General features: G+C 40.3%; 2 protein-coding genes across 6 annotated transcripts; one reads left to right on the top strand and one right to left on the bottom strand.

The window, feature by feature from the left end:
- The first annotated feature begins 32,244 nt into the window (after positions 1 to 32,244).
- On the top strand, positions 32,245 to 40,522 carry GPR12 (G protein-coupled receptor 12). 4 transcript variants are annotated; one of them, XM_038155384.1, is made up of 2 exons: positions 32,245 to 32,434; positions 33,042 to 40,522. In XM_038155384.1, exon 2 carries the CDS (start codon positions 33,054 to 33,056, stop codon positions 34,056 to 34,058), a length of 1,005 nt encoding a protein of 334 aa, XP_038011312.1. In that variant the 5' UTR covers positions 32,245 to 32,434; positions 33,042 to 33,053; the 3' UTR covers positions 34,059 to 40,522. The 4 variants fall into 4 exon arrangements, with proteins under 4 accessions (XP_038011312.1, XP_038011321.1, XP_038011303.1 ...); XM_038155393.1 differs by having other exon boundaries at positions 33,039 to 40,522; XM_038155375.1 differs by having other exon boundaries at positions 32,245 to 32,451.
- A 25,293-nt stretch (positions 40,523 to 65,815) lies between these two features.
- On the bottom strand, positions 65,816 to 131,358 carry WASF3 (WASP family member 3). 2 transcript variants are annotated; one of them, XM_038138326.1, is made up of 10 exons: positions 131,233 to 131,358; positions 112,359 to 112,449; positions 88,699 to 88,841; positions 82,735 to 82,869; positions 79,206 to 79,359; positions 78,639 to 78,756; positions 72,044 to 72,210; positions 71,114 to 71,377; positions 69,124 to 69,479; positions 65,816 to 68,408 (listed from the first exon to the last, which is right to left on the bottom strand). In XM_038138326.1, the coding sequence occupies exons 3-10, from the start codon at positions 88,829 to 88,831 to the stop codon at positions 68,251 to 68,253; spliced, it is 1,485 nt and encodes a 494-aa protein (XP_037994254.1). In that variant the 5' UTR covers positions 88,832 to 88,841; positions 112,359 to 112,449; positions 131,233 to 131,358; the 3' UTR covers positions 65,816 to 68,250. The 2 variants fall into 2 exon arrangements, with proteins under 2 accessions (XP_037994254.1, XP_037994245.1); XM_038138317.1 differs by lacking the exon at positions 72,044 to 72,210 and adding an exon at positions 73,973 to 74,148 and having other exon boundaries at positions 131,233 to 131,356.
- Positions 131,359 to 144,179: the final 12,821 nt, after the last annotated feature.

Here is a 144,179-nt window from a genome sequence, read left to right as displayed (position 1 = left end):
AGTGAGGGAACTTTGCCACTGTTTATCTGGAGGTCCTCCACACACTTCAGCAGACATTCAGCAAGTAAACTTCATGGGTAAGTTCACAAGTTCTCTTACACCTTCTCTTAAACCAGAGGAGAAAATGTAAAGTTATTTGCAGGAGTGGTTTATCCAAGCTGTCAGACATGCATGGAACAAAATCAAATTCAAGTTTGGCAAGACCAAGGGATTTTTCAGAGTTGTATTTATTTCAAGAAACCTGGGAGAAGTCCAAGTAGGGTTGTTTTACTAAAAGCCAGAGAGAGAAACCTCATCTGACCTGCAAAATCTGAGTGCTGTTTGTGCATCATGAATGCTAAAACTGAAATGGCCTGTGGATGCCAGAGAGAACTCAGTTTTCAGCCCAGAATAGCTAGTACCCATTGTGGTCGATGCAAAAGCCAAGTTCCAGCCCTGCTTGTTGCTGAATCAGGGAAACGGACACCTCTACACGTCACATCCCAACAGAGCACCCTTGTCTTTACACCTCTCATCATCCTTAGTGAATGTATTTTGAAAAGTTTGCAGCTTCATTTTGACACAAAACGAAAATGGATTTAGGAACTGCAACATCTCTTCATGGGATAGAGTCTTTGTTTTCCAGCCTAACTGAGCTTTAAGCTTTAGTTTTCAGTGCCTAATGCAAATAATTTGAAATAGGAACACTGAAAGGCCTGTATGCATTCTAAGCCTTAATATTACAAATCAGTAAGCATAAAACGTATTTTAAACTCACTCCTGTTTCATTAATCCAAACTTCATAGTAAGTAAAGTAGAAATCTTCCTACAAATTCAAAAGCAAACCACTTTCCAATGTCTCTTCATCTGTTTAAATTATGCTGACTGCCATGGAAAGCATACCCTTTAGAAATAACAGATGATTAAACAGCCTGCCTCACCTGTAAATAAGCATGGAATTTGGTGTGTTAGACATGTTATTTGCTTTGCACCTACTAGTCAAGCTCAAGTCCTGTGACTATTTATCTACCAGAGAGCCTCCAGGATTTTTTCATTTGAAATAAATGCCAAATGACAAATTGCTTTTGACTCCAGAGATTTGGAAACCGAAGTGCTGCCACACATGGAAGCTTATTGCTGGGGAGCCATCTGCAAGGCAAACACAAAACTCTAACATTATTATTCCAACCCAACATGAAATACTGCAAAATACAAACTCAGCCTCCAGTTTCACTCCTACTAATATGTACACAACAGAGGATTCAAAAATGTTCAGCTGCGAAAATTCATGTCTCATTCTTAGCTCTGTTGTGTTCAGAGGCTTAGTACACTTTGGTTGCTTCTCACCCTCAAATAGACAACACAGAAAGACTTCTTTGTGCCAATCAGATAGCAAGACAGAAAGAACATGGCAAAGGTACACAAAATGTAGCAAGACAGAAAGAACATGGCAAAGGTACACAAAATGTAGGAAGAGGTTTGCTGGTGCTTGCTGCATTTCAAATGGACGTTGTAAAAATGTGAGAAGTTTTACTGGTTGCAAGATATACTTTCAAGAACCATCAGATTTCTTATAGATTTCTAATCTGTGGTAGTCTAACTTGCACTGTCACATCTCCAGCCAAAATTGTAGCAAGGTGCCAGTGGGCTCCAGAAATCTCTGATGTTCAGTTGTGTTTCTTCACCTATGGACATTGGGCAAATCATGCAGTTCTGTCACACAGTTTTCTCTGAAGACATAGGAAAAAATCTTTCTGAACCTCCTCATTAGAAAAAAGCACTCCCTGGCAAATCCAACATGCTTATGTTATTAATGGAAATGAAGAAGAAACCATACCTCTCACTTGCCTTTCAGACACTAAAGTAAACCTTCATTATTATATCTCTTTGCCTAACTTGGCAAATTGCATAAGCCCTGCTGGAAAAGGTGCATAGTAATGAAATAAACCAGTGCAAATGTGATCTGAGCAGTAAAAATTAATTCTAAAAGCAATACATGATTGCTTTTATTAAACGATTACAGTAATGACAAAAAGAATGGTTACAACAGCTCTGCAGTCACAACTACTTCTTAAGGCACCACCATAAAACACTATGCATTAAAGATGTTGCAAAACAACAACTTTTGAAAAACTGAATGTACGCTAAAATGCAGAATCTGAATACAGAGTTGAATCAAGAGAGGAAAGACTGTATTTTAACAGCTGTGTTCTTTCCCTCTGATTTGGATGTCAATACTGTCCTGGAGGACACAAGTGTCAAGACACTGCCAGTAAATGTGTATCTGATATAAATAAAGGAAGAAGTAGTGACATACACAATTTCTCCCATGTCTGACCATGAATCTTGTTCACAGTGACTCAGGTACACTAATTATGATTCAGTGAGGAGACACCAGGACTACCCATGCCCTCCATCAGAAGTTTTACATCTAAGCTTTATTGCTACCAAGCACTTCTAGGAACCTTTGTGATTCTACTGGATTCAGGGAATCTTTAGAAGGTTTTCCAAAGAGAAATGCAAAGCTGTCGATGTGATCCTAGTAGGACTTTTTCCACCAGCCACTGACTCACAGGTGAAGGCAACCCACAAATCTGAGGATTTGTTTGTCCAAGGCACTGGCAAGGTCCTCATCCCTAAATGGGATTATCCAAATGTCTCATGAATTAACATCTTTTAACAATTTGAACATGCTTAATCTCATATTATCCCTACTGTTTCACAGAATATTATACATATGAGGAATTACAGCACAAAGAGGCTAATGCTTCAATCCTGGAAAAAGGACTCAGACAATAATTTACCATTATGTGCCATTGCAATGCCCAGCTTTCAGCATCCTTGTCCTCCTGATGGAATATGGACCTCTGACAGTCTGATCACTTGGATACCTCATGCTGGGGGGCACCCAAGGCAGCAGAGATCTGCACAGGACAAGGAATAGCAACCTATTTCAATTCCTGCCCTCCTTCTATGGCAGCAGACAGGCACCCCCAAGCTTCCCTGAAGGTGATGATGGATACACACTGAAGAGATATAGCAAGAGATCTCCATAATAGTAAGCTGGATAGATGAGCAGCCTTTCAGGGAGCTGTCGAGAGCAGTGTTTTGACAGATCCACCAACCTGGTTACAAGGAAAGAGAGGTGTAGTCATGTCATCCTGTGTGTCATTTGAAGATGGTATTGTCATGTTTTAGGAGGAGAAGAGATCTTTAAGGAGTTAAAGCAAGCTGTTCCTTGACCATGCAGCGAGACTCATGCCTTTAAACAGGTACTTGGTATTGTCCTTCAACATTTTCCTCAAGACTTTAATATTGCAAATGGGAGCATATTTTAGGACAAAAGGAACTGTTAGATGCTCAGGTGTGAATTGCCTTGTTCATCACAATTTCTGGGGTTTTATTTCCATGATTACCCCTGCAATCAGCCCAAAGTTTAATTTTGTTTTAAGGAAATATTAGGACCTGGACAAACTGTCAGTGACATTAGAACAGCCATGCATGGCAGAGCAATTGTCCATCCAGTCCTGTGCTCCATCCCCACTCCCTGTCTGACCCAAACGCAGGTGCCCAGGCCTAACAACAGGGCAAGCACCCATCAGCACCTGCCCAGCTAATGCCCTCAGCCCCTTCAGGTTGTGGCTCTGGGACCTCCTGGACCAGGCAAAGCATAAACAAGCAAAGTGATAAAGATCAACATCAAGTGAACATCCAGGACTAAAAATGCCCTTTATATTTCTCATTGTAAAGCATTATCTTCAGAAAAAGCATGTGACCTTTTCACAACTTCTGCAAATTTTTATTGCTCTTTTTATGAATGTATAAACTGGGTGCAGCCTTTGAGTACTAATCCTATCAATGCTAAGTACAAAATTTAGCTCCCTTTTGACTCAGCAGTCTTTCAGCTACGTATCTTACAAGCATTTTTTGCTGTAGCACCAAACTAGAATTTCATATTCAAGTACATGCTCACTGGGATTCTTAAGCTTTTATCAGCATTACTGTTTTCCTATGAAAAGCATTGGTTTGATTACACTTAAATAAAACTTCATGTAACAAGGCCAACCTATCCAGCACTCCAGACTTCTCTGTAGATCTGCCCTCTCATCTCTACAGGTCTTTCTACAGTCTTTGTGTGAGTTGCAAGTTTTCTTCTGGCTTTGAGTTCAGAAACAAAAACATTGCGTAGTGCTGGCATTTGTATGGAGCCTTGAAGACTCTCATGAGACACACTTTAATCTGGCAATGGTTTCCAAGCTTCTAGGCTTATTCAAATTCAAGACAATTTAAGGTGGTTTTAGGAATATTGCTCCAAAAATATATGTTATATGCTACTTATGTCTGGCTTTCTATGAGAAATCCAGAGCTGTGTGCTGGAGTGTCTGTCTTTAAGTATGGCTGTCACAAAAAAATGGACCCAGGTTTGAGATGTATCAAAAGAAAGTGAGCAGAAGTGTGAACAGGGTGGGAGTGAGAGCTTTTACACATCCAGTGAGCGCCAATTAACAGGCATCAGATGTTTGTGTCAGTGTGAGACAGGCACTCCCAGCCCCTCCACCTACCACAGGCTCTGCAGGGACTCTTTACGAATGTGAGCCAGAAGCATTTGGGACTGTGGAGACAAGAGAGTGCCAACCTGAGACTAGCAGGAATAGGAAAAGAGGACAGTTAGGATGGTGGGATTGATTTGGGGTTATGGTCTGTGTATATGGGGTGAGAAAAGAGGATGGAGCTTCATATCCAAGTATTTAAAGGATGGGTGATGTGGAAAGCACTGCTTTGAGGATGTGGCACAGCAGGGAAGGGACCTCCTAGTATTCAAATCCAAAAGCTTTTTGTCATAAATATTTACAAGTCTTTCTCCCTTCCTTTTTTTTTTTTTTTTATAAATATGATTCTTTTTAGCTTCCACCAATTAGCTGGATACTAATGTATTCAATGTATACATTGTTGATAATGTAGGGGTACATCCAAATGTCAAGTGGCAGATATAAATGTCTCTCAAAATTTAAAGAAAATGCATGTGCTCTGTTCCCTTCATGTGCAACATTCATAATCTCAGCAAAAATGAAAGCAGATTTACCTGACGAGATGTAGCATGAAACATTGAAATCCCCCTTTGCCCTGGCTTGCCAGCCAAATAAATCACAGACCACTTCACTGAGTCCCTGTCTGAATATATAAACATGACAGGACAGCTTTGGGAACATCTAGTAAATCTCATTAAACACTTCCACTGATAGCATAATAACATGCTAAGCATATTCTAGCTGCCACACTGCACTGAGAATCAGAGTGCCTCTCTCCTGCTTTTTGTAATGCTTCCATAAAAAGAAAGATACTATCATAGTTTTGTTTTAAAATACTGGCTCACCCTGCAGGTTGTATATTTTCAAAACTCAGCTTTTCTCACTCTCATTTTTGGGACACATCATTTGTTAACCTTGGACTGCTCTCCTGACAAGGTGAAAACTCATTAGCCACCTCTGTATAATTTAAACACACAGCTTTGTTACATGCTGGCACCAGCCCACAGGGACGGCTGGGTTCCTGTAGCAAGAGCTTGTTCTCATGGCAGGTACGTCCTCAATAGCTTTCTCTGGGACAGAAGATAATTACCTGCCCAGTAAAAGAATCACAGTACCAGAAAATCCACAAAAATGCTGTAGGAACTTGTATAAGGCCAGATCACCTCACCCAAGACTGTCATAGAGCAGAAAAAAAATGATGCTGCTCTTGAGTTTCCCTTTTTATGTTATCTGAACAGTCCCCATGGGAACAATTCCTCTCCTTGTCTCTCCCAGTACCTGATGGTATGAGAGAGAGAGGCACACACAAAAACTTTCAGCTCTCACGTCAAACACTTTTCTTCCCTCAGCAGCCATTTCAGTGGTAGACAGCTTTTCAAAAGTGATTGTTCTTAATAATAGCCCAGGAGAACAATTTCGATGCTGGGTATCTCTAATACTTTATATCACTGTCCCCTGTAACAGGCGAAGAAACACTAACATTGCTGCAGGGACCTCAGGGTAGTGGCAAATGGATCCAAGTGTCAGGGGAATGGCCCCACAGGCTTGGAGCCACCTTCCTCAGCACCAAGGCTACACCCGGATGATTTCTAGTTATATTTGCTTAATGTGGGCTCCTTGTGGTTACCTGTCACCCCTTTGCCACCCTCCCAAGTGTTATTCAAAGCCTCATGGCACCAGGGATAAAGGCTCCTTCAGCGAGGATCGCTGATTTACATTCACTTTACAGAACAGGTTTTTATGCTTGCTAATTGCTCCAGGGACTGGGTGCATTCAGCACCAGCAGACTTCCAAAGCCACCAGAGACCCAGCAGGCTTCAAAAGGTTGTGGTAGCAACATCTGACAGCAAAATCAAGACTGCATCACTTAATTTATAATAGTGTGGGAGATGGAGGGGAAGCAGCTTAGCGTGGTAGGCACTGGGTGAAGGCATTAGCAAATGAAAGCCACTGGAACCCTTATGTCAGATTTCCCCACATACATTTATTTCTAGGCTCAACGCTAAGCAGGATCTGTCTGCTTTCCAATTTCAGTTTGAATGATGCCAAAATCTTTTGAGCACAACCCAAGGAAGTCAAAGTGGCAGATACTCGTTTCACGAAAGAAAAAATAGTCTAGGAATCTCTCTAGAGTGCAATAAAGGCCCACGCACAGAGAGCCCTGAGATGTGGTTTGGCATTCACATTGCAGAGGGCTTCTGGCATTTGGCAAGTCCCCCACACTGCCACTTCTCATGTCTCAGGTGCCACCTAGAGCTGCTTGCTATCCACTCTGATGAAGATACAGTGACAGTCCAGGGGCAACAACAAGAAAGCAAGAAGAGAAAAGAAAATTTAGTCTAGCATTTAAGGAGCCAAATTCACAAATTTTTTCTCAAGATAATTAAAATGGCATGAGACAATTTTGAAGGGATCAAGCTGACTTTTTCATATGTTTCACCTTACCCCTTATATCCTTCTTCATCCCGTTCTCATAATTTTCCGCCACAGAACAACTGAGGCCTTGCAAGTCCTTGCCATTCCACCAGAACCCTTCCTTATTTTTCTTTCCTGATCCTTCAAATCAGGACCTGACCAACTGCTAAAGGGCTGTCTAGATATAGGTAAGGTTTGCAACACCTAGGAACCTCATTTCTCACCACATTTGCCTGTGGGTAAGGCTCTGGGTGGGTATAAATCCACAGTTCTGGTCCATACCTGGAGCACTACACCAGCTCCAAGAGCAGCACAGCAGCCAGCCTGTGGTCCATGCTGACAGGGAGATACCTGGACCTGACTCAAACCTCCACAGGTTAGCAGCAACACTCCCATTGACCCGGATGGAGTCTGGATCAGCACTATGGTGGGGCAATTATGGAGATAATCTAAGTGGAAGACTCCAAGTAAATGACTGCCCATGAATGAGGAGATGATCAGCAGAAGGGAGAGATTCTGGCAGGAGGGAAAAATTTTAATAGAAGGAGCAACCAGTCAACAGTGGTAAAGTAGAATAAGCAAAATTCCTACAGGATGATACATAGATAACTTCTCATGGATTCCTCTCTGTAACCCCCTCCTTGCAAATCTCTTTTATTCACAAATAGTTTACATTGGCACTTATTTTACCTCCAAATCTGGACTAATACAGTTCAGATCCATGCAGCAAGCACATTTCACAGCATAGACAATAGAAAGAAAAGTCTCTTTCTCTCTCCCAGTTCCTTCCCAATTCACATTTGTGTGGATCCTTCTCCCACTTTGGGATAACAAAAGCTGTCTCTGTATCCACAGCAGCAACTTTGAAATGAATTCTTAAGAAAGTATTTAATGCTGTTTATTTGGCATCAATTTAGAAACTGCCCTTTTTTAGGAAGGTGATCAAATCCCTAGGCAGAAAATGCCAGTGAGGCCTTTTACAGCAAATCAGCACATGGAAACTGCTGGTAGAACTACATGGAGGCTAATGCCAGAGATGTATTCCTCAGATCCAGCTGTTAGCACTTAAAGGAAGAGGCTGGAAACCTACAGTCCAAGGGGAAGGAAAGAGAACTGCAAAGGCATCCTAGACTGGGTTGAGCCCTTTCACAAGGTACCTGCCTCCTTCCCTCACTGTGGAAGCCAAATTTTGCCTAATACAGGCCTGTGTTTAGAGGAGACCTGGAAATGGATCTTGTGAAATGGACTGACTGTTCAGGTAACACGAGACTGAGCAGATGAAACCACTGGGATCATTTTTCCTTCTAATCATCTAGTTTTGTGGTGTTGGAAATAGTTGATGTGGGCAGTTGCTCATGCAGGAAAACAGGGAAAACTTTGGAGGGCAACAGGGTCAACCAAGCACCCAGGTTATCCGGCAGGTTTGTCATGATGGGGCAGGTCCTGCAGGTCAGGACCATGCTCCACAGAGGCACCCAGGGTCAGAACTGCCCTGGGATGGCCAAGGCTGTGGAGAGCTGGAGACCTGCACTGCTGCTGCATGGCCAGGGCTGTGGGTGGAGTGGGGGCCTGGCCCGTGGGCAGGATGGGGAGAGGTCCTAGAGGAGATCAAGCAGGGCCAACAGGGCCTATTAGTGCTCTAAGAACCCTGGCAGCAGCTTGGCTGTAAATGTTCAAGGACTCCAGCTTTATCAGATTTCATTAAAACTAATGGGATGAAATCACACCTATTCATAATGTGTCTTGCCCTCCTTTTTTAAAATTTAAAAGTCTCTCACTGTAAGCAGAGCCTCGAGAACAGCTGCAAGAACGGCTTGTTATGAGGAACCCAACCTGCAGTGGTGTAGGCTACTGCAATTGCCTAAATCTTTACTACTGCTGCAAATTACTCCTGTTTGTCAATGCCCCATCCTGTCCAATCCACAATATGTTGTTATCATTGCCTTTGAATTTGAATACTCCACAATGCTGCATTTGTTGCAGAAGGAATCTATTAAAAAACAACATGAAATTTAGAGAAGACTTTTGATTACAGATAGCCTGTGTAATACTACATTAACACTCATCAGTCTTCACTGATTTATTCTTGCTCCCTTGTAATATGCACGCAGACACTGTGCAAACAGGAGCTCTATCAGAATGAATGATGCAGTTTCATTCCTCAAGCACAGTAGACAGATTCTAACTCCATAAATTGTTCCATTTGTAAATTATCCTATAGGTTAATAGATTTTAGAGCCCGAAGGGACTTCTGGCATCATCTAGTCTGTATTAACTCTTGCATAACCATTGCACGTATTAGGTGTACAGTTTTATCCACTGACTCCTAGCAAAGAAGAAATTATTCTCCCAAACTTAGTGCATTTGGGGATCTCTGAGGGGAAAACTATGAATGAGATAAATAATCTTTTGCCCTTAAAAATTACTTCTAAAATGATATTTCCTTGGTATATAAATCACCAGTAGTTAAAGGCAGATTACATTTATAATAAATGATAGATGTTAGATGTTATTAAAGTGATTTCAGGCTTCACTCCACAAAGGCACTTAGGACTGAATAGCTTTAAACTCGTGAATTGCATTGTACGTGTCCATGGGATCACTCCTGGGCTTCCAACAGAGCCTGCATGTAAGAGCTTGCTAGAATAACTCTTGCAAAAGCTGACTGAATTCATCCATAAAACAGCACCAGGTGAGCTTCAGTGTGAACTAAAACTCCAGACTCTAATAGCTGCACTGCAGCAAAATGTCTTCAAGGCACGTCTGGAAACATTATGGTGTCTACATATCACACCCAGCTGATTTCAACTTGTCTGTGAGCATTGTGATATCCTATTTTAAAAAAATCAACCCTGGTACATGACACTCAGGCTTGAAAATCTTGGATTTTGCTATCAGTAATCACAAAATGATGCTCATTTCTGCAGCATATGGCAAGAAATAGTAGCTGTCAGTGGTACATACTGAGCAAAGTCTGGGTTTTAAAGGGTGACTACAGCAGCTGTGGATATTTGTTTAGCTGAAGCCACCTTCATTTACCTGCCTTTCGAGAAGACAGTATTGTCACAACAGCTGTGTCATGTCATAAACTCAACTTCAAAACAACAATAATTGGAATCCATGGGAAGCACCTGACACTTCCAGGAAAACACAAAATTGTGTCAAAGCACATCAAAGTAAAGTAAGTTGTACAACAAAAAAGATGCCAAAGTAATATCAATATAGACAAATAAGAAGGCAAAAGATTAAATGCAACAAACATGATTGCCAGCTTTTGGAAATAACTGCAGAATATCCAGGTGACTGAAAAAAATTAATTGGGACACTGGGAAAAGGACAAATTAGCTCACTAGGTATGAGCAAGGGAACTAACTAAGACTAACAAGACTGAATAATACAGCTTCAAGGTGTACTTCATAGAATTTATACAAGAGTGAGCTGATTTTAGGATATCTTCAGGTAGACCATTATCCAGTCTATATCTTAAAGAACATATTTTATTTCCTTGATTTTTTTCCACAGGTTTGTCCCCACCTCTGATGCTAAAGTTTATTTTATCATGAGCTCTGAATCAACTACTTAAGCCCCTAAAGAGCTCTACTCAGAGCAGAGTCTGAAAAAATGCTATAGTACCTTAGTAGTACCAATGACAAAGCTCCTCCAAAAGCATTAGAGCTATTTGTCTTTCCTCATCTCCTAAGGTGTCAGTGAACAGGATACTTGCACTAAAAATTATGAAGTAGACTTCTCAGTTAAGACTTTATCAGCTAAGATGCTTCCATAAACCTTTCTTTTTGCAGTTATAACTTGAAAAGAAATTATGTTCCAAACCTCTAGAATGGTTTTTTAGTGGCTATGAAGACCATAAAGTGATACCTACAGTTGGCATACTGAGGAGCAAAAGGAATGCCCTCACCGAGTGAAACAGCCCCATGCCACTTGCACAAGCCACCTACACACCACAAGCAGCAGCAGTGCACAGGGTGCTCCTGAAGGGCATCTTTGGTTTAGTTATATTTGAAAGGCATTCAATCTGTGTGCTCCAAGACCAATTTTTGATATGAACCAAAGCATGCTAAGGGGGCAATTGCTGCTAATGCACACTCTTACTCTGCACTAAAATATCACTGGCATATTGCCTGTGGGCACCAGCCTGCTCTGCTGGGTTCAGAAGCTGAGCAGCAAGTTAACGCTTCTGGCAGGACTTGAAAACAGGTTTACTAAGGCTCTTTGGGATTTCTAATGTAAGTTTAATACTCAAAGGGAAAGATCAGGCCTTCAGGTGTTTTACTGTAGCGAGCTGTGTTGAGTTCTGAGTGCCAAGGTAGTCACAGAAGACTTCAGCAATATCTTTGAAACTAGAAAAATAAATCAATCCCCTTCAAGTTTTGTACAGAGACTGAAAGTCTCATAAATTATCTGTGGTGAAAAATTTCAAAAAATTAGAATGGAGACAAGAGTGTGAGATTGAAGTACATGGGCACACAAAATATTAGGAAAACTGAGGAAACCACTGCAAGGGCTCACTTTCTCACTATAAAATGCAGCAGAACTTGAGGACTGAAATCTTTGGCTGAAGGATAGAAACACAGTGAGGAGCAGAGGTGCAAAAAACCATAAGTGACCTGCTTTGAACTTTGAATCCCAAAAAGGAAATCGGCAATACAGAACAGAAACTTCTCCAATAACACTAGGTCCTACAATCTTCTTGGTCCCCATCTGTTTACAGCTGTAAGTTTTTGTTTTGGCACTGAAGCATGCCAACTGCCCAAACAATTGTTTTGTGCAGGTATAATCTAGACACAAACAGGGTTATAAACATTTTGGGGTTTTGGCATTTGGTTGCTTCTAAGAATGATTTTCCTGGCTTTGCAAAGACTAGTCCATGTCCAAACAGGTGGCACATAGAGTAAAAAAAGACCGAGCAAGTTACACACAAAGCAGTATCACAAGAGTCCCTCTTGTCTGCCTTGTCCTGTACAGTTTCCTGTACCAGGACCGATACCCCACATGCTCCCTGTGCAGCAGGATCAGACCAGTACATTTATGCAGTGGGTTTCTAGCTGCAGTTCTCTGAGACACTGTGTTTTCAGGACATGTTTTCAGATACAAACATCACTCTCCTACCATGGCTAACTTGAACATACCTTAGCAACATGGCCAAAAATGAGAAGCCTCCGGCATACAGACAAGTTACCAGGCAGTGACAAGTCGCTGTGTGTCAGCTACCTTGCAGTGGCTATCTGCACTGATGCTGTTAAATGTCTGCAAGGAAAGATTTGTGCCTGTGATTTGCTTCTGCCATAGACTGTGTGCACAGTCGCAGCACTTCAGCTGCTAGGAGGTCATTTCTTTCCCACTTTCATCCTGCCTGTGCTGCCTGTAGTATTTTGCTGGTTGATCTGACAGGCCTGTGCAGACACAGGCTGTGGATGGCTGGAAGCTTGTTTCTATAATTTCCCACTTCGCTCCTGTTTGAAGGACAGCCTGGCAGTGTGTATACACAGGCGTGGGTCTGGCAGGCACTGGTTGGCAGAAGGCCCAGGGAAACACCCATGGAGTGGGAAGAAAACATTGGCTATGATTTAGTGGTTGGGCAGAGGTAAGAAAGAAGAGGGCATAGAGAGAAAAATTATGCAGATGTTTCTCAGTGGAGTGAGGACAACGAGCGTTCATAGAGGATGGAAGATAATAGCTGATAGTGTGATTGTGGTTCTGAGGGCATTGACTCAAAACAAAGGAAAAAAGTGTCATGTCTAGCAGGACCCTCACCTCACTCCCTACAAAAGCATAAAGATATTGGGAAGAGAGAGAGAAACAAAACCTGCTTGTTCTCTTTTTGTTTTCTTCTTATTCTCTGAAGGTTGGTACAGTACAATAGGAAATTTAGAAGCAGAAGTACTGAAAAGAGATTTCAGCAAAGTCCCTTCTCTGAGAACAACCTGTGAATTAACTTCAAGACTGAAGTTCAAAAATATTTTACTGCTCTACCTCTTTTTACACCAAAGGCTTCCTACAACTACTCAGCATTTCAAATCAGCTCATTTCAAAGCTTACAGTATTACCTTGTTACAGTTCCCATTTGAGCCTAGTTAATGTTTGCAATAATAAGAAAATAAATTGTTTCAGTGAGAAAATGCTACTGCAGATATTTGCTTGCATTGTAAAAATGATTGTGTCAAAGAACAACTTCCCCAGAGGGAAAAAAATAAAGAGATCCAAATAAAACCAGAGACATAAACAGAAACATGCATCACATCTCTATCCTGGCAACCAGCATGAGGGTTCAACAAATCTGCACCAGATGACATCCAGCTCAAGGTCCAGCATTTTCCCTTTATTATTTAGCTTTTTTGATTAGAGCTTTGGAGTTTTTTCACTGTCATGTTTTCAGTGATTGAGACATGCCTTTGACAAATTAAAATGTCCTTTTTTCTTAAAAATGCTGGGGTTTGATTGCTGGCAGGTCACATGTATTTCAACAGAAAAACTGGCACTCCTTTCTTACTCAAGCTGACTATATAAAACAGCATAGATCTAACCAAGCAAAGTCCCATGGGAACAATAGACAGGGAAACACACACACTCCAGAATTTGCTGGATTATTTATAAAATATGATGACTTTAAATAGGTGGTTTCTGTAGTAGCTCATGGATCCTCTGTACACCTGAGATTCATGTTGTTGCCTTTTTTTTTTTAATCTCCTGGGTTTCTTAAAATATAAATTGGTTATTTCTGCTTGTTTGCATTCCCTCCCCAAACACCAACAAAATTTCTGGAATTGGCACTAGCACTCTGGTTGCATAAAGAAGCAACTTTTCAAATTAAACCATGCACAATTTAATTTCTCTTGGGGTCTTAATAACCACAGTATCTTTCAAACATAAGGTACAAAGCTTAATTTCAAAAAAAGAACAAAAAAGGCTTCAATTTGTACATGTCTGCCTTATTCCCCTACTAAAGACAAGATCTCATATTCTCAAAGCAACAAAGGTAGAGGCAGCTATTTAGTCATCTGAATTTGTTTATCATCATTGTTTACTATTTATATCCCAGTGGCATTGTATTATACACAGTGCAGTATAGATGAAGACAGTTCTCTGCATCACACAGCTTACAAAGACAACAGTGGCTAATAAGAAAAGGAAGAGCAAGATGGTCTCAATCTCTCAGCCTTTGGTGTTCATCACCTTTAAAAGAATGGCATTTGTGCTCGGAATTCTTGGTCATGTGTCTACCATGAAAAAAAATGATAGGAAAATATTTAAGTAGCTAGACACTTTGACAGACTTCAATGGAGACATAATTTCAGCACTTCTAGTTTCCCTGTTGTATGTGGAAAACACAGTGCATTAGTTACAAATGTGGGCTGCATGTTTGTGGGAATCCTAAAGGCTGAAAGACAGAGGAAAAATAAGGCAACCACAATTTATTACTAAATGAACTAGAAAGTGCCTTGTATCATGAAGGCTGGTCTCACAAACTTTGGATATACACATCATGATTTCAAATATTTGAGGTTGCAGGCTTTGCCCCTGCATTTTTTACTGCTGCCTGTGAGTAGAGCAGCAGCCTCATCATCAGCACATCTTTATGTAATTCTGCAATATGTCAAGAGCTGCATTCTTAAAATCTGTAGATTTGAAAGTACGAATCAGGAAAATTCTCACCTTTTTCTTTTACTGTTAGAGAATGGCTAAACAAACTACAAGTGTAATCTGAAAAAAACAGACAATAAGCACTCAATTGAACTGGTTGGTTTCTGGTTCACAGGCTCTTACATTCTGTTCCCACTGGTGGGAGGATCAGATAGGGTATAGATAGAAAAATTTATTTGCACAAATAATTCACAGTTCATTTATGGTGGGAATCGTTTGTTTCTTACCCCTCAGGAAGTTTCACTTGGTTGCTTAAACAAAAGAGGAGCAATTCTTCGGGACATAGGAGAAGGATATAATATTTTTTCATAAACCCCTTTTCTCATCACTTTTCCTTTTTTACCTTTGCTATGTACCACTCTGTCTTGTGGGCTGCTATTTAGGTAAGAGAAGATATAGATATACTTTGCTGCAGAATACATTACTATGAGGAAAAGTCACATAAACACTAACTGTGCAGAAGAGAGGACTGAAGAAAAGCAACTCAGAGTCAAGCTGTGTAATGAATCTCCATGGGAAACATAAGTAATTAATTAAACATTGAAAGAGAAGACTAAAAGCTGCCAGCTGGGTCATCAAGTAACAATAAAAAACCAATAAAACAATAAAAAAAGATCCAAGAGGCCAACTCACCGGCTCAGTGAGTGAGGGCAGCTTCTCTGTTCAGCTAAACCAGAGATTACTTTCACTGCTACCCTAACACAACTCAAGAATTTGCAGGATAAAATCTGCTCAAAAGCTTAATTCCCCTCCTGTCAGAACTTTCTCAAATTCTACCTTCCATACATGAACTGGTTCCTCCCTCACCAAGCCACTGTGGCCTTAAATGCCTCCAGACTGAGCTCTATTATGTATTCTAGCTGAGCATACCTAGTAAACAGATACATGAGCCAAACTAATGATCGGGTTTATAAAAACCTGCTGCACTGTCATCTCCTCCCTTCTCACACATACCACCTGTTCTCCAGCTCATCTGGTTTGGAGTGTTTTTTCCCCCATCCATCTGTTATACTTTCCACTGTCTTCACTGGTAAGCCCTGTGCTGCATCAATGTATAGTAAGCAGCACAAAATTATACTTGCCAGCACTGAGCTACTTATTAAGTTAGCAGTAGTGGGATAATGACAGGACCTTGGCTCAGTACAATTTTCACCTGAACCAGCTGAGCACATTTACCTAAAGGAAACAAAGGCTGCTCTTCCAGCATTTTATGTATTCACAATTTTTATTCACGGCACAATTAACCATTTTTTTCATTAAAGACAGTGCTGGACAGTTTTATTTGAACAGCAGTCTGTCTTTCCTGCACTGAGCAGTAAAGCACTCACCTCTTGGTAAGGAACAGCAGACAGGCTTGCTTTTGCTCTGTAGTGGCAACAGCTCCCTGCAATGCTGCAATAAGCATGCCGTGACAACCAGTAATGAAACCAGCCAGAAGACATCTGAAAAATACTGCAGTAATACTCAAGTGAACAAAATATTTAGCTCTGCAATTTCTTTACAGAGAACCTGGCATTGAACCCAGATCAGCTGCTTGCTGAGAGCAGGACCCTGTGCAGCTGCACAAGGCTGGACTGGGACAGTGACCACTTGGGTGTGCAGAGAATTGTGTGTAAAGACTGGAGGTTTTGGGTCCTTCTCTAGAAAGCAGAAGACTGTCCCTTGCATGCCATGTATGCTTGCACAGATATGTATTAAAATAAGTATGCATAAAGTAACCTGCCTTTCTCCATCTCTCCCGGTCAAGAGAGATGGAGAATGTGTGTTCATCACACAGCCAAGCTGCCAAATAAGCAAGTGGAGTATTTGTAACCCTCCCCTTTTAACTAAAAATGCTTAAGCTACACATATTTTCCTTGTTTTATACTTCTATGCTACATTTGCAGGGAGGAATTTCTCCTTCCCTGGATATCCTGATTTATGGAGGAACAAACCATTTCTCTTAACTTTGACCTTAATTCTCAAGCAATCTGACTGTTTGAACAGGGGTTGAAAAAGACTAATGAGGAAAACACAGCAGCTGTCTAGAACCTGTGTCCATCCAAGCATTTCTCTTAGGACCAGCTGTTGTCACAGCCAAGTAAATCCCAGTTACCTACTCCCTTACCAGCTCAAGAATGTATCCTACAAAAGACATGTAATCAGGAAAAAAACAAACTGCTACATTTAGTCTCCCCATCCATGCACTCTGTTCATACCCATCCAAGGCACTGAATCCCAATAACCTTAAAGTTAAAAAATACTTCTTGATTTCTGGGTTTGATGTCTAAGGCAGCACTTCACCAGGAACCTGCTCAAAATTATATAAACAGAGGGAATAAAACAAAGGGCCTCCAGACTCCAAGCACTGGCTGAATTCTCCCTTACAGCAATTTTGTGATCCATGTTTACATTTTTTCATACAGAGCTACTGGCATTTTTGGAAGTTCAGTTTATATCTTGACAGCTCCAGCTGTCAGGTCAGTGCTAGAAACCAAGAGAATCTGAGAGGGAGGGTCAGGGCCTTCTCTCTAAGTCTTGGTTGTTTCAAAAAGTCTGTAGCCAGTTATACAGAAATAGAATGCTCCCTTCATGAAGTACTGCAGTACAGACCATTTCCTCTTAATTAGCGAGGACATACAGAGTTTTGACACTTTCTTTCTCTCATATTCCATCCCATTTTTATCAGATATTTCTGTTACTTTTCACAGAGCTCTCACTCACGCTTTTCAGACTTCTTTCATTCTCATTGTAAAGATAGAAGAGCAGATTGCTCCATAGGAAAATGCACATGAAATAAAATGTGCTTTCCCTAAAGCACACAGCCTGCTCCATGAGGAAAAAAGCTAAATGCCTCTGCACTGCCAATAGGTGCCTAATACAAAAGAAAGCATGCAAAAAAGAGGTAACCTGCTCTACGAACTACTGGCACAGATGCAAGTATTGCTCTGTGCAGGTATCCAAAGTGCAACACTAGAGTCAAATACATATCTGCCTGCAGCTTTGCCAGAGTTACAACAGCAATGCTTTTGTCTCCTCTGCTTTCTTTAATTAGTGTCACATCCATTACTGAGCTGCAGCAAAACTGACATTTCGGGAAACAATGTCTGGCTCTTGCTAATCAGAAGGAGAGCTGTAAATCTAGCAAGGAGAATGGTTTTAATTTGTGCCTATGGGATTCTGATATTGAAATACTGGCCTTAAATATCTGCTCTGTGAGGAGTTACTGCTGCACATTAATTCTGAACTTACCAGTTGCTCAGCTGCAATAAGAGCAAAAAAGAGAGTGATGAGTGACATAACACTAAGTGACATAGCACCAGGAATGCTGTAGCAAATGCAGGAGTGCACTCACCAATATTCACCCCCTACACACAGCCTGTGCTATCCACTTGGAGAAGGAACCAGCTTCAGACAGCCCAGCTTCACCAGAGATCCACTTCTACATACACAGAGAGATAGTCACATGGAACAGCAACACAACCCATCAGAGACTTGGGAGGTCACCATCCAATGTGCCACTTCATGCCTTATTTTCTTTCTTTGGCTATAATGACTCATACTAGGACATTTCGGAAAGTTTTCTGAAGTGCCTCTCTCCAGCTCAACACACGTTTTGATTATGCAGCTTCCTATTGTTTTTGTGAGGTGACATGAGATTATTATGATTCATTCAAGTTGTCCATGTTTCACTACATTTACTGCTGGAAATGACATTCCAGAATGCAGATGCCCTTCAAATTCCACAGTCAATGAAAAAACTTCTGCATCATTTTCAGAAAGTCTCAAATCCCTCTTTGCTGCAGCCCTTCATAGAGGAACTTTTCCCAGGCATGGCTGTAAGATGGATTGCTGCTTATTTTTTAAGGTACAGTTAGACAGTTTAAGGATCTGTCCACTCTTTAGAAGTCTTGGTAATATACATACCATTACACTTTTGCTTTTAAATAAGCCTGTAAAAATATGTAAAAATTCAGATTTCCCACATTTTATATGCAAAATCTTTCTAATACCAAATGGTAGCAAAAATATATTTGGTAAATGAAAAACTATAAGGAAGTGTCAATTGGATGGAGACAGAAGCTCTCCTTTTCATGAGATAAATATTTATATTTATATAAGCTTTAATTATGATTCATAAATATCTCAGAATTATTAGCATCCTTGTGGCAGCTTCCTGAGGCACAGTAATGCTGCCATGTCCGCTTCAGAGAGGAGGAGCTGAAACACTGAGGTTCATTTCATAGAACTTTTAGTTTCTTAATCTGAATTATTAACCTGAGTTCCTCTCATCACAAAGCAAAAGAGAAGCAATCACTTTCAGAGTGACTGATCCTTCCTAAAGTAAGCCAGTTGAAATTACACTCAGACATTATCTCACCCTAAACTAGATACAAGGAGAAACTGGAGGGCTAGAGGATACAAGACACTAATTTTGTTCCTGTGCATAGGGACTTCGTTGGCAAAGAAAGTATGCAGCAAAACAGTATTTTGACTTCATTTTCTCAAAAGTCAAGCCCACATCTTAACTATTGAGTAACATAAAATAGTGGGCAAGACAATAAAATAAGCATTTGCTAAAAATCTTCTTAGATGGATTTTATGCAATAAGAAAATTACAAGATTAGTTTAACTTATCAATAATTCTATAACACAGCTATTACAGATGCAGACCAAAGTAGCTTGTTTGAAAATGCTTTATAGGTACAATGATGTATGAAAAAATGATTACGTATGGGAATGGTAAATCTAGTGACAGGGCTGAATATACAAACAACTCAAAATTGCATGCAGCAAGTCATCAAACACATAGGTGGATCATGCAGTTGTTTCTTTTTTTGAATTCAACAGAACAGGAAATTAAGCAGTAAGGTCAAAAACCAGTCTGGATTTCTGGACTAAAATGTACCAACGAATCAACTAAAAACGCAGACTTAAGGAACCATCCTGGGCATTTGTCGATCATAATTTTATTTGTTTTCCTTTACTCTGTTTCTATTTCCTTGAAATAGTCCACTGTCCCAAATCTTTCCTGGAGCTTCGGCATGAAATATGTCAGCTTTCAAGTAATACAAGGGTAGGAGAAATGATCTAGCATCCAAAGAGAGACAATCAAGCCACAAGAGCATAGTTGAGTTTTAAGTGTCTTAGAGTCATCTGATAAAATTCTCATCAGTTTGGCTAGTTACACTGTAGTTTTTCCCCAAGATTTCTTTTCCAGAAGAAATGAAGTGTGATACTGTGCGCTGTGTTCAAAGTAAACTGCTATCACTGATTTCAGTAGAGCTGTTCAGAGTGTAAAGCTAACTGCAGAATTGTGGTCCATCTTATACAGCTAAACAAAAACAGGTGTTTAGAACAGACAGAAAAAGGGTGGCCAAACCATAGGTCTATTCAAACTAGTATTAAATGTATTCCACATTTTGGAAGCTGAGTCACAGCCAAAGAGTTTTGGGTTTTACATAGTGAGTGATTTTATTTTTTTCACTTTTACAATGATTTGACAATAAGCAAGGTAATCAATTATGAATTTCAGGCAAAGTTCTGTTTTCTCCTGGACTTGTTTTTGCATACTGTGGTACAGCTGAGAAACACATGAGGAATACTCCTTCTTTTTCTTTACCAAACCTGGCTGGTTTTCAACATTTTTGTTTATTCTGAAATCAATTCAGATTGACTCACTTCAAATGAGCCCGCTTCTATGTCTACAATTTTAAAAAGGAACCAAAATGCTTTAAAATAAATGTATTCCACACCTTGCTTATTCTAGTAACCAGAGTTTACATAGTGCACAGGCAAGGAAATGTCAAAGCACTGAAATAAAAGACCAAAGAAGTCAGTCTATGGAACTGATACACAACTACGCCACAGCAGTCACAGAATAAAAAAAAAAAAAAGGAAAAAAAAGGCAGAGTGTTCCTATGGTTTAGAAGAGTGGTTCCAGGCAGCTTGTCAATACACTGGCTGTAATATCTCTTGTGCTCTTTCTACGTGATGGAAAGGCATACATGAATATTTAGGTCAAATAAATAATACATATCTCATAAATAGTACAAACCAGTGGGTGTGTCCTTGGAGGCTGCAGTTCAGTGGACAACATTTGTTTATTGAAAACAGATGCAAGTGTGCTTTAACCTTTTGTATCAAGATGTGCTGGTTTGGGCTGAGGTAGAGGTAATTTTCTTCACAGTAGCTGGTGCGGGGCTGTGCTTTGGATTTGTGCTGTGATAACATGGAGATGTTTTGGTTACTGCTGAGCAGGGCTTACACAGGGTCAAGGCCTTTTCTGCCTCTCACCCCACCCCACCAGTGACTGGGCTGGGGGTGCACATGGAGCTGGGAGGGGACACAGCAGGGACAGCTGACCCCAGCTGACCAACAGGATTTCCCAGACCTCGTGGTGTCATGCTCAGCATACAAACTAGAGGGAAAGTTGGCTGGAAAGGAGGGTGCTGCTCAGAGACTGGCTGGGCACTGGGCATTGTTCTTTATTTGCATCACTTATCTCTCTAGGGTTTTATTACTCTCTCTTTTTATTATCTTCTTTTTCATTACAAGTTATCAATATTAATATTATTATTTAATTTTATTTCAACTATTAAACCATTCTTATTTCAGTCCAGACGTTTTCTCACTTTTCCAGTTCTCTTCCCCACCATCCTTCTGGCAAGGGTGGGGATTGAGGAACTAGCTGTGTGGTGCTTAGTTGCCAGCTGGGGTTAAAGAACAACACAAGAGCACTGGTGATTTAGTGATTTATGTAATGTTCCTCTTTTTTTATTTTTTTTTTAATATCCATATCCAGAAGGATGCACTGAGCAAAACAAAACAAAACTAAAACAAACAAAACAACAAAAAAACCCCAAAGAAATAAAAGAGAAAAAAATTAAAAAAAAAAAAAACAAACAGGAAAATAAAAATCAAGGAAAACATCCTAGGCATAAATGAAAATATACTGAGTCAGTTACTGGTTGCTAGATCATTTTCTCCCATAAATAGGTCTCTTGCCTACTCTTGTCTAGCTACTGAGTAGTCCAGAATTTTCCTCTTTCAGTTGCCACAGGTTTGAATTCTGAAATATAGACTAAAATTAGGACTATAAGATTAATCACTTATAAAACGGTACACAAAAGCATGGCAAATTAGAAATCAAAACGCAGACAGAGAGGTGAAACCCTCCAGCAGTCTGAGACCAAAAACTGTGCATTCCAGCTTCTATTATAATAGGTATTTATTTTTAGTTTACATCATATCACACCATTCATTATCCACCAGCTACCATCAGGGATGACCATGTGCTCTCTAACTCACTGCTTTGCTTAACAATGCACTTGCTATATCTTCTTGTCTCACTTGCTACACTTGCCACATTTCCAAGCACCCATTTCAAGCAGCTAATTACAGTCATAATTGGGGCACTTTCAGACCAGCATACATGCCTCGTGTTTGCCAGATGGTGGATCCAGATCTCCCTGTCTTGTGTGAACTCAGCAAACAGATATAACCACAGCCCAACATTTTGGAAACCTGTTTTAGATCAATGTTGTATCAGTATGTCACTGAGAACTGACTTGGCCTACATCATAGTTCTGCTTAACCTATTTCATACTGAATGTTGCTCTGATACTAAAAGACTTTTAACAAAATATTACAAAGATTCTAACCCCCAAAAGGTGCGATCTTCTGCAACTTGCCTATCTGGATTTTAAGAGTGCTATGAAAATTAAGGGTGCTATGACAATTAAGGGCAATAACAACTTCAAGGTCCTGTCATTGGATGCACCACTCAGGATGTAACACATCTGCAGCTCAGAGTATCACAGCTTTTGTACTCGCACCTTGTCCTGCTCAGCACACAAGTAATAATGTAATGACAAGCTAATATCAAGCTGACAACAAATAGCCATAGAATTAATCAAGAACATCTAAGAAGAAGAAGAAGAAATATTTAAGCTGGAACGCTTACAGTTCATGGCTTGGAGCATTTCTGCCACAGAAACTTTACAGTTGCAAGGATGTAAGCACAGGTATATTTACTTTTTCCATACAATAGCCACCACACAGGAGTTCAGAAACTTCTCATGTTACAGTTGGTCAGCATTTTACTCCTTCATCTGGCCACTTAGCTTCCTTCTGTCTTGTTCTGTGCACTATAAACCATCCTTGTGCTACAGAGCTTTAGGAAGAAAGATGGAAAAAAGAAATGTACGAGTCACTGCAGCCATAAATGAGGACAGAGTATTGTTATACCTTCTGGTCAGGCCATTTCTGCAGTGGTTATTGGCACATACAGCAGTTCTCCTGGAAACAGCTGAAACCTGAAGGATTACAGCAGCCTTTGTAGCAAGACTGTTAAAAACAGAGCTAAACAAAGCAATAAATATACAAAAAGCAAGGCTAGATTCTTCAGTGCTGGGAATGAGTTTGCTACAGTGTTAAGCTATGAGTATGGACTAATTTTACACAAAGGCACTGGAACAGCATTACTTTAGATTCAGAAGTGGTGCTTTCCTCAGGGAAGGCTCCCAGGAGAACCACTTCCAATGATTTTTGTCCCACCCCCCTTTCCTCTCAACCCTGTGAAGAAGTGCTGTATTTCCACCCCTTCCAGAGAGAGAAAAATGAGAGAAAAATCATTCTACCAGGCTTGAAATCCCCAAATGCTTTTAGTGGTTATAATTTCCCCAGTGAGCAATTTTTAGCAGAATGAGCAGATAAAATTACACTGCAAACCATCAGACTGAAGGATAGAATCTTCATCATAATCAGGCATCATTCTAGCAACTGTTTCATCTCAGGAATTCCTTGCATATTCATCCCTCTTAAAGGCAAGGGGACAGAGGTCTCTGAATAGATGCTGTACTCAGGAGTTCCTCCTATATTTTATTGCAATAGAAACAGTGGCTGTTTTTACAGGACAGGTATTTGCTGTTCCAGGAGGGTAATCCAAGGCAGCCCAGTGTTCCCAGTGTACAGCAGCTGTACAGTTGCACTGTTTGCACCATCACTGCGCCAGCCCTGGGTTCCTGACCTGGACTGTGGGATTATTAAATACCAGTCAGGCACTGAATCCAAATTTGTACAGGTGACATCGAGCAGTTACAGATTTACAATCATGTAAATGAAATCATCATGAACCACGAGCTCTGTCCATCACACTTTCCCTCCTGGTCCTCAATCTGTCTTTCAAGGGCCATTTTTTATTTCATACAACTGCTGTGAAAAATGATGGCTCTTATAAATCTTCAGATACTTAGTCACACACCTCCTGCATCTATGACCAGGGTAGCAGCCCTATAGACCTGGATTTATAAGGCCACATTTCAATTATCAGCTCTATGGTCACATATTTTACCATTCCTCTTTCCTTCACAGTTTCTAAATGTCAGACGTATAAAATATTTGACATTTGGGGAAATACCAGCATTATAATAAATATGACAATACACTAATTTTCAGACAATACATGCTAGTAAGCATGTAATTTCCAAGACTTAATTTCAACCCTAGTATGCATATTTTAAAATCACCAATTTTGAAATTTAAATTAGAACAATTGCTAATATAAAAAAAAATAATTATAAGCATGATCACTGAACCAAAAATAGGAGTGAGTTATAATTAGCATGCCAGCATATAAATGCCATAGTAGGAACTGATACTGGTTACAAATAATTTGATTTGTGAATAGATATATTCTCTGTGAACTTCAGAAATCTGTAACTCAGAATTATTCTCATTACAGAAACTGGTCATCTTAGGTGAAAATACTTCTATGGATGAATAATCCAAGAAAATCAATCACTTTTATGGCCACAGAAAGAGGTTGCTCTGGGTCACTGTCCAGATAGTAAAATATTAGAAGCCTGCGATCTAGTGTATAATTCATGATAGGCTATAGCTAGGCCTACAGATATTAAAAAACCCTTTCTTCTTCTGAAACAAAATTGCTGTAGAAACTTCTGCAGCTTTCATAGTTTAAACACCCAAACCAATGATTTTGTTAATATATGTCTGTAAATTACAAAATTTTTTATGAAATTGTTTATTCATATTTGAGATGGGCATCCCAAAAGAAAACAAACCTAGCTCTTAAAAGTTCAGTATTGCTGTATTGTCCAAAAAGTAAAATAGTAACTTTATTCTATCACTATTTGTTTAACAGAAGAGTGGGAGGGAATGTAAAATGAGTCAGTAGGAAACACAGGTTCTAATTTTTACCACAGCTTTGCCTTCTAAAGGGAATTCTGAAAGCAATCAAAAAGAAGCCCATGTGTTGATGTTTCATTATCTGTCACTGGGATCATGTCTGCTGCCTAATGTCCAGCACCAGCAATAATAGTAATAATAGATTTTTTTTCTATGTATAAATTTGGTCTGTATTAGCCAAATGGGAAGATGCTGCCTAGACACCTCAGTAGCAAAAGCAATCAGAGGAGCAGGAGGATTCTGAAGAGCCTATTTCTTTAGATATCACATAAATTAATTGAAAAATACAGAAAAGGCTCATTACATACCTCTGTTTTATACAAAATAAGAACACTTTTAGAAACATGGTACACAGAAGTAAAATGTAACAAGTATACCCAGTTACAGACATGACACAGGGCACACACAGCACAAAGATCAAATAAAACTCAGAAACCATTGTGATTCTTAACATTTAGGACCAAAGCGTATCTTCGAATCAACAAGTCTGACCTCTGCAAGAGCACATCTAAAAATTATTACATTTGAATTAATCAGTCAACAGCTTAAACAGTCATTTGAAAGGGGATAATGAGGTGGTGACAAAGATGTTTTACAGGACACACATGCCAAGTGTCAAAGGAAGTGATCAATAGGGAGCAGAGGATGGCTGCAGAAGCTCATTACAGATGAACACATCTCAATACTAAATTTAACATTTTCCTGAAGGGTATTGGAAGTATATACTTCATATTTGAATATAATTTCATATTTGAAGTTTGAGTGGCCACAGTCAATGGAAGGTTGTTAAGAGAGGATTAATTGTTAAAAGCACTGCTCTAGGTAAGTGACCTCTGCAAGCAGCATGTTGGATGGATATCAGCTGGAGAAGGCTCCATTTGTTGAGATTGGATAGAATCAGGTTTCAGTGATGAGGGACTGGGCAAGACTTATCACCATGCAGGGGGTCAAGAAAGGCAGGGTCATAAACTAAGGAACATAGCTTGAGTCTGAATGCAAAGAGACGGGGCTGAGTTGGAGAATAACCTATGAAAAATAAGTAGAGTAGTGACCACTGATCAAGGTAGGAAATGTCTTGGAACATCAGGTAAAGAGGTGAGACTGGCCATGCGACTCTAGGGAAGTTTCGTAACATGACTAAAAGTGTTCTCTTTTAATAAAGTGGGGTGAATAGCTTCTGCCCCTGTCCAGAATGCTTTCTTTCACTCATGCATTCCCTAAGAAATACACACACACACACACACACAGGTTTTTCCTTTTTCTGAAGATGACTGGCTGAAAAAAAAAAAAAAAAGGCATTTTTTAGCTTGTCTTCGTTGTGATGTCTTGATAGAAAACTTAAAAGCAGTTCTGCTACTGCTGCTCTATAGGCATGGTCATATGTGGTACCCATTTTTAATATTTAAGATTTGAGAGGTCTGGCTAAGAAGTTCATAGTAACTAAAAGAATATTCCTTTCCAGTAAAAACTAACACTGATGGTTTCCAGCTCCCCACTTTTCCACATCATTAACTATGATCACAGATAATTAAACTTCTGTCTGACCCATCCTAAATTGCACTTGCGTTATTGTGTTACATTTGGATTCTCCAGATATCTAACACTGGTATTTACAAATAAACAATTCATAAAAGTGCTGTCTTTCAGAGTGGAAGCCCAGGAAAAAAAAAAAAAAAACAAACAAAAAACAACCCAACTTTGAATTGATTACACGGTTGGAGTGAAGCACCACATCTATGGAGGTGATAATTATGTGAAAGACATGTGGGATCCACAAGGAATTTCTGACGTTTTCTGCTTTGACACAGAAGAGGAAGTCAAACTCTTCCATTGAGTGGATTTTGCCACCAACCAAGCTCACAGGTAAACCCCTCTCACTGAACACCCCATGCAATACAAAGCAATAACCAGACAATGAAGCTGATGTTTCTGCAGGAGGAGTGCACGCTGTTGGACAACCCCTACATCCAACCTCTTTGCACAGCTAACATTTCCCATGTCATGCACAGTAACACATCTGACTCCAATAATCTTTTAAGGACTTCTGTGAGCTTGATAACATATCTTTAAGCCTTATTATCACAATTTCCACCAAGGTGCAAGCATGAACATTTAAATCATCATTTATATGTCTCAACAATATCGTCACTTACCCTTCAGAGAACTATTATAACTGGACTGAACTATTATATAAAAGCATATTATATATGTTTTTCAGAATACTCCCAGAAATACTCTCCATGCTTTTAAGAGCCATGATGCCCATTATCTCCTTATAAAATAAGCAGAATAATCAATGTGCCTCAAATAATTTCCCACTTTGGGATACTACTTTGCTGGCCAACAGAGCAACCAAATATAGCTGCAAGCCAGCCTTTCTACTTAAGCATGGTCAATATAGGGGTTTTTAGCAGTAACTTTTTCCAGGTCAACACAGACCTTTTAATATCTTTAATATGCTGCCTTGTTTTCTCTTCCCTGATGTCCTCTGTGGTCTTTTGAAGAACTCCAAGTACTTTGTGGCGCTATAAAGAAGCTCAATACTTCTCACTCATTCATCTCATGCTTTATGCCCAATGAGTAAATGAAGACTGTAATGAAAACCAGTTTTGTCCATGTAATAAAAAAACTAGCAAAAAGCAGCTTATAAAAGTGAACTTTCTTCAGTTCCAGAATAACCTACCCATGATAAATCACTACACCTCCTCCTCCCCCCACTCCCTCCCCCCCCCAAAAAAAAAGAGAAGGAAGTTATTTAAAGTACATAAGAGAAGAAGAAAAACAGTTTGTTGTGTTAAAGGAAGCAGGAAAGAAACACTAGATACCAAGAAAAACATGAGATATATTTGCAGGGAAACACGCCTCCAAGACAGACAATTTTTAGGACCATAAATACTCAGCCATTTATTAAACATGGGCAAAGAGCCCATCAGGATAGGACAACTCCTCAGAGCAGCCCAGACTACTGAGAATCCATGGAAAAAGGGTTTGTTTTCAAACATCTCAGACCATCAGAGTACTATGTGCTTTTATCTGAAGAGAACAAACGGTGAGTTGTAAGAAATTTCTCCTTGCTATAATGGCCCACAAAAAGGGAAAAAAATTAAATTACTACTAATTCACTCTCATTTCTCAGTACTTTTCAAAACACACTGACCTGGACTGTACGAAGTTTTCAAATATTGATTTCATCAGTTCCCTGTTCAGAAGAAGTAATTATTTCCCTGCTTCTGATCATGATTCTTCTTTTATCACAGCAGCCCTCTGTCACAGCTCTGCACAGGGAACTTATCTACAACCAGCTACTTCCCATTCACAGTCAATGCTGTCCCATACTTGGTACCCTCTAATGTAGGAATGACTAAATAATTTTTTTTCTTAGAAATACAGTTATGTTTATAGCTGTATATATTAAAAAAAAAAAAAATTGCCTGAACAAGCTGTGTGAAAAAAGCTCCCCCCTCACCCCGAATCCTCTGTTGTCTTCTTTGTTTACCATGATGTTCACCTGTCTTTATAACATGTCCATTCTTTGCCTGTTCTGTGGGTTATGGAGTAAGTGTAAGTCTGGCACAGGCTCTGTTGGAAGCTGGTGTTTTAAGAGGTTGTAAGAAAATAGGTATTAATATCCTTCACAAGAATTTTAATGAAAATTGGCATTTCTGTTATAATGGCAAATGATAAGACAAGTGCCTTTCAAAAATCTGTTGCATCTGTGGAGGAACAAAATATGTCTTCCCATTGTAATAATATCTGTGTGACAAGACTCATTTTTTATTAAATTGATATAAATTGGCAAGTATTCTTTTATGCTCCATTCTCCTTCTTTCCTTTGGAGATGGGCAAAGACTGATTTAGAATAAACCCAAAATATTCTCTATATAACCCCTACTTTAGTTATGCTCCTGATTGTTTCCAACTTGCTTAGCAATTCAGAAAAAAAAATAAGTGAAGGCTTCAACACTTGATTCACTTGGGAGGGAAAAAAGAGAAAGTTAAAATAAAAAACAAAGGTTATATGGGCTGTGTGGTGCTCAGGGTATGCTGGTTCAAAGATTGTGAAGAATCAGTAATAACTGCACAGTTCTGTGCATGGGAAGAATGTGGCTCATTACCTGGTCTGAGTGTCTAAATAACATGCATGTACCACTAAAGATTAAATCAATGTGAAGATGAAAGGAAATTCTAACAAAAGCTATTTCAACAATGCACACAGGCTGCTGTCATACATTTAGCGTTTTCACGCTTCTTTTGTACAGCAAACCATCACTATCTGCAAGAGTTGTTACCAGAATATAAACTTCCTTTTCTTAATTTTATTTAAATTACTGTAAGACTACATATGAGGAAAAAATAAAATCCAAAGGAAAAATAATTCCAGGTAATGAGGACTCACACTTGAGTAGGTGCTCCTTCAGGGTGGTTTTGATTATATGGATGAAACACTAGGAGTCAAAACACAGAAATTAAGAATAGAGAGAGGATGCTTAGGAAGGAATAAGAGAGGCATGGGACCCTGTTGGATTTCCTGAAGACAGGCCTGCTAGATGGTAGAGAACCAGATGAAAAATATGTCAATGTGTTATTTCAGGATAATTTTTCTATTTGAATGTTTAGTTTCTGTGGATAGCTCTATAATTTACTGGCTGGTAACTCAGGATGCATCCCAAAGCTTGATGCTCCTACTGTTCAGACCAGGAAGGCAATGGAGCAGATGACATTTTTCATCCCTCAGCTGTATGAAGAGGCTCCCCATCCATGGCACACAGGGTCCTGGAAGCAGACTTGCCCCTCAGGACATGGCTGGGGCATGACCCTGGAGAAATTGCCATGAATTGCCCGTTGCAGATACCTGAAGGAAAGAAGGGCATGTCCCTGAATTTACCCAAACCTCCTGGACACAACAGGTCACTGCCTGCCTGAAGAGTGAGAAACTTCCAGACTATGACCAAGACAGATAAGAGCACTAGCCTCCACAGGTATATTATCCCACACAGGCATACATATTCCTCAGGATATGCCATTATTATGCAAAGTCATGTTTTGTTACCTGAGCTGGGCCAGGGTATCTTGGTACGTCACCATGGCAGTCACAGCGTCAGACACAGATCCTAAGATCCCGGGTCCAAAGCCAGCACAGCCTGACCTCTGCTTCCAGTTCCAACACTAGGCTGTTCTGTGCTAGCTTGAGGGTCAGCAAACATCTCTATCAGCAGGCTCATGAGAGACAGAAATAAACACCAAGGTAGTGGTACAAAAGCTCTTTAGCTATGACCTGTCACTAATTTCTGCATCTGGTAATCTTCATCTTGCCTAAACAGAGATTTTCCTCTAAGTGACAAGTGTTCTGTTTCACTGGGTGAAATCCATGCCAATGCCATTTGCCCTAATGACGACAGTCCACCATCTCAGGAAAAAGTGACAAACTGGCAATATCCTGCAATACAGGATGCAAACATTAGCTTGTTTATAATGTGTTATAATTGGAATGGAAATCATTCACAAATTAAATAAGTGAATAAACACAGCCCTCCAAAGTCCTAAATTAAAATACTCAAGTGAAACGCTTGTCTTTGCCATTTGTGAAACAAATGTTAAAACATTTGAAGAAAAGCTTTTGCATTTTTATTGCAACTGTTCTAAATGGAAGAGTGACAGATGATGAAACACACCAAACATATTCAGTCCAGATCACAGGAAAGTATTTGTCACACTGTCACATAAGAAATCACTGCATAAAACTAGAAGACAATGATCAGCAGCAAGGTGATATCCATTTTTAGTCCTTGTTATAAAGCAGGAGGGGCACCAGAAATATGAATGAATCATCTTGAGTCATCCAGCAAAGTTTCACAAGGCTTAGCACAGCGGCTGAGGTTGATCTGAATGAAGGATGGCACCATGCAGACTTGCTGAGTCCATAACTCAACAAGGGAGAAGGAAATCTTCTGTCCAGATTACAATCATTCCCCAGGGCCTGATTTTCCAGAAGATTTTAGGTGTATAGTAGTGTAAATGAGGACAAAGTATGTTTTCCTAAAATTTCCCAGGCTCCTCTGTAGACCAACTTTTCCCACTGTATTGACATGCCCTGGAGGACACACTTCTCTCCACTGACTGTACAGAGGACCTTGGGAGACTATTTTCTGTGCAGAAACCATCTGTATCCGACATTTAAAGCTGTTTGGTGTGGCTCCTCTGACCTAGTGGCCTATATCTGAGTTTAGTTCCAACTCACTCCAAGTCCCACTGGCCTGCCTGCACTTCTCAATATCTAACACCTTTGTAAATATGCCCATGTATCCCTAATGTCACCATCTGAAGATGGCAGCCATTCCTCTGCCCATGCTACCCCAGCAGGATCCCTGTACAGGCAGAAGCTCCTGCTCTAGACCGGACACTGGGCATCTCTCTTTTAAATCTTCTAAACCATATTTTCATTTTCATGTGGTTGTAGGCCACGGAATCAAAGAATGGTTGAGGCTCCAGGGTGCCTCTGGGGGTGGTCCCAGACCCACTTCTCAAAGTAGGGTCAGTTAGAGCAGGTCATTCAGGACGTATTGGAAAGAAGGTCACAGCCAGGTGGGGGTCAGCCTCTTCTCCCAGGTGACAAGGATTGAGAGGACATAGTCTTAAGCTGCGACAGGGGAGGCTTATGTTGGACATGAAAAGGAATTTCTTCAGAGAAAGAATGATTTGACATTGGAATGGGCTGCCCAGGGAGGTGGTGGCATCACCGTCCCTGGAGGTGTTTAAGGAAAGGCTGGCTGTGGCACTCAGTGCCACGGTCTGGTTGACATGGTGGTGTTTGGTCAAGGGTTGAACTCAATGATCTCAGAGGTTTGTCCAGCCTAATTGATTCTAGCATTCTATGACTCATTTCTCCGTGGTTGTAGACCAGAGGATCACAGCAAGGTTAGGCTCCAGGGTGCCTCTGGTGATGGTCTGCTCCAGCCCCACTTCTCAAAGCATTGCCAATTAGAACAGGTCATTCAGGACCACAGAATCACAGAACTCTAAAATGGTTTGGGTTGGAAGGAACTTTAAAGACCATCTAGTTTCAAATGTCCTGCCATGGGAAGGGGTGCCACCCACTAGATCAGGTCACTCAGGACCCTACCCAGCCTCGAACACTACCAGGGACAGCGATGTCCTCCAGAGGCAGGGACATCACAACCTCCCCGGGCAAACCCGTGCCGCCGGCACCCGACCAGCCCCACAGTGCGGGGATAATTTTCATTTAAATCATTTCGGGCGGCCCTTGCTGCAAGGGAGGAGCAGCGGGTGGCCAGGGGCCGCAGGGCCGGGCGCGGCGGTACCTCGGGGGCGGAGGAGGAGCGGCCCGGGGGCGTCCGCCCCCTTTTCCCCCCTCACCGCCTCCCACGCGCGCACCTGCGCAGGCGCGCGGGCACGAGGCGCGCCCCCGCCCCCTCACTCGCTCGCTCGCACCCAGGCGCACGCACACGCCCTGCGCGCGCGCGCGCGGGGGGCGCGCACCTGCGCTGCGCCCTCAGCTTCCCCCCCCCCCCCCCAACCCCCCCCCACCGCGCGCGCGGCGCCGGCCCCGCTGGCGCCTGGAAGGGACCGCGGCGACCCCTCCGTGCCTCCTCCTCCTCCTCCTTCCTTCATCCATCCTTCCTCCGAGCCGCCGGGGGACAGCCCAGGTGATCCGCCGCTGGGGGTGCGTGGGGGATCGGTGTCTGTGTGTGTGTGTGTGTGTGTGTGGTGTCCGCGTCGAGTTTGTAAGTTCTCAGAGGATATCGTCCTGCTCTCCCCCCAGCCCGGGCGGGGTTTCCTCACTGGGGGTCGGTGAAAGATATTCCGCCTCCCCTCCTCCTTCCCCGTCCGTGAGCGATCCAGCCCCGCGCTGAAATCGCGGCTGCAGGCTAGCGGGGTTTACACCGCCCCGCAGCCGGCCCCCACCCCAAACTGCGGCGCTTAGAGGGGGCTTTAGCTGCTTTATGGCTTAGAGGGGGCTTTAGCTGCTTTATGGCTTGCCTCCTGTGCCCGTGCCTCCCTCCCTGGGCAGGTTACCCTAAGGATCACTCAGCCTCCGTGCTGTCCGATGTCCCTTGGAGGATAATCTCGGGCAGTTTTAAATAGCCTCCCCCGGTTTTTTGTTTTTATTTTCTATTGTCACATTTATGTAACAAGTGCCTGCCTGCACATCAGGCTGGTGTTGCTGTCTAGGGCGTTGCATGCTCCGGGAGGGGCGGAGTGGCTCCGGTGCTGTGGCTGAACATTAAAAACAATGTCTTTCTGTTGAAGAAGACAGGGGTTAAAATGAATGAAGATCTGAAGGTTAATTTGAGCTGGCTGCCTCAGGATCATGTAGAAGCCAGCTCTACAGAGAATGCCTCAGCTGCAGGCTCCTCCCTGGTTCCTGCCGTAGACCCTGAGCCAGAGCTTTTGGTAAACCCCTGGGACATTGTCTTGTGTACTTCAGGGACCCTTATCTCCTGCGAAAATGCCATTGTGGTTCTGATCATTTTCCATAACCCCAGTCTTCGCGCCCCCATGTTCCTCCTGATAGGCAGCCTGGCGCTGGCAGATCTCTTAGCAGGCATTGGATTGATCATCAATTTTGTTTTTGCCTACCTTCTGCAGTCAGAAGCTACGAAACTGGTTACGATTGGACTGATTGTTGCCTCTTTCTCAGCATCTGTTGGCAGCTTGCTGGCTATCACTGTTGATCGTTACCTCTCCCTGTATTACGCTCTGACTTACAATTCAGAGAGGACTGTCACTTTTACCTATGTCATGCTTATACTGCTCTGGGGAGCATCTATCTGTATTGGACTGCTGCCTGTAATGGGCTGGAACTGCCTCAGAGATGAATCCACCTGCAGTGTTATCAGACCACTCACTAAAAATAATGCAGCTGTCCTTTCGGTCTCTTTCTTGCTTATGTTTGCCCTCATGCTGCAGCTCTACATTCAGATCTGTAAAATCGTGATGCGCCATGCCCATCAGATTGCCTTGCAACACCATTTCCTGGCCACTTCCCACTATGTGACCACCCGAAAAGGAGTGTCTACTTTGGCCATTATTTTGGGGACCTTTGCTGCTTGCTGGATGCCTTTTACGCTCTATTCTTTAATAGCAGATTACACCTATCCTTCTATATACACCTATGCCACCCTCCTGCCAGCTACCTACAATTCCATCATCAATCCTGTAATATATGCTTTTAGAAACCAGGAGATACAGAAAGCACTTTGGCTCGTCTGTTGTGGCTGTATTCCTTCTAACCTGTCTCAGAGGGCAAGATCACCCAGTGATGTCTGATTGGCAGCCGCGAGGACGCTCCTTAACATGTCACTTTCCAGACATTCTGTCTTTGGTTTAGATGCATTCATTAAATGGTGTGTGATGGGTTCACATAAAAACCACAGGATGGACTGACCTTTTTGTAAACAGAAAACCCCAGCGACCGAAATCAACCGAGTGGTGTAAGGAAGATTTCCAAAATCAAAATAATCAGTGTTCTAAACAGATCTATAATGTTGCTCAGGGTCTTTTTGTCATATTGCCCAGACTTTGCCATGTTTGCCATGATTTTACATTAAGTTTTCTAATTAAAATTAGATTGAAACAGCATACTTCTTTAAAATTGTTTATGTGATTGAGTTTATTCATAGTGCATGTTACAATCTGTTGTTTGGACTTTTTTTTCCTCTTTAAATTTTTTTTAAACAGAAAAAAATAACCCCAAACCAAGTCCTGTTACGCCATCTGTATATCATCAGAATACTCTTCAAAATAATGGCCAATTGTACTGATTTATATGAAATTTATTGTAATAATATCAGTGCAACGAATTTGCTGGAAGTGAGAAAGTACTTGGGCAGCTTTTTATTTTACATCTCAACATGAACTAGGTTGACAATTGTTTTCAAGAGTTACCTGTTCTCTCATGTGTTCTGGCTGGATGTTAAAGCAAGAGATAGGCATTGCTTTCCTTTTCAAAAATCAGACATACGTTTTCACTTGCATGTGGGACATTGGAGCTATGCTGTTGATTTTAAAACTGACGGGGCTATCTTTGAAACAATATGGCCTTTTTCAGCTATGCATTTGTAATAGATGGAAAACTAGGTTTCTCAGACAAGTTTATCTTTTCAGAACAGTATGAGAAGTGTTTAATAAAACAATCTACAGATTGCTCGCAGTACATATTTAGCACTACATCAAATGGTTCCCCTACATTTTTTACCAAGTCAATATTATTACCATTTGTTTTCACTGTTCTCCAATGTAATTTTAAATACCGACATTTATAAATTCTCAAAGCATATCTGGTTCATAATTATATGCAGCCAGGACTGCAAGATGAAACAGTGTTTTCTCCTTTTCTGGCAGTTTCATTCTTTGCACTATACACATGTCAGTTCACTTCATTAAAGAACTTCATTATAGTTCTGGTCTAGAAAGCAGAGCTTCCTCTCGTGAATGGTTAAATTTCAAACTGCTTCTAACTTTCCACTGAAGCCACATTAAAATGCACTAGAAATAAAGCATTGTTTTCTGATTTGAAGACTACTTGATTGTCAGAGAAAATCTTCCTGGCACTTGTCTTCATGAAACTTACGGCGTACCCTCATGTCAGCGCATGGGAGTTTAGAGTACCGCTTCCGTTCGTGTTGATGGGAGCTCAAAGTGTTCGTGCCCTGGCATCAGCAGGAGGTTATACTCCCTTGAATGTCAAAGTCAGCATAATGTATTGTTGCTTCAATACCTTCCATTAAAAAAAAAATAAAAAATCCAAAACTCAAGTGTAAAAATAGCAATATTTACAGTTCAATGAAAAAATATACCTGTGTAGTAGAGATAGTAGAGACAACAGTGCTGCTGGTCTGGATTTTTCCAAATGGAATCTGTCCTTTCCACGTGGACGTTTGGATGACTGTAGCTTTTTGTGGCAAAGTTTCTGTGGCGTTAAGAATCATATGCTATACACAAAGCTGAATCTCAAATGTGAGTTGTCTGTAAACAAGGCTCTGTAGAGATTTTTATGAGCAATAAGTAATTTTAGTTGCAATGCTGGGTTTGAATTCCGTTATTTATTTGGTTCAACATTTATGATATTTGGTTCTTACTTGGTAACCTGATTAGTTTAATAATAATTGCATGGCATGACCCAGTAGAGCTGTGAATTTGAAGCTCCCCTGGCTTCCCTGTGAATTTACAGATGCTCAGCAAGTTAGACTATGACCTCTGCTCATTGTGGGGTATCAGTGTTCTTTATCTACTTATGAATGTTAATGAAACTCTAGTCATTGAGTTTTCTTACAATTTTTTGTATAAGAAATACTCACTTTATAAATATCCGTGATACATACGTGTGCAGTTTTGCAAGTATGCAAACTGTTGGGAAATAATGGCAGTAAAAGTCAAGAGATGAATAATATAGAGAGGCTGAATAATGTAGGATGGCACTTAAAAAAAGAAAAAAGTTAAAGTCATGCAAACTTTGCTCCCCCTGCTTTTCCCCTTGTTTCTTCTTCTGTATCAAATTGCTAAAAGTATGATGAAGATGAGCAGCTACAACTGTGACCAAAATTCAGTCCTGAGGGCAACTGTTGTTTTCCTTATGCAGGTGTGTTCTCATCCTCTTGGATAACCTCATAGGCATTAGTGCTTTTCTCTAGGCAACACCTGTGTGGTGGGGAAGCCAGAGAAAAACAGCACAGAGGGAGATAATGGCATTCCCTCTTCTCATGCGGTTTCACCTCGTGTCCTTGTCATCTTCCTCACTCCACAGACTGCTTAATTCTGCAGAGGCGCTCCAGTGTGCCGGGGGAGCCGACCTCTTCCTTGTGCCAGAGCAGAGAGATTTGTAATTGGAAGCTTCTCTCCTGAGGAGCAGAGCAAGTCAAACGGAGGAAAGAAGGATTAATTATAGCAATCCCACAAAGCTGGCTCCTAGGGATGTGATTTGCCCTTGTTTGAGGAGTTGTGCATGGTTACCTTCCACCACAAACAGATGAGAAACATGATTCTGCCTCCAAAGATACTGCTGTGACCTCCAGTTAGGATTTTGCCTCTTCCAGAAATATGTTCCAAAACTGAGGCTGTGCAGCATAGGCTGGAAAATCCTACTGAACATAGGTTTGCCTGCAGCTGTCAGGCCAACCTTTACTGTAGTCTGCAGCACCAGGATGGGTGCTACATAACACACCTCTGAATGAGCTCTGGGAAATAGGGGCAGAGCTGTGGGTGCAGAGCTGCCTACCTCACTCACACAGAAAAATTGCTTGACAGCCAGCCACCTTTCTTCAGACCCTGCAGAAATAAGCAACTCTCTGCTGCCCCTCAGAATGACAGTGGAGGCCCCCCTGCTGCATGGTGAGGTTCCAAGGCCCTCCTGAAGCTGGCAGAAATCCAGCCAACTTGCAGTTCTTGATATTTTGTTGTCTTACGAACAACAACAGTGCATAAGGGGGGTTAGATTCACCATTCTGTGTACAGTGAAGAACCTTTCATATCGCCATTGTAATGACAAAAGGTGTTTTATTTTCCTTAAGACGTAATTTAGGTTAAATAATTAAAGTTCATGTTTATTTATTAACACACTTGACCCAAAGTTAGTAATAGGTTGTATCCTGATGGGAAAAATTTATTGTGGTCAGTTTTTTTCATACATTTATCCCCAAAGCTTAGGAGAGGATTTTTTGTCTTTTTTGCCTTTTTTTTTTTTGCTTTTTTTTCTAACCATTTCCCCCAATAGTAGTATTTCAGCAATAAAGAGAAATATGTCTTTTTAGCACAAGAGCAATAAAATCCTCCATGATGTGGATATTATAAATTGCTGAGTAAACTCAGAGCAATAGAGAGGAAGCAATATATACTTTAGACAAAAAAAAGTAACTTGCATAAGGACTTTTAGTAAGCAAAAGTCTTCCTTTGTTAAGCAGATCCTATCAGACCAATGTGAGACATTATTTCTGCTTGATTTGTTTTATAATCATTGAATTCCTGAATAGAATTACACAGCAATAACATTTTACCTTAATTCTTGGATCCTGAATTTGTGCTATTTGCTGGAAGAATTATGTACTGCATTGGGGAGTTTTATTCTTTTCATTGTTTGGCATTTAGTTGTACAGCACTCTGTGGATAAATTAATAGTGTTCAAGATTTCCAGTTATGACTTGATCCCGAGAATACCTGAGTTAGTCATGCTCATCAGGGTGACTGAGAAATGGTGCTAGCCTGTTCTGCAGACAGCTTGATTATGATACCAGTGAAGAAAATCCCTGCCAATACCCAGCCTGTTTGGAAGCAAGCTCAAAGGACTGATATTGCTTCTGTATCTTCCTGCCATGGACGCTCAGCAACATAAGCAGTTGCATCGATCCTTTAGTGTTCAGGGACCAGCTTTGAGGCATCTTGGAGTCACTAAAACTCCTCCATGGACAGCAGTGAACTTTGGCATAGACCAGTGCTCATGCTGCCCCCAAAGAGCTGTTATTCTCTTGCTTTGTTTTCTTAGGGATTTTTTAGGTTTTAAACATAAAATACTTGTGACTTCATCTCCCCAAGGTGATAAGCAACCTTATAAGCAAGTGTGACTGGAAGTTGGGATAAAATGGCATTGCAACAAATCAAGCCCCTGAAGCATAACTACACACTCATTACTTAAAAAGAAAAAAAAAAGAAAAAGAAAAAAGTGATTCTGTAGCATTCAGAACAATGTTTCCAAAATGTTGGCCCTGACTTTTTATGATGAGAAACTATGTAGGGTCTGTTTTTTCTATTTATAATAAATAAATAAAAATAAGAATTGGACAGAGCAATTGCTATTTAAAAACTCAGCAGCAATCCTGTCACTTTATCTGAGATACTGAATGGTTCTAGCTTGGCCTAGTGGTAGTCCAGCAATGTTCCATGAAGAAAAAAAAAGATAAAAAAGATCTCTCAATCTCTGCTTATAGAGAACTGAAAGGAAGGAACTATAAGGGAGTGTTATAATGTATATCTCATGAATAAGCAATAGGTCAGGAAAGATAAATTAGGCATGTGTATCTCCCTTATCTGTCAGTAAAAGAATGATGGTACTACCAATAAACTTGAAAGGTCTCCTGACTGGAAACACTTCTTTGGTACAAGAGGAAATTACCCCTTAAAACTGGGTGCTGCTGTCTTCTTCAGATCAAGAAAATGCAGTTCCTTATAATGGATCAGAAATCTGAATGAACTGCAAGGATATCTACTTTCATATTAAGTGGATGATGAAAAAGGAGAGATGGAAGTCTTTATAGCTTGGTGAATCAGCCAGATTCAATCACTCGGCACTTGAGCTTGGCCGGGAAGGATGCTTGAATAAATGCACCCCCTGTAAGAAGGGTGTTTAGAACATTTGGAACCTTACCCAGGTACACAGAGCTCCCAGGAGGGCCCTGGGGGCTGCCCCTGTTCCGGGGTGTGGTGCAGCAGTGCCGTGTCCCTGGGGCTGGCAGTATGGCTGCCCCTCGTGAGTGGTGTTCAGAGAGCGGAGAGGAGGAGATATGATCAGAAGTGAGGTAACTCTTCCTTGAAAATGTTGTCCCATATTTTATTCTGATTATTACTTGTCTTGTTAGCACAGTCTTTTGTGGCCCCACTTGAAATCAGAAGAGGGTTTTTGTGGAAAAATACTGAAAATTCAAAGTAGGACCACCAGAAGATTATTTTACAGTAAGTGATTATGTATTTCTGTTCCTTTTGGGGAGCAGCTAAGCCTGTAACTTTGTAGTAAACGTTTCTTTGAAAACAGCATGCCTTTGCTCTAAAAAAGTCCATGCTGTGGTTTAGTCACAAAATTGTTGTGATCTCGTAAGCCCCACAAGAAGAAAGAGTTGCACATTTCACTGTTACACAAACTTCTTATAGAAGGGAAAAATGCAAACTTGAATGTAGGTTAGATGAAACCGTATTGCAGTTAATTAGTGTCTCACTGCTGTGATGCAGACTAATTCAGTGCCCTGTGGAAAGGTTGGGAAAGATTTTTTTTTTAGTATTTTAACTGATGGCCATAGGATTACAGGTTGGCTTATTTTTCTTTTTCTCCTTCACCTCCACACCACCCCAGCCCCCAGCTCTTAAGATGTCTGGTACAGTCCTTTTTGTTTCAAGGCAAACATTGGTTTGCAGTTGGACTCAATGATCTTAGAGGGTTTTTTTCAACCTAAATGATTCTGTGATTCTAAGTACCTGCCTCTCATAAGTACAGTGGTGCATTCCTAGCTAAAAGCTGAGTTATAAAGTTTTTAATAGTTTGTTATAACCCTTTCAAACATATCAGCAGCCCTTTTTCATTGAACCACTTCAGTGAGCATTTCCCTTACACGGGAAATGTCTGATTCACCTGTGGGGAGGGAAAGCAAGTGTACTGCTACTGTTTTCTTTACCCTGGTAATATTCTTTTCCCTCTAACCACTTGATCCCAACCATATGATCTACCATGATGCCCAAGCACAGTCCTAGTCCCGGTTTCTCAAGGCAAAAAATAAGCCAATACCAACTGCACATGCTGAAGACCGCATCCTGCAATGATTTACCTTAGAAAATGGAGGGGGCTTTCCCTTTTAAGAAATAGATGGTAACAAAATAGATTTTTTTTTAATTTTTAAGTGTAAAGTCATTTTTAAAAGGAAATACCTATGTCCAAGTTTAACATACTATTTATATTACATGCTGTATAAACAGTTTCTTGGAGTATTTTAGTATGCCATTAACTTGATTAAGTATGATGAGCTATCACTTTTAAATAGCATAATTACATACCTAAATATATATATATATATATATATATATATATATATATATATATATGTATGTATGTATGTATGTATACATAATTATTATGATTATTTAATTTAGTTTTTATACGTATGACACGCCATATATCATGCTCCATACCTTCTTTGTGGATGTGGTTTAAGTGTAACTTCTTTGCTCGGCAGTTTCTTGTGATCAAAGAAAAATATTGCCCAACTTGTATGAGTCTTGCAAATACTGAAAGATTCTGCAGTAATTGATATTTCATCAAACAAATACAGGCAAGAGGTTTTGGAAGGGAAGCAAATTCTCATGTCTTTAACTTGGACAAATCCCACTGCCATCTTTGAGATTACAGGAATGTTTTCCGTGAGCACAGATGGTACAGAATGCAGGAAGGGTACTCGCACAGGCCTATGATACTCACATTCACGGGCCTATAAAGCAGTTATAACTTTTTCCACATACTGTTCCCTTTTCTCTCTTGCTCTTTTTCTGTCTTCCATAGGTGCTTTGGTAACAGGACTGCACAGATCCTGATTCCATACAGTCATGGGACTCAGGTGGACATTTTGCACTGGCTGATGCTAACCTAGGGAATGTTAGAGTACTTAAAATAATTTATGCATTCATTTTTAAAGGGCACACAAAATACATATATGCTTCAGGGATTTTCTGGGAAAAGGCCTAGGACCTCTGAGATTTAGGGCCAAGTTATAGAGCTCTAATGCATTGATTACTTATGGTCACCATATAATTTTCCTCTTACTTCAGTGTTCACTAAGATTAAACCCATCAAAATACTGAGGAATTTGGCTTCCCCTGCTTTCAGGGGAGAGATATTTTATAGTATGCAAATAAAACCAGCATGACCTGGCCCTTCAAAAATGGAAATACCCACATCCAGAAAAGGACAAAAGGGTTGTATCCCATGGAGTGTGGGCAGTTGTGCCCCATCCGTGGGTTTTGTGTTGTCACTCTTTGGTTGCCCTCTGACAATGTAGTCCCTCAATATATGATCAACACTCAGTCCACCTTGTGGTGCCTCTGCGCCAGAGGGCTCAGGAGAAAAGAGCACAGAGGTGAGGCTTTTCTGATGGGTTTGGAGGGGAGCTCTGCTCTCAGCACAGAGCTTTCTGAAGACATGATAGAAAACAGGGCGCCTTCTTCAATCACATTCCAGCCAAATCTTTTCTTTTGTATAGCCCTCTCAGCGTAAGCAGAGACTTTCCGTAGTCCAGGAGGAGAAGGGTGAGTGGTTGCTGGGAGTTAGCATGCTCCAGCACACAGCTTATTACACGGCAGCTATCCCAGAGCTGAGCAGCTGAAGGTACAGTAATCTGGTGCTGAACTCAGGCTGGTCCCTCTAGGAAGAAAATGCACTTTTCCGGAATGCAGGAGCAGTGTGTGTGATTTGTGCCAAAAATGTGGAATGAGTATTGCAGTTGAAGAGGCAGGTAAATTGCCTGGATTACACATACAGCAAAATAGTCAGGCAGTCTCTAGGGTTACTTGCATGTGCTCAAATATATTTTTTTGTTGAAGCTGATAGTAGTCCCATAAATGTATAGAGAAGGAGAAGAATATGGACTTTCCTGTTGGGCCTCAGCCAGAGCCAGCCAAAGGAAATGGGCATTCTTGGTTTTGTCTGGAGAGAGACATTACACCTCTGTCCATTTTGATGTCTATAGCTTTTTACTCTCTGGGGCTAAAGCCCTCCTTTGTTTGGTCTGAGCTTTAGTGTCACAGCCAAAATCTACAAAAGTTGATTGTAAATGTGTTTACAAATGGAATTTCATGGGATAAGTGCTGTAAGGGTGCCTCTGAAGTAAAGCTGTAAACGCTGTCTTTAATTTCAGGATGTGAAATTTGGAATACCTGGGCTAGTAGAACCACTTGTAATTTTCTAGACTTACTAACTACACCCCCACATTTTTTTGTTGCCAAATGCAATAAAAAAATAACCTGTAGTTTACCATGTTCATGTCATCAAATCCTCAGAGAGAACTTTTTCTAGGAGACATTGTACATTTCAGGTAGACACCTGATACTACTGACTGCAGTGTAGTTCCATGCTGAATTCTAAAAGCTTTAGCAAAAGCATCTGCATGGAGAATAGTTCTCATGCTGTACATCTCACTAGGAGCCAGGTGGATTGAAATCCTGCATGTTGTGCTTTTCATATGAGAACCAGTTACTGGTTTCGTACATAAAGGCCTGTGGTTATTTTTTATACTAATTTAGGTTTTTTGGTCTATTTTTTTGGTATTTTGTTTTTTGTTTGGTTGGTTTTTTTAATTTAACTGTGGTTGAAATTTGAACCATGGCTTGCCAGTGTATGAAGTGATTTTTAAAGGAAGTGAAACATCTTTGCCTCAGTTTCCCTTAAGCTTAAAGCTTTGAATTGCAACTACAGAGCTTCTTGTTGTATACAAGATAGTAATTTAATGCACTTTATTTAAAAAAGGCACAAATTATTTTCTTTATAAAATGTTACAATTGCACTATGCTGTAAGAATTGGTTATTAAATATAAACTGTACAGTTTTGTAGTCAACATTGTGTTTAGTCATAAATGATTGAAACAATTACGTTTCAGTTAAATGTTAATTTTATATGTGGTGTGTGTAGCCATAAATAAATTTTTCTTTTTAAAAAAAGAATGGTTGGTTGTTTCATTTCGTTGAATTCCCCATTCTGTTTCAAATAACAAAATTATATCCTTCTACAAATATAAGATTTAACTGTGTTCCAGTGCAAAGAGATGACAGATGACACTGACTAAACTTGGGGGATTAAATTCAGATGTGCAAACTTTAGTTGAATTTCTGTAGATCCCCTGCATCTACAACACTGCAGAAGGAAATACCAGGCACTACAGACAAAAACCCTGAAAGAAGAGCTGACAGGAGTTCTTGAACGTAGAGTTTCAAGAAGCCAGAATAACCTTCCATGGCTACCTTTCTTATTCAAGTTAATTTATCTATCCTGCACTCTCTTCTGACATGCTGCCTTTTATTATCATTGTATACACTCCATTTTGGGGAACAAAATGCAGCATGGATTATAAGAGGGTCTGCATTTGGTCAAGCTAAATGGATCTAAATACTTAATATTAGTATTATTATCTTAATATTAGTGTTAGCAGTCATTACCTGAAGAGGTAAAAGTTACTATGGAAGTAAGAAACTGCGTTAACCTAGATTTTTTTTTAGAAGTTTGGTTCTAATCCTTGAATTAAGTAACAGAAAAATTAGATGCATGATCAGAGTTCTGTATTTCCAATTTGATTGTTTTAGACAGGCTAAAAGAAAACGGTGGACCGTCTCATTTTCCAAATTAAATTTTTGTATAAAATGTATAACTTAATTCCTCTGAATGGTTTTCTTACACACCCATTTATTTTCCAGACATATAAAATGATGGAATGAGTTATATCTCTAACCATAGGAGTGACTGTGGTACACCAATAGCCATTGAAATGTGGCTTCTGAAAGAAATGGGACAGCGACTGACAGATATCCAGGTCAGTGATCAAGAGTGAGTCTGCTTCCTTTATACTACGTAGGACTACAGTCCCACATGTCAGATGGATCCTGGAGGAGATCTTAGGGGTGTTTACTTCTACCAGAGCTGTCCTCTCCACCTCTTACATCAGCATTGGGCACCACCTATTTTGTCTAGAGAAGAAGAAACTGGTATCGTGGTGCCAGAGCAGACACCCAGTTTGTTTCTCTGAGGTTAAACTATATCCAAAAGGACTGCAGCACAGTGGTGACTAGGATGTATTTGATAAAGCTAACAGAATTATTAATAATGAGTATGCAACTCATGTGGCCAATCATAAATGACCACTGTACTTATAAGGATGAAACAATTGAAAGCTGTCAGGACATGGAATAATTTCCATGCTACAGTAAGCAAAACAAAGTTTCATTGTATGAAGCCCAAAAGTGGAAATTAAAAAGTGTAGTTTCTGTGTCCTTTAGTTGAAGGATCCTTGACTGCATCATTCCAGGTGTGCATGCCTGTTCTTAGGTTCATTAAAGTGTCTGTAAGTCACACCAGAGATGAGCTGCTGAGTTGGACAGACTTTTTGACATGGTGCAGCATATCTTACCTTCTTACTGAATTCTTATGAATTGTCTCAGTTACAGCAGGATGTCAGAGAGTGTCTGCTACCTCACCTCTGTCCTATACCATGAATCTTTGATGGCCATGCAAAGTGTGAGGCCAGTGCAGTTAATGGAGATTTTATATTCATTGCTGAAAACATTATAGGAGAAATCATCAGTATGGCATGTATGACAAAGACAACTCCATGTGCAGATATTTTAAAAATCCTCCATTTAAAAGTTATTTTGAAATTATCTATAATCATACAAATCCAAGTATTTTTTTCTCTAAAATTGCTTTTAAAATTAGCAACTCAAATCTAATTTTTCTTGTAGTTTTTTTTTAATTGAAATGTCATCCTCATAACAAAAATGCTCCATGGGGTTGGTACTACTTTGCAGTCCTCTAATGTGGATGTGAGTTGAGCAACCCCACTGCTGTACAGCACGTTACAGCCAACACTTGGTTGCTGCATGCAGATTAGCTCTTACCTGAGCACATTCTGCTTGTGAATTTTGTTGGGATTTTCTTTCGTATCTGCAAAAGCCTTTCATCCCCATATTTTGCACTAATTGTGAAACTGGTGGCCTTTCAATGCAGACATTGTTTATCTGACAGCAAAAGATATTTTAATGTAACCAGGACACTGCCTTCCCACCAGTGGCCTAGCAGAGTTGCTTTCACCTTCGTTTTTATCATGATGTATGGCATTTAAATGGTGCTTGACTGAAAGCCTATATAAACACATTTTCTAAGATATATTGAGTTTGCCATCATCATCATTTTGAGCTGTCAAGCTCAAAAACACATAATTTCCAGAACAAGGATCAACACATTCCAAATCATTCAGCCTACAAGGGAAATACAGAGGATATGGCAAACTATAGTGGGAGAGAGCCCTCTCAACTCCAGTTTCAGACATTAGACAGGTCTAAATGGCAGCAGAAAATTCCAAAATCTAAAACTAACCTCAAGATTTCCTTCACTTCCCTGGCTATTACTACTCTTTCACCTTTGCATGAGGGGTGACAAAGAGGGGGCTGGTTCTTCTTCCCCCCACCCCCCCCTCCCCCCTCACGTGGCACCAGTTGTTGCAGCCTCCAGCTCCACTTTTGTTTTTTCCAAGAGCTGGAATTCCTCAGTGGTGCCACTGGTGATGCAGTGCAAGGACTTACATGGAAATTACTGTTAACATGGCGAACCATGAATCTGCAAGGGCATCAGGCTGAAGAAGGAAGCACTTGCTATTTGCCAGTTTAGCAAAACCAAAAAAACACGCCTTGACATCCGAGCAGGTCAGATAGCCCCACTGCTTTCAGTGCTTTTTCCACTGTGTGGTGTTTGGAGGTCTCCAGGATGAGGGAAAAGTTGAGAATCTGACTCCAAGTTCTCAGAACTCAGTTCTCTGATTTATTATTTTATTATAAAATATGATATTATATTAAAAGAAATTGTATACTAAAACTACACTAAAGAAATAGAGAAAAGATACAGAAGAAGGCTAGAAGAGAATGAATAATAAAAACCCGTGACTCCTCAGAGAGTCCGACACAGCTGGACCGTGATCGGTCATTAAATTAAAACAATTCACATGCTGGGATAAACAATCTCCAGACCACATTCTAAAGCAGCAAAACAGGGAGAAACTGAAGCTCCCCAGGAGAAGAAATCCTGGCAAAGGGATTTTTCAGAAAATATCAAGGTGACACCACTGGCCCTAGCCTAGAGGCAGGCACTGTTGGGATGGAGGGGCTGGTCCCTGCCCAGCCTGCAGACACTCCCTTGGCTCAATTGCTCTGCAGATACGGTTGAGTTCCCTGCCTGGCAAGGTAGCATATGTTGCACTGAGCCAGGGCCACATAGCAGCAGCTCATCTCTCCCTTGATGCTTTCAATCTTTCTGCAGCTTTGTTTCTTGCTCACATGGGCTCCAGGATTTATTGTCAATAAATGGGGATTCCCAATCCCTCCAAAGTTGTTTTTTTTGTGGGAACTAATAAAACAGATCTGGTTTTTGTTGTTTAATTAACCAGCTTTTATTAGTGTCCCTGGAGCTCTGTGCTGAGGTTCGTTTTGGTTTGGGTTTTTACCGTCTCCTAGGAAGATGTCACAGAAAAATGGTGGGATTTCTTAATGTTCGGTCCGTTTCGTTCATCACGCTTTTTCTGGAAAGTGTTTGTTTGCCTTCCACCCAGCCACAGCTTGTGCACAGCCTTTACAAAAATACAGTCAGCCTTGCCAGTAGATGAGTCTGTTGTTAGATCTGCAGACCCCTGTGTCTGCCATCACAGGGTCATTCAGGCTGGCTCCCATTCAGCAGCTGCGTGTCAGCAGCAGAATCACACTCAGAAGCCGCCCCCTTGCAGCAGCAGCAACCTGCCATTGCTAAAATCAGGTGTCTCTGCTGGCAGAAGGAGCAGCCAAGAGAGTGTTCCTTGGTGTGCTGTTTGCTGCTGCTGTGGTCACCACATCCCTGGGGTCTGGGGAGGGTGGGTGTGAGGGACAGAGAGCAACAGGCAGTGTTCAGGGAGGCTGATTGCCTTCCCTTGTGATCCCAGGTTGCAAGCAGGCATAGGAACAGACATTTACCTGTCCAGCTGCTCAGCCATCCATAGTGCATCTTCTCTCTAAGATTCACCTGGCTAGCTGGGTGCTGATAGCCACCAGCCCTGCCCTGTGGACATGCAGTGAGGCTGTGCTGTTGGAGTGCGTGCACTGCAGACCCACAACAGCTTGTTGGCTTCCAGCTCATATCAATTCAGTGTATTTCCTTGCCTTACCAAGGAATGTTGTATTCTCCTTCAGAGATGAGATAACGCATTCCTCAGAGCTTGCTTGTTTGCCTTCAGTGTTTCTTCAGTGTTTTTCTGCTTCTCCTTGATTCTATTAGAGGCTGTTTTAGTGAGCAGTCGTTGATCACACACATCTGTCTCCAGAGAACTAAACAGCAGAATCTCCATAATTTCCTCTGCTTCACAAAATGATAGTGTTTCATTAAAGACAAGTTAAAAACAGAACAAAATGCTGCTCTCTGTCCCTTTCAATCACCTCACCTTCAGTAGTCATTTGCAAAAAGACTGTTCCTTTTTCTTCTGCTTAGAAGTTATTTTTTACACCATTTAAATGACAGCTTAATCATATGATTAAAAGACTTCCCCGAGCACAGGTCTTCCCCTTGTGTCAAAATATCAGTAGATTCCATATTTAACATCAGACACAGCTGCATTGCAGCCGTAGGTAAAGTTTCCCCTGCGAATAGCTTGCATGGTATTATATCACTGTGGAGAGCGCTTCCTCTTGGAAAGCTGTTCAGAGACAAAAGTCAGCAGGGCTCCAGCCCCCATAGTGGAAATCAGCAGCAAAAATCCTGAGCCGCTAAGTGCAATGTAAAGATGTCAGTGTTCCTGGAAAGGTGGGCCATGTATAGAATAATTCAGACCTTTTATGATAAAGTAGCAATATTGTTTTGAAAGATACAGAAGGCTTGACAAACACCCATAAAGTGCTTCACAACAGATGGCAACTTGAGCACAAAGAGGTCATATCAAGCATGTGGCAAACACAAATATCTGCTGCTGTTCCTTCTTGCTTCCCTGTTTGCTGTGAGAATATGACAGATAAGACTAGTGCTCCCTGACACTGTGCATTTGTGAGATTAATGTCTAAAAGAAATTATTACAGTGAATTTAACATTTACCTAAAAGTTCTGAACAATTTCCACTCCTCAACTAGGCTACATCACATTACATCATCTGTATGTCTCCCTCTCAGTAGCTTATGTCATCTGGAAGAGTGCACCACCACACAGCAGTTGTAAAGCTTTACATAATATTGCCTTGTTTCAATCTTAGAGTGTAAAACAGGCTGGCATCAGCCTTCTGCCGATGGAGAAGCAAATAGCAGTGTAAAAAAAGAGATGGCAATTTGAAAGGCTTCCAGGATTGGACAGGGGAGAGATAGGGATACTTCACAGATTCTGTAGAGCTTTGGGCATTGTGCCTCCCCTTGCGTGATGCAGACATGTCTCCAGTCTGAGCCAGGGAATACCCAAGGGAAGAGAAAGCCACTGAGAGTTTCTGGGCAGTGCATCAGGTTAGAACCTGTGAGGCCTAAGGTTTATTTGACCCATTAAAAGTTACTAAAAGCCTTGCTTCCAAGAGGGTTTTACCAGATGCTTTTCTTTCCTGGTGAAGCTGGAGCCCTAGAGATATTTTGCAAGCAGCATCCACTGGTTCAACTGCAGCAGATGTACAATTTCCTTCAGAAAGGTCACAGGCCATTTGCAGCTTTCTGAGTCAAAAGCAGTCCTTAAAACTCCATCTAAAAACCACCTGGCAGTAGTTCTCAAGCACTGTAATTGCCCCTGTGTTGTAGCAACTGACTGTGAGAACCAGAACTCGAAACAAAATCCTGCCCAGGAGAAATTATAGGTTTGTTACTGATGGTAAAAGCAGAGCAAATGTGTAAGTGGAAGAGCAGGATGTTGCTTTTGAGTGCACAGCATCATGGCTGGGATATGGTGTTCCAGAAATAAGTGGGGTAATGAACTGGTGTTCTGTGAGAGCTCATCTTATCTACAGTGAGCCTTGTAAAAGAATTTGGGAAGCAATGCAGAAACTTTTTGATAGTTCTGCTTTCCCTCTGTTTCAGCATCAGGAGAAAGGGAGGTCTGGGTAGCTGATGAGGTATAGATCACTGTGAGACAAAAAAGGTTGGAAGCCAGCAGGACAGCTGAGAGGGATGCAGCTTGGACCAGCCTGGAGGAAAGGATTTTATTGTTGATGCCTGAGTTTTGATATAAAATTAAATATAGCAGATGAAATCACTAGGGAGGACCTGATGGGAAGCTCTGACATTTATGTAAAACATACAGACATCTGTCCTTTAGCCTACAAAGGCTTTATAATACCTAAATTGTCATCAAGGTAACAGAGGTCAGACTGCTCAACAAGTTGACATCATCTTGTGCTGCATTTGAGTGTTTAGAGGTTTGTTTTATAAACACACACCCCTACAGGTAAGTCAGAGGTTGCACAACAGCCTGTGAGGAGACGCTGGGGGAGCTTGACTCTTTCAGCCTGGAGAAGATCTGGCTTCACAAGCACCCAGCAAAGTTTGTGGAGGAGTTATCAAGGCAACAGATCCAGGATCTTCACATGGTGCATGCTGAGAAGTTTAACAGTGAGGAGGAGACTGGACATAAGGAGAAAATATTTCCCCATCCCGACAGGAGGCAATGGCACAGGTTGGCCAGAGAGGTGGTGCAATCTCTCATGGAGGTTTTCAAGACTCCACTGGATAAAACCTTGGTCAATCTGGTCTGACCCTGCTTTGAGACAGAGGTTGGAGGGAGAGAGAGACAGAGGTCTCTCAGGAGAGACCTCCTGAGTTTCCTGCCAACCTGAACTACCCTGTGGTTCTCATGGACAGTGAGTGTCCATACAATGATCTGGAAGGCTTGGACCTTGACAGAGCATTATCATAGAATCATAGAATGTTAAGGGTTGGAATGGACCTTAAAGATGATCCAGTCCCAACTCCCTGCCATGGGTAGAGACACCTCCCACTAAGCCAGGTTGCTCAAGACCTTATCCAACCTGGCCTTGAACGCTGCCAGGGTTGGGACATTCACAGCTTCTCTGGGCAACCTGTTCCAGTGTCTCACCACCCCCACGGTGAAAAATTTCTCCCTAATATCTAACTTAAATTTCCCATCTTTCAATTTGTGCCTGTTACTCCTTGTCTTATTTTTAGTTCATAACAAGGAGGTAGATAGAGATCAAGCCTTGGAAGATACTCCCTAGGAAAGGGGAGATCTCCATCTCCTGACATGTAGATCACCTACTGGAATGGCTTGAGCCAAGCACAAACTACTGGGTTTAGTAGAAGAATAAATGACTGACAAATTAAAAGAGCCTACAAAATACTGGTAGTCTGGCTCACAGATCTAGTGGACATTTCTGGAGTTAAACAATAGGCATCAATGATCGTGGGCACAGCAGAGGCATTGACAGAGCCTCCACAAGTTACATATTGGATCTTCCTCCTGTAGCTCTTGGTATCTGCTGCCTTGAACAGTAACAAACGACTTTGGTGCCTTTCAAAGGGGAAGGGCAGAGAAAAAATGGGCCCCCAGCCAAATTTTTTTTTACTTTTTACACCATGCTCTTCATAATTTTAAGGATTTCCCCTATTTTTCATAACACCGGGTGCTCACAGAAGGTAACACATTTTAAAATGTCAGACATTACAAAAAGATCTGCCTTGGGGTATGAACATTGGAAATAAAATTAATTAAAATTATACCAAGATCTTCATTAGCCCACAGTGGGTTTATGCTATGTCAGAGGCAGTATTTAAAAGAAAAAGTTAACACTTGTGTGTCAGTCTACTCAACAGATAAACCAGAACAACAAAGATCAGAGTTACAGCACAAGGCAGTATTAGCATTTGGATTTTGAGCGGGAAAAATTTCCTTATACCATTAAAACATGTTCTTTGTCAAACCAAACAGGTCACAGTCACTCAACTCCAGCCCAAGTTGTAGGCACATTTCAAGTCTGCAGGGCCATATCATCTGGAAGAGTTAAAGCAGAACCTTGTGTCTGTGGGGTACCTGGCTCAACATATTTGGTCCTCACCTTAGAATCATAGATAGCTTGTGTTTAATGCAAATAAAAAAATATGACTATCAATCACAATTATGAGTTCACTATGATTTATTTATCTACTTGAAATAATTTGAGGGTATCAGTCTAGTTGGTGGTAACTGATCCATTATTCCTTTGATGTTTGACTCTTATTCACAGACTGTAATGCCTGTGAATAAAAGAAAACCAAGAGCACAAAAGTAACTTAAAGACATCCTGTCCTCCATAGGACTGAGGTACAAGGAAAAGCCTGCACAATTTCTGGATGGAGTGAGCCTTCCAGTCACCAGGACTACTAATGCTGAAGTCACAACGGGGAAAAAAAGGGAGGAAAAAAATCCTGCCTCTGCCAGCATTACTAATCAAGTACTAATGGTTATGACATGAACATTTTCTGTGGCAGCTGGTGCATTGCTAAACTAATATATATTCCTTAATACTATTTTTCATATGATTATGTCTGGCATTATCTCTCTAGATATAATACAGTTTTGCTGCTATAACAGAATAAAATACTACACATCCACAGTTTATAAAAATGCCTGTTTCTTGCTCTGTCTTTACAGTGGACCAAACCACCTGAGTAAGTGAAGTAACAGCTTGTTTGACAAGCGTCCCAGCCATCTGTAAAAACCCCTTGCTAGGAATCCTGGTCAAGCTGCTTTTAGGCTTTTGTCCGATTGAAAGGATTCATTGAAAGTTTTGAATCTGCAACAGGAACTTTTCCCTGATTTATATTGCATGAATGTTTAAGAAACATTCACACTCAAAAAATATCTGATGCAAGTCTCCATATCAGCCATCTGGACCAATTACAATGGGCCCACCAGCATCCTGCAAAACTGCTCACCTGGCAGTTTCCATCTCCATCAGCCAGAGACAGAAACACATCCCCAGTTCATTTGCAGTTGGTCGAGTACTAACTCTTGAGTGACATTCGGGGAGCTCACCCTGAAACAGAGCAGAAGGTGCCCTACAAATCCTCAGCAGCTCAGCCTTGGAGGGTGTGAGGCTGCCAGGCAGAGTCATCGCTTAGCCTGAGGATGGAGGAAGGCTTGTCTTTAGGAGAATGTGGGTTATAAACTGTGCCAGGTTTCACCTTAAAAGAAAAGCATTATTTCCTAACTTTTCATATAAGGGGGGAAAAACAAACCCACACAGAACAGGATAAAAAAAAAATATGTCTCTCCTTGCCATTGAAACCTGGGTTACTCTACTGACCACCAAAGGTCACCAAACCTCTTTGCTTTGGATAGCAGGGAAATTCTCAGGAAGGTATAGAAAGTGAGACTTGGGGGATATGTGCTCACATCATTCCCTGAACACTTGTGGAAATGAAGGTATGTGGACAATCTCTTCCACATGGAGTGTATTCCACAATGGAGACTAACAAGAGAGAGATCATGAAGCTCCAGATGATCCAAAAATAATAGTGTCACACATTTACACCCATCCATAAGGTAAAGCCTGTCCATCACCACTCTGCTCCCTGACAGGAGAAGGAGCGGCTGAGGATAGCTCCTGGGGGAACCTGCTTGGCATTAGTGTTTTTCCAAGTGGGGTCTGAGCAACAAAATGAAGTGGAGCTTACACAGCCCAGCAGAGCTGCACACCAGCTGTGCAGGGTACCTGCCCCCTACCTCTGCTACAACATGAAATTGTGTGTGAGCCTTACCAAGATGATCTGAGGTGTACCAGAGCACATTCTCCCTTGAAAGACAAAGAAACTGAAATAAACGAAGGAAGAAGTTTTGTCTTTATGAGTACAGCTCCCAGGGCAGCAGGGCTTTCCCTCAGGTCTATATAACCAATAAAATGGAATTACAGAAACCACATTACTAAAATTTTCTTAGGCCCATGCATATTTAGTCTCTTCCCATGCAAGCATTAGGAAGAGACTAAAACCAGAGCAGCTAGTAACAGTGCTATCTCATCCAAAACATTTGCCTACCAATGAGAGACTGCTTGTGTAATGCCCTGCCAAGGAGAAGCCAAGCACCAGGAGCTGAAGGATCCCAAAGCTGCTGCAAGGGCAGCCCTGGTGTGAGCAGTGGGGCAGAGGTGCCCTGACTGAAGCCCAAGGGGAGCTGCAGTGCCACCTCCCTTTTTGTCCTGTTATTTTTTTTTCCCCTGCCCCATTCTAGCAGGTATTCTTTTTTCCCTTTCTGCTTCCTCTCTGCCTCCTGCCAAAGTAGTTCAGGAATTAGCAGGGGATGCTCTTTGGCCTCCTTGTCATTACATTTAATTAGAAGACACCCTCATTTGCTTTGCTTTTGCTCTACTAGCTGGCAGAGTAATTTGCATTTCACAGGCCATTCTTGAGTCTTGTTCTTCCTCTGCCTGAAGTGAGCAGCACAGAGGGTCACACTGAGAAGCTTAACAGCAGCAGCTGTGGCACAGCCAGAGTTGACAGCTGAAAGAACACCTGGGAAGTCTACAGGACTGGTTAAAAATTAATGAAAAGGGAAAAATGCTGAACATGCAGCAGGCCTGGGCTGTCTAAGGTCAGTGCAGACACAGAGAGCATCACAACTAGGTGGCACACGGAGAGCAAATTGAACCCTAAGCACCTCTCCAACACAGAGTGATAAGAAATTCATAGCAGTTGTATGATCTATGCCCTCTGCATGTGCCTGGAATATCTGGACAGCAGATATAGCTCATCTCCTCTTCAAATGGCACCGCAGGGAGGCAGCAGTTCTGTTTCCAGGTCCCTTTGTTGTCAAGCTGTGCCAGTGCTGCTACCAAGAGCAGCAACTCATACCAGATCCAGTGCTGAGTCACTTTTTTGTCTTCATTGCATAATTTGCATCAGCAGTATCATAACAAACCATCTGCTTTCAGAGACCAGACATGCAACGCCATGCCCCATACCGTAAGTTAGTAATGCAGCAACTCTCATGGGTGCCCAGATGAAGATAATCACAAACACTTCCATAATGTATGGAATAAATCTGATCTTTCAGGAACAGTCACCTTCTCAGTGGATGCTAAGAGCGTTTCAGGTCTCTGCTATAACAGTACAGATTACATTGAACCATTGCAGATTGCTCTTGACTTTGCTTTTGTCCCAGCCATGCTTCCATGGCTGAAGCTTCCAGCCTTCAATACTTACAAGTGAAATTTGAAATTTAGGATGTGCATAAACTTTTCTTCAGGCCCGCTCTTAAACTGGCCTGAAATTATTAAAAATATTAGTGGGCCAGTAAAAATACGTATGTTGCTACATTGAATCCTAAAAGAGATTCACTGCTGAGGAGGCAATCTAGGAACAGAATTATGAGAAGAATCCTGTCTGCTCTATTTCTTGCCACCTGTTCACATGAGGCTTTTTTAGTCTGGTTCATTTAAAGAAACAGCAGTCATCTGGCAGAGCTGAAAAGCAAGCACAACTCAAAATGCCAGCCCTGGAATTTGTTTTGGCTAGAGATCTACAGAGATAGGAAAATATGATAACTGTACAATTCACAAACTCTAGGCATTTCAACAGAATTATCTATAAGCCAAGTTAATTAGCTTGAAAGAAATAATTCAGAATCTGCTCTCTTTCCTAGAGAGCGTCAATATGTTTAATAAAATTTGCAGTATCTAAAGTTTTCTTCCATATTTTTTTGCCTATATAGGGCACAACCAAAGAAATCAAATTAATCCCTCATGACAGCATGGGAAATAAGGAACACATAGTAGATACAGGCTTTAAATGCTGCAGTAGAGACTCAGTTTTACAGAAAATAAATTGTCAGTCTGTACATGGTTTTGCTCTACACACAAAAGCAGCTGCATTACAGAAGGTTACTAATCAAATAGGCTCAGTACATTAATTTCTAATCCCCAAGAAATTCTGAGAAATCCTCAGTCTAAAGAAGCCACAGTTTTGAGTAAACTACTTGGAAGTCATTACATGTTCTCTGAAAAAGGTAATTTTTCAAGCTATTAAATGAGCCCTTCTGAAAAGCCACCTCTTTCCCTCCCACTCCCACAATTTTGTCATCCTCCTCCCCCTACTTCAGTCCTTGTGCACCTGCTGGTTCTTGCACCTTTGTAAGCACAGAAAAATTAAGATAGACCCAACTTGGTTGTGCAAGCTGATTAAAACCAGAGGAGAAGAGGTGATGTAAAGAACCTGAATAAAGTTAATCTTGGACTAATGGCTGTATTCATCATACAGAAGAAGAGAGAGCATTTGAGGAGGGGGGAGAGGGGGTGAAAGAAAAATAGCACAGCTTGGAGAAGGTGCAGAGAAACAGCCAGGGAGTATCAATACTCCAGCACATCATGTTCACTGTGCTCTACTACTGGGAATCACAGCACAAGGTTTTATGTACCAACCATGGCCATTCAGTCAGTTTAAATTGTATTTCCTGTTGTGACATGCCTTTGAAAAGAGACGTTGTTCTGACTGAAATGTTTTCTTTCACTCTCACTTCTCCCATCTATTCAGAGTCAAAGCAAATTATAGCAAAATAGAGCCTTCAGAATGGCTGAAGCAGATTGTTATATGGCTCCAGTTAGCTCAAAGGAAAGAACAAAAAAATAACAAGTGGCAGCAATGCCTTTCCAAGACACAGCAGAGATGGATGCTGGACTGGGAATCACACCATTGCTGTAGGAATGCACTGGCAACAGGTTCTTTGCAGAGAAGGCTGGGTTTAATCTGAATCCACCCTCTGCTTGGTATCAGTACAGTGTTGAACTGAGTACAGCTTGGTCCATAGCAGATGGGCAGGCTTTGAATCAAGAAAAAGTCAAGGTTCCTGTTCAGATAATGGGGCTGCCCACCAACTACCCCTCAAATTCAGATTAGACTGCAGGGACCACCTTTTCTTTCTGTGTTTATACGCCACCTGCATTGCAAGCTTTTGGCCATAACCTCAAACACTAATAAAATGATGAAGCCTGAAACACATTTCACATCCTGAAAGAACAAAAGCCCCATCTGGAAACAGCAGATATATAAAATTCATTAAGAGAGGATAAAATGATAAAACCTTTTATGCTATTAGTACTATTGACTTGTAATCTCTTGATGCAGTTTAGATATTATGGAATTTCAGACTTAATATTCTACCCAGAGGATGATATAAAAGCCATTATTGATTTCCACTCCCTATAAGCAGACTTCATCTCTATGTAAATTAAAGATTGTATAATATATTTCACAATATAGATTAGTTGTCATTCCAGCGTTGATCAATTCTCATACCAACAGGCAAGTTCCAGGCAATAACCAGTGAACACCCAGTTCTTTCTTCTTTCTAACACCCACTGAAATCTGGTTAGGCCTTTGCCCAATAACACTCACAGGCACATCATCAAACACCATAAGGAAAATTTGGGATGTATTTCTTGTGAGAGGAGTGCTGTACACAGCAGTGCTGCAAAAAGCATCACTCACCATCACTGTCCTGGGGCAATAATTACCCCCTTTCTATTCACCTGAGGAGGACAGGGGAAGACAGCAATGTCTTCCAACTACTCAAAACCTTCTGATATTTGGAGAACTTCCAGAAGAGGGAAAGTAAAGCAGCAGCATCCACATGGTAAGGTCTCCCTCACAGCATGCCAGCCAGCTTCTCCCCTAACACACACGGGGATCAGGGAATGTGGGCACTGCCAAAAGCTCTCCCCCTACCACAGCGAGGTGTTTCCTATATGCTTGTCCCTTAGTGACCAGGGAGCATTTCTTTTCTCCTCCTCAGAGCAATTGAGACTGTGGTCTCAATCATTTGGCAGGGGAAAGCCTAATCCCACCTTTAACGTCCTTGTCACACACTAGGAGGAAAAAACCAAATGTTACTGTAGGCATTGGGGGCCACATCGAGCATGGAGCAGCTTGGTTTGACACTGTTGCAAGCAGGACACTGCACAGGCGAGCTCCTGAGGCATCCTCCTGCCTGCACTACCCTGTGATCCTGTGAAAGAGCAGTGGAAAGGCTTTCTACTAAGAGTGGCTTCCACCACACAAAGGAGCAGCGCTGGAGTCTAAGGAAACAGCATTAGCTCTTGTTGCTAAACATACTTTCCTTCCTGACTAGGGGATGGGTTTCAGTTCACCTCCCCATCCAAACCTGTGCTTGCACACAACAGAATGTGAGGAAGCCTAAATCTGCCAAAACCCCGTTCTGACCCTCCAGTACTTTCCTAGAAGGCAGCCACAAAACTCTCACCTCCCTGAAAAACAACCTCACCAAAACCAGCAAGGCCCTCACACTATTTCTCATTAGGCTGCTGATAGGCTTTAGAAAACCCTGCTGGGTGGTGAAATTCAAAGCACATCACCCAAGCAAGGCTGGAGAATAATCAAAGTTTTCTAGTTTCATATTAGGCTCAGCTCCAAACATTGGTAGCCTGGTGATGAAACTTGCTGTGCAACTAACTTTTTCTTTAGTTATTTCTATTACCTTGTCACTCAGAAGCTGAACAGCACATCCACTTCTAATCACACATAATTTTCCCTGTAAAAAGAGAGACTCACAATTTTTAAGTCAAGCATTGCATTTACAGCAACACAGTTAATAAGCATTGATGGGCAGCAGTTGTAGAGCTCAAGCACACAACTGAAAGCAATGGGCACAAAATGACACACAAGAGGATCCCTCTGAACATCAGGAAATGCTCTGTCACTGTGACCCTGACTGGGCACTAGCACAGGTTATCCAGAGATGCCGTGGGGTCTTGCTCCTCGGAGATAATCAAAAGCCATCTGGACACGCTCCAGGGCAAACAGCTCTAGGCCATCCTGCTTCAGCAGGGGGCTGGAGCACTTGACCTCCAGAGATTCCTTCTCACCTCAAGCCCCCCGTGATTCTGGGAATGAAAAGTTTAAAACATCTAACATTAAGCAATTCATATCCCTCTCCCAACTTCCTTGGCGGCCTCCTCTTCATCACCTCACAACCAGGGCAGGCTCAGGGGATGTGTGAAGGCATTTACAGGTGGGAGCTCAGCCAAGGTGCAGTAAGTTCCTCAGCTGTCAGACCTTGTCGCTTCAGTGCTTTTAGCTTCATGGCAGCTTTACATTTCAGAGTGCTTTGTTCCAAGTTTGTCAAGGACCGAGACTCTGAGTCTCCAGCAGTCAGCAGAGTTGCACATGCACAGAGATTTTGCTGTACATCCACTTTTACCACACTGCCACTCTCCCATAACTGGGAGAGGAACGTCTCTCTCTCTCTCTCTCTCTCAAACTTCTTCATCTTCTCGCTGTCTTCATACAGCTAAATTTTAATTAGAACAAGCTCTTATGATTGCCCCGTTTGTCCACTGGAGGTCAGTCTCTTGCTACGGAAAGACTGTCCCTCTTACCTGCTGGGTCTGCAGGGGACGGAAATCTTACAGCAGCACCTCATTTTCCTGTCACAGGATTTTAAGGATTTGGGTACAACATGAGGAGAGAAGCCTAGTGCAGTCCATAATGGAAGGTTGCTCCTGCCATGTCCTTTCCCAATCAAAGTGACACGAAGAATTTCAGGAATCTCAAACGTAGTGTTTTCCCAGCTATTGAGTAGGTTTGATCCAAAAGCTGCCAGTGCCCTCCTGCAGCTCTCCTGCCACCACTGCAGCGTTGCAGGAGCCAAGTGCCAGACTCCTCTCTTGGGTAAAAAAGCATCTCGTTGGGCAGGGAATTCATAACTGATGAACGAGCATTTTGAAACATTTTCACGCTTTCTGCATTACCTGGCTTTGTATGTAAATCAAACACTAAAGTGTAATTACCAGCCAACAGATTTGTACTATCTAGTAAATCCTGCTTGGCTCGTGTGCCAGGATGAGCTCCAGAGAAGGCGGCTGTTTCGGCTGCTGCTCAGGCTGCGTAGGAGAGGTGCTGCACCACGCTGCTTTCAGCAACACCCGCTCATTAGCAAGGCTTCCTCAGCTACTGCCAACACTTTGCCAGACATTCAGCACGAAGATAGGGGTGTTTGCCTCTCCCAGGCTGAGCAACAGATGATGTTGAAGGATGGCAACGGCAGCGACCGGGAGCCAGGGAGTGTGGCAAGGAAGGGTGAACAGCCACGAGTACAGGGCTGTTTGGCACTCACACACAGAGCACAGGCACTGGAGCCCATACCAGTACTTTAGCTTGGATCAGAAGCACTTCGGAAGCAAATCTGCTCACTCAATCTCTCCATGCTGTTAATCCCATCATGGAACAGCACGTGAATTCGATTCCTGATGGATGCAAGTAGGCACAAGACCTGCTCTCACTACAGCTCCAAGGCATTTAGTTTGCATGAAGCAGCACTGAAGCCCAGCACGTGCTGTGCCCTGGTCTATAGACTGGCTCCCTTTGAGCCCCACTTCTGAGTCACCTGGACATGATCTCACTGGCCAGCTGACATCAGGGCTGACTAGGCTGCAGTTTCAGGCATTAAGACTGATGAGATGAGACAGTCCCCATGCTGTGGATCACAAGACCTGGAACTTTCAAGTCCTACTTTATTTTCTTTAATGCCATGCTAAGAAATTAATGGTGCCTGCCGTAGCTTCAGCTCTGTCCTGCCAAGATGACTGTTCTCAGAGGGAAATTTTGTTCTTTCCATCCCACTAGCTCTCCATTTCATTCCATATATGCTTCCTAAGGCAGCAACATTTTTCTGCATCCTTTCTACAGCACTGGTGCCCCTGTTAGTATTCAAGCAGTTGGGTGAGAATAAAGGGTTGCAGCCCAAACCCAGAAAGAAGCAATACCTGCAGCAGGCTGGTAATTGCAGCAATTGTGCAAAGCTCACATCTGGAAGCCTTAAAAAAGAGCAGCACTTTAGAGCTGTGCTTTATCCATACATTTTTTATATATCCTACCACCCTGAGTAAGTATGTTTTGCTTTCTGAGCAGAACACATTACCAGTTCACTTAAGCAATTTTGTATTAATGAATTTTAAAAAAGACCTATTTACTATTTAAAATGTCAGCTTAAGTCTATTCATCCTAATCAGCTACCGAGGCCAGCAGTGCTGCCAGTGCCATTTGTACCCTCATGTCTCATCTGATCAGTGAAGGAAATAAAAGCTGAGGCAGGCAGATGGCTGAATCGAAGAGAAAGGTCATTGCATACTGCAGCTGATAAGGTGAAGAGAATAAAATGGGGAAGGTGATCTTCAGGGAAAAGGTTAAAACATAGCCTCACCATTTGGAGGCTTCTGTATGGAGATAAAACAAATACAAAGAGAAGTATCATCAATTTCACCGAAGCACTTTCTCCTATTGTTTAGAATAGAAAAAAATTCCGGACATTTTTCTTCTTCCCCATCTCTTTCATAAAAATCTTTATTTTCTACCTCCCATTTAAGAGACAGAAGAATGCCACAGATCTGTGCTGTTATTCTCCCCATGTAAGTGAGGCATCCATGCTTAAATGCTTTTACTTAGCTAAAACAGTAAATAAACAGCAATGTTATAGCCAACTCCCATCTCTTCTCAAATAATTCTAGCTTTTGGCAGCTGCCTCACCACTTGGTGTATTTTAACTAGGTTTGAAAATCCCTAAAGTAAGGATTTATTACCTCTTTCAGTAAAGTATGAAGTAAATCTATAAAGCCATATAAATTATTCACATAAACTCTAGAAACATAACAAATAATATAGGACAGGAGGGGCACCACAGGAGGGGGATGGAACGTCCTTTACTTAAAAGCCTGTGGTAAACCTAAATTCAGTTTTCTGAGCAGACCATGTCAACTTATAGAATAAAGATGGCTCTTAAAAACCTTTAAAAGCATTGGTTGTCATGATAGTCACTGGGAGCTTTGAAGACAGTACAGGAGATGATCAAAAATGGCTTACTCTTTCAGGTAAGCCTTTGGCTGATGGCAGTCAGCTGGGTACTGATGCCTTAAGTTTTAGCTTTCCTATTTTTCAGATTCTGTGCTGCCTTAGTGTGTGACTCTGAACTTCATATAAAGTGTTAGCAAGTTCTCCTCACAATTTAGTTAGACAAAATCTTTTTCCAGCCCAAGAACCAAGGACACCATTGCAGCTTCAGGCCCAAAAAGTATAAACAACAGGGAATTGAGGAGAGCAATCTGGGAGGATGGGACTTCATAACCTGAAGCTGTAATTGGACAATGAACCCAAATGTGTGAACAGACCAAAAGTTTTAAGTGTGAAGACTCGTGACTCGGGGTCCATCTTCAGTAGAGCCATGGCCAGGCTCTTGTAGTGCCCAAGGTGTATCCTTTGAAGGCCTTTCAATAAATACCTACTTTATTCCTTTAACACTGTCTAGCCTCTGTTCCATGTCAGCCTCTCAAGGGATCAGTACAAGGCAGCAATCTTGCTTGTCTTTCTGTAAACATTTGTGAAATGTCACAGTGGTGCTTTGCATCACTTATGCCAAATCAGTGACTGGTCCTGGGAGGAGCAGTGAGCCAGCAGGATCCAGGTATTTTAAGGTAAACCCCACATGCCCCAAGGAACTGCAGACATTTATAACTAATCAAGCCCACATCGCAGCACAGCACAGCACACATAATACATCTTAACAGTCTCAACACAGTCAGATTAAATATTCTGATGAACCTATACAAAAGTTGTTCACAGCAATACAAAAACTTTACCATCTGCTGTAAGCAAAGCTTCTAAACCTTTGTTACAGCAAAATATGCCATAAATACAAATTATGTAGAAATGAATTTCTGGGGAAACTTTAACAACCATCCTTGAAAGCATTACTTTGGTTGTGATTCTGAGCATATGAAGCAAACAAAAATCCTTCTTCCTCAAAGACAGAAATAATCATTACAACATAATGGCAACCATAAACAGTGTACCCAGCTGTGTGAAGGCAACCTAAGAAGAGTTTTAGGAAGCATACTAAATTTGGAATGAAACACAAACAGAACAGAAAAACAAACCACTGCAGGTGATGCCTTGTGAAGGCTGACCTAGAACTGAGGCTAGATGGAGCTAAAGCATAAAGTAGGTATTTATTAAAAGGCCCCAATGCATACACCTTGGGCAGTACAAGAGCCCAGCCAGGGTTACACCCAAGATGAACCCAAAATGGTCACAAAATGGATGAATGGTCACGGGATCTCCCACTGTTTTAAGTTCTGGTCCACTAGCAAATTGTCTAATTATAGCTTTAGGTTATGAAGTACTATCCTTCTTGTTTTTCTTTCTTCAGTCCACATTGTTTATGCTTTTGGGCCTGAGATTTGGCTCAGTTGTCCTTGGTCCCAAGCTAGAGAAGGAATTGTTTTGTCTACCTACTCTGGGAAGACAGCTTACCATCCCCTAATATGAAGCTCAGAACTACACACTAAAGCTGTACAGAATCTGAAAAATATAAAAGCTAAAACCTAAGGCATCACAGGTATAGCTGAAAACACCCCAAAACCAGACCGAAGAAAATGAATACAAACAAACATGACAGAATGTCTCAAGTGAGGCTAAGGTGAGGCCTCACAAGGTTGGGATAAGCAGCAACTTTAGAAAGGCTTAGCTTAGTGATAAAGTGTTAACTCTATGATAAACAAGCCTACTGCCATCATGCTCCTCTGTGGAGAGGAAAAGCCCTGTGCCCTGAATCAGCACCCGTTTTAACACCCACTGGCACCAGCACACTCACAGAACAAGGACCTACCCAAGGGAAAGACACCATGGCCAACCAACCAAACCCCAGGTCCTGCTGAAACAGGGAAGGGGAATGTGGCTGGTAACCTGCAAACCATCCACTGAAAACCAGGAGGACGAGACTCACAAGAAGAGGAGGCAGAGGGGCAGGCTGCAAGTGACAGCCCGCGCTGGGCTGTGGAGTTCAGGAGAGCCAGGGCACTGCCACCATGGCTGGTGACTGCATCCAGTTTGTGAAGGTGACAGACCGTGGCGGGCATGGGCCAATCAGAAAGTAGAGAAGGTGACAGGTAAGGGAATAGAAAGTTAAACTCACTAGAGAAATCAAACGTGAACAGCAAGGTGACTCGGGAAAACTTGACTAAAAAATTCATCAGCACTGGCAGATACCAAGAGAGCATCCGATTGCCAGGAAGAGAGGAAAGAGATGAGTTCTGCCACTCCCCTCAGTGTAGCTGGCAGGACTTCTGTTTAGAGTTGCTGCCCCAGACAGAGAGGACAGGCTGTCCAGTATTAGCTGGCACTAGGGTAACTCAGGCAGATTCCCAGGCCCCTCTTCCCTCTGCTACCCTGCACTTGACTGGCAACAAGTGACTGCTGAACAGAGCAGTTTTCACGTGGTGCCACAGCACAGAGCGATTGAAATGCGAGTGACTCAGAAAGGCAACAGCTTAAGACAAGCTGCTGAGACATCTCAGAACAGTGGCCCTCAGCTCTAATCTCCAAATCACTCTGCACATAACCCCTTGACAAGAGAAAAGCACAGAACTCCACCCTACTCCGGCTAATCAGATAAGAACCTCTCTATTTATTTGCAGCAGTAGGAATAATCTCCGACAGACTACTATATTTAGCTAAGATTCTTAGGGGCAACTTGTCTTCTTACGTAGCTGAAAAGCTCAGCCCAGCACAAACCTGAGAGTACTTTGCTCTTGTAGGAGTGCACATCTATGTCACCCACAGATAAGAACACATTTCTCCAGAGAAACCTACACAGACTTGACAGCACAGAAAACAGTTTCTTTGCTTGTTAGTAGGGAAAGCAAGATATGAGATTTCATCTCCCTGTTTTATACGTAAAGGACTTCTTTTTCTCAGAGTTCTTGTTCTTTCTCTTCATCTTTTTAACAAAAGATGGGCAATTGGGAATTCACAGTCCTTCTGGAATGGTCTAACTTCTTTTAAAGTCCAAGGAAACTGGGAAGGGTGTTCAGTGATAAGCTCAAGTCTCTCATGACTGTTCTGCAGCAGACAACAGGGCCTGAGGGATTCTAGCAGGGATCATAATTTATTTTTATTCCCTATGTATCACCCTGAGTGTTTTAGTACCTGAATGCAGATCTGCCTCAATATGCTGAAAATCCTTGGACTAGAGTTCATGTATGTATGGACTCACTCTTAGCAGGAATGCTTCAGACCCAGAAGTAAAAATCCACACCCCCACAGGGCAAGCACTTTTTCCCAAAGCAGACTACAGCAGGCTGAATTTCTGTGTGGTTTTTCAGAAGGAAAAAAGGTGTAATATAATCTTAAAGAAAATCCACTGTAAAAAACAGGTCTCTGGATATGCTGTTCTAATTTTTATTTTATTTCTTGGCTAGGAACTAATACCTCAGCTCAAAATTTAATTTGTACAACTTCAGCTTCCAGATATAGGATTCTAATGAAGTCTTCATTATTATCAGGTTTACACTCAGTTCAGTTCACAGTGAGATTTTAAACATTTTTAGAAATTACATCTTTGCTGTACCCTTAGGTGTGTTGTTTCAAGGGGAAAAGAACACCTCTTCATTATAATAACAGTGCCCAGCACAGGAGAGAGAACATAGCTGAAAAATACATCAAGCACCAATGTTCCAAGGAGACATTTCCCTTCCTCCCAACTCCATCTGCATACTGCAAATGAGCTCAGTTTGGAGCTTGTTCTCAACACCATGCACCCCCTATTACAATAAAGGTGTTTCTCTTCTCCATTCATCTTGGTAAAGAGAAATCTCAAATACCCAAAAATCCAGTTCAGTTTAGTTCCATGAAAATTCTTTAAAATTCAAAGGGCAACCACAAAAGCTGTAGAAGCAGCATGCTGAGTGACCATCAGTCCTAACTCCAACTGAGCTACAACAAGCAGTTATAAATGCTTTACTAAGAGAACCTTTGAACCAAAAAAATTCAAGATTGCATATTCAGTTTCTGTCTGGAATTGGTGTCTAAGAATTCTGGTCTAAATTATTTAAATTAAGTTCAAATCAAAAAGTGGGAAATTTGAGAGAAGTAAGAACTGAGAGCCAGAGGGACTGGGGTTTTCAGTGGAACAGAATAAAGATTAGTTTATTTTCCCAAGAAACAACCGTGTCTAAAATGCATAAACAAATCTGTTTAATTTACAATTAACCCACTAAATTACACAATTGGTTTATGTAAGTTCTTCCCAGTAGGATGAAAAGCCTCTCCTGGCTTTAATCTGATTACAATTAAAAGATTAAATTTAAAGTATTTTTCTAGGAGGCCTACATGGGTTTGTATTTTAAAGTATTCTTCAGTATGTCACTAACCTACAAATTCTTATTAAAAAAGTGAGCAAGAAGATTTGCTGATGTAACTTGTATTTTCTGCCGTGTTCCTTCTGGAAGCAAAGTTGGCATTTAACTGGAAAAAAAAAAAATCCCTAAAGCTACCTGTAGGGAAAGTCATACCTGCTTAGACCAGCCAGGAACTTGGAGCTTGAATCAAGGCTGCAAAAGAACCAAGTATGGATGTTAGCAGGAGCATCAGTACCTCAAGGGAATCTGGTTTTGTAGACTCCATCCTTCGTCCCAGGAACATCATGCAACATCTGATTGGGATCAGAGATAGCATTTGGAAGTCGTACGTTTTCACTTCTGTTATTGGTAAGTTAAAATAAAGATTAACAGCAAAATCTTACTAATCTAAAGAAAGAAACACAGGCTCAAAAGTGAGATTTTATTCATAATTGTTACTTATGCACAACCCAAAGTATGATAAAACTGATAAAAACAGCCTAGAATAGTGTTTACATCACTAAATTCAATTCACATTTCGTCCATAAAATACCAAAAGGAAAATGACAACATTGCAGGTTCAGAAAAACAGGTTGGCTACTATGACTGAAAAATCTACACTATCTTCACTGGTCACAACTGATTGCTTGTTTAATGCTTATTATTTAAAATAAGCACAAATTACAAAATTTCGGACACACCCAACTTCTGTGCTCATAAAATATATCTTCTGTCATATCAAATTTCAATAGATTGGAAAGAATTTTCTGCTGAGACATTTCATTTCAGCACGTATCAAAAGAACATCGAGAGTGCTCTCACCACCTACGCAGTGATGTAACACTGAGGTCCCAGTTGCACCTTCAGCTACCTCTCCAAAGAATTATTTTGCAGGCCACTGGGCAAGCACACCGTGATGGTAGGGGACAAGCCACGTCCCACACGGTGATGAAAGCCACCATCAGGATACAGCCTAAATTCTGTCCTCCCTGGTGGACACACAGACCTCAGACTCCAGGACACAAAGTAAAGCACACTTCAGCTCTGCATTTTAAGGCAAAGACAAAACCAACTCCAACTGGGACAGAGATCAGTAAGTACCTTCAGCTGCCCCTGCTTTACAAGAGCTGCGGTTGTTCACCACTATGCAGAGATTGGTCATACTTTGTCATACTTTGTGTAATAAATTTTAACAGCAGCCCTGAGGCAGCATGTTATCCCTCTACCATAAAGGCAGCCACCACAGATTGCAAAATCATATGCAGATTAAACAGCAATGCAGTAGCCAACAGTTTGCATGCAAACATCGTGTTAGACTGTTACATTCTCAGGACCAAAACTGTTAATGGTGTAAACACAGGTTAGATAAACACCTTCCATTCTCTTTTTATTTTACATACTTCTTTTAAGAACAGATGGGGGTGCCTTACAGAACAAAGGAGGTTTACCAAATGTTAGACCTGGAATTACACAGACTTCTGTTACAAAGATTAAAACTGTAATCTGGTAAGGAAAGAAATCTTCTCCTGCTATGAATAAAATTTAAAAGCCTCATTAGGCAGAGCAGCAGCCTGATTCTTGGTCCAGAAAAGGGAAAAAAAAAATCAAACCAAAACAAACCATTTTAATACCATACGGCTGATAAAAAAATGGAAAACAAGGAAAACAGAGACAGTCAAAGCAGGCTTTATGGCAGCAATTATGCCTAGGAAAGGACCAAGAAAATGAGTGTATATATATATGGCATAGTACCTCAACAGCCACCAAAACTGCTTTAACTGCCCTTGTTTTATCCGTGGGATGTACTGGGAAAGAAATACATTCAAAGTAAGAGTTCTGAGTCAATGTGCTACATGACTACACATGAACAAATCAACAACAACAGAACTTATTTACACACATTTATACCTACAGGCATAAAGACCAAGTTTAATACTTGTGAAATGTATCTGATTGCTAGATCCAAACTCTTCCAATCTTTAGCAATAGCATTTCTGCACTGCAACAGCCACAGGGTTTCCATCAGGTCTATCCTGCATCCAGTTGATCTTACTGTAAGTCTGAAAAGCTCTACAGGTATTTTAATTTCCATTTATAACACAGACATGCATCTGCTACCCAGTAGAGACCCTCCCAACACTCTTCCCAACAAGCAGCCAGCAACTTCGAGCTGGTACTGTTACAGACATATCTGTCTGCTGAACAAATGTTCTTTTTGGATCATGTGGGTTCATTCATCAAAGCATACATTTCATCATCTGCTACATTTTTAAGATAAAAAGGAAGATAGTATAAAATCAATTCTGTATGCATAAAAACTTAAGCCCAGAAGTGGTTAAAAATAGACTAAGGTGGGCATAATTAGCACCTAATAAAAAAGCTAAAAGTCACATTTATGGAACTCAACACTTCACTCAGCCATACAGTTAGCTGCCCTCAAAGACTAACAACCAGACCAATTCACAAGTATCTAAGTTGCTTACATAATTAAAAGAATAAGATGTAAAGTCAAAAAAATATATTTTATCCCTTCAAGAACAGGAAAGTAAAATAAAATGCTGGTTCTGTAACAGTGCAACAACTGCATCATATTTTGCACGCAGCACAAGAGTTGCTACATTTAGTGGCACTTAAGTATTATGCAGTAAATACTGAAAGTAAGACAAGTTTCTGATCTGCATAAGCATAATCACATCATTATTACCAGAGTTGCTAAGCTACAGCATTCTGAATAATACCAATTCAATTTTAGCACTTCCCTCACTAGCCTTAATACATGTCAACGTCCTGCTTTACATCTTGCTAACAAAGCAATCACTGAAGCCAAGTATTTAACGTAGTTGCCAGCAGGCTTGGGCCACGTTCAATCTGACCAGTCGTTCTCGTCAAACTCGGAGTCGTCGTCGGAATCGCTGTACTCCACGGCAATGCGCCTCGACAGGATGGTGGCCACGTCATTGCCTACGGGCTCCCGCTTCGCCTCCTGCTCACGCTGCTCCTGCACCTTTTTCAGCTGAATTCCTGCAGAGACAATTACTCTCAGACAAAGCTTTCCAGGCAAGAGATTTTGTGTTTGATACTGTTATTGGTGAGTCTGTTGTATTCTTAGAAAAAACTCAGGAACTAGGACGGGGGAAAAAAGAAAGCAAGCATTGAGTGAAGAGAGCCTCCTTGAGCAAGGAAGAGGGAAAGTCAAAAAAGGCAGATTGGAAATAATTCTCAGAGACTGAATTCTTTTGGACTTCTAAAACTGTCAACAATATATTGAAGCTAAATATTCAAGACTCTACATGTCATTTTGATCTGAAGATGAAATACAAAACTGTATTTGGAAATACTGTTAGACCTACAGCTCCATATTCTAAGTGAGGTCATGAAGAGCTGCAAGTCACTGGTTAAAAAAATCAGTGGGCTGAAGCCTGGTGTTGGGTAATTCAGTTCTTGTGAACAGAAGCAAAAATCCATGTACAGGTAATGGCGCTTCACATAATGAACACAAGAGCTGTGTTCATTAGATTATGTCCACACAAACACCAGAACACGCTTGACAAAGCTGTGCGGCTTTAGGTGCTAGAAAATGATCCAACTTCATGGTTGACAAATGTCAGAACAGGTGTGTGGTACCTGTGGTTAATGAAATCTTCCCAACTGGGAAAAGAAGCCATAAACTTATTTCAGTGGAAAACACTGTGCTCTCACTGAAAAAAGGAATACCTAAAACTCAGTGTGCACTTACCCATCCTGATGGCAGCCAGCAGATCACTCCGTGCATCGCTCATCGGTGCCTGCTTGGCCTCCGACGCCGGAGGAGCGTGCATGGGGGAGGAAGAGAGGGATGCACCTGCAGCAGGAGGGCCTGGAGGGGGAGGAGGTGGGCCAGGAGGAGGAGGAGCAGTGACAACAAGCCCACCAGAAGGAGGAGGATGAGTAGCTGCATATGTAGAGCCAGTCACCAGTCCGGAATGGGAAGGTGGCACAGGAAGCTGAAGGGGACTAACAAATGCAGTTTGTGCTGAAGGAATCATAGGAGGAGGGGGAGGAGGAGGAGGACCTGTAGGATTGTAATAATCCACCATCTGAGCTGGGAGCATCCTATATAAAACAGAACAAAAACATTTAATGCATTCAAAGTTAGAACTTACAAAATTATTGCCCCTTGAACTGCACTTATCCAACCTCAGGTAAAACAAAAAACAAAAGCAATTTTAACTGGTGACTTAAATATGCAAGTGATTATACATGTAAGAATTGTCAAATACTGCTGATATATTGAGATTTAAGACAAATATTGTAGTTAAAGCCAATGTCCTTTCAGCACTCTACAAAGTGAGCTTCTTATCTTAATTCTCCTGCCCAGTTAAGTATGAAGCTGCATTTCTTATTAAACCAGTACTCTGTGGGACTGTTAAGCACAAAGTCTTTGAAGAAGAAGGGACCAAGAAAACTGCAGACTACACCCCCTTCAATTCCATAAAAGGTCAAGAGGCAATAGGGGACACAGAGATGGAGAACAATGGAAAGTACGAAAGGAAAGATTTACCCAAAGGTAAATGTATCTCATGCACTTCTTCGGTCAAATGTTTAAATACCAATAAATTAAATTAAATTTAAATACCATTTAATTAAATTCATACATTTGATCGATTCTTTAAATAGGAGACACAGGGAAGAGCTCATTTCTTTGTTAAAATGTCACTGAAAGAAATTTTAATCAGAAGAAAATAGACAATTGATAAGAGTTATGAATTAGGTAAAGAATGAGATACAGGAGACAGGAGTTGAAGCAAAGTGACTGATGACACTGAGTGACACATGCCAGTGTTTGACAACTGCAACACTCTGACAATGGTCATGGTCAAGACAGTAATGTCTTACACACTGGAAACAACAGAGACAGGACAGGCTGGAGCAGTCCCTCCTAACTCAGTCATCCGCAGCATGATAGTCATGAATCAGGCAAAGGCTATCCCAGGATGCATCAAGCAGGGATGACAAACCTTGGCTTGCATAGTAAAAAACAACACAGGCAAGAATGACTACAGCTTTCCTGGGGTTACAACTTCAAAGTTTAACATATTTACACAAAAGAACAGACACAGACTTATTAGAAAACAGATGTTTTCCTGCGACATGAGAACCAGAACTCTGGAGCCAGCCTTCCTTAAGAATGCATTCATGCAAAATATCTACACAGGCATTTGATAAATCTCTGTCTTGAATTAAAAAGTGGCATTCCTCCTGTGGCAGTACGGAATTTGTGTCTGAGGAGACCCTTTCCAATTCCGTCACAAGCTTCTCTAAAAAGCCCTTCCAGGGATTTCAGGGATGCAACAAAGACTGCCAGATTAATCACAATCAACAATACTCTTTCTGTACATTTCCTGAGTTTAAAATATTATCCAAATTATCCTGTAACTACTTTCCAATTTAAAGGAAAATTATCTCCTCCTTAATATTGTATTAGGCACCCTTAATATTTTACAATGGTACTGACTTCACCAATACACACTTCATTCAATACAAACTTGGTTATTTCTGCTTTTAGGATTTCTTCACTTAAATTCAGTTCATACATAGAAATTATACCAATTTTCTTCTGTCCTCCCCAAGGAGGTAACTAACGTATTTGGGGTCTTTTTCTTCAATGCATTACACGTCATGAGGGTTACGAGAAACACGCATTCCTCTGGTTTTGCCAAGGATCCACTAGAATAAATCAGACTTACCCATATTCTGCTGGTACCACAGGTACTGAGCTGTGCTGGCCATCTGAAGGCTGGGGTGGAGGTGGAGGTGGTTGCTGAGGTCTGTTTAAAGTGGCATGTCGTACAGTGGTGGAGGGTGGTCTGTACTCATGCTCGTGGCTTTGGGATGCTGCCATGTACTGTGGACCATCTCCTGCTCCATAGGAAGGCATTGCTATCTGCTGATGGAGGGAATGATTCGGAGTAGCAGGATAAGAATAATCTGTAACATCGGATGCATGGGACCTAAAATTAAATTGATGCAGAAGAACAGATTACGTGAGTGTAACAGGGCATTACCTAAATAACTGACAAAACAAGCAAAAAAGAATACAATCAGCGTTATTTTTCTTGCAAGAGGATTCCCCAATTTATCAATTATCACTCCCTTTTAAGTCCACAGAAAGCACAAGAATTTTAGTAGCCATAATGAAGCTTATGGTTTTTGTCAATGATTTTGACAGCCCATTGTTTGAGAAGGCAATACTTACCAGCCTGCCTCAAGTTAACAGTGGCAGCAGAAAAAGAAAAGCAATACTACAAGCACTTGCAATTATGCAGAAGAACATATTTTACCAATGCAGAGAAAACCAATTTTGAAAGTTAGAAAATGCTTTTTATTTTGTTTGCACAATTAATTTTGTTGGAAAGGCTCAAAGAAACTGGGAAATGTAAGTATTAGTTGAGCAGAGAGTTCATAAAGATACAAAGTCTAGGATGTTCTGTCAAATAAGCCCAAGAGAGGGAGCAAAAGGATCTTTTCATCCCATTACTGTGAAGACTTGTTTTAGTAATGAACAATGGTGCAGCCTGGCTTTTAGTGAACACAGTGAACTGATGCACTTATTTGTGAGACTGGAAGCAAGGTAAGCAACAAAAAGCCAGGGCTTTGAGCAAAACAAAATAACAAACCCTTTGGGCATTTTGTCCTCTTTCATGCTTCCTGCCTGTTCCATTTTCTTTGCGTCACTCATGAACTCAATGCCCATTTTCCTCCTCTCCCACTCTTCTTTTCTTGTCCTTACTTTTCTCACATTAATTTGCTGGTTTCTGTTTGGATTCAGCTTGTGTTTCTCTCTCTAAAGTACAACAAGTATAACAAATACATTGAGAATTGCCACAGTCCAAACACCAGGAAGTCAACATTTAATGCCTAAGTCTAAAGTAGCAAGCAACCAATTTTTTTTTTTTTTTACTTTAGCAGTTGGAAAAAAAAGACAGTATAATCAAATACACTTCTTTGGAACCTGACTTACAAAATACTGTTCATGCAGTAGCTGGCAGCATGAAAATGTCTCTAAAACCAGTACATATATGTATAGGTTTTTTATAGCTTAAGACTACTTCAAGGTGAAAAAATAGAAAGCCCTCTCTCCCCTTCACTACCATTCTCAGAATTAATGCTTCATGGATGTAAAACAGACTTCAGGATTCAATCTCAGATATTTGATTTACTGAAATGTAAAATACTCCATAATTTATAAAATATAAAAGACATATGTAAGTACAAGGTATCTATCACACAAACAACATCAAAATCCAACACAGACACATCCTACAATTTCTGCTTTAAAAAATCCCACAGATTGCAAATACCATGTTGACATCACTGGGAGATAAAAACAAACCACTTCAACATAATAATTTAAACTCAGGAGTCCTGGAAGCAAGGTGTTAAATCTGAAACAAAAGACTCAAAGTGTGAAACAGAACTCCTGATGAAAACATCCACAGCTTTTGCTAGATCAACCTATGTAATGCTTTGTCAGTCTGCAATGTTTCATTAAGACTTACATAATTAAGTACATTAACGAATTAATGAATTACATTAATTCAGGAGACATACTTTTGCATTAGAAACTGTAAAATAAAACTAAACAAACAACAGTTTTTAGACAGAGAAGTCTGAATACATTAGTGAAAGACCAATAGCAATATCAAATACTATGTTTCAATTACAAGTTCATTACTCTTCACAAAGACCACAACATTGCAAAGTTCTGAGCAGATTTTTATCTTTTCATTTCCACTGGACAGTGGACTAAAGGTATCATTCCACACTCTTGCAGTGATAGCTGCCTCCTCAACCTAGCCATTCAACAATTTAAACACTTTTTCCAGTGGACCCTATTTATTTCTATGCTTATTGCTAGTACTTAATCACAACAGACAAAGGAAATAAAACAAGTGGGAAAATCCTGTGGTGAGACCAGCTTAGTGCAAAAACTAAGATTGCAATGCACATCAGGTAACTCCCACTGAGCTCAAAGGGAATCTCAGTCAATGAAGAGGAATTCTGCTGCTTATCTCTAAGCAGAGATTTTTTTGTTATTTCAAGCAGTAACATCTCATCTGGTTTTGTAGCTTGGTTTTTAGACTAATATAACATCAAACAGCTGAACTCTTCTCACTCTGTAGCATTCCTTACAGGCACAAGTATTGTCGACTGAGTAGATCACAGAAAAATATTTATTAAGCTACCAGCAGGGCACCAAACAACAAACTAGACACTAAGGAAGAGCTACTGACATTATCTAGTAGAGGCTTAAATGCTTTGCAACTACAGCTACTGAAGATGAAATACAAAGCATGCAGCAAACACATCTTTCTTTGCAATACATAACATTAAGGTGACAAAATGCTCATGTGAAGCTGAGGAAGAAAAAAATCATTACAGAATCTGTTATGTCATTTACACTTAAAAATAAATTTGAAAAGAATGTTTTAAACGTGCATTGTATGTTTTGTCTAACTATTCCCATCCTGCAAAAACACCTAATTCTACTCAGTGTTGCTGAACATACAACTGTGGTGTAACAAACAGCTTTGCTGCAAACAGACCTAGTATCTGGGGACAGTGATCCCTCGGAAGATGCTCCATGGTACACACTTTGAGACAACCTGTTGTCAGGTCTAAGCTCTTTGTCATATGCCATCATATTCCACTCCTGGCGTCTGTTCCTGGCTTTTCTAACCTTTTTCACCTCACGGGTGGTGCCATCTATACGCTTTTGCTCCTAATGTCCAAACAAAAGAAATAAAGCATGCAAAGAGAGAGAAAAAAGGAAAGGAAAAAAGCTGGTTAAAATGCAGTTAGAGTGCATGAAAATAAGACTAGATTTACAGATGAAGCCAAGTCTTCACAAAATTTCTCTGCATTAAAATAAGAATATTTCCTTATGCTATGAACCTCGTTAGTAGCAGGACTTTTGATCTGCCTTCGTTCTGTAAGGATGCATGTGCTACTGTGATGACAGTCTCCTGGGTTTCCTAATACAGAAATGGGACCAATTTTAAAAGCCAGAAAGTTGAACTTCTTCTGACATCATGTCTTTTACTTAGACCACCCTGAAGCACTTGAAATTTTCATCTCCTGAAAAGCAAACTTCTGAGAATGTATAATAAGCTCAAGGCTATTCTGGCTATTCATTATGGTCACAATCAACTGGGCCAGGGGAAGTATGGAGAAACTGGACACATTTTCCTATTCCATAGTCTATGTGAAATTATTTTTGTTTGTTTTAACTTCCTCTCCCTTCTTAGATCTAATTAACTACCAAAATTCCTCCTAGTTTCTCCTCCTCATTGATAAAAAAATGAATTACACTAATTCTCTCTGCAGCGAGTCAGCAATACTCAGGCCAGCAGTATATTACAGCTTGACAGGTTCATGACAAACTTGGCTGCTTTTATCTTTCAATATAACATCAGGCTCAACCAATGTCAGTGTTTACAATACCTATTTATCTTTACTTCACTGATAGCAAGATCTCCTAATATTGGGATCCAATGCTTTCACACCTTGGCAATGTTGTACTCACCTACTTCTGACTACTCAGTATGAATATAAAACTCATACTGGTGCTTCAGCACAAAAAATTAACAAGATTGCTCAATTCAGACTGAGAAGGGCCTTCTACTTCTTTTCTCAGTATTCATAAGAGAATAGGGTTTTTTTCAATCAGCTCTAGATCCCACACCTTAGAATACATGTCTGATCTACTAGTAGGTTGGTATTAGGCTTTTGGCCGCTAGAAAAATAGTTTCTCAGGAAATATTTATATTTCTATTCTGAGAAAGCAGTCAGTGAATTGTATTGAAAGAAGAGCTTGGTCAAATTCTGGTAGGCAAGCCTTTTCCTGGGAAATCTAGACCCACAAAATAAGGGATAATAGTTGGAAAGCCAGCTCAACAAAAAGTTCATCACAGATGAACACAGGCTTTTTACTCCAACTGTTGAACAGCATTGAGTAAATAATTCTGGAATAATGTGTATGGCATTACATAACTAACAAAAAAACTAACAAATGGCTTCCTTGTCCTTGTTTTGGATCTCTTGCTCGTTCATGCATATTTGTATGAGGGACCTGCTGACCCTCCTAACATTTAGAATGTCAGAAAAGACTTCTTTAAGTTCAACACCCAAATGTTTTGACAACTCTTGCTCATTTCTACAATAAACAGATTTTTGGTCTGATTTATGTTTAATAACAATGATCATCTTGGTTCTTAATCAGTTCTCCCAAAATATTTTTCCTCCACAAACTTTTTAGAATCACACCTTTTTTATGTATGATAACCACTTTTTCACATCAAATTCTGCCGACAGAGAATTTGGAGCAGAAAGGACACAGATTTAGTCACACTTTATTTCAAATATATACAGTTTTGCTAATTGCCATGGTTGAATATATGCTTATTAAAAGCTTTTAATTTGTCTTTTTCAATTACTTGCTGCAAATATTTTGGGGTTTTTTTTTAACTTTCAACTTCTATCCTGATTCCTGAGTCATGTTATATTTCAGAAGAAAGTTCAAGTAAGTATTTTCACTGAAAACACATGGCTTTGTCTTCTTTCAGAAAAACAATTTTGTCATCTGGGAGTCACAACTATGTATTTCCTGCAAGATTCTAAATAAAATAAATATTCACCTTTTGACCAATATATGGTGCTACTGGGAAGACAATCATTTTGATACAATGCCTGTACAATCATGAGTGCTTACATGACTGCTTACAGTTACTGCTTATTATTTAGAAATTTAGTTTTAAAGAGATCAGCTTTTTTTTATGAAAAAAACAGAAGTTTAAAAAATGTTTATACATGTGGATGTATAAACAACAAAAAATAAGCACAAAGCTTAGCTGGTTTTAATTGGATCAGATTTCAGCTGGACAAGTTGTTCCAGATCAGCATCTGTAAGCATGCTAATGAATAATACACTTGAATCCTTTTTATTCAAGCAGTACTAAACGACAGTGGTTTGATTAAATATTATATCAATATATCTCTAAAACATTAAATGTCTTCCAAAACAGTGGGGCAGCCCTATTACCACCAGCTGACAAAGCTGCATGTACCTCTAAGAGGAGTTTTAAGTTGTTTCAGTAGCAGTTTCATTCCCTTGACAATGGTGACATCTCTAGCTTTACGACCCAGGGCAAAGAGACAGAGTTGTAGGGGAGCTGAAGCCTTTCTAGATAAGTACAGCCGGAAATATTTCTCAGAAAATTAAAGTAATATTAAGAGGAGTTACTTTTTTTGAACTAATTGTATTGGAAGCTGTGGCAGACAAGTGGGTGCTGTAGATGAAGCCAGAAAACAAGTAATTCATGTTGGCAGGAAATTATTTCAGCGAACACAAAACATATTAGAGCCTTCAAACAAGGTTGAGTTAATTGTAAGTTTGATATTTGCATCAAGAATTAGCAAACAATATTTCAAGCATCTTAATGAAGAATTAAGAGCTAGTAATAAAAAGCAGCTTCAGCAAGTATTTGCAATACTTTCAAAAAACTGGAAGCACGAGCCTAGAGTATTTTCCTGACCACAAGTTTATAAAATCCTATCAAAACACAAGTCATCAAGAATGATTTCTGAAATACAAGCTTTCCAAATTTAGAAATTTTTACTTGCTTGAATAGCTTATTATTCTCAGATAAAAAGCCAGCACAATAAAGAACAAATTAGAACAGCTTATCCTTTGTTTAATCACAACTGCCCTACCTACAGCCATTAAATTTAGAATACTACTGGTACATACCAAGTCAAAACTACACTGAACTCTCAGACACTGATCCATGGAAAGTAAAAAATAGACTTCACAGATTTTTAGCCTAAAGAATTAAAACTACATATTTCTTCAGAAAAAAGTTTGCCTGAAAGAGTCAAATCAGAGGAAGCTTGTCAGATATTTTCAATTAAACTGTATACAGAAACAAAAAGCATGATATTTGAGGCAAGAAAATTAAACAGCTCATAAACTTCCGGCTGCAACAGTGTGAACATTTAGGACAAATTATCAAAATAATACTGGAAAACTGATTCTCTGGTGCAGGAACTACTCTCAGATTTCACCAAGCACCTAAAAAATTGAGGCTAAAAACTAGCTGTATTTGGTCAGCTGAGTAGGATGGCATTTGGATGTTTAGCTTGTACTTTGTTAAACAACACACATTTATTTCACCTGCACAGTTTCTCAAAAACTATCAAGTTTTGTGCTTTCTGCACAAACTGAGTAAAGAATTCTCATTTAAGAGATTGAAAATTTAAGTTCAGCTATGAAATTGTCAATAAATGCTCTGAATTCATTCTTGGTTACTGCTACCATAAGGATAAGAATAAAAGAAAAAGGACACTTGGTTCAGCAACTTGTGGAAGAAAATGTGCCTGGGACATATCTCACCAAAACCATCCCGCTCTCCAAAGGATACAGACCATGAAATGCATGAAAACCATCTTCTGGAACGCTAAACCTGAGATTTCTTCCCATCACAAAGTGAACTTTATCCACGCAGACTCAAGTCTATGCTGCTTTCTTTTTTGTTGGACTTGGCATATATTTAATCAAATCAAATAGCACTTCAGCTAGAATTTATCAAGGGGTATTTCTGTGATGTATGGCTATAATACTACATGATTGGAATTGAGCATATTTGCATTTGTAGACTGTAATAAGACAATTAAAATCTACAGAAAATATACCATGGATGGAAATAAGCAGGATATGTTGCCAAAGTTAAAGTCCAAAAGTAACTTATATATTTAAAGTAGTTTTGTAGAAATTGTTCTATAGGAATAAAGAAATGCTCAAGGGATTTTATAAATTCTTATAAAAGCATCTGTATTTTTTCCTTTAAAATCAGAATGGAAAAAATGGGAAGCTGGAATGGAAAAAAATCTAATTCCAACTCCTTTCCTCTCCCATTAGAGTGTCTTTTTCTGGAGCACAACAGGGCCATTTTTCTGGGTACCAATAAAAAGATACTGGCACAGGATTCAAGACAGCATCTTGGAAGATAACCACAGCACTCCTAAAATTCAATTTGCTGCCTTCTTAAAATAGACAGAATAAGCTATAAAAATGGAATGTACTGAATCTACAGCCACACAAGAGAAACAATCTTTCCATGCACACAAGCTAAGTATGACCTGGAAAATTTTACGCCTGGACAACTGCACATAAAATTGTAATGCACAAATGTGCTATTATGTTTCTGCTTTTACCTTCTGTCTCCTCTTTTCTTTTCGCTTATCTTCAGTATCCTGTAACATTTTTTCTTTCCAAAGATCAAAAAAATAGGAAGGATCGGTATAGAACTTCAATCCATCTTTCTTATCATCCCTGGAAAAACAGCAGAAGAAAAGATAAAAATATATTAACTAGGGTGTTTAAATCCAAAAAAAAATTACCTTTGATGATCATCTGAGCCTCAAGTTGATCAATAACAACCCTTACTAACTGGAGGTCCATAAACAAATACCACCACTGTCTGTAGCAGCAGCAAAAACACATCCCTTGGTCACAAATCCTAGACATTTACCTTCCAGTTAAAACTTCTTATTCTTAAAAATAAAATACACCGCAAATGCTGTGCTATACCTTTCTTTAAAAAGGAATAAATTATTTATTGCAGATTGATAAAACTCAATCTTGAAAAATCAAATCTCAATATATAATATAATAAATCTCAGTAATCAATATAGCTTTCCCCTTCTGTATAATTATTCTCTGCATACAATTAGGAAATAAAGGGTAAAGTACAAGAAGGCAAACAATCAATATTTCCTTACCTATAAGGTGAAAGAATATTCAGAGGCGGTGGTTTGTCACTTTGATTATAAATATCAGCCACCGGGTTTGGAATGCTGTTCTTTGAAACTACCTGCTGGTCTTGAACTGTTGAGCTCTTGAATGCTTTTTTCATGTTGATGTCCTGTAAGGATACTGTTAGAAACAGAAATACATTTACCATAGGTATGAAAGGAATTAAAGTGGATACACAACATCCTTTTTTCACTAATTATTTGAAATATTTTCAGCAAGTTAACACAAAGAGAGGTTTTTCCTCAGTGGATAATCCTGATAACTAGGCGCAAAGGCATGTAAGAATTCCCATAATAAAACAGATTTAGGTCTCACTTGGTCCAGAACATCACTTAAAATAATGGGACCACGAACTGTATCTTGGAAAATGATGCAAGAATGCTGTCATGTGCAGATGTCCAACCATTTCCCCTTTTTATAAGGTTTATCCTGGAGTTCTAACAGCAGAAACACTGGCTTCCAGACTGAAACACAAGGTATGGTATTCCTATGACACAGTGTTTTATAATTGCACATGCTACCTATACACATATTCCAGCCCATTCTAAGTATAATTAAATTACAGCTGCGGCAACCTCCTGTGAGAGACAGAGTTCCACTTATTTCACTCTCTTTCAACTCCTCTGTCTTCCCATATAACTAAACACTCCTTGCTCTTATGTTTTGCTTATGTCTCTACAGAGAGAAATACTTGCAGTCTCGTACTTTCATTTTATCTTTTCACATACACAGATCTGGGGAAAATGACACCAGGCTTTTCATTCCTTCTTTTCAAATGAAAGGTTAAGTTGGTTTTAATTGTTCCTGTCACTTTTATGAAGACTTTCTTTCACTCTTAATGGAAGTTTTCAGGAAATGCAGCAATCATTGTTAAAGAAAATTCATTTAAAGGCCAATAACAATTTAAAAGTGGCAGTAAGCTCTTGATATCATCTTCCACTGCTAAGCACCTGAATACAGGTTTTAGACTGCAGTTGAAGAGGATGAAGCCTTCACTGGGTTGCCTACAACGACACTGACCACTTCTGGATTCTATCCAAGTGTTTAATAAGAGTGTAAGCTGTAGGACTTGTGCAAACAAACTGCACCAGCTTAGTCTCCTTTTATTCCCATTGACATTTCATCTAATACTTCTTGCCCATTCATCCAATTTATTGAGTCTCAATGACAAACTCTGAGAAATTTCACAAGGCAAATGAACAGTAATGGCCAAAAATGCAGTATACTGATGACCTGAAAAAAGAAAAAGGGATGAAATTTTACACTGTTATTGTCTGTCATAATGGACACCAAATCCCACTCAGACTTCTCTCCCCAACTATTTTTGTTATCTGTGCTGAGGTCTTGCTTCTCGCTCCAAGAATTACTTACAGTTACAGAATTCTTCTGTAACTTCTAAATAGCAGGAAATTAAAAATGGAGTATTCAATGTCTAATATTCATTCCCCCATTCACATCATCTGAAGTATCAAAACATCATTTCTGGAAGTACTTTCTATTTAAATCTGCCTGTAAGTAAAAATTATTTCAGACAGATTTTTTAGATGTATATATCTGAATTGTTTCAATTCTTGTTTGATGGAAGACATTCAAAAGAACCAAAAAACCATTCTTTTTCGAGATTTTTGGAATAAGTTATTTATCTATTTTTGAAAACTTAACCTCATTTATTTTAAAATTTTTTTCAACTGTAGTTTTTAATATATAAAATATTTTATAGACATTGTATTAGTTATAGCTAAGAATATAAGAAATCACTGATGCAATCAAATCTGAAGGGCTTTTTAAAACAACCTTGCAATTGACATTTTGCTTCAATGCCAAAGCTATCCAGAAACATCCTATTTCTGACAGTACTGTGAATTATTATAAAGACTTCAACTTCTACAGTGAAACAGCTAATAAAATTTACTACTGACACTAAGGCGACAGCAGCTTGTATATACAGCTTATTAATATGAAGCATGATTAGCAATGCAAGAGTAACAACTGCTGTCAATTTAAAATAAACACTGATTCAATTCTCAGTCCATATACTAGTTTCCCATTCCAAAGGATTGCTTTTAATTATTCTCCAAACTCTGAAAACTAGCTGGGTGCTACTGCATAACACTAATGAGACATTAATGAGGCATTAAAAAAAAAAGGGGGAGGGGGGGGAAAAACCCCAGCAAAAGCAAGATGAGAACTGCCATTTCCAGAAGTACAGTATATTAATATCATCTACTTTCCTCAGAGTACCAACACAACATGCCTCAAAAACTAAGCTGAATAGTGATCCCATAGGAGGTTAGTTTATGTTCCCATATCTCTCTTGACTCCTAAGACAGCAAAATGCAGGTACCAAAAAAATCAGAGTGGTTTGCTTTGGAGGGGATCTTAAAGATTATCTCATTCAAATCACCCTACTATGGACAAGGACACCTTTCACTTAAGCAGGTCTCTTTGGAGATAGAGCATCTACAGCTTCTCTGAGCAACTGTGGTAGTTCAACAGTTCATACGTTCCAAAACCATAAAACGACAACACATAACAATTTCCAGACAGTAACCAGCTAAAAAAGGAAGGCTAAATATTATCCCATTGTACTATTAAATAGCAACACTAAAATTTAATATTGGCACTAATAATTGGCACTATAAATTAATATAAACTACAAAAATCTGAATGGCATGTGAAATATACAAGCCATATAAATAGCACTATTAAATATATCACAGGTAGCATTAACTACTACTGAGTCAATATTACACTACTGTACTGATATAAAAAGTTTTGACATTTTAGTAAATGTCAGGAATCAACTAAACAGGAAGGACAGTCATTGACTAGCTCAGACACGTAGCACGGAGGCCAAGATGCACATTAACAGCTTTTAAAGCTAGACAGAAATGCTTTATCTACACTAATAAGTACTTTCAAACAATATAATGATGTTACTTAAATCCTTTGTTTTTACTGTGTATTTATGAAGTGAATGACCAAGCTCATAAGTGGGAAATATTTTTAAAGGAAATACAGTTTCTAGTGAGTAGAACCCCCTAAAGATTTTCACCTAGTTGATCAAAACACAGTGCCTTGTTTAGATACAGAGTGTTATAAGATCTTTGATGACCACAGAACAGACTAATGTACTAAAATAGTTTGTGATTACCCTACTCTGAAATTGATAGGGACACCCAGTCCAAACTTTTTCCAATACTCTGACTTACTCCCAGTAAGGTCTAAATTTATTCATTTATGATTTACTACACTCACAAACTCAAAGCTTTCCTCGTGAAAAAGGCAGCTTAATGGCTCCATTACTACAGGGGCTTCTTGACTCAAGAATACTTTCACTTGCCCTGCTAAAGTGATTATTCCCAGCTTGCCTTACTGAGACAACAAGACGAAATATCGTTACAGGATTACTTTGAAAAGACAGAGGTTATTGTGCAATTAAATGTGCTCTTGTCAACATCACTTCTGGCTCAATGCTTTCTTGTAATTACCTACCCTCTTCCACTGTTGAATCCAGCTGGGTGACTTTGACAGCAAGGCGATCAATTCTGTCTTGGAGGGAATTTGCTCTGATGTAGAAGCTGTTGGCCTCATTAAACAATTCACCAAATATGTCTTCAGCATGTTTGCCTGTGTAAGAAAATAGACAAGGAAATCCCTTCGCTAGTAGCTTACAAAACACAAGACAAATGGCTTCAATATCATGAAGTATAACAAAACACAGTAGCTGTAGGATTAGAACAGCACAGTTTGTCATTCAACAAAATTCGGGGCAACAGATTTGTACAAAAAAGTCAAAATACACCATAAATTCTGCCTGAAGTCTGTCCTTCTGGACATCCTGGTTAGCAGTCTTCTTAAAAACACAGGGAGACTTCAAAATTCTAATCCTTATGTAGCTGAGCTAGCGGAAACTGACAGACAACCGAGCATTAAAACCTGCCTCTGTGATGAAAAGGCCTTTAGTTACTGCAGTCAATAAAAGCTTCTGAAGTAGATTTTGAAATTAAAATCTTGCAATCCATAGTAGCACAGGCCAACCTCAAAATTAAAACAGCGTTAAACAGATAAAAACAGCAGCCCATTTACCTCTACAAATGCCAACTGCAAACACTGCTGTACCTGGAATCATTTGAGAGAGGGTCAGAGGCCACTGACCATATTTACCCATGGCCACACTGGACTTGGTGCAAAACCCTTTCAGCCTCCCTTTCACCCGCTCTATGTTCCCAATCACTGTGACAGTGGACAATGCAGAGCAGATCACCAAATCACTGAATCAATTCGGTTGGAAAAGACCTCTAAGATTATTGAGTCCAACCTATGTTCAAACACTATCACATCAACTAGACTATGACACCAAGTGCAACATCCAGTCTTTCCTTAAACACCTCCAAGGGATGGTGACTCCATAATCTCCTGGGCAGCCCATTCCAATTTCTAATCACACTTTCCGTGAAGAAATTCCTCCTCATGTCCAACCTAAACCTCTCCTGAAGCAGCTTAAGACTTTGTCCTCTCATCCTGTCACTTGTCACCTGGGAGAAGAGGCCAACCCCCACCTGCCTACACCCTCCTTTCAGGCACTTGTAGAGAGCAATAAGGTCCCCTCCAGGCAAAACACCCCCAGCTCCCTCAGCTGCTCCTCAGAATTGTGCTCCAGACCCTCAACCAGCTTTGCTGTCCTTCCCTGAATCCACTCCATCACCTCAATGTCCTTCCTGTACTGAGGGGCCCAGAACTGGACACCATACTCAAAGAGTGGCCTCACTAGTGCCTAGTACAGATTTGCAGCCTCAGGCCCTTCCCTGGAAGTGCTAGAGTGGACAGAAGGTGCCACATGATGAACCAAATCCCTCCCTGATGCACAGATCACTGTGCTTGGCCATTCCTCTCCCAGTCCTCCCACAGGACCAGGCATAGTCAACCACAGTCTGACTCTCTTTGTGCCCCACTCCACAACTCTCATTCACTCCAGACCAGTGGTTCCAGATCCCCAGTTTAATAGTTCACCTATTCCCCTACAAATTTCAAATCCCACCCAAACTCATTGCTCCCGCTGAACTGATAGTCACTGCTCATCACTGAAAATGATGGTCCCTCCTACCCAGATACTGCTATTTCATTTAAGATGCCTCCTTCTACAGTTTCTGCAGCCCAAACCCCTCAAGAAATTCCTTGTAGAAAGAAAAGTCCTGCCTCCTGCACTTAACCATGCTTTTCAAACAAACTTTAAAACCCTACTTCTGAATTAAGCTCATCTTATGACCTGTATCAAGAAAAGTCTGAAGAGCAAAAATGGATGGGAGGAAGGGGGCAAAGTAGTAAAACTATCTAATTAGTTGGAAGAATATGGAATATCTATTAACCAGCTAAATGACTGGGATTTCCAAAGCAGCCATTATTGACATTTTAAGTTGGTCCAATAACCAACCTTAACACTTCACAAAGTAAAAATACAATGAAAATTTCAGTTAAGATCCCATTCTGTGAACATCTGGAAATAATAACTCAGTGTAAAAAAAATTGGCCACACTTAGGAAGTCAACAGGACAATCTGGCCTTTTCTTGGTCACTTACCTGGGGGGGAGGAAACAACAAGTAGACTAAAACATTATCTGAAAATACTGCGAATCACAAGAAAAAAAGTGATTGCCATTGAATGAAGGATTTTACCAGTAAGAGTTTTCATTACTACGTGCAAGATCAGTCAATAACTCACCCAAAATGTTAAGTTATGTCAGTGTATGCAAGCTGTGCTTAATACATATATGTGGAAGGTGGATATGCTATCTACCTGCTCCTAATCTCCTCCCTCTCCAAAACAGAAGTCACACACAACCACAGAACAGCTGAAGTTCAAAATCATCTGGTCCAATTCCAGGTTCACAGCACAATGAGACAGGACTCTGGACCAGCTGGGTTTTGAACACTTACAAGGATGGAGGCTCCACAACTCCTCTGAGCTACCCGTGCCAGTGTTCAACTGCCTGCACACTAGAAGCGCTCTCTAAGTGTTCCCAGCAGCTAGTTGAAATTTACTTATAATCCCCACTTGATTTAGTTGCTCCAAATGAAGATGTTATTCTAAGCTATGGAAAAAATAAGCTTTTCAACTCTTCAGCTAAATAAAGCAGTTACTACATTCTTCAGCCACCAGTATTCAGCGCTCAATCAATTTTAATAGATGTCAGTTTATGTTAATATATTGAAATCAGCCTGCTGAGAGAGGACTGCCACATCCTAGGATTAAACACATCATCCCTAGAGAAGTCAAGGAGATGGATGTTCATCAGTTATCTTTCAGAAGGCAAAGTGGGAGCATACTTCTTTTAATATTTGATTTTTTCCAACACTTGCTAGCCCAGAACATGTGAAAGAGAGATTGTCAATCTCCTGCCTGTGAAAACAGTGACAAAGTAAAGCAGTATTGGACATGCTGTTGTGATTAACACGATGCAGTAAGTTTCAAAAATAAAATAATACTTCAAATGTTTTCTATGTTGCTATTGTTTAAATTAGATCTTTAATAAAACAGAAACAAGCAGGAAAAAGGCATGTGTCTTTCAATTTGAAAGCTGACTTTGGTGCTGTAAGACAATAATTTAAAAACAATAGGTGATGCCCAACATTTGGCCAACCTATACATTAATTTAAAAACCCATCTAAGAAATTATGCAGTCTAAGGTTCTAAGGTTCCCTCCAACTACAGAAGACAGTGATTCCATCCACCCATTTGTAACTGCATTAACTAGAAACATTAGAATCATACTTTACTCTCCTCTCTTTTTTTGAAGATACAGAAGTCGCAGGCTGTAACTGACTAGGTCTTGATTCCCATCTCCTTTCTCACAGTACCTCTAGCATGATACTTAATGGCAAAAAAGCAGCCTTTCCAACTCAGCCTGGTTCGGCAGTGCTACAGAGGAAAGTGACAGAGAGATGCAGTGTGCTCAGGCCTGTACAAAAACTAGAGAAATTGAGCCAATGGCCAATCTACTCAAGAAAATACTAGGAGGCAAGTTGTGGGATGTTGTTCTCTGCCTGTGTTCTGAGCCAGCTGGCTGGAAATGAACCCAATTCTGAGAACATAATACAGAAAAAGCTCTCCTGAGAGCACATTCCCTTTGGATAGGTACTTGTTCATGTCTCCCAAAAAGAGCAGAGGCAAGTTTGTATGCAACAGTACAGACCTGCCAGATTTTAAAATCCACACTGAACTCACAGTGCAACACTAAAAAACCAGTGTGACTGCAAGACAGACCTGAACTTGCTTGCTCTATGCCTCAAGCTGTGGGAACACCAACCAGCTCTGATGCAGTCAGCAGGACATACTACTTCAGCTCCAGCACAGCATTTTTCTGTGATCATTTCCTTGCTTCCAGTTGGCTCAAAAGACAGGCAAAGCAAATGCTGTCTGCAGAAAAAAAAAACCCTCTGCAAACATGACATATTTCAGACTGTGGATGAGAATGGTGGTACATTTCACTTGTTAAATACCACATATTCATCTGTTAAGACTAAGGACACATCATTATTTGCATAGATCTTTAATTTGACACTAACAGAACTTTAGGGGCTGTCCACAAAGACTTCAGATGACCCTAGAAATCCGCTAAGGGAAAACTGCCGGATATGAATATTAGTCGGTTCCTCAGCAACAATCATAAGAGGATCTAAATACACTGTATAACAGATTAGCCCCAAGACTAAATCTGGATAAATGAAAGCTGTACACATTCCTAGCAAGCCAGACAAGTAAAAGGTGTATTAGCCACACTTGGACAACCATAGCACAACACCAAAATGAGGTCTTATCATTCAAAATTAGGTCTCCTTCAGTATAATTGGAACATTAGCCATTCTCACTTTTCTGAAACTTAAGGATGGCACTACTAAGCAACTGTCTGACAAAACAGTAAATGAAACTTAATGACAACACAAACACAAAGTAACTCTAAATAACATTAGACACTAAATCGTCAGCTGCTGTTCAAGAAAGATCAGAGGTACACTTGCAAGCTTATCTGAAAATAATAATTCAATGCTTAGCAACAATCAAAATTCTCCAAATTCCTAGGGCCATAATGATAAAACAGAAGGCTGTTTTGAATATGAAGTCCTCAACACTTCACCTTAAAAGACCCAGAATACACCCTAACTTACATATCCAAAGAAGAAATAACAGTGATCAGAAATACAAAATGGTTTCTATTCAAAAAGATCACTCTCAGATCAGGACACTTCAACCTGGAAAGGCTATCACCAGGAGAACAGGATAAAGACTTAACAAAATCACAAATTATTATGGAAATGCACAAGATGAAAGCACCTTTCATTACTTTTCATCACACCAGAATGAGAAGGCATCAAAAGGAAGAAACAGGTCAGCTTCCATTGTGGGACATTCTGCCACAGGTCATTGGTCAAGAAGAAGGTGTAATCCCTATTTCAACAGATCTAAGCAATACCACAGATGATAGTTTTACAAATGCTCATTACATGGGATGATTCAGATGGACCTCCAGCTCAGAAAAATCCCTAAATCCCTGACTATTGCAAAGAGGAAATGCTGTGTCTCTTGTCCTCTTTCTCTAAGCAAAGGCTTTTTCCTATCATCATGAACTGAATACCAGTGGGCCCCATAGTCTAAGCTCCATACAGACTCTCAGTTTTAAAACCACGTCCATTTACAAAGAGAAGCAACTGATGAAGCAGTAATTTCTTTTCTAGGAGCAGCGTTATCAGCACAAACAACAGCTGCTGATTGTTAAAGACCGTCTGAAAAACATCTCTTGTCCCTTTCATCAAAAATATTGTTCATCTTGCAAACACTCCAGTCATGCTTCTAGAATTGCTAGTGGTGGTGTCACCTGACAGGTGTGGTGTGTAGGCTACTCTGTACAGAGCTGATGTTAGCTTGCCTCAACAGTAGCCTGCTCAGCAAATGGCATCCTTTCAATGTGCCTAATTTCATTCATATGAATTGAGCACACATTTATATATAAAAGAGAAGGCTTAAGAAATACTGGCACATTACAAAAAACTAAAATTTCAGTCAAATGTGTCGTTTGATACCAAGAGGCAGAAGAGTATGCTGGCTCAATCCTGTAGAACTCAAGTGCTGGTCTTATTTCTTGCACTAATTTCTCTCACCTTAGAAAAATTTCTGGTCTTCTATGCTCTGGTCTTTTGGTTGGGGCTTTTCTTGGTAGTGGTTTTTTTTTCCTGCTTGTTTTTTGTTAATTTCTTTTTTGGAGTGGGGTTTGAGGGTGGGGGGAGGGTTGGGTTTTTAATCAACTTCAAAATATAGAAGAGCATAAAGACAGTTATTATTATAGCATATTATTACAATACATAAATGATAACATCACATACCATACTTTTGCTATTTCAAACAATCCATCTCAAAGCTTTTCATCATGAATCAAATACTTGCAGGAAGTTACAGATACTTACTTAAGCTGCTTAGCTGGCGTATGATTGCAGCAAGGGTGCTATTTGTTACACATTCCAGTTCACTTGTAATTCCCTCTGGCAGAGCTCCTCGGCAGAGATGCCGTGGTTCAATGTTCCTTTTCACCAAAGGCATGGCTCACAATCTGGAATTTACAAACAAATACATATGACATTTACAAAAATGAAATTAAGAGGTCTGAATCACTGTAGCACACACGCAGGCTTTTTTTCCTCCAGAAAGTACTTTACCTTTCTTCTTTTAAAGCCTTGCTTCAGCCCTACCACTGTAAGATACTGTACAATTCCTACTGGGGCACCGGCGTTGTGCTCTCCTGCCAGAATATGACAGGAGCACTGCAGAGCAGCGGAGAGTAAAGGCAATATAGGTAATGTAAGCTTTTTGCCTCAGATTTGGTGTAAGATTTACTGTATGCACAGACTTGTGCTGCAGTTCTAGAGTCACTGGACTTCAGTGCACATTTGCATTTAGAAAAAACTGGCAGTCCCCACAGGAGTGGCAGGAAAGGTCAGTGTCTGGAGCAGGCTGGCATCCTGCCTTGGCAAGCTGGCCACCAACAGACTGACCAAGCACTACAGCCCCCAACTACGTCAGACACCGACCTACCCCAGCTCTGACAGTTTTCAGTACAAATGACAAATTCATCTGACACGGAAGGGCAAGTGCCTCTCAGAATTAGGCTGCATGAGGAAGAAGATGGTTTTCCACAGGGAGAGCTGTATGGCATTCTGAGTGGGATAAGGGCATTCACTGACCAGCTTTTGGGAACATGCCAGGTGCAGGAAGACATTTATCTGAGAAAACTAAGGTTGTCAGAACTGGTTTTCTTGGAAAAATGAAATAAATGAGGATGGTGTCTTGGTTCCAGCCTAGACCAAGGGGAGGGGCCAAGACATTTTGTTATTTGATACCATCTCACATCACTGCCAGGGGCCGGGCAAAGGGATTCCTCTCTCATTTCCAAGAAGCAGTGCATTCCTCTACAGTCAGGAACAACCTGGCTTCTGTCAAGTCAGGCTCTGCATTTTTTGAGCATTTTTGCACGTGAATCATTCTCTCTTTTTATATAATTATTAATATTGTTGCTGCTAGTTTGTTTTCATATCTCATTGCTGTTTCCAGCAAATTGTTCTTATCTCAAGCTGTGATCTTTGCCTTTTGTGCATCCAGTTCTCCTCTCTGGCCACGCCGGGGGCTGGGGGGCAGAAGAGGGGGAGAAGGGGAGCGAGCAAGTCAGTATGGTTTGGAAAGTCTCGGGGGGAGAACTAAAGTGTGGAGTATCATTCCTAAACCACAACAGATGGGGAAAACAAACACAAAAAAGAGATCTCAAAGCATCACAAAAGGGCACAATGGCATAGAAACCACTGTCCTGCAGAGAGCAGCTTTGAGAGCAAGGATGCCCAAGTGAGAAAGAATTCTCCCAAGAGGGAAGCGATATAAAACAAAAACATCTAAAGCAGTTTTCTTTAAAACTATAGTCAATTCAATGTCCATGTACTACTCATGAATAATATTCTATTTAAAACCACGTGGCATGGAAATTTTCTAGAACAAGAAGTTACATTATTACCAAGGACATAGCTCATTTGGGAAAGACTTAGCTGAAAATTTCTTTTTTACTGTACTAAAGCAATTAAAGTAACCTTTCAATTTTTCTAATTAAAATCACATTAGTAAACTAAAAAATCCTTTTGCTTTTCAAATGTTGCACAGTAATTTCTGTAATGACTTCCGCCTGAAAATTTAAAATATTTTATTCTCAAGAACATTTCTAAAAGCTTAACAGCCTTAATGAACAAAAAGAAACTATTTAACTGTAAGACTATTTCATAACACGTCAGGAAGGAACAAGCTCATGACTTCTAAGCAGTAGTCTTGAATTATACTGTACATCTTTCTTAATATGAGACAATTTGAATATGTCAGAATTTAAGGTTAGCTGAGTTTGCTAAATTTTACACAGCACATCAGAGGTAACAGAGGAACAATCTCTGTATTTGATAAAAATCTTCCTGTTTCTATTCTATGTTTTTGTATTTCTCTACAAACATATATATTTCAAAATACTACTTCATACCCATTGCAGACTCTTTTCTGAACTTGATCAAAAATAAGTCAAAACTGAAAATTCACTATTACTGAAGAGCATCATCTAGCACTAACACTCTACAAACAGGCTAGTGCATTAGAGCTACGAAACAGGAATCGTTATGAAGAATTTTTTCAGTGTAATATAAATGTTACAGTGAAAATGCATTTCATATAAACGTAATTTGCAGGAAATAAATTAAAAGGAGCACAAATTAGTGCTAAATTAATTATATGACAAGGCCTGGTTTTCCCATGGCTTTCTGTCTAGCACTCCAGAACTGCCCCCTGCCCTTACCTTTTGCAGTTCACCCAACTCCCTCTTAGCCCACACAGCACTCTGGGCCCAGCTGGAAGCTGGCTGCACACTGCCCAGCTAATCATCTGCCACCTCTTGAAACACCTACCACACTGAGTACAATCAGAATGCCTTCCACCAGGAGCTCTTATTTAAGTCCCTTCTCCACATAATGTTCTTTTTTGCCTGTAAAAACGAATTTGAAGAAGACATACGACAGCAGTTTGAGCTTTTTGTTTTCTTGTCAGTTACTGACAAAATGGTCCAGGTGTGTTCGAGAGCTACCAGGGGAGTGACAGACCAACACAAGAAATCCCATTTCTCCAAAGAGCAGGCTAAAGCACACACCAGGGCTGAGGGTAGGGGAAAATAAACAACTTTCATATCTGAATGTATGATTTAAATTATTATGTAGCAACCTCATTTCAGTTTGAAGTTTAATTCCAAAAGGTAAACTGAACACCAATGAGTAAATATATGCAACAAATTAAGCAATCCACTACCTGCTCCTAATCAGAGGAAAAGAAAAAAACAGCTCTGCAACTGCAATAACCTTCTTCTAATTTAAACCCTTTACCTAAATGAATTAAACACTGACAGACCTATTTAGATATTAACCTATTCTAAGTAAAAAGCTTGTGTCCTTATTACTATAGCACAACCATCTTTTTCTTCACCACACACAACTCAGATGAACTTCCTTTTTAAAGAAAATGCATAAGAAGTGAGGCTAAATTTATTTCAAAATCTATGTAGCAAGAAGTTAGACAAGCAATCAAGACAAAACAGGCCTCTGAACTACAGGGTCTTCAGGAGACACAACCAGACTGAAGGGAATGTGTTACCAGGAGCAGAAAACAAGAATTTGCAATGGCAATTCCACTGCCTTCCACATTTATCTTCCACCAGTTTTGAGTCACACTCAGTCCCAGTTTCTTTCTAGACAAAAAATACACCATTATGTCACTATATTAAATACACTGGCATTTAGAAATCATATTCAATTTTGCAGTACAGAGGTTTAATAACTTCTCTCCCCTTCTGCTGTGGTTTAACCCCAGCCAAGAGCCAAGCCCCTCAGAGAGTTGCTCTCTCTGTCCCCTACCAGCTGGATTAGGGAGAGAATCAAGAGACTAAAAGATAGAAAACTCATAGGTTGAGATAAAGACAGTTTAATAGGGAAAGCAAAAGCAGTACATGCATGAAAATCACACCAAGGAATTAATTCACTGCTTCCCACAGGCAGGCAGTGTTCAGCCATCTCCAGAAGAGCAGGGCTCCGTCACACAATGGTGACTTGGGAAGTCGAAGTACTGCACCATCACTCCAAACATCCCCTCTTCCTCCTCCTTCTTCTCCTCACTTTATACACTGAGCATGATGTCACATGGTCTGGAATACTCCCATGATCATTTTGGGTCATCTGTCCCAGCTGTGTCTCTTCCCAAATATCCCAAACACCCCAGTATTCTCCTTGACAATGTCTCCTTGACAAAGTACAATAAGCAGAAAAGGCTGTGGCTCTGTGTAAGCCCTGCTGAGCAATAGCACCTCTAATTTCTTAACCCTGGGTTGAGCACAAATCTGAAACACAGCTCCCTACCAGCTCCTGTGAAAAAAAATAACTCTACCCCAGCCCAAAACAGAACACCCTCCCATCCACAAATAATTGAAAAATCTAATGCAAATAAATTATTATTTTCAAAAATTATGTCAGAGCAAGACATTGGTCCCAACCCTAGTTTGTATTTCTTTTCACTCGTTTTACCCCAGCTAAATACACAATGAAACCAAAGACTTATAGTTTGGATAAAGGGGTTCATCTTCACTGTGAGACCATCTACACCTGACAGCTGCCTTTAAACCATCAGCTGCATCAAGCACAAGAGAGGAAAGATGCAATATTGCACATATACAACTGGTTGAAGTGGAAATGCATGACACATTAGTGTCAGACCAGAAAAATCAGAGTAGTCGAAAGGGGAGAGATGAAAAACTAAGAGGGTGAGATGCTGCTTAACATCTCACTAAACCCATGAGTGCCTCACTGGACATGGATCAGATTCGACATCTGGCTGGACTGAACTCTGACTGGAGCACAAACGGACACTGCTCTCCAAACCCTCCAGGCATCAGCAACTCAATTTTCACACACATTCTGAAAGGACAGGACATCAAAAGCTTGAATTAGCTTAGATCAACCCATTAAAATTCAGATTTTGCATGCTTCCTCAGTATTCTCACTTCCCTTTCTCTACTTTCTCTCTCCCCCTCCCACAAAAACTTGCATAACAACTCCATAACAACTTGCCTTTTGTCTTAAAATTAGAAGGCGCTTATCCCAGTACTCATTGCTGTGGAGGCAAGTGTGCTATGGAAAGACTTAATCAAAGCATTTTTGCTTTTCTTTGCATGCTTCCCTTACAGCCACAGAAGTATCACTCCAGGTCAACTCAGACTGCCTTCCCCTGGACAGCAGCTGTTAAACTGCTTGCAAGAAGTCTGACACTGCCTTGGCAAGTCAGATTCTTAAAAAAATCATGTAGAGAGCAGATGTAAAGTAACAAACTTGAAAGATGACAAACACCATGTGCAATCTTTTCAAACAACAGCAGAGCACAGCTATTACAAGAGACAAGATGAATTTTTCAAATATTTGAGCTACTGGCAAAAACTTGAAGTACCAGCTGTTCCCCCAACCTGCCTTTTGTCCTTTCACATCCCCAAAAAGGCACTGCAATTTACACGAGGGCTAAAAATAACGTACCTGAATTCCATGGTTCTTTATTTTAAGTTCTTTACATATTCACTAATGCCACAAAACAAATTCCAATTCATTAAACAGCCTCCCTACTTGTGAACGTTTACTTATTACCTCTTCTCAAAGACACTGTTCAATCCCTTTCTCAAACTCTTCAGAGATTTCTTCTTCTATCCTCTAGTAAAATATGACAAAGCAGAACATTTTACCATGAAAAAGAGCTTACTATACATCAATTCTAAATTGTCCCTGAATATAGTCTATTCTTTTCAGAGAGCTTTGGAGCTTTCCATTGATGAATCTCCCAGCTCTCTATAAAAAGAGACACACCATAATTCTCTTTCTATGGAGAAGAAAAACGAGACAGACTGAATACACAGCTTGCCATGAGTAATGTACCAGATGGGATTCCATTCAGAATTAAGCACCTAAGTTTGTACGACTACATATGAGCTCAGCAGAAGCCCAGAGAGCAACCAAATCCCTGCATCTCTTGGCAGATAGAAGAATGACACGGTGCACTCAAACACCTCATGTGTAAGCTCTGATAGGCACTCACCTAAATTTCAGTGTCTGAATCTAGAACTGCATTTCACCTCATCAAAACCAGAAAAATACCATTGGTTTGCTCACATCAAGCCACACAATCAAGTTACACTACCTCCTAATCACAGTCTCCATGCCTAGGGCATTTCAACATTTAAAATTTTTACAGATAGTTAAGTTTCCCATATCTGATGTCCTAACAGTCAATTCAACACACAATTTCCATCTCTGAATGGCACCCAATTTAGTAATACTTCCCATTTTCTTGTTCAAGTTTGTAGTTCTAGATAGCCTGCCATGACCCACCTTCAAGATTCATGTATGTGCTAAACTGAAATAGAAAAGAAAGCAGAAAGGTGAAAGACCCCAAGCACCAGCTTTCAAGATGCTCTCCCATCCCCATTTTTCCCCCCATGGTGGTGCCATTATCACAGATCTCCATGTCCTCCAAAGGTTCTTCATCCTTCATGAGATGAAAGAAAATGGCTACATGGAGAATAAACACTGCTATCCCTCCTATTCTAATGGAAAGAAAAGAAATAAATATGCCTTTAATACATGCTCCATTTTGGTTTTTCCTTATCCTAAGTGACCGAGAACCTGACGTTTGTGAACCTTTCCTACTTGTCATCTCTAAATGTCATTTACTACCTGATCAGTAATGACAAACTAAAACCAAACCATAACTAGCATATATTGTGGAAATTATTGAATTCAAGATTCATCTAATGTCATTCTTCCGTACTTTTAAAAATTTTGTGCTTTTTTTCTTTTTTTTTTTTTAAACTGGCTTCATTCTAACAAGAATCTGAATCCACAATTTGTATACTGCAAAACAATACAGAATATTTAGCCATCAGTTATTGTCTCACAGTGCTCTCTAATACCACAGAATTACTTTTTATCAAAAGGCATCCAAACAAGACTAATTTTTAATAGTCTCTTCTAGCTATTCGAATTCTATCAAGTATGCAATTCCTCTCTCAGCCACATTACTGTGTAATTAGTATCAAAACAAAATATTGTTTTACTAAACCACAATCATGCTTTAAGTACCAAGTACTTTACTTTTATTAGAGCTAACCCAATCTAAGGGACATGGTATTTTTTAGCTAATATACATATTTTTTCACGTTTCACATAATTTTTAATGCAACTCTCTTGATTTTGATAGGAGTTTGGTGATGCAAGGGCAGACTTTTGATATAACTGCACAAAATCTAACATAATTCTATTTCCTAAAGATAATTAAAAATAAAGAATATTTATTATCCACAACAAACCACATCTTTCAACAACAAATGTAAAGTGAAATGCCTAGAAAATGTCCTCCTCACTACAATTTACTATATAGCCAATTCTATCACCATTGTTTTCACAGATATTCCTCGTGATTGCCAGGTCTGTGTGAAAGGGATGAGAGTCAGGCCTGGAATGAAAGGAGGTTTTTTCCTCTCAGTATCAGACCACCACTTCTCTATCTTCCTCTTGCATCATACCAATCTAAGTACTAGCAATGATGAAAAGGGCACAGAAATTCCTAAAGCTATTTTGTTTCTTTAATAGAGCTCTTCAATGTCTCTTGCAATGAGCCGTTTCCGAAGGTTCACCAACTTGGACAGTTGTTTTGTTTTCTTTTCTTTATTTGGCAGAGTTTTTGTCTGTGCTGAGATCTTCAGGGCAGATTTTATGGTCCAGTGATATTATGAAGGAAATCAAGGCATTAAGTAATGACAAGAGAAAGGACAACAGGAGAAGGGACGGCAATTAGTTCTGCTTATCTGCAATCTAAAATTGTATGGATGTACATTTTCCTAGTCATCCCTTCATACCTCCAAAAGACCTGTAAGAAGGAGAACAATTGCTACCTCTATTATCAGAGTGGGCCTGCAACACAAAAGTTTGCAGAACCATTAAAAGGTGAAGGCATTAATTCAGGAATTTCTATTAATTAAAACGTTGGGAGAGAAAAAAGTGAATAGATCTTCACAGCAGTGAGTATTTACAGTACTTTACATTTAGTTCTCAGTATTTCAGATTAACCATAAACATGCACAGAAAAGATAACATTCACAAATACAGGAAAAGAGGCCCTGAGGATGATTCAACCTAAAATTAAGTAGCTGTTCTTTCCTTGACACTACAGACTGTAATACAAAAGGCTTTAAAATAATATCAATAACTATGATGTCAGAAATTGGCTTATTTTCTCTTCCAGGAGAAGAAGAAAGATCCAGCTTCCAGGATGAGTATTTTGGGGTCTTTTCCCCTTTGTTCTACAACCCCATGTTTGCAATACCTGTCCACTGTAGCTCGAGACGATCTTTGGGCACCTGCCATTCTCTGATAGTGTCAAAAGTCTCATCAACTTCTGCTTAAATACTTGTGTCTGCAGTTTACTGCCAAGTAGGAGTCCTCCAGTGAAAAAAAAGAAGACTGAGGGACCACTTCAAAGTTACTGCATTAACTTTTTCCTCTCAATAGAACTGTAACATTTCAAAGCCACAATCCCCAAGAACAATTCTTCCCATTCACAATACTTTTCACAGCAGTTTCTAAGAAAATAAAAAGCTTATCATCAAGAAGTACAGACAGATTATGATGAAGTTTCATCTCCTGCTCCAAAATAAGGGATCACATACATCTCACCCAATTAAATGGTTTCATCATTGTTCAAGGGAGAAATAAAGGTATTTCTCACTTTCTGCTAATGAAGCTACTTAACTAAAGGTTAACAGTGGTTTATCTCAATTTCCAAGTAGGTAACTTTTCAAGCCCAACTGCAACATACCTATGTAATACAGAATATATCTCCTGTATTAAGTTCTCACTGTTCAAATTAATGGACTTTGTCATTTATACTCACAGCATTTTTTCCACTGCCCAGTATCCAAAAATCTTTGCCAGTAAATTGCATTGAATTTTTAACTTCTGTCACTTAAATCTTTATACTTTTTACACATGCCTTATAATTTTCATAGAAATACAGGAAAAGCATATGCACAGTATATTTGTCATGCTGAAGTATTTTTTAAACACTAATATTTACTTAATTCCATCACCCCATTTCTTCACAGAATAAGCTTTCCCCAGACCATCTATGCAGATCCCTTAAATAGTTTTACCCTCTCTTATTTTTCTCATGCTTATCTTTACTCTGAAAATGGAGATCTGAAAGCTGATATCTTGGATTGTGCCACTTTCTTCTGATTATCTTCTCCCTTAGAACAGGTTACAGCACTACAGCGGTAGTTTCAGACTTTAAGCACCTTATTTTCAAATAGCCTTCCAGAATCTGATTTCAGATTTCCATTCCTTAAAATTCTCTTGTTTGAAAGAAACACAAAACAATGCAAGAAATACATTGTGGTACCACTGAACCTGTGTGTTAAGCTTTCAAATCCAATTTCTCCTTTACTAACACATTTTAGTCTTCCTTGACACCCAGTGTTACTCAAATATCTATTCAGAAACAGATTTGCTTACCTGAAATCTAACAGAACTTCAAAGAGTACACAATACAATAGCTTGCTGCACTGAATCCAATCACTCTGCCAACATCAGATCCACCCACCCTTTTCTACTCATTCTGTTTCAGAATACAGATGATCCAGGGCACCTTCACACATGACTAAAGTCCCTCGCTTCTAAACCACAAGCTGTCCTTTCTCCAACAAAATTTTGTTCATTAAGGCAGAACACTTACATTTTATCTCAAAAGACGTAAGGATAAAGGGTAGTAAAGAAATCCAACTGAATAAACTGAAAGACATCCACAAATGGTATACTTGCTTCTGTAAAAAAGAAAAACTCAGGGTAAAAAAAATCAAGTTCATTAAGAGCATGAACTGAAAAGCATGTACAGAAGTTTTTTCCCAAATAAGTAAATTTGAATCTGTTTTAACAGAATGCTATTAACTGACACTATGCTTAATGGTAAAAGGTGGCCAGTCACATCAATACAGCTGAATGGGGAAAAAGTCGGTTTCTGCCTGTATGGGTCTAAGTCCAGCCTGACTACCATTAAATTTATTAATTGTTCTACAAAAATCACATTTTCTCTTCTGCCTTTTTTCCATAGCCACATGAATGATCTTAGCACACAGGGAGTCATGAGACGTCCCATCGTTTCTTTCCGCTGAACAAACAGTGACCAGTTTAAAGTATCAACAAAAGATGCCGACACGTTAATCTTGTTCTTAGCGTGATGGCTGCTCATCCTGCTCCTAGTCCCTTCCAGATGGCTCGGTGTGAAAGAGATGGTGGGATGGGGAACAAGGAATATTCCATGCTGTTCTGAACATCTGTTCCACTGCATTCATACATTAAAAAAAAAAACAACATAAAAACCTTACTGCCACCATCAATTTTACAATTTCAACCTAACACTGCCAGACTAACACCAAATACAGCGTAAATGTTATGCATGCACTTGAGAAAGGAAAAAACGCCTTTTTTGCTATCTTAAGAACGGACTTGTTTCAATCACAAAGTACTTACGCTGCACTGAAAACACGGTTTTCTTTCATATGACCTTTCTGTATTATACCCCAAGACTTTATTATCATCCCTTCCCCTATTCAAGCAAACAGAATTGAACTGAGTCACCATTTGTTTCCCTTTGGTTTTATTATTTGTCTTTACATCAAGGATGTAAAAGTGTCTGTTGGAGCTTGTTTAAATTTCATTTGTCCAGTTTGGTACAGCAGCTAAAAAAACTTTACTTGTGCATATAAAGAAATAGTGGTAGCCTTTTGTTTTTTAAGCAGGTTTGAAAGAAATGAAAATCTAAATACCTCACTACACTATACTGTCTACATCTCAAGTGGCATTTACCCTTTAAATACCACCTCTTTCTTGAGAAGAAGCACCCAGCCAGAGCTAGGAGAAACTCAAAACAGAAAGAGGAGGAAGCAGTGCTTTGTCCTACAACACAGGAAAGAAGACTTAGATTGATCATCCCCCCCTTTTGTATCATCTTGACATGTGCGAGCCATACGGCTGCTGAATTATTCAGCTCTTTGTACTTGGAATACCTAATGATTACATGTATGAAAATTTAGAAGTACTGAAACACTGACTGGAAGAGCAGCAGATTGTAAAATCTAATTTTGTTTTGACCTTTAGTACCCTACATGGTAACATTCAGTGAGAAGTGTAAGCCAGATGAAGTCAAAAGAAACAAAATCACAAAGCAGCAGAGAGCTAGTTATACCACCAAGCTAATTAGGTCAGGAACAGCCCTCCACTAGCAGGTCGAAATGCTTCCAGATGTCATCTGGAAACAGGCTTGGATCTTAATCAGATGTGAGCAGAGTTTGTTATGCAGGCAGATCCACACAGTTCTCACTTTCCACAGCAAAACTCAGCAGCCCAGACAGTTGAGAAAATGTCTACAGGCCACTATCTCAAAACCCAGAAGTACTCCCATGAACTGGCTAACATAAATTAAGCCTTAAATTTACTGATTTACTAATCATGGTTCAAGTAACTTGCTGTGTACTGCCACACCAGTCATTCCCACCTGTTTAGTACCTGTTAATTTTTCTAGCATAGTAATACCACAAAGCAACAAATAATAATAATAAAAAAAAGACAAAACCAAGAGAACTGCAATTGAATAAACATTAGTACTTAATTAACAATTAACCATACCACCACCTGAAGGAAATTTCTTTGTTCCCTACCCACCTACTCCAATCCAAAAACCATCATTACACACAAACCCCTTCTTCAGCTGACAATTAAAATAATAAGACAAAGCGTGGCTTTGGATACACCACTGAGAAACTACTGTAAGTACGACGCTTTCAACAGTCTCTTGAATGATGCCATTAAACACCTTACAGTGCTTACTTTGAGCCAGTTTTGGTTATCTGATGCACATTCTTTTAAGAGTTTAGAGTTATATACAGTAGCATTCTATCTACACTACAGAAATGGAAAAATTCTGTGACAAGAACCATTATCCTATGATTTCTTTACACTGCTTCAATTTGATGCTGGAAGAACTCATAACAGGATATTGAAACAACTGTAAAACAAGCCTTTTCTTAGTGTTTCAGACTTCAATAATGTACAAATAACTCCTGCAGACCATTTAAAGTACATTTGTCCCAGCCCTCCTCCTTCACAAACAGCAAGGGTTATCAGAAGCAAATGCCTTGATTATATAAAGAAAACCTAAGTTGCAGCTAGGCTTGCTGACTTACACTGATCCCATTTAACAGAGCCTTACTGGATTTAAAGTGCTCGAAATAACTGTCTGGGTCACAGTCCATGTGATAAAGGCCACCTGGTGAGGCCTCAGGAGCCCTCCTGCAGGGACAATATGCCATTCAGATCCTCCAATGACCTCAAGCTAAACCAGAAGCAAATTCAGTAATTTGTTTCTCAGAACTCCAATTAACCTTAAATTGGAAGAGAAAGTAAAAAACAGATCAAGGATTGAATTTTTTGTCAAATAATATCCATTTTATGGCAATACACAGTGTTCCCTATTTCCCATATCTAATATTCACCGCGAAAAACCTTTTAAAACAGGATTTTTCCAGGAAAAAAAAAAAAATCTGTTCTTAAACTCTTTAGATCAACTGCTGAGAGTAAAAATGTCACATGGAAGTGTTAGATTTTCACATAATTCAGTTAATCCAAAATATACAATGTCACAGAGAAGTGTCAAGTTTTCTTAATAGTTCTTTTCTGTACAAGAAACCCTCTGGATGCCATATATGCGTATACACACAAGTACACTTTGTGTACATTTATGTTCAATATATACACATGCAATTTATACATATTTATTATACATATGACCCACACAGATTGGAAGAGACCAATAATGTAGGTCAAACAGCAAAAGGAAAAGCACTTAAGATTAATGTTGAATTGCCATTATACTTTCTCTACCTCTACTCCCAACAAACCTCCTCCACTCCCAGTTCTCACCAGGCAGGAAAGACTTTAACACTGAGAAACACCTGCAATGATGCTTTTTCAGGCTACCACACTATGTATCACAATCCTTAAAATACTTTGCAGTCAAAGCAACTTCAATATCCATCTGGACAGCCACACAACAGCAGCAGAAATTTCCTGGTATGTGTCAGGAAACACATGGACAGCCTATGAAGATTTAAATTATTACAAAATAAAGCAACATCCCTGGCGTAAAGTTCAAGGTGAAGCTTTACACCCACACCACAAATTTTCCTGATTTTGACACTCCTACCAACACTTGACTTTACCTGTATATCTGAAACCTGGAAATGGCAACTAGTCTATGTGAGGGAAAACCAGATTTGTTTTGGGTGCTTTCATGGAAAAACTGAACTAAATATTTTGTGTCTGGATCCAACAGCTGAGTCTAAGTGAATTGAAAATTCCCAACTATTTTTATCCTGAGCCAAGTGTGCCATCTGTTCCCACGAAGTCCATCTTCTGGTAGCTACTGTACTACAGCATTATCACAAAGTGCCATGTGATCAAGGACTGGTGTATAAATCAAGAAAGATACTATGAGTGACAGAAAGCAACACTCAAGACAGTCATAAAAATAATTTAAAAAAAAATAACAAAGAGAAACAACACAAAAAACCAACCCACCACCCCCCAAAAAATCACCACAGAGCACAAGGAGCCTTATCAAGGTCCCCTGTTGATACAGCTTTTTGTGTTACGGTTATTTCACTCTGGGGCCTAAGGAAGGCTGAGCTCTGGTCAGTGACTTTCCCACAGTGGGGCCACATTTTATGTCTTTCCTATACATTATCTGCCTGTGCACAATAACCTGAGCACTAAGGATGCTATTTCCCTCTCCCAGCTAATCTTCCTCACTCTCCTCCACACAGTTAACATCTTCAAGTTAATCACAGAAACCATTCCTGCTTGACGCATGAGAAGTAAGCAGCGTGTAATTTTTCAGTTCATAAAACGAAATAGTAACAGTTACTGATGACAGCAGAACATCCCGTTATCAGAAGTACAAGAGCTCCCAGAACCCCACAAACAAGTAATATGGGGTCCAGCAGAAAGACAGACCATACTCCTTTTTCCTGCCCTTATCAATACTGAAGACATTTTTTCAAAACTAATTTACATGGGCAGATATGCATTAATACCTCTCACCAGAAACAGAATACTTAGAGAAATGAAACCACAGTAAAAAACTTAAATCTAAACACTCTTGATATATTTGTTATTGATACATAAGGCACACTGAGACTGTAAGTAGGTACAAAATATCACATCCTCTCTTAGTGTTTCTGCCTCCTTTGTGACAGATTCTCTCTCCTGCTAGGATCACAAATTCAGATGTCAAGGTTCTGCCCACCATTGCCTTCTTAATAATTTAACATTTAATGCTGGCCTCAGATTTTTCTTTTTTCTGCTGTTTTGAGGTTTTAGTAGCATTTTGTGTTGAGTTTTGTAGGGTGGTTTTTTTGTTTGGTTTTGTTTGGTTTTGGTGGTTTTTTTGTTGGTTTTTTTTGAGTTTTCTTGGGGGGGGGTATTAAAGCTAAAATCAGTGTCAGGCAGTACTACAAGTAACATGCTTTGATACAGTAACACTGACAAACAAAACCTCATTTTCAGCACTAAAGAGATTTCCTCCATACACATACAGTAACTCCCATTGTGAGACAAATAAGCTACTGTAAAACCATAGTGAGTCTCAGACAGAATTCAGCAGTTAGTCTTCTGTAAAAATCCCCTTTCAACACTTGAAGGCTGGAAAGAAAGTTGTGTTCCATGAAATCTGGCATTGTATCAACACATCTCCATGGAGCTGGCAGGATACAAGTGCTCCAGAAACCAGCTTCAATGAAAAAAAGCATTCTTACCACGTACAAATAATCAGTAAGGAGAGGCTTAAGCAACTTTTCCTCCTAGCTAAAAAATCATTAAATCACAGCTAAGGTTACTGGGGATGCAGAGGTTATCAATGATAACATTAAATTTTTAAAATGTGCTTTATTGCTGTATTTCAAACCAGTGCAGTAAAGTACCCCTCGTGGAACCTTTTGTCTGTCTTTCTTTAAGACATATATATAAAAATATGACTTGAAAATGTGAACTTAGCTTTATAAGGAACTATGAAATTTCAGAACCTAACACTGAGTCCTTGAAAGCATCACACTGATTTATAGTTATGTCTGTAATTCTCTTCTTTTAGTCAATGCCAAGTGTGGGTGAATGATAGGTGTGAGCTTGGAGGAAAACAGTCTTACATAGAACAATAAAAGCACAAACCATCAAAATACATGGAGTCCACAATAAAGAACGGCATGAGCCATCAGGTTTTTCACCTGTGAGCCTCTGGGGATGTTTAAAGACTTCAGAAACTGCATTAGGAAGTTGTGTGGTACAATAGGAGCATAAGCTCCTTCAGAGCCAAATAGCTGCTGGTGATGATCCTGAGTCCATCTTGCATATACTGTTTTTTGTAGAGAAACAGGAATATTTGTTCCAAACTAGTGCTCTCCCAGTCTATGGACCATCAGATGCTGACACTGTCACATATGCCCCTACAGACAATGTTTTGTTTTTACACTCATCTTAAAGAGTTCATATACTTCACATCTGGGGAATTTGCATTATAATATAATTCCTGGATCCAAACCAAACCTACAGCATAATACATCCTACAATGTTTTTCCATCATGCTTTACTTTGCTATATAAAGGCTGAAAAAGAGTACTTTTATTTTGTTTTAATTTTGTCAAGACAAGATATAAGAAGAGAGGCAAATACAGGTTAGAAAGAAAAAGAATCATCTTGGGGCTGAAAATATTTTCACAGTATTTTTTAATTATGCTTCCCTCCAATACTTACAAATGAATGTTCCATAGAAAAGGGAGGAATAAAACAAAAATATCTACAGGAGTCAGTTACCTTGATCCTCTCACTTCCTATAATGCACTCAGCCTACCAATCCTTTGTGAAGGACCTCATCTTCCTAACTAACTATCAGTCAAACACACAGCAAAATCCTGGCAATAGAGCCAACTCAGACCCACTGAAAGAGGAACAGACTGCCTAAACCTAGCAAGGCTGCAACTGCCAAGGAGCATCACCAAACCTATTTCAGTAAGGTTACCCAATACCTGCACTCCTACAGTATCTGTACACCCTGACATTAAATTTACTCTCCAAACATGAGAAAGATAACAAGCAGCATCTCATTTACACTGCTGAGAGGCACTAGAGCCACTTGTGCACTGGTCAGCATCATCAAGGCCTGTAGAAGGATCAGAAATTGGACCTAGATCACATCAATACTAAGCAACAAATGTTTCAACCACAAAATGAATTATTTTTCCTTCTCAGAACAAAAACCCAGTCATTGCCTTAAGATCCGCTCCACTCAAAATTGCGCTTTTTAAGACAGCTGTAAGCCAACCACTCCTTGATTTAATTAAATGGATTCCTTTTCCCATTCCTGTTTCAACATTTGTGCTATTATAGCTGATGCTCTTGGCTGAGCTGCTTCTCATGCTGGAATCAGATTGGAAGTCAGCAAAAATCTAATCCAGGGAAAAGATGTCAAAGTAGTTTATGGAATTACTACCCTTATATCTGAGAGCATGGAAGTGATAGTGAAAGCACTCAATCTACTTCAGAACAAAAGAAAAAAAAACCAAAAAACCAAAAACCAAAGCAATTCAAGCTGAACTCCCATTTCATACTCAGTTACAGTGTTCAGGTGTGTTGGAACAGCAACCTAAGCACAAGCGACTAGATAAAGACTGAAAGACTAGCAACTGCTTCCTACAAGAAACGGCACCAATATTGTCACATTAAAATAATTTTACTTGAGTCATGGAATATGCTGAGTTGGAAAGGAGACATGAGGATAGTCCAGTCCAGCTCCGGACCACACAGGGCAACCCCAAAGTTAATCCAGGTACTTAAGAGTGTTGTCCAAATGCTTCTTGAACTCTGACAAGTTTGGGGTTACGACCACTTTCCTGCAGAGCTTGTTCCAGTGCTTGACCACAAGCCTCAGTGAAAAACTTTTCCCTAACATCCAGTCTAAACTTTCCTGATGCAGCTTTATGTCATTCTCTTGCATCTTATCACTGGACACCTGACACAGGCTGGATCAGCACCTCCCTTTGCACCTCCCTCACAAGGAAGCTGTAGACAGAATAAGGTACCCTCTTCCCAAAGATTACACATAGAACCCCTCAGCTGCTACTCAGAAGTTGTTCTCTCTAGTCCCAGTCCATCTTATTAGTAGGAACACACCAATGACACTAAAGAGCTCGGAACTCCTGTAATTTTCAGGAACTTTCTGCTGACACATTCCCCAAAAATCTCATAGGCATCCCAGCAAACTTTGAGTAGGCCAACAAAAAATTTACTGAACAGAAGAAAAACAGATATCCCACGTGTGCATTACAAATTCTGCTTATCATGTTAGCCACATAAGTCATTTATGTCTGTATCCTTATCATCTCTTTGTGAAAAACATGCTTTTAGTGAATGCTAATCTGGTATACATTGATTTCTGTGGTTTGTTTATAAAAAGAAACAAGCAGCATATATTTATAAATATTTAAGACCAAATTTATTTTTAAAGAATGAAATATTAAATATGTACTTTTTAAAATAAATACACAGTACTCTGAAACAGAAGCGTGGATAACAACAAGACAAAAATTAGTATCCTCTTCTCAGGAACAAAAAGTCACTTATCTGATGAAAGGTACCATCACATCTCAAGAAAAGTAGTTGCCCTTAACTCCTGGTAAATTGTGAAGGTCCCTTTTTTCTTTCCAAGAGACTAAGACAGAATCAAGGACAAACTATTAAAAAATTAAGGAACAATTCTTTCTATGTTTTCAATCTAAAATCCAAATGTAATCCAAATTGATCTTGTAATTTATAGAGAACAGAATATTTCTTTACCTGTTTACCATTAATCACTAGTCATAAAATGCAAACAGGCAGACTGCATGTTGAACTGATCACATTCGTATTTCCCAAATGCATCTATCAGCATCCCACAGCCAAACACCTGAAGCCATTCAGTTTTATCACTGATGATAAGATGCCCTGCCCGCCCATATTTTAGAGCCACAGTCCAATCTTCTCCTCCTTTATAGGAGTCCTGCTGCTAGTGCTTTATCTCCTCCTTCACATCCAGCACTGCTGCTTTGTGCATATTTGCCACTCCAGTTGCCGACACAGCAACCAAGATTTGTGTCCTTCACGTGCCCTACAGCCGCTTTCCTCTACTCACCTGGACTCTGCTCTCCACACCTCACTTCTGCAATGCCATGTCTCACTGTTTCTTTGGAAGTTGCCAGCTGGTCCAACAAGCACTGGAGGCATTGGTAGCTAAGAGGAGAGATACAAACTAATTTTTTTACTTCCCTTTCGCCCCTGAAGTTTTACAATCCAGTGTTTGCCCTATTTGGTACAAAACACTTTTTTTTTTTTTAATTACTGAAACTGTTTACTATTCAGAGACAGATTTTAAAAACTGTTTCTTACTCTCTGAAGAAAGAGTCCAGTAACTAAAAGAATGGGATGGGGTAGCCGCTCCTCCCCTTTTCCTATCCACTCCCCAGAGATACTGCAAACTCCCCTCCCACTGTCGGTGCAAAACATCCTGTTTAGAAGCTGTGTTCTTATTTGAAGATGAAAACTCTTCCAACACACCCCATAGCATGTCAACTATTTCCACAAATCCTCAGAAGTAAATGCTGCTTCTTCCCCCACAATAAGGAAAATGCACCTAGCTTACTAAATGCTGACAGATTACAGACTAGTCAGCTATCTGCAAAGACTCAGTGCTCTATTTTTTTATAGTATAAGGAGCCATTAATGCCTCATTTTAAACTGTTTTAATGCATAGCTGAGGCTACCTTGTAGTTGCAACGATAATTTCAGGGCAGTCTGTTTCCTCTTGAAGGCTCTTCTCAGTGGTGCCAAACAAGACAAGAGGCAATGGGCAGAAGTTCCACCTGAACGTGAGGAAGGACTTCTTTACTGTGCAGTGACTGCACACTGGAACAGACTGCCCAGAGAGGGTGTGGAGTCTCCCTCACTGGAGATGTTCAAGAACCATCTGGACACAGCCCTGTGCCCTGGGATGACCTTGCTTGAGCAAGGGAGGCTGGACCAGATGACCAACTGTGATCCCATCCAACCTGACCCATTCCATGAAATCCTCATTTATTATTCAGTTTGTGTAAGCTTTAAATGTTAGTGTTTTATTTACGAGTAAAAGCATAACACTGCGATGATTATTGGTGAAGTACGCTTTAATTTTATTCCTGAATTTAAAAAAGAAAGGTCAGTCATCTAGATCCTGATGATCACAGCAGTCTCTTGTAAAACTTAAAGAAAGCAGTTGGAAATCAATTAGGGCACCTATTTCCAAAGAAAGAAAAACCTAACTGATTATTTTCACCCCTCTAGTTCCACAGTGGTTGGTAGTGAACTTTGCCATGAGTTTGCCTCAAAATATTTTGCATACTGGATCCAAACACTTTCATTATTTCCTATCATTAAATTGCTTTGAACAAAAAGATTTACTAGATATTCATTCTTAACACTAGTAAGTAGATTTTGAACCTAAACATGTTGAAGTGAAAACAATAGGGGCGAGGGGGAATTAAATCCTGGCATGTTAATATTCAGGAAGCTCTTGTTTTTCTTTAAATATACAACAGAAACAAAGATGCTGAATTCAGAAGTGAACCTACTCTAAACTGGCCTGCCTCACAGCAATGCTGTTGCTGTTATATTAGTGATAAAAATCTTTTCCTGTGAAATGCAATTACTAGTTTAAAACCCATTGAGCTGATGAGATCCCCCAATTCAAGAGGAATAGATTTCTTAACTACAGCTGTGACCAGCTGGCTGCTGAACAGAAAAAGGACTGCTATTGCCATCTCTGTGATGAGGCTCCAGGGGCAATGCTGCGGCTGTTGGCACCCTTCCTGAGGCTGAGAATCACATCAAACCAAGCAAGACCCATTGTGACTGGAGACCAGTTTGTTTTTATGGACTGACAAGGTGACTGTAGGCACAAACACATTGACTCCAACTCTCAAAGACTGTAATTTAAAGTTATCTGTGATTACATGGAACTTCCATACACCCTACCAAATTATGTAACAAACCTATCAATACTTACATTGCTCTTAACTACACTTTAAAATAATCAGTGTAATCTACATAGACTACAAGCACATATGGAAAAAATCAAGCCATTAGAGACTAATCTACACACAGTTCAAGAAGTAATTTAACTACATCAGTTAAATTTAGAAGCTGATTTATTTAATCATTGCACAGGCAACCAAGATTTAAACCTCATCTTCAAGCAGATCCCTGTGCACTAGCTGCATAATTCAGAGGGAAGTTATTATGATGCCAATCACAGAAAAGTTCAGAGACGAGGCCAATGACTGCATTTATTTGGAGAAGTGAAAATTTCCCAGTCTCACACAGCGATAACAAAGAATATTTCTATATGTGATGAGCATGCTAAGGCTCTCACAGTGCAGACACCAGTTTTAATAGACAAAGAGAAGAAATTTGCTAACATCACACCCATTTTGCCAGGCTGTAATTTAATCCAACTCCATGCAGTCAAGTCCAAAATGTAAATAAGTGCATATTGAAAAGAGTTTAACCCCAGATAGGCAAGTGCTAAGCAGAAATATTCAGCCGCTCCTAACATCAAAACCGGATAGAAAACAAGAAAAATAAGCTCATCAAAAATGCATGTACCTGAAGATGGAAATCTGTGATCACTTCTCAATCATGTTTTAAGTTAGTCTTTCCCAAAACCAGTTCCACCTCATTTTGGCTTTACCATTTGCAATGCAAGAATTCTGCAAGACTTTCACCTTTCTCATAGGTCTTTTTCTATCCATGGGAGACCATTGGGAAAACACTGTCCAGCTACTCTGCCCATCCACCGCTATGCAATTAGTGATCCACAGTTTTTGGCTGGTCAAGTAGTCAAAAAACCCTCCACCATTCTCCAGAGACTATTTCTCTTCTGCCCAACCTACTTTTCACACTCAGTCTGCCTCATTCTGAAAAGCCTCTTTCTTTCAGGGGACTATTCTTAAGGGTTTGTTTTAAATCAAACATTTAAGTTACTAAATAATTGTGTAATTTAGCAGCCATGAAGGTTAAAGGATACAGATTACACGACTGAAAAGTCAGACAGTACAGGCAAAAGTCTTGGCACATAAATTTGGTTTAACCCCGACTGAAAATATCCAAGCTGCTTTCCCCATAAAAGTATTTCTAAAGACTGGAGTATTATCCACACAGCAATCACAAACATAATTTTAACATCTTTTTTTGAAGCATGTAACTGAATACACAGTAATTTTGTCTGCCAAAGTAAGTGTAAAGATATATTTCTTAGAATTTCTTGTATGTGATGATAAAAGAATTCTTCTGGTAGTCTACTGAATTGACAGCTGGGGCTAGTAAGCATCAGAGGCTGTGTTCAAGCTCTGCATCTAGTATTTCATTCCTCACTGCATGCTCTGTAACTTTCTTTGTGGAAGACACTTTTGTACTGTAGTGTTGTAGGTTTAATATAATATTTAATATAGTGTTTTTATCAACCTGACGACTTTTGGGGGCATTTACATTGGCAAAACACAGTAGGAAATCCAAAGAAGCAAGACAAGACACAACTGTAATCCAAGTGACAAAATGAGTGACTTAATTTCAAATTCAAATGCCTTACTACATATGCAGGTGAATTAAGCTATTTAAAATTTTAAATATGACTTGCAAGTGAAATTTTTTAATAGAAATTTCAAAAGAAAATATATTACATTTCTGCAGAAATCAACTATTATTTTAAGTACAAGTTTCTCATTTTATTGATCAGGTAGTTTCCAAACTATGTCCAATCTGAATGTTTGTGATACATGAATGATCAATGTTCAACCAAAAATTAGAATTTGTTTACTAGAATTAGGTTTTAATATTTTTTTTAAAACTTAAAGCTTGATATTTTCAAGTATGTTCAGCATTGCCTTTATACACCCATCAGTTACATTAAATTCCAGACTAGCTAAACACTTGACAAGTCAATTAAATGCTACATGAAAGCTGGGCTTAAACAGCAGAAAGAAACAGAAAATACCTGAGAAAACTACACTAAGTATGAACAGCAAATAGCTCAAAATAATTTTTGAAGTTTTATTGATAAATATAACCTAGGTAAAATATTCCAAAACGAAGGCTCTTATTCCCATAGTAACTAATTTCTATAGCTCCCCGTAAATAAAAGTGATGATGTTTCCATGCCGCATGAAACGCAACTGAAATGTAACAGTGCTGTAACATTCACTGCTTTATTAAATAATAAGCAATATGCTAATCTGATAATCTAGTAATGAAGCATATTTTCAATTTTGGATATGTCTATTTGGTTTACCCTTTTTTTTTCTACACACTATTTACCTTACCTGACACACTTCCTCCTCTTTTGACATTTACAGCAAGAGATCTTTTTTCCAAAAAATTTCAGAATATAATCATTGATTTACCTTTCCATTTAATGGGTAACGCAAGACAGGTAAAGGGGGAAAGAGTGGGTTTTCTTTCGCCCTTCTCCTTCAAAAGTTACCATAACCCTCCCACTTCTGTGTGCATCATATTGCTTCCTTATTTCTTCATTCTGTGAAACAGTTTCCGACTTGAAATTGTGAATGCATACATTTTCCAGAATTCTTCTTTTTCCTAACTTAAAGTGCAATCTTTTTCAGAACGTATATGCTGAAAAGCATCTTGAGTACCATCAAGCATACCCTCAGAACTCAAAACTGAATGAAGCATAACTGAATTTAAGCTGAGCAGGAAAGTGTGGCAAAGAATCATAGGCAGGGTTATAGACCGAGACAGCTCGAGGACACAGGAGAACAGTATCCTAAACAAGTCTCCTAAAGCACTGCTGCATACTTTACTGTTTCTCAGAGACCTTGAAGCAAGGCTGGCTGTGGTTTCTGGCAAAGGCAGCCCTGTGGTGTGCAATGCAGGAAGAAAACAGTCTCTACTACAGGTAGCTAATACTACTTTTAACCTCACCCTGTCAGAAGGAAGAACAATAAATCTGCTCTTCAGCTTCTTCCCCTGCTCAAAAACCTTCTCACTCCCACTGCAGACACCAACAAGCTGCAGCTCCCTGTAAATACACACTTGCACACATTTATCAGCTTTACTTATTGTAACAAAATTGTCTGCACCTTGCCAGCAGTCCTTCATTAGCACCCCCAGGTGTGTCCCACCTCTTACGTCACACAGTGAGGAAAGCACTACTCTTCCAGCAACACCCACAGACAATCCTTACCTAAAGGTCCCTGCTGTTGAGTGTGGCAGCTGAGACAAACTGGGGGCAGGGAAATATTTCCCCACACAGCTAGTTTAATATCAATAAATACAAATCTTTTATTATCCGTTGCACTTTGATGCCAACAAACATTCAACTTCAGCAGATTTAGTTTAAATCTCTTAGACAATACATCAACAAAGTACAGATTATACAGGGTAAAAGTAATTAACAGATGCAAATTTATAAATCCAGCAGCTCATGAACAACCATGAATAAAGTAAATTTATTTCGGTTTCTACACAATAAGATTAGTATTTAAATGCTACCAGTCTCTTGGGTGAGCAACGCTTTTGCCATTTGTTTCAGGGCCTAAAACAGCACATCTTCAATATCACAAAAATATAAACCTCCTTTCCAAGGCTAACTCAAAACCTTCTGGACAAGTTTCCAAAATTCATCGCTGGTCTTCAGTTTGAGGGACTTATCACAGTCATCCAAGCTACTCGTAATAGATTCACACAAATGCAGGGACTTATCACAATCATCCAAGCTATTCATAATAGATTCACACAAATGCAAAGTGACAAGGAACGTTCAGCAAGAGCTCTCTTGAACAACTTACCATTTAAAAAGGAGCGTGGAATATCCGTACTGTTTACGCCTTTGAGGAGACAGCTGTTCTCTAACTTCCTGGCACACTCAGGTGGCTTTTTCTGCAAACAAAGACAAATCTAACTTAGTCTTTCAGTAACAGAATAATTAAAAGTATGCATTAAAAGTGGGGCTCAGTTCAGTAATCAGCTAAAAAAAAAACTTAATAAAATATGCATGAGTAAAATCCAGACAGTTTTAACCATTTTGTGCTAAATATTTCATGATACAGCTTAATTTTTTTCAAGGTAACAAAATAGCTTGTGTTATTTTATAATCAATTTTTAAATAGAAATATCAGCAGAGAAAGTAACATTTACCCACTTGATGACTGCGGGGATGGAAAAATGATGTAACAGCCTACAGTAATGCACAATAAAACAGCAGTCTTAAATCCCCCTGAGATTCTTCACAGCAAATTAAATATTACTGAACAGAAACCCACTAAAACAGACTAAAAAAAAGCAATGAGAATCTCTTGCAAAAATTAAGAAGTGAGATGTTTCCATGAAAATATTACAGCTCCTAGCATCAAGAGAACGCTGTGACTTATAGATTAGCATTTAGTCATACACTGAATTTCTATAAATTAAGGGTTTTTGCAGTTGAGATATAAATGCCCTTTCTGCAAGAACTATATAAAAATTATCTCTAAAACAGATCACTTGCTTAGAGGAGGCTGATACTATTACCAGAATTTTAAAGAGGTGCTACTATGCATTTTTTTGCCTAAATATTTTAGACAATTAAAATTTACAAGAGGAAAAACACTTGTTTATCTCAAGGACACAATTATAAACTGTGATGTATAAGAAAGACAAAGCATCTAGAAGAGCAAAACACTGTTAAAGACCACACAAATTTCTCAAAGGCAAGACAGCAGTGTCCTGCTTGCTCACTGTCACCACCTGCCTTGCTCACATTCCTTCATCCTCCCTCAGAACACCACAGCTTTAAGGTGCCCAGACCCTGACTTGACTAACCACTGGTGCAGTAACCACCTATTCCAAATGAAATATTGTCCTCTAGTTAACTTGCTCGCAAACAGTACCAGTTGGCCAAGTTCTTGGTCCTCACTTAAGTGTTTATGCGCTTAGAGAAAAATTAAAGAGACATATTATAAAGACTCACATACAATTCCTTCATGTTCTCATTACCAGGACAGATGTACTATATGGGGAAAGTTATTTGCCTAAGTTAACATAAGATGGATGTGCACCTGCTGAAGGGATTCCAGGAGGGACACAATGACTATTAAGAGGGGCTAGAGCACCTTGTCCTACAAAGACAGGATCCTGGATGAGAGAAGGCTCCAGGAAGATCTTACAGCAACTTCCAGTACCAAGATGAGACCAACAAGAGAGCTAGAGATGGACTTTTCACAAGGATTTGTAACGAAAAGACAAGAGGGAATGGCTTTAAACTGAAAGAGGGTATGTTTAGGTTATATATTGGAAAGAAATTCTTCACTGTGAGGGTAGGGACACACTGGAACAGGTTGCCCAGAGAAGTTATGGAAGTGTTCAAGGCCAGCTTGGATGGGGCTTTGAGCAGCCTGGCCTAGTGGAAAGTGTTCTGCCCATGGCAATGGCATTGGAACTAGATGTTCTTTACAACTCCTTCCAACGCAGGCCTTTCTGTGATTCTGTAAGAGACTTCAACCAGCAGTGATTTAAGTATGCCTGTGGCTCAGGGAACAGTAAACCTGCTTTAGAGCAAACAGCACTACATTAGCAACACTACGGAACAGACATGATAGAGCACTCATAGTACAAGGTGACTGGAACTATATAGATCTTAAGCCCTCTAGTACTACCAGGGTGTCTGAGAATGTATTTACACTATTAAATAATGTATTACATTATCCTCAGCAGCAAAGGAACTTTAGGAAGTTCTCAGTTCCCCACATGAGCGACACGTTTTTGTCCACATGCTGCAGTTTACTTCCATCATTTACATTTACACACTGTCTGCAGTGCTGCACTACATAAATAGGATCCCTGAATCCATTCTGTGATGAAAGAACGCTTCACTCAGATCAACAGTATAGAACCTATAAAGGGATGGAAAGGAATCTGAAAGATTCTTGAAGACACAAAGACAAATCTCAGCTTTCACAGTGAAAATCAAATCAACTATCTTGACGTGTATTTCAGTATAACTCCTTACCTGGTTAAATAAAAACATCAGGACATGGTCAATGTCAAGCAGTTTTAGATTTTTTTTTTTTTTTTGCAATCTGATTTTTTTTTTTTTTTTTTAAGTAGAATATTGAAAAAGGCCCAGGATAAGCCAGAGACAAAATGTTGGACTCCCTATGTGTTCCACATTTAAGATACATAGCTATGATGAAAACACAGGATGTAGGAAGGAGAATATGTTTTGGTACACCACTAACAGTCCAGCAATACCAATCTACTGCCCGACTGTGAAAACACACACATTCCCTTTTGAATGGATTCTTTCTTTCCCATGAAATCCCCAAGAGGGAAAAAAAAAAAAAAACAAAAACAAAACAACAAAAGCATTATAAAAATATTCTTACTCATTATCAGGAACATCACTGACTCCTCTGCCAAGTGTCCCATTAGACACATTCACTGACTCAATTACAGAAAGTACTAAACAGTTTCAACAGCATAAGAATTTAAACATGCAGAATATGTAACACTGACTTCTGGTAAGAAATTTATATCCAGCTGAATTTTGTTTAAAATCGATGTTTTAAAGCTTTCTAAACAAAACTCCTAGAAATGAGGATATTATAGGCAAGCAATTTGAAGAACAAGCTATATGGCACACAGAGGATTACTTCAGAAATCCACAGGAAAAAACCATAAAGGATTTAATGCAAGACATAACTTTTACACAGATTGAGGATTAAAAGTATCCAAATGGCAGGTCATCATGAAAATGGTGAAAAAATGATTTTATTTTGAAGTTTGCTTTCTGGGGTAGGGGGAGGGTTTTTAAAATATGTTTTCATATATGGAGACCCAAAGTTTACCACTATACTCTGAATTCAAGCAACTGCATTACCAATGCATACACACAAAAAAGGAAGTGGTTTGAAACTTCAGTACTGGTTTGCCTTGTTAAATTTGTGCATGTATTCAATCTTAAAAGTATGAAATTCAATCTTAGAAACTACTCTAACTCTGCAATGCACATTTGGAAAATCCAGAGAGGTTCTGAAGTCTTCAGAGAGTAGAACTACTCATCAATTTGTGGTTAGGTCCCCCTTGATCTTATGTACTTCTACAGTGAGACAGGGGCTTTTCTGTAGAAGAGCCATACAATCACTTACTTACAACTGAGGGGCCTCTCAGCAGCACATCTTAAGCAGCTTTCATAAGATTGATCAAGACAACTCAAAAGTTTCTTCTCTTTAAACTAGACTATCTTTAAATCTCCAAACTAGATTGCTCCATATCCCAGTCTTAACTTCAAGCACAGAACAGGAGCAGCATAAAGACATGGCAATTCATGTTTTCCAGGTGGTCTTTAAAGATTCACTTGCTGTTGTCTCATCCATGAGCTTCTGCAGCATCCAAAAATGCAAAATTACGTGGGATAAACACTGCACTTGGAGTGCAGAGAATAAGCTGCCCTTTGACAAGCCCTCAGGGGATACTTTCCCACTCTGCATCTTCTTGGGAACCACTCTGACAGTCAGACTTAGTCACCACACCCAGTGTGTCCTTTGCCACCAATTCCTTCCAAGGAACAAACAAGATCAAGTTCTTGAAATTTTGCTTCAGATCACAGGCAAATAAAGTAAAAAATCCAATCTGTGTGGAGTACCTGGTGTTTCTTTTATTCCATTTCACCCACTGGATTATGGTACAAATATTCACTACTTGACTGAGTATAGCAGTCCTTCAGTACTGGACAGAGGAACCCATCAAAACAGCAGGCTTGCAAAATCCTAAGCATCCTGTGGAATTTATCTGAGGTTAAACACTTGATCTTCAGAAATCTACAAAAGCCAGCCCATCAAGCCTTCAAGCCAGGTGGTAACAGCAGTGGCTTGTCAGATGTTCTTCACTGGTAAGAAGCAGGACCATCCCTACATCTGTCACCTCTTTGGTGTCTCAACAGGAGGCCTGCCCAGGACTACACTCTCTTCTATGGTCAGCACTGACTCTTTACTGCAAATGAAGCTAAACAAAGATTATACCACAAATTACTAGTACCAACCACAAGAGACAGGAAGTAGCTCTCTGTCTTTGATCCAAAAAGAGAGGGTTCTTCCACCACCAGGAAAGAAAAAAGGCCAGTATCTCTGAAAAGGAGCAGATTTCAGATGGGATAGCAATATCAAAATGTTTTCAAATACTTGAAAAGGTTTGCTGGCAGCATTCACTATCCCTAAATTCTTCACAGATAACAACCATTATTCACAGTACAAGTCAGCCTGCTCCTTCTCCCAATACAGCCCTTCACTCTTCTCCAGAAGGTCAGAGTACACATCTTTGCAGAATAGCAAAAAACTCCCTCCTAGCTCCACTCCTAGCCTGTAGAGATGTCTCCCTAATGCTTCACAAAAGGAATGCTGATGCCTTTACTCAAGTGGATCCCCACTCTCATGTAACAACACAAAAATGGGTCATCCTCAGCACACAGCATCTCTAATTTCAGTTGTTACCCACCCAGCATTACATAGCACAGTTTTTCAATTACTAATAATTAAAAATATGTTTCTTGAAATAGAAAGGTCCTTTAAACTGTACTTTCTGGAGCATTCAACCTCACTTCTTGTTGCTAGCAGGCACTGCTAAAAAGCATGAACATCTAGACAGATGCTTTGTGTAAGTACTCCAGACAGAAAGCCTGTGGGTTCATTAAGGGAATTAGTCCAAGGCTAGGTGATGTGACTTTCAAGTTAAATGCTTCATTAAAGTACCTGAATTTGGTGAAAAAATCAATCCAAAAATATTGTCAGGTCATTAACAGCCAACATTCAAATCGAATACCAGATTTCATCTTGTGCTGAACAAAACTTAGTATTTTCTTCACTCATACATCTCCAGAAATAGTAGAGGGTCGTGCAGGTTGTACTCTACAGTTTCATAATGTTAGAGAAAAGTGTCAGAGTAAGGGAAGCATGAATCAGCACAGGCCACAGAACGAACCCTGCTGAAAAGCATTAGCCAAAAATACTATATATACACACACATAAACCACAAATGAGACACCTCAAGATTGAGAAATGAAATCTAGTAGGTTTCAGAATCTCCAGGAAAAAAAGAGAAATTAAACAGAACTGATGTGGTTTTTAAAAAGCAGAAAAAACACCACACCAATAAAGAAGTGCAACAGGGAAGGAGGCAGCACCAAGGCCCTACTAAACAACTCAGCACTGCTGTAGCTGACAGCCAACTTCAATTCCATGGAATCAGAATTATGCAGATGGTCACAGCCTGGATCAAGCAAGCAGCTGCTCTCTCTAGCACACCCCATTCATAGCCAAGACATATTTTTCATCTGGATCTAGCTGAAAGCAACAACTCACATCACTCCATGGCTAATTCCCCCACAGCTTGGTGGTGAAAGAGAAATGAAAAAAACATAAGAGCACTCAGATTTAATGTTTGGAGAACAGAAGGCACATCCTTCACCCTAGCAGACAGAATGATGCTTTGAGATCTAGAGCTGAGTATATGGAAAAAATTTCACCTTCCCTGTTATTATGTCCTCCTAAGAGGCCACATACTTTGTTTAAAAACCACAATTGAGATATGAAGCTTGCTTCCATTAGGAGCTGCTTTATGATGCCTTAAAATGGCTTTTTAAAGTACATAAATAGCAAGAGGTCTAAAACAAAACATTGGACTTGTGGGAGATGATTAAGTGACTACTAGGGATGAATTAAAAACAATGGCCTTCAGTGGGTTTTTTAATCACAAAATTACAGAATGGCTTAGATTGGAAGTAACTTTAATGATCCTCTCGTTCCAAACCCCTTGCCATGGGCAGAGACACCTTCCACTATCCCAGGCTGTTCAGAGCCACCTGGCCTTGAACACTTCCAGGGATGGGGAATCCACAACACCTCTGGGCAATTTGTTCCAGTGCCTCACCACCCTCTGAGGTAAAGAACTTCTTCCTATCTACACTCTGAGTAAAGAACTTCTGAGTAAAGAACTTCTTCCTATCTACACTCTTTCAGTATCCTGTCCTGTCACAAAAAGCCTTCTCTTCCCCAGGCTGAACAGCCCCAGCTATCTGAGCCTGCATTCACAGGAGATGTAGTACAGCCTTCTGATTATTTTCACAGCCTTCCTCTGGACTTGCTCCAACACATCCACATCCTTTGTAGGTTGGGGCCCTCAGAGCTGGATGCAGCACTGCAGGTGGGATCTCACAAGACCAAAGCAGAAGTTGAAAATCACCTCCCTCAACCTGCTGGTCAGGTTGCCTCAGTCACAATACTGATGGACCTGCGGCTGCCCAGTCCCAAGCTGGAAGACCGTGAGTGTGGGAACAGTGAGTTTCCATTTATGAACACTGAAATTCTAAGGGATCAGCTGAATATTTCGAATTCCATAGGGAATGATGGGATTCATCCCAGAGTTCTGAAGGAGCCAGTCAATGCTTCAGCAGCACCCCTGTCCATCATCTACCAAAAGTCTTCAGTCAAGAGAGGTCCCTGCTGATCTGGATCTAGTTTTACTCCAATTTACAAGAAGGGTATGAAGGAAGATCCAAGAAACTACAGACCTGTTAATGTAGCCTCAGCTCTTGGAAAAACCAAGAAGAAAAACCACAGAAAAGATTATATTGGGTAATACTGAAAGGCATTTAAAGAATAATGCAATTATCAGGCACAGTCAATATGGGTTCACAAAAGGAAAGCCATAACTAATAAGCTAATTTGGTAACCTTTTCCAGTAAGGTCACACATCTAGTAGACAAAGGGAATGCAGAAGATGCCTTTTTCTGGATTTTTAGGAAAGCTTTCAATATTGTCACAGCATCCATCTGGACAAGTTGTCCAGCTGCAGGACAAGTGGTTTCATGGTATGCTGGGTGAAGGACTGGCTGAAGGGCAGAGCTCAAAGGGTTGTAAAGTGAAGGGGGTACAGCTGGTGACTGGTCCCCAGCAGTGCTCCTCAGGGGTCAATTCTAGGGCCAGTCCTGTTCCTGTACTTCCCAACCATCTGGATGCAGGAGTGCAGTGCACCATTACTGAGTTTGCTGATGATACCAAACTGGGGGGTGCTTTTGGCTTTCGTGAGGAACAGGGAGCTTTGCGGGGGGGTTTATGCAGATTGGAACACTGGGCTATGATTTATAGCATGAAATTTAACAAGTCCAAATGTCAGACTGTGCACCTGGAACAAAGTAATGCCAGACACAAGTATAAACTAGGAGAGAGACGGATCTGGAGTACATGGTGGGCAGAAGCTCAGTCTGAGTCAGTGGTGAGCCCTGGCAGACAAGAGGGCAAATCCCATCCCAAGATGCATCAAACAGCATCACTAGCCAGGCAAAAGAGGAGACTGCCCTGCTGCATTCAGTGTTGCTGTGTTGCCTCATCTCAAGAACAGTCTACTATTCTCGGCTGCACAATTTATGAAGGCTGTGAAGGTGCCTGAATATGCTAGAGAGGCTTAATAAAGCTGGAGAAGGGCCTGTGAGGAAAAGTCCTGTAATGAGTGGCTGAGGACTTGGGGTTTGTCTAGTTTGGACAAACAGAGGCTAAGTGGTGACCTTATTGCTCTCCACAGCTTCCCGAGGAAGGGATGTGAAAAGAGAATTATTGAGCTCTGCTCCTTGGGACCCAGTGACAGGATATGTGGGAATGGTTCAAAGCTGCACCAGGGGAGGTTCAGGCTGGACAGTAGGAAGTGTTTCATCACCAAGGGAGGGGTCACACACTCAAACAGGCTTTCTAGAGAGGTGGTTGATGCCTCAACCCTGACAGTGTTTAAGAGGATTTTGAACAATGTCCGTAAGGACATGCTTTAACTTTTGGTCAGCCCTGAAGCAGTCAGGACTGGATTGGACTGGACAATGGCTCTAGATGCCTTCCAACTGAAATGCTCTGTTCTCCTAAACAGCTCTCTCATATGCACATACTCGGGTATGCATGTAGCTAATGCTGTAGTTATTTCGTTTATAAAGCCTTGTGTACCTACAGATACAGATCTCTCCATATACATAAAACCACTATGCTTTATCACCAGGAAGATATTGGTGAAAAGTGTGGGGTTTTCCCCCAGTTTTAAAGTCTCAAAAACCATATCAATTGTTTTCAAACAGACAGAGGTATCATACAGATTAATCATTAAAGAGCCACCATTTATAAAATTAAAACTCAATGCAATTCAAAAGTTAATGACTCCTTACAGCTGACCTATGGGGTTCAGTCAAGGACATTATTATGTAAAGAAATAAGGTGGGTGAGAAGGGAGGGACAGAAATTACAGCTTTTTAACAGGTGAAATTCATGTACTGAATTATTCCTTATTTCATACCAGCTGGGAAGCTGCTCTTGAAAGAGACTGGCATACTCTAGCATTAGCTACATGGTTCAGGTCTATCCCAGTTTCTCTAGGGTTTTTTTTCCCTCCCTCCTCCTGTTTTTAAAGGGCTAGCTGCAACAGACAGCTTTGTTTGTTTCTTTTGGGTCTTTTTTGTTATAAACATTTTTATTTATAAGCCAGTTAAACTAAAGCAGTTTTGCACGGATCTGTGACCTCAAATCTCACTCAATGTAGAGGAGCTTAGCAGTTTAGGAAGATCAAACAAATCACCAGAAATCCAGAAGTATGTGAAATAAAGTCCACTTTTTCTTTTGAAAAGAAGGCTGAAGTGGCTTAAAACAGCCATGCCTGCTGTTACCATGGGATTTTTATGGTTTTAATTAAGACTTGTTTTCATAAAAAGGAATTCTAAAATATTTTTTTAATATGGGTAATGAAAAATATTGACTTCATTATCGTAATCACATAACCCATCCAGGTCATCTACTACCTTACCATCAGATTCAACACCACACAGTTGATACTAACTAAAGAGACTAGTTTTACCTGTTCCCAGTACATATTCCCATAAATTCAATAAATCTTATCCCTCAGATTTCTTCACTATGATATTCACAGCCATGTTTAGTATTTTCCACTGGGGGGGGAGGAAGAAGAGGCAGTCAGTTGCCATAAAGGCAGCGTCTTACAAAGTAATTTCCATTAAGAGATTTAGAAACAACAACTAAGATATTATGTGACCACAAAGAAAACCTAAATTATTTAATACATACAATATATACATCTCAGATATCTCCATAATAATGTGATTGCAGGTAAGTTATTCTATTCTGAATCGGTTTTTTGTCTGCATCCCTTCCTCAGTCTTCCAACAACCAGAAAATACCCATTTCAATTTTGCCTTCCTCTATTAACATTTTGAAAACTATAAATAATTTAGATTTCCAATAATTAAATACAGATTTACATCATGTAAGATGCAAAATATCTTGACTTTTGGGAAAAAAAATAAACATTTAATGTGGCAACTGGTTGCTCAAAGACATGGGCTGCCAATAAACATGCAAGAATTTTTTTTCATTTGAAGAGTAGCTATTCTGTTTAACCCTATGCAAGCAGGAGTAGAGGAGTAGAGGCAGAGGATGTGTCACAGGAAGGAAGGGCAATGCCATGTCCCCGGGCAATGCCATGCCTGCCCAGGCAGCAGCTGACAGCTCCAGAGCAATGTATGGCTTACATTCGGAAATGGAAGCAACAATATTCTGGATATTACTGACCACTTCATTCTGGGATGGGAAGAGAGAAAGGACAGCAGGAAACCAGGCACAGCTTCAAATCCACCTCTTCCCACCTCCATATAAAATGCAGAAACCACACAATGCTTTGAAGAGTAACAACTCCACTTCCCAGAGGGCAGGGCCAGAGCTGCACAGCTGTGACACATATTTTCCTCTTTCCCTCTTCATTCAACAGCTGCTTGGTGCTGGCCAGAGAGCAGTAGAGGAATAAAATACAACCAAACAGGAAGGCTCAATTAAAACTACTGATATGCCGTGCATAAAGCTTTTGTTCAAAGAGCACCAGCACATGCACTGCAGATGGGTGGAAGGTTGCAAGTAAAGCCACAGTAGATGTAGAACTTGATGCCTTTACTCTCCTACCACACCTGACCTTGGTTTGAAATGCTCATGTAGCTCTTCAGATGTGACCTCTATGACCAACAAGTGCTGAGGAGGTGTAAGCACCACAATCATTTGAGCTGACCATTCATGTTATTACAGGTATAAAACCTCTGACAAATTCTGCATCAAGTACAATGAACTAAAACAGATCATCCAAGAAGGCAGGGAACCTTGTTGATGTTTGGGGTTTGTTGTTTTTTTCCAAAGTCTCCTTTATGAAGTACCATTTAAAATTATCATCTGATCCCAAATAATACAGTATTTCCTTCTGCACAGCACAGATAAATACTGGCTTTGTTATTTTAGAAAACCATGCTGCAGATTATCATGGGAATCACACTTTTTTTTTTTTTTGAAGAGGTAAGTGCCCCAACACTTTCAAGATCCTGTGTTTCCACAACTACCTAATTTTCAAGTATAATAACAGTATAGAGATATTTTGCCCTTGAGAAAGGCTACTCCTGAATAAATGTCTATTACCAAGTAAACATGTAAAAAAGTCTGTTCTGCAACAAAAGTACTACCTATGGGCCAGCTGTTCTATGGGTCATGTTCTCTTACATGCAGAATCACCAAAAGTTGTTTCAAGCCCACAAAAAAAAACATACTGCTTAAGGTTCCTACTTTGGCCAAGTTTGTTCTTCTTTTAACACCCAATAAGAATCTGATTTAAATCATCAAGTCTCATATGCTTAGAACAAAAAAAGAAGATGAAAACTTCATGATACACCTGCAGAAATGAGCAAAAAAAATATGGAAGGCATATTTCAGAGAACACGACTAATATAATGCAAATTAACTAATCCACAGTGGAATTCAATTATTTCTAGAGTCTTATCTTCCTACAGTTACATTTATTTTAGTATTTTGTTCAAAGCGGATTTAGAAGCCTCAAAAATACACTTCCGACAAAAGAACACTTGTCCTTCAAGCTTCGTATTTCAGAGAAGCTTTTGTTTGAAGGTTTCCTCTATATTTTAGCTCTAAAATATCAGGTTAAACATCTTGGAGAGATTATAACAACTCTCAATAATCCTGTATTAAATTCACTAGTTTTATTCCTGTAGATTCAACACCCATCCTTCTCACCCTCCCAGTTCAATCTCCCTGATGTTTCCCACCCAGTGCTAAAAAACATCATTTTTCTCTTTTCTTAGCCTATCTCTATAACTCAGTGAACCCACACAAATTTCTCTGAGCAACCCAGACTGCTCTGTGCTGCATTCATTGTTCTGTGACGAGGCATGAAGAAAGTTATCTTTGACCAACAAATCAAAGCTGTTCACTATTTAGACTATCAGCCCTTAGGTTCACAAAACCTAATTCAGTATGCTTTCTAATGCTTCATATTTCAAAAGCATTAACAGCAATAATTCCACCAAGATGAATGATAATGGGGATTTACAATCACAGGTCTTGCAGTTAACATTACCATTACCAGAAGTATAAAATAAGGCTGCATTTTTTTATAACTGAACCTCAACATTTAAGTTTGCTTTAAAAAACTTGATTATTACAGGCTATGTGCTTCTCTAACTTCCTCAGCTCACTTGGCTGAGAAACACACTTGCCAAATTTGGATTAGCATTTAGCAGATTCGGGGCTAACTGTGCTTGTTGTTTCAACCTTGACAACCAACTGTATGGACACACTATTATATTTAAGCTTCCAGAAGCATTTAACATTTGATTCTGCTGAAAATATAGTTCTACTATATGTTTTGAAAATAAAATCACTTTTTCCTCTTTTAGAAGTCTATGATGATGCCAAACATATGCTTGTTTTCCAAACAACAACTGTTTAAAAGAAAGAAAACTCTTTCTGATGTTCCTGCCAAAACCAACATTCTGTGGCTTAAAGAAATTTGATAGTAAGCAGTTCACTCAGCTAAGGGAAGAAGGATTTACATTTGGCAAGGATTTACACTTCATGTCTTGCATCTACTTCCCTCCATTTTAAATTTTTCGGGGATGCACGTGGCAACTGGGAAGGGTTTTTGTTGTGGTTTTTGCTGGGGTTTGGTTTTTTTATATCTCCAAGTATTTCACTGTCTAAAAATAAGGCACCAGTGGGTTTTACTAGAAATGACACAAAGCAGAAGTTCATTGTAACGTTTGTCTTTTTTTACGGGGAATACTAGGATACAGGAGCAAGTTTCGAAGGGAAGTAAAAGACTTCAGAAAAAATGCATCAGCGAGAGTCTGCAGCAAGGGGAAGTGGAACAGAAAATGCAAATGAGGAAGTGGCACACAAAACATTTAACAGCTTCATTTTAAAGCATGGAACAGGGAGAGAAGGTAATGAATTTGGGGTTTCAGCAGTTGTCACAGGCAGCAGTAATACATACTACATACCCAGTAAAGGTGGTTATTTCACTGCTGCCTTAATAGTTTCAGACGAAGAGACAAAATGGCTAACAGAAACATGCAGATTGGACTATACACTTTATTTCTGTACATTTCAGAAAGCCAGAGGTTTAAGATGAGGGTTCAGTCTGCTACAATATTTGACTCTGTCCTTTGTTAATAATGCACAGAAATAGTAACTGGACCAATTCACTAAATAATGTAAAATATTTAGTCCATTCCAAGCAGCTAAGACAACACAAGTTCTGAAACTTTCCCCAGCTGTGGAGTATCACCTTCCTCTCCCCAGTTTTTGCAAATAAGAGTTCTAAATTCCATTGAACAGAAGCTTGCCATCACCCTCCAAGACAGAGAAATTACTGAAGATTTTTAAACCTGTTCCAGCATCAAGCCAACTAGTCAGACAGTCCTTCAGCCAGCTGTGTGACCAAGCATGACAGCAAGCTGCAGATCCATGCCAGATTCAAGGCCCTCAGAATTGTTAGTACAGCAACCAGAACAACACTTTGCAAAGCACACACCTTCTCCAGTAAGATGGCAAGTAATCCAGAAAAAAACATCAGAATCCCAATGATGTTACATTAGCATTTCAGATGCAGCTATTTCGGCATGATAAGTGGTTAAGTTTTTAACCTTAAGGATTATTATCAGTCCACCAACATGGAAGCTTTTCTTGTCATTACCAGTACAAATCCAGCACAGAAATTCAGCAACTAGACACGAAGGTCTGTCCTTACAGCATGAATAGCTTGAGCTATAACTAGGTGTAGCTCCTAATGTTCACTATGCGCTTGTGTGGAGCTACCCACCATGAATCAAAGGATACCTGAAATTTCAGCACAGTCTACAAGAGCATGAGCAGTGCCACAGTGAACATGTACAAGACCTGTAGGATTGGAAGGGAAAGCTTCAAGAGAAGCAAGTTGGCTAAGCAGAAGGAGACATGATCTCCTCCATCAAGGGTAAAGAAAAAGAAGCTGCTGAAAGGCTAGTTCCTGGTTCCTTCAGCCAAAAGAAGAGTAGATGGAAAGCACATGGCTTGCACATCTGCTTGTCTAGCAGTGCAAATACCCTTCTCTTACTATTCAGTTAAATAACCTGACATTGTAACCAAACCCTTGTAAACTTTACCAAGATATCCTCTTTAAATATGACTTAAGATTTAAATGCAGCTCCACTCCAACTCAAGCTGGCATGCAGAGGTGAGAAGAAACTTCAATATTCCACGTGCAAAAAACATTGATACAAAAGTGTCTTCAAATTCAGCAGGAAATCAAAAGGCTTCATTTGAAGTGATGTATTCTTGTCCATGTTTGCAGCTGTTTAAGCATTCAAAGCAGCAGCCAAACTTTCTAAAGAAAAACACTGCTTTCCCAGGAAATAACTCTGCAGTAAATCTGTGCTGATATAAGTTCCAGAGAATTTCAACATTCTATAGAAAACTCATCAGCAAGACCTAACTGCTGCAGAAAAACAAACTAAAAAGCCACATTGCCACTAAAGCCCCCCTTCTAATTCACAAGTTCAAACTTCATTTCTCCATTCACATGTAATGAGGCAGAAGAACTTCTCAAAGAAGTGTTTCCAAAGGCTGTTTGAAGTTTCAAAATAAAATAAGCTTTCAGGCCTTGTCTTCTAGCACATTAGTCACCACAGCTGCCTGTTTCTCTGTTAGGACAACCAAGTCCATAGCAGATGAATGGTTTTCCTCAGCATCACTTGTTACTGACTTTTTCAACAATGGGATTTCAAAACCAACATCAAGAAATTAATTCCAACATTCACTGGATACTATTAACATGTTTTGATGTATTATGCATCACCCATTACATACACAACTTGTCATACTACTTGTTATGAGCAAAGTAGTTTGCCACTGTGAATATGCCCAAGAAATCTGGGATCCGTCAGCTGAAGCACTGAATGACAATTTCAATTTCTCTGCTTATAAAACGTATACTTGAAAATGTAAGAGTAAATCAGTTCAAGCATACAAGTGGCACGAGTATAATGAATACTCAAAACCAATATATTTAATAAATGTGGCATACTATGCTTTACACTCAGTAGAAACACACACTGTTCCCTACCACTGAATTTGGCTACCAAATCTGTGTTAGAATAGAGATTATATCTGTTAGATAGGAAGGGGCTCCAAGAATCTTGAAGGATTAACTAAAATTCTGCTTAATTGAGAGCTCCACAAAAAAAAAAAATCCCCATTCATTCTGGGTCATTTGTAGACACAGAAAACACCATCAGTTCAATAGCAGAATATTTCAGTATGTCAAAGGAAAAACTAATTCACAACATGCTGAAATTCCAGACACCTGTAAATCCTTAACACAAATAAAAACCAGCAAATCCAACAAATATTTACTATACTTAGAAGCCTTCAAAATAATTCTCCAGCTACCTCCCCTGCCAAAAATGAAGAAATCAAAGATAAGCTCCAAGTTTGCAGCTTAAATCAGAACAAAGGCTGCCATTTTGATCTCCAGCTGTTTGTACAAATTTCTTCATTTCTTCCCAAGCATTTTGATTCTTCTTGTGGCAGAAGAAATTACATCCATCAGTAGCTAAAAATATTTCAGTTATTTGAATTTTCAAAAGAGCGGTGAAAAACAACTGTGCTTTACCAGTTAAGAAAAGATTCCAATGCAACATTTCAATAACTTTTAACAAAGGTTGGCTTAGATCTAAATAATAGTTTAATGTGAAGGAAAACATTTGGTTAAACTGTAACAAATAACTCTGGTGTAACTCGAGATTACCGGCATTATTACTTCTAGAGGCAGACCAAGTTCTCAGGAGAGAATGTAAGTGCTATGACAGCTCTGCTACAGAGCTAAGGCTTGAGATGCTTCAATTTAATTGTCGGTTGAGACACTAATTTTTCTTAGATTACAGGTATTCTGTATGTGAGCCTTCCATATGGAGAAATTAATAGTCACCCTCCACCTCCACCTTTCCTTTTAAAAGAATAAGCAGTGACAGCCTGCGACTCATCATACTCCTTGTACAGGGAAGCTTCCAAAGGCAAAGTACAGCTACATCCTACACTGGAAGACATTTGTAATCTGATCCTATCAATGATCTCCATATACTGCATGCCATCACTATTAGATAACTAAGAAATCAGCCTGACAAAACCAATTGCTCCCCATCAGTACCGTATACTAATGGATTTCTGCTATTGAGATAATTACCAAAACTTAGTATCATAACCCACTGGTCACGCACAGCCTGGTCAGTAACTTACACCAGCAGTGTAATTCATGTGATACACTGCCTGTGGCTCAGGATCTTATGCAAGCAAAATTAAGATAAAAACAAGTCCAAAGTAATGACCACAACTTGTCTAATAATTTTAACTGGAGCCACACATGAACTGGGAAGTAGTAACACACCCAATTTGAATTGAAAAGTCCAAGAAGAGATGTATTATACAAGATTCCAGTGCAGTTACAAGACAACACTAAGTACACATCAGCTAAAGACAGGCCTGCAGGAGCAGACTGAAATTACCTGCAGCAGTATTTTTTGCTTCTTCCTCACACAAAGCAGTCAAGAGAACTCTGAAAGACAGTGCTCTGAGACTGCTCAAAAGAACAAAGAGTACACTAATATGTGACTGTTCATGCAGGAAGTTTAATCAAAAAACAAAGACTTGCAAAGGCATGAAAGCTAATTCATGTCCAGGTCACACTGATACAGTGATGGAAACAATCACCATCAGCTCTTCTGGAATTCTTCACCAATGTATCTGCTCTGGTTTGGTCAGCTTTCCAGAAACCCTGTCCTTCTCATCACTGTGTAAGACACTTCTAAACTCTCTATCATCTGTCAGATGATGGGTTTTTTTTTCTCTTTCCTCCATACAGCAATACTGCCCACAGACAGTGTAAATCTTGTTTCAGAAAAGTAAATGGCATGTACCTTCTCACTGAAGAATAAAGTAAATAAACCTGAGCTAAAGTAGGGACACTAAAGAGTAGCTGTTATACAAGGAGTTTATACTGCTACTCCTAAAATCATGATCCCTTGAGGCATATTTTACAGATAAGGCATATACTAAAAGAAAAAAAGAGGTTTATGCTATTATTAACTATGAAATGTCACATGTGTTATACCATGTAAATCAAACATGAAGCCACAGTAACTTATTCCTGCTATGAAAATATCTTTTTAAAACACAAGCAATTCTATTTCTGGCATGTAAAGTCATTTTTAATACTTCCATGGACAAATAGGAAGATTAACAAAGACTATTCAATTTCTGTAACTACTGAGATAATCAAGACTATTGTTTCAGTATCTGATAAAAAAATGTTTTCTATTTTCTCTTTATTTGAGGAAAATAGCCATGGAAAACGAGAAGAGGACTGGCTCAATTATACATTATTTCATGTACAACAAAACCTCTGTGTTCACTGCCTAATAACTCCATTCATACTGCCACTAGCTATATAAACACAAAACTAATCTTCCAGCAAGGGACAGAAAAAGTTTGCTTTGCACAACTCATCCCCAGATTTCAGCTGGAAACAAATCAAGTTTCCACATTACTTAAAGGAAACATAGTATGGTCCTAGTCTCAAATGAATAGCTACAGATAAAAGATCCTAATACTTACTAAGAATGACTTGGGGCCCGTGGGCAGATAACTGTCCTTCCATCTTAGCATATTTTCTTCTGATGAGAACTTAAAAGGCAAAAAGGCGTAGCATAAGAACTGACAAAGCTCAGTTCCACGGCTCAAACACAGGGCTTAATCTTCAGTCACTGAAGTTTGAAAGCATTGTAACCAGTAACTTTCAAAGATTTCCAGCTTGAGCACTACTGCAGCATAATTATTTTGTATCATGTCAGCCTCCATATATTAGAGGCCACATAACTTCGCATCTGAACTACAGAGCACTGTAGTGTGGGACAGCTTACTGGAGGATAAGAACTGCAGCCTTATTCCATTACTTCATTCCTCTCCTCAAGTACACTCGCTGTTAGTTTATGGAAAATACTCTATCAGCCAAAGTCAAAACAACAGTCTGTCTCCTCTAAATGTAATATTTTTTGATTCCCTAAGTCAAGTTTTAAAAAGAAGGCCAGTCTTGCATGATAGGCAAGAAAAAACAACCTCCTCATGCCCAGATTTAAAGTTTCATAAAGTTCCTGACTACTTTCATCATTTTCCCTCATCTTCTTTTAATAGGAAGACTGTCCCCTCATTCTCTGCAGTTTACAAAAGAGGCACAAAGAACTACAGCTTTTTCCTATTCCTGCACAAACGGCACACACACTACACCATTTGTGCTTTGAAGTGTTTTCTATCAAGGAATCTCACAACTGTATCCAATCACTCAAGTACTGGCCCTACTTCACAGATTACTGTTCAACCTAAAACTATCAGCCCTTCTCCTCTTATCTGTAGCGAATACTGAACCATATCAGAAAGCAAGAGAATAAACAAAGCATTTTTTAACTGCTTTTAGGTCAGTGTCAGACATTGAGCAGTTGAGATAAATCCCTGTCTTCACAAGCCTGCACTCACTCAGACTCCAGGCTTCTTCTCAGCGACACATTTGCTTAAGAGCCAAGTAGGAAAAAAAAAAATTAAAAAAAAAAACCCCAAACGTGGTGGAGCGGGTAAGGGTTTAAAAGTTCCCGAGCTGTCAAGGACTCCCAGCGCCCTTCAAAGTCAAAGACGATTATTTCTTAAATACTTGAAGAGCGCTGGACATCAGGAAGCCTCGGCGGTGCCGCGCCGCGGGGGCCGCTCTCGGGGGGCGAACACGAGCGGGGAACGAGCCCCGGGCGGGGGCTCCCGGCAATGGGCGCCGCGCTCCCGCTGCCCGAACGGAGCGCCGCGTGGAACGCGGGGAACACTTCGGGGGCCCGTCCCCGACCCCACGCACGGAGGGCTCCGGAGCCTCCCCCCGAGAGCGCGGGGGGAAAGGGAACGCGCCCCGCGGCTCCGGGGACCGGCGAGGGGCCGAGGCCGGCGGAGGACTCGGAACAAAGCTGAGGCGAGAGGGCCCGAGGACGGGCAGCTCAGCCCGGGCCAGCGGAGCACAGCCAGCAGCTCCCGAGCGACCCACCGGCGCCCCCGCCGCGGCCGGGAGGAGAAAGGGGGCTCCCGCAGGGCAGCGGCGGGATTATCCCCGCGGGCTGGAGCCACTAAAAAGCGGCTGCTCCCCCTCCGCGCTCCTCGCAGGCGGGGAAAGGACCCTCTGAGCGCCGCCGCCCGCACTCCTGCCCTCCCTGTACGATGGCTGCGGGGGGCTGGAGAGGAGCCCCGCACCCACCTGGCACCGCGTTCCGTCCCATCCCGCACCAGCCGCCGCCGTTCCAGCGCTCCAGCCGCCGCCGCCTTCGCGGGCTAAGCCGCCGCCGCCCCGCCCCCTCAGCCGCGGGCCCCGCCCCCTCACCGCCCTGATGATTCCTGCTCGAGGGGCGGGGCAGAGCCCACCAATAGGAAGCAGGTCCCGGCGGCGCTGAGCGCTGATCGGCGTGGGGAGCGGCCAATGAGAGCGCCGAAGGGGCGGTGTCAGCTGTCAATCAGCGGCCCCTACCTGGAGCTGGCGAGCGGCCGGGCGCGGGGGATGGCGACTCTGTCCCTCCTCCCTCATTCCCTCATCCATCCCTCCCTTCATCCTTTCATCTCTCTCCCCGCCGGAGGGCCCAGACCCTCCGCTTCGACCCCTGCCCGGCCCGGCCTGGGTACCGCCTGGCCCCCTGAGGCCGCCCAAGCGCCCAGGGTGTGGCGGCTGCCCTGGGGCTCCCTGACGTGCCCCTCGGGAGCAGCCGCCTCTCCCCTCAGTGCCCGAGCCGCCCCTTCCCCGCCTGGACCCGGCTGCGGGACAGCGGTGCCCAGTCCCTCGCAGTCCCCGAGGCCATCTGGCGCCTCCCCGACGTCGCCCGCGGGGTCGGTGCGACCCACCCACGGCCCCGGCCCCTTTTCTGCCCGCAGGAGGCCTCTGCGGCGCTTCTGCCCTCATTCCCGAGCGCCACAAGCACACCCACCCCCGCTGCCCTTTTCTTGCCCTTGCGACCCAATTCCTGCTGAATCCAGCTCCTGGGCATCCGGGCCCCCGAGAGATCCATGTTTATCCAGCCGGGCTCTCTCCCCGCTGGGCAGGTGCACTGCGGGGGCTGCAGCTGCCGGCCGAGCCCCAGCGATGTGCCCCTTCCAGCTGTGCCCCAGCTGCCGGCCTTTGTGGTCATCCCTGTAGCGGGGGCTTTTGTTGCGCGCCGCAAAGCCTTTAGGAAAAAAGTAGGTGGGAGTGTATCACGCGAATCAGATTTGGAGGGGCAGGGCGGGTAGAACAACTGCTGAATTTATTTTAATGGCCCGGGCGGCTTCAATAACTAATGACAACTAACACAGGACACCCAAAACCAGCGAGCTCACGAAGGTGACGACCAGCTGCTCTGCCCCGTTCAGCAGGCTGTCCGGATCGATAGGGTCTCTGCTTGGCCTTTATTTGGGACGAAGAGGTCAGGAAGACCCCCGTGATCATGGAATAATGCTCTACAGAGGAGGAGGAGGTCGGACCCAGCGCGACGATGGGCAGCAGCCGATCTAACCAGCTCAGCAGCCTGCCCTCATCCATGGGGGCTCAGGCTGCTCCGCTGCAGACACTTGGACCCCCAGGAGCTTTGAGGCAGTGGTGTCTCAGGCTGTGGAAAGCTGAAGGGGCAGCCACTTTCTCTGGAGTCATATTGAATAAATACTATTTAGTCAATAAAAATAATCACAGCTGAAAGTAGATTTTTTTTAAACGCTATCTCCAGTCAATTAGCAACCAAAAGTTTACTGAACTCAACCCAGTTGAACCACTTCAGTTACACACATCTTGCCTTACAGCAAAGTTGCAAGCTCACAAGCACCTCCTTGTCACCAAAAAAACCCACACAAAAACTCAGTATGTGGGATTGAATAATTCTCAGGAAAAAATATTTGTATTTGAGGTACCTGTGTCACTCGTGGTAAGAAGCAACAGCTGAGAACCACTGCTGTAATCACTCCAAGTTACACAGCAAAAAGCTGCAAGCCAGCTTTGAACTGCTGATGGTGACAGTTTTATGATCGCTAGCAAAGTAAACAGAAAAGAAGTCTTTAAGTAACATAACCCTAAAAGGAGGAGGGCTTTTTACTCAGCATAAGGGCTTAGTGGGACAAAAATCCTAGGAGCAAAATAGTCTCAAGGTTTTCAGAAAAATTCATTCTCTATCAAAAAAAGAGTATTTTTCCTGAAACACATATGCAGCAAACTGCATATAAGTGGAAACTCTTCAAAGACTGTAAAACAAAACAAGGAAAATGACTTGCTATTGTTAAAACTACAGCTGCACTCATGCTCATTCAGTGGTCTTTTTTCATGCTGAAAATGGGATCTTAAATCCCATTTAAAAATAGGCTTTAAAAATATTAATTTCAAACAGACCTATCTCTGCCAGTACTTTTTTTCTGCTCCATCAATACAAGTAGCCTGTGTGATGCAAGGTATTAATTAACATTTATTTCGTTCCGGCTGCTTCCCAGTCTTCTGGATTACTTCTTAGCTTTCATTTTTCTCCTCGGTATTCATGACATTTTTAATGCCATTTCTAATAACATCTAGATCTTGTAAGAAAGGAACTCAGGCGCAGCTTTATTACTACTGCTTTGACCTTGCTTTTGAATTTGCAAATAAGGCAGGTCTGCCACACAATTTGTGTTGAATTGGCATTGAGTTTTCATTAAGAGAAAAAGAAATGTGGTTAAATTAAATGCAAGGAATAATTGAATCTGCATTTGTATGCACCAATATTATTTTAAAGTGAAGTCATGCTTTAGAAAAGCCCTCTGAATGCAGTAAATAGAGGTTTAGGACTGGCAGACCAAGGCATATCCAGGATTGATCTTCTATTAATTTCACTTGAAGGAAGAACCAGACTTAAGAGGGTAATGAAAAGGGAGGGTTATTGGGGACTGAAACCAAGATGAGTTAGTGGAAGTGAGCATAGCATTTTCTTAATGTCTGCATATAATATCAGTGGTTTAGATCAAATTTATAAGGACCTCATCATCTTGAATAGTTCATTTCGCACGCACAAAAAAAAAAGATACAGCTTAAGAAGAAAGGATATTTTGAAAGCCTGTTATACAGCTTGTTGCTTCCTGCTGGAGAGCATATTTCATGATATGAAAACCTTTTTGTCTTTCAGGAAACACAAAATTGCTGAATAATGTTAAAATAAATAGTGTTGTGCAAATGATTTACAACACCACTGATAATCATTACAGCATCTCTGATTATTAATGGTACATTGATAGGCCCCTGCAGAGTTTCTTGCTGAATCAGCTTTTGAAATAAATTGCTTTCCCTCCATCCACAGCCGCACCCCAGAGAAAGGGAACCATGTCTTGACTGAAGTAATTGATTTAGGATAGCCGGCAGACACAGACACTGCACAACCTAAGATGCTCTATGAATTACTACGTCTTTGTTAATGGATTTTATTTTCCTATATCACAAAACTGTTTAGCCTTGATAAGGCTTTATATGTATTTCTCATACTATTTGGATTTTCACTGTTATTGATATTACCACGTGACTCACATTTTTCAGGAATACTTTCCTGACACCATTAATTATTTTGCTTTTTCTTTATTGTTTTCCTTCTACTATCCCTGGATTGCTGGAATACTGAAAGACTAACAAAGAATATGAAACCAAGATGCAAGTAGATCCTCAAAGGAAACATTCAATGTAAGTTCAAAGAGTCACTGTGTAATCAATCTTGAGAAAAAAAAATGCAGGGAAGCAAGAACAAAAGGAAGCCTAATAACTTTTCAAGACAGCTACTTTCATCAACTAAACAGGAGTTGTAATTCTGCCAATTAATAGTAAGGTCCATTAACTGTAAGTCATAAAAACTATTTGCTATGCAAAGCACTCGTTTTTCTTTGCTGGCCCTGACATTTTGGGAGGGCAGTGTAGCAGGATATCCTATGAAGCAAGGACTGGTGATCTATAGCAGGAGTGGACAGACTCTCTTAATGGTTTTACAGCGTTGCCAGTTGAACAAGCTCCCTTTATAAAAATAAACACAGGAAAGACATGATGCCAAGTTCCCTGAGAGATTAAAAAATTATATGCAGAAATCTGTAGTTAGTAGTGCAGTGTTGATTTAGTGTGGCACAGCTTGGACTAATGGGATGAAAGTAAAAATTGGGAACTGGGGGAAGGGGAAGGGAAGGGAAGGGAAGGGAAGGGAAGGGAAGGGAAGGGAAGGGAAGGGAAGGGAAGGGAAGGGAAGGGAAGGGAAGGGAAGGGAAGGGAAGGGAAGGGAAGGGAAGGGAAGGGAAGGGAAGGGAAGGGAAGGGAAGGGAAGGGAAGGGAAGGGAAGGTCACAAGGAAAGTTGGGTTTCTGCACACAGGACAGTGTGAAATGTTTCAAAGAGTACTGTAACAAACACTTTCCCATCAGCTAAAGATGAGCTCATTTTTTTTTCTCCTGGCTGGATTCAGTATAGCTTTTTACAAACCCAGCAGTCCTTTCCTAAACTTCCTTGCCTCCTTGTGTTTTGGCCACCAATCATAACAGGGGTGTAATGTCAGAAGAAATCTCTTATATAGGTAAAAATGGGCTTTCTTGGAGAAAAATAAGGAATAACAACAAATTGGTTTGTGCCAAAGGATTTATGCGGTGTTCTGGGAAGTCCCTGGCTGCTTTCTCACTCTACTAAGCCCATAAACAGACATGGATAGTGAAAGATTCATGATAACTGTGTTGGATTGCTCCCAGCCTCATATCCAATAGTTACTGGTAGCCTCACTCCATCTGATTTGTCTGTCCCTCTCAAGGGTAAAGTTTACCAACAGAGATTGCAACCATCCATTTCCCACTGACTTTCAGCAAGAGGTTATCATCTAGGTCCCTTAGGGCCCCTTAGAAATCTCTCTTCTCATCCATAGAAAAGACTGAGTGCCTCAGTGTCGTACTCCATTACCATCTCTGACTTTGGGAAAGTCAAGGGGACAGGGTGAAGATAAGCTATCTGAACAAGAAGTGACTTTGGCTTACATTTGAACCCCTGTGATTTGCCTTAGACGTGAAAGTGCTTTGAATGACGCATGGATGCCCAAAACTGCAGAGCCAAACCCAAGCTTGTTCTAAACCTTGGAATGTCCCAGCAGCATTCCACTTCTTTGGACAGACATCAGCTGCAGTCTAGTATGTGAGGTAAGGTGAGGGAGGAATAATGAAGGGGATGGCTGTGATGAAAGGATGAGTTATGTTCAATTATTTTTTTTTAAATTCAATTTTAAAAATCATAGTAGGTGCCAATAAAAAATATGCTCCTGGCATATCCTGGAACTGTTAGGAGGAATATTACATAGCAAACAAACATGAGGAGTACAGTAAAAAATGGATAAAAAATATATATATATATAAAATCCATCCCTTTCAACCATACGTACCTCATGGGAATAAAGCTGTCATGGAAGCACCCTGATTACTGATCTCAATGTCTGCCTCACAAGTATCAGCTTCTTTTTATTTATGCACAGCCATTTAGATGGCAGGGATCAAATGACCATGTGTACAAGGATGCACAACAGTGAGTACAAAATGCTTCTGAACTTTCCCTGGCCCACTGTACGCAGCTTTCTCTTAGGAGTGCTGTGACAAGTTATGTGACAGAGGAGTGACACAAGGCCACTGTCTCCTTCCAGCAGCTTGACCAAGGAGTTTATTTTCCAACTGAGACGTGACTCTCCAGCTCCCTGTCCCCAGCTTCTACAAAGAGTTTGATCACCAGTTAGGCTTGCCCAGTGCACTTGGCATCTGGTGTCCCAGAGTGGAAGAAGCTGAGATGTAAAGGATTAAGATGTGAAGGTAGAGGTAAAAGTTGGAGAGCACCAGAAGAAAATTAAGTGCATGAATCATAGAGGTGAGATGGAGTTTTACTGAAACCACCTTTCAAAAATGTATGTAAATTAACTGCAAATAGAAAAGTTAACACTAGAATTAAATCATGAGGGTAGTGATAGAGACATGGAAAACAGGGCCAAAATGGCAGAAAGATTTATCTTAATCCACCTTCCTGTGCCAAGCCTGCATAAATGAGAGTGATATGGGTATGGACTGATGTCTGCTTTATTATTTTAATGTGTTTAATTTAAAGCAAAGAATTTCACCATGTCCCCGTGTATTCTTGCCTAGTTTCCATGGTCAAAAACTTTTTGCTAATATCTAATGTAACTCTTCCATGATGTAATTTTAGCACATTCTTTTCTCTTTATATCCACAATGGATACAGAGAACAGATGACAACCTGTGATTATTTGAAAGCTTCTCATACCTCTCCAGCCATTCATTCAATAAACTAAAGCCCTAGCTCTTTCTTTCTTGCCTCATTGGACATGTTTTCTAATTCTCTGGTCATTTTCCTTTCTTTCTTTTGAACTGCCTTCACATATACTGAAGTTCACTGCCCAGAACTAGACATGCAGCTCTCAATAGCAAAGCCTCATGTTTGCTTTTACTGTAATAGTATGACACTGTTGATACATGTCCCACTTGTGAGTCACTGCAGCCTCAACATCTTTTTCAGCAAAGTTGCTGCCTAGTCAGCTGTTTCCCATTCTGTGTTAATGCACTTGATTTTTCCAGATTAAGTGCAGACCTTGTGTTCTCCTCTTTGAAGTAAGTTCATCCCAGTTTTTTTGGCCAGCTGTCCCATTTGTCAGGATCACTTTGATTGCTACTCCACCAGCTTTGTGACATCTGCAAATGTGCTAAACATACTTTCTACTTCATCATCCAGGTCCCTGAAGTAAATACAAAAACATTACTAAACTCAGGACATATCCCTGGGGAATCTCAGGCAACAGTTTTCCATTGTAGTGGTGAACCTTTGCTGCTATTACCTGATCACTGCTTTCCAAACAATTTTCTCCAGCTTCTTAAAAGAACATCTAGCAATGTTAAAAACCTCTCTCTATACCAACGTTTTAAAAGGAGCTGGAGTTAAAGATTTCCTTAAAATTCATGAGTATATTAAATTTTATTGCTTGTCTTTTGTTTCTGTTATGGAACGTTTAGTATTTTTGTGAGAGAGACAAAACCATATTTCAGAAGAGAGAGTGAAAGCTGGGCATTTTGGATACCAGGGAGAGAAAAGTTGGATTTTCACTCAAAGAAAGTCCTTAGATTTTGAGCACCAGTATGTAATTTGTATGTGAGTGTTTGCTCACAAGACTGAGGGTCCACATTACTATGATTGATCTTGAAAATGACAGTTTTCTTTTTAATGAAGTTTTAAAATTCTGTATTTATTGGTTTCTTTTTTTTGAAGCCTATTCTTTATTGTCCTTAACAACATAGCTTCAGCATGTGAATTCTCTAGCTTTTATTCTTTTTGGCTAGAGCTAATACAATTTTGTTACATTTTCGACTCAAAAGCAAGGGAAATCATGCTCCTTCTCAAAGCAAGGGAAATCATGCTCCTTCTCAAAGCACAATGCATATGTCTTTATGCAAAGTTGAAGAGCAATCACCATGATGGGTTTCCATCTTGCACATTATGTCCTAAGCCTCCTGTTGTCTCCAATTAGACTTGTGTACCCATGAAGCATGAAGCACGAGTCCCTTCAGATATCAGTCATGAGCTCAGTCCTGCAAGGCTCCCTTGCCTTGTTATCCTAGGCCCTTCTGACTGAGCTAAATGGGAGTTTTGAAGTTCCACCTGTACTTTCTGCGCCAGCACGCTCATTTCTTTGCAAGATGAAACCTGATATGAAAAGAGCACGAAAAGTATCACTTTCTGTGGCTCTTACATCTGCCTGAAAGCTGCACGGATGGCTGGGGCCTTCAGGGGACATGCCTAGGCTCTCCTTTCTCATATACAATTCATATTGTATTCACACGTGCCCCAGCGCGCAATCAAATCTCATCCGAGTGCATGCAAACTGGAATAGGCAAGAGGCACTGGCTGCACTCTGAATGCTCGCTGTGTCAAAAGGAACCCGAGTCCTTACTCCCAATGGTAATTAAGCCTTGCTGGGAAATCAAGCGTATGCCATGTAGAATAGGCTGCCCCTTCCATTTTCTTTCACTCCCTCCCCCTCTCAACCCCATTTTGGATAGGAAGGAATAAGAAAAATGGAATGAGGAGGAGATTTTAAGTAATTCTTTACAGCAGCATTTCAGTTGTAGGGAAATATGTCGTTTGGATAACAGCATTACAAGAGGAATTCTTAACAGACACTGGAAGGAAATAACAGCCACCACAGCAAGACAGAACAAAAACCTGTCAGAATAAAGAAATCTTGGTCAACCCACAGAGAGGGCTGTTGGGAGGCTCTGTTGCAGAAAGAGAATAGCAGAGCCTTTATGCAATGTAGATGCTCAGGGAGGCGAGGCAGCAAGGAGAAATAGAGGCTATTTGCTCATTCAGTTTTAGCTGGAATGGGAGATGGCTGTCTTTCCTATCATACATCAAACCGAGCTCCAGAATTCCGAAACAAAAACAATTCAATGCACACTGTCTGCAGCCATGTCTTTTTTATTCTCCTTTTTCTACCAGTGCTGCATGGGAAACCACATCTCACACATGCTCCTCCAGCTGAAAAAAAAAAAAAAGTCAGTTTAGAAACAACTGTCATTACATAGCATATTTTCCTCATTATAAGGCACTCAAAGAACAAGAAAAAGCCATCTGCTGTAACTTGGCTGTCCTTTCCGTTTTAGGTTAATCCACATTTCTAGCTTTTTCATTCTCATTCCCAATTAAATCTTTCTCCAAAAAAATTATGGCTTTATAATTTTTGTTTAAACTTTCTTATTCAATTCCAGTTCTTTTGTCAGAGTATCAGACAAAATCATCATATCTTACTGAAAATAGTTGTGCCTAAACTTTGAACCTGTAACTGATCTTCCATTTTTTTGGCAGATCTCTGGGGGAAAGGATTTAAGATCCCATGGGATTAATAATCCCAGCTTTGTGCTAGATGCTAAAATATAATGGCATCATAGCATACCTTGAGTGTTAAATACTTCCTCGTACAGAGTTCTTGTGTGGAGCATTCTGTTCACTTCCACTTTACATTTCTAGGAGGTTGCTAGAAGAAGCTGTTGTACTGTGCTTTGTACAATCAGAGAATTGAACCGTGTCCTGTCTCTTGGGGAGGCGTTTGATTTTTGTTCTGCTTAGTTCTATCTGTTGTGCCTTAATCCAATACAAAAGTATCTGTGTGGAGAGCAGAATGATGGGAAATGTTTGCCCTCGAGTTCTAATGCTGTCTCTCCTATTTCAGTCTTGTTAATGAACAGCAAAACAATACAACAAACCGACAAGTCTGAGCTTCTCTTTGGTATCGCAGCAGGCACATGGAATGGCTTCTCCCAGGCATACTGATCGCTTTTACCACATTTATAGTGCTCTAATAAATGCTGCTTGGAGCCGCTCCAGGCAATTGTAATTAATTCTCAGTGGGATGCTCATAGTGGTCACCCCGGATCAGAAAGGTCAGGACTTTGTCTGTGCCTTTACAACATCAGTAAAAATTAAATACCCGCTTTCCCCAAAGGTCATCACAAGCCAAATACACAAAACGATCAATCTCAATCAGTTTCTCGTTCCCTGCTGTTTCTCATTATTTCTGCAGATATCCTAAAAATTAAAAGTAAACACACAAACAAATCAAGGCAGAAGGCGTTTTCAGTGTTCATCTAATCCTCTCTCCTATGCAAGCAACTGATGAAGATACAACCAGGGAAAGTGAGAGAGCCCCCCGAGCGCATGGGGAGCCAATTCACCTATGGGGACTCTGGCTTTAATTAATCTCCCTGCCTTCTTAGGGTGGCTAAAAGAGGAAAATCCAGGCCGGAGAACATCTGTTGCACTGCGGAGGCAGCAGCAGTTCAAGGTAGAAGCCTAAGGAACCTGTAGGGAAAATGCTTCCCGTGCTGCCGGCGCGGGGCGAGGAGCGAGGCTGGAGCCGCCGCTCAGCACCATGGACAGGGCGCACCGGGCGGGACTGGGACCCGGAGGGATGGCAGGGAGGGGACAGGCAGGCCGGGAGGGGACAGGCATGCGGGAGAGGGGCTGCCCACCCCATGGGCCCCTGAGACTGCCACCCCATCCCCGCGGGACCGCCCGGCAGCCGGCGGGAGGGGAGCCGGCTTGGGGAGACGGCTTTCTTTGCTGCATGCGTTTATTGCCAGTGCTCCGCTGTATTTTCCGTAACTTGTCATGTCCTTTGAAAAGGGCAATGTGAAATTGGTTGTCAGTTTTCTTTCTGTTATTCTTCTTTTATTTCCTCTTTTTTTTTTTTTTTTTTTTTTTTTTTTTTGCTTGCCAGTTTCGCAAAGGAGGAGGAGGAGGGGGGAGGAGACGTGGATGCAAGCAAAGCACAAAAATAAGGAAGAGAAATAGAGCAGTGTGCACTTCAGCCAAGAGAGGAAGCATCAGCCAAAATCATGCAAAAAATAAAACCGGTTCTAGACCCTTCTAACCACACAGCTACTCATAACCATGGCCTTCCTCAGGGAGAGAACGTCAGCCAAACGTTCCTCGTTGACACTGGTGTAAATCCAGGTATACTCCTCCAGTATACCTGTTTTCTCTTTACAGTGCCAGAGAGCACAAATTTGACCTTGGTGATTTTATTAAAAAGATATACATTTTTAAAGAAGAAAAAATTCTGCTTCTTCCTCTGTATTGTTTCTTTATCTGACAAATGTTATTTTCTTTCACTGGCATGGTGGAAATCCTGAGCACATTATCACTTCTTTCAGAAACCAGGTAATTTTGCTTGCAAATGTCAAGTCCTGTTGTTCAGTATGGGGAGTGCCACCTTCAAAGCCAAGGCAGCCGGGTTGGCTTAAACAACTGCACGAAACAGTCTTCAAAGGCTATCAGACACTAGGTATCATTACACTGCTAATTTCCCTTGGGACACTCAATCTCTGCTCATAGGCTCTCACAATCCCCTGCAAAATCTTCATCTCAGCCTCACTCTCTTTACATCAATCTCTGCCTCCCTCTCCTCCACTATATTCTCACTTCTCCCTCTCCCCCACTATATTCTCACTTCTGTGCATCATCTTGCTCACTCTGTTTTTCTTTTTAGTCATTTTGCACCACCATTAAACCAGCTAAGGAGGAGAAAATGTTCCAGCCTCCCTGCCTTTTCCTCAGTACTCTACTTTCTTCAAAGAGCCAGGGAGCCAAATTAAGGGGGATGCCATCATATCATATAGGATGTTTTCAGGGTCTCTCTCTTATGTTTTACTTTCTTTGACTGCAAATCATGGGGTAGTCAAACTCTGAACAGTACAATCTCAGTTATCTTTGGCTACTGCTGAACTACAAATGAGAATAAATTATCCGCCTTCAACTTGTACACAAGATAATTTCATTTCTCATCAAATAGTGTGTCTTGTAAGAGATGCGAACAGATGATGGACTCTGGCTAGTGTTTACTATATGAAGTTCAACAACTCCTATGATGCAGCCCTCCTTTTCTGCTCTATCTCTCTATTGATTCCCATCACATAATTAAATTGTGAACTCTGAAAGGGAAAGCCATCTTTCATTTCAAGTACTGCTCAGCGTCTGTCCCAGCAGGGCTCTGAGCCCTTATTAGATCCCCTGGCAAGGCTGCAATGCAAATAGCAAAGGGACTGCATCTGCCTGCTCACCAGCCCCAAGACTCCGTGCTTGCCTAATGCAGGGGTCTTATATATCCACTAACACAATAGTTGGAATGACAGATCACTACAGTGCCATTGTGCCAAAAGTGTTGTTATGAATATAAAGGATTGAGCCAGTTATTAATCATCTCAAGGCACTTTACACGGGCTCAAACATAAATCACAGCACCCCATCCAGTTGGGTAATTACATTCTGCCACAATAAATTCCTTCTAAAATTTCTATCAATAGTAGTATTTTTCATTTACATTCCTAAACTTTGTTCTTTGTTGTTTTATACCACTAAATAGCTTATGTATTTCTCTTCTGAGGTGATCAATTGCTTCCTGTGGGAATACAGATGTCCGCAGAGCTGCAGTATGTTCTTTACGCAGCTGTCAGAGAACTCTAAAAAGCCATTTCTTCATATTAAATTATGTATAAATGCACAAATTTTTTTACTATAAAGAAAATGCATGAATTATGTTAAGCAACAGAGTTCTTCAAGCAGCCTTTTTAAATGCCAGAAGAGTAAACATAGATTCCTAAATGATATTTATCCCATTATGTCATCAAATCCAAAAGCATCCAGAAAAGAGAGGAAATACTCTAATCTCCTCCTAATGCACCTTTCAAATTCTCTACGCAACTTGGACAGTTCTGAATATAAAATGGCAACTTCATTTGCAACTGGCTATTTATTATTTAGTACACCGTCTATATAGCTATGCATTCCTTTATAATACATGAAGGAAGCTTTTAATTAGTAAAGTAGGGAAGATTTGACCCTTTAGGCAGCCATGCTGGAGAACATCTGGAAAGCCTTGTGGAACTGCAGTTTCTGAAGCCTTGCGATGCTATTCATAGCTACCACTTCGGATTTGTTCCTCAGAGAGAGCAGCTCCCCTGAACACAGTAAGGGGTTTGTGTACAAGTGGAAATGGCATACTGCAACATTCCATGCTGGTGACAGTGCAGGTCATTTCCTTTGTTAAAGAAAATTAAATAAAAATCACTTTCCATCTGCCTCGCACAAGTCCCAGTGCACTCTTACAGCTTCCAAATAGAAGACAAATGGGCCATCTTTTCAAAACAATGTCTTCAAAATTATGTTTTACACCTGATATCATCAGTTTTGCAGCTATCTTTGGAAGCTTCTCTGGTTTAGCAGCAAACTAAAGAGATAAGCCAACACATACTAGGATCTGCATCGTTGCTTAGAAACAATCAGTTTGGGAATGGCATAATCCTATTAGTCTGAGGAAGACCAAAATTTTAATAGACTTCATGCAATTCAGATGCAAACTCTTCTTCTCAAATCAAATTTTACTACTCATATAACAGCTTTCCTCTTTTTTTTTTTCCTCCCTACTAAAGGGCGTACAAAATGCGTCATGGCATCACAACTATGAATAATGATGTGCTAAACCTTTATTGATTTGCTTGGCATTCTCATAGACTCCCCACTCCCAAAACATATGCACTGAATTACACACTCGTGTTTCCAGTATTAAAAATGCAGGACATTCAAAAGAGAAGATTGGAGAACTTAAAGGACTGT

This window comes from Motacilla alba, chromosome 1 (genome assembly GCF_015832195.1).
Source record: "Motacilla alba alba isolate MOTALB_02 chromosome 1, Motacilla_alba_V1.0_pri, whole genome shotgun sequence".
NCBI classification, from domain to species: domain Eukaryota; kingdom Metazoa; phylum Chordata; class Aves; order Passeriformes; family Motacillidae; genus Motacilla; species Motacilla alba.
The sequence above is the reverse complement of the archived record's forward strand: the minus strand, read 5'-3'. Positions and strand labels throughout refer to the sequence as shown.

What these genes read in the sequence shown, in the direction of transcription:
- GPR12 (XM_038155384.1), top strand. Translation starts at nt 33,054, where the DNA reads ATGAATGAAGATCTGAAGGTTAATTTGAGCTGGCTGCCTCAGGATCAT.
- WASF3 (XM_038138317.1), bottom strand. Translation starts at nt 88,831, where the DNA reads ATGCCTTTGGTGAAAAGGAACATTGAACCACGGCATCTCTGCCGAGGA. An exon ending in GTGGTACCAGCAGAATATGG is followed by an intron (nt 69,480 to 71,113) that starts GTAAGTCTGATT and finishes TGTTTTATATAG; the next exon opens with GATGCTCCCAGCTCAGATGG. An exon ending in GCTGGCTGCCATCAGGATGG is followed by an intron (nt 68,409 to 69,123) that starts GTAAGTGCACAC and finishes TTGTCTCTGCAG; the next exon opens with GAATTCAGCTGAAAAAGGTG.